This window comes from Doryrhamphus excisus, chromosome 16 (assembly GCF_030265055.1).
Source record: "Doryrhamphus excisus isolate RoL2022-K1 chromosome 16, RoL_Dexc_1.0, whole genome shotgun sequence".
NCBI lineage: Eukaryota > Metazoa > Chordata > Actinopteri > Syngnathiformes > Syngnathidae > Doryrhamphus > Doryrhamphus excisus.
This window is the reverse complement of record NC_080481.1, coordinates 15,724,583-15,842,832: the sequence shown is the minus strand read 5'-3', so window position 1 is coordinate 15,842,832 and position 118,250 is coordinate 15,724,583. Positions and strand designations below refer to the sequence as shown.

Genomic DNA, 118,250 nt, shown 5'->3' with positions numbered 1-118,250 from the left:
AAGTTCTTCCCAAGTATGCTCTTTTAAAATAAGTAAATGATTCGATAAATAAATAAACGGGCAAAAATGTCACCCCCCCACCCCCTCCCAATGGCAGACCCAGTGTTACGGATTGAACGTTTCTTCTCATGGTGGAAGTTAGTCATTAAGATTGCTGAAGTTCCCAGATGACCCTGAAGGCAGCATAGTTCCCCCATGATAAAAGTGAAAGCCAACGCCCAACTGGCAGCCTCTCCGCTCCGCCCTCCTTCTTCAAACAGCTCGTACGGCTTCTGGAGACTCGATCCACTGTAGCCGTGACACATTTTTACCAGCACATTTTGTGTTTTCGTGGAAGGGAACTTGGTGTGCTAGCTAGCAGGGAGACAACCTAGCGTGTGTGCGGCGAGCAGCGGTGCACTCTGGGACATTAAAACTTTTTTTTTCTCCCCCTGAAGCAAGACAAAGTTTATTCGTGTTCTTCAGATTTGGGACTCTGATCTAAAAGAAGCCAACCAGAAGTAAGAATGGCTGATACGTCTGCGTCCAGCTCTGGTGCCAACTGCCTGGAGAAGCTGAAAACGTACGTGAAGACCCCAAAAGGTTTTATCCTCGCTGCAGAAATAGTAAGTTACAAACCATGATCACTGATCTTTCCCACAGTTGTGAAGTATGCTTTACAAGCGAGTTACCGTATTTACTTTGAATAATGTTACTTACGGTAATTCCTCTATTAGCGTTTGAGCTAGGTGACTTCAACAAAGTTTGCTTCCTTTTGAGGTTAAAATGGAGGATTTGTACTTTCGACTACATTTGTCACTGCACTATTGTTATGTTTAATTCAGTTTTTTCCCCTACATATCAATTTAAAAATTACAACTTACTACGAGGTCGTATGAGGTCTCGTTTTTTTGTGCCAGACTTCATTTCTATGTGGAAGTACTTGAATTTAACTTTCTTATTAAAGCCACTTAAAATTCCTTTCACTGTACTACACAAATATGTGTGTGTATGACACGTATATGTATCTAAATACAGTATGTGTGTACAGTCATGGAAAAAATGATTCGACCATTTTTTTTCTTCATCTGTCCAAACAAATATAACTTTGGTTGTATCAGGCTGTAAAGTCAACAAATAAAGTGAAGAGTCTAATATTTTTTTATCCATGACTGTATGTATTTATGAACATTGTGTCATTAAACACTTCGCATTCTTGCTTGAAAGAATTTCAAACTCCAGTCCAACAGGGGGCAGTGCATCACAGAGTCGGAGTATTCTATTAAAAACAACATTCTTGACATTTCTGTATTTACTTAGGGTCCAATGAAATCAGTTTTTACATTTTCCACTTATTTTACCATTATAGAATGTGTGGTATTTCGGTTAGTCCCTACATTTATTGATGCAGTATATCATTGGCTCATTTTGTCCAGTCATTGAGATATGGATGTAGCTTAGCTAACTGTTCTAATGGCATGTAAACTTCAGCACAAACATCTTAAACATACTGTAATGCTTGTGATTTAAGGAGGGTAGTCACAAAAGTAATTCCAATTGTGATATAAATATATTTAGTTTACATAATTAGACACGGCTGGAAGTCTGTTGTGTGTGTGCTGAGAATGGCAAATGACGGTTGATACGAGCTGCGTTCAAGAATAAACATGCCTGACATCAGTAGGCATTGTAAAATGGTTCTTATATCAAAGCGGAATATTTAAAATAAAAAAGAAAATAAGATTATCATTCAGAGATTATTGTGTAATGTCACATTTGAGCCCCTAGATACTATACTATACTATACTATGCTATACTTTTAGCTGCGACTCCACAACCATTCTAAGTCGTGGTGTCAAAGCACCTACACACAGCAACACAATAGGTACATAAAACAGACACTACTAACGTATAATGCAGAATTTTCATATACAGTAAGCGTTGACTGTAATATAATAACATAATTACCGACCTGATTTTTTTTTTATCGTTCGATATATCGAATATTGCTTGGCTTTTTGAGCCTTTTTAAACAAATCCATTCTTCGGTGTGTTACGTATGCGAGTGACGTTAAGACGCGCAAGTCGTTGTTGTTTTTTTGTTTTTCGTGTTAGCTGCTACAGTAGCAATATCGCTGTCGTTTTTTCGTAATGTACTAATCAGTTATGTCAATTGAACACTGTTGGTGTGTTTTTGATTTTTTTTGGTTAGTGTTTAGCATCAAAATATAAAATGACGTCCATTGTTAGCTAGCTCAAACTAATTTTGTGAATGATATGGGCAACATTCCAAAAAAGGTTCAGTTTTCCTTAAAGACTGTCCTCTGTTTGATGGCTATATATAACTGTTTGCAGTGGCAGAGTCAAGCTCGTTGTTAGCTATTGGTTGCAAATGAATCTACGTGACGTTGCTATCGGCATGAAGCCACCTTGTGGCCTAAATTGTAATGACAAGCCGGTCAGTCATATTGTTACAATCAAAATGTGAGCATGCGTGAACACCGAGACCTAAATTAAAAAAAAAAACATTAAATATAGCACTAAATGTATTTGTGGCGGCCCAAATGTAATTGTGGCAGGCTGCTATAAAAATAAATGCATTTTTAGGAGGTTAATTAACTTCAGTCATCATTCTCAATGTAGTAAGTTTCTCACCTTTCGTTTTTTTTTTTTTTTGTGGCAGTCTAGAGAGTGTGGAATGAAAAGCATGTGTTGTGGGGGTTGCGGGATCACGGGCAGGGGTTAAAGGTTTCCACCTGTCACTTGTGCGCCTCTGTTTTCTCATTTGGCACCACGGCGCCAAATGCTGAGCGTTTATGACACATGGACAGAGCCCTGTGTAAAAAAAAAAAAAGGTTTCTACTTATCACCTCCCGGTCTGAACCATGAGGACCGTCTCCACTCATTTAAGGAAAATTCCTAACGATCGCCTTTTGTTTATATTTTATCAGCTTTACACCACAAGTGTGGACTGTTATCAGGTATCTCACAGCTGTCAGTTAAGTGCTGCAAATATAAAAAGAAGACTATTTGTCCTGCCAAGCCTTTTTAAGTCAAAGTAAAGTCGGAAATTCCTACCGGGGTGTGAAGTTTGGGCTTGGGAACAAAGAATTGCTTCTTTACTAAAAGTCGGGATTCACAAGATTTTTTTTTTTTTTTCTCCTTCACTCAACTTTACTGCCTGATAAATGCTTAAGGATAAAACTGCCTCATATGTACGTACATTCTATTGTTTAGAATTTATATAATCTGCAATAGCCATACTCTAGTCACTTCATTGCAATACTGTACATATTACTATTATTATTATATATTGTCACATCCATACTGTACATACTGTTTATAATCTGCAATAGCCATATTATAGTCATTTATATCCCTGTACATATCCTCACTGGATTATACAGTAAACCTCGGATATATCGGACTCGGATATATCGGAAATTCGCTCACAACGGACAGATAAAAAAGAACCGATTTTTCTGTAATGCATTTCCAATAAAAATTCATTGCATATATCGGATTTTTTATAACGGATTTCGCCTATTTCGGACAAAATCTCCAGTCCCGTTCCAATGCATTTCCATTAAATTTCCCTCGCATATATCGGATGGCCGCATCGTGGCGCTCCGATTCGCCGAATCGTGACAGGCCGCTATACGACGTCATTTGCAGCGTTTGCAGCGTTGCCTGCGCGTCCAGGTACATTGGAAACATAGTCAAGGAAGTGCCTTTTTATAACGGATAAAATCCGATTTACGCATATACCGGATATAAATCCGATATATGTGTAAAACGGACATTTTCCGGTATACGCATATAACGGATTTCGCTTATATCGGACAAAACCAGTGGGAACAATTGAATCCGATATATCCGAGGTTTACTGTACTAAGGTACTTATAAAATTGCACTTCTGGTTGGATGCTAACTGCATTTTGTCGCCCTGTACCAGTGACATGAGCAATAACAATAAAGTTGAATCTAATCTAATGTATTAGGAAAAAGAATAGTCGAGAAAGCCAAAATTCTTATGCCATGTTTATTTGTTGACTTTGGCAGAAGCACCAGTAGTATGTTTATTCAGTCTCCCTGTTAAAGGCATGACCATACATGATACAGTACATTCTCTCCATAGAACAATGTACTAAGTCACGGTCACACACACCCATGTACTACATGCCTAGTAGATGGTAAATACTGTAAAGTTGAGTCAGCGGGCCAATAATGTTGCCAATATGACATGCTCGCGTACACTCAGAAACAGTAAAAGTTCATTGACGCTTGGAGGAAGATTGTTTTTTAGGTCCGTGAACAACACTGAACTTTCCATTTTATGCTGCACACATATGCCGCATGGAGGACCAAAACTGCCAAAATAATAAATAAATAAATATATATATAAAATATAAAAGCAAAAATAAATCCAAAAATAAAAAACAAGATTCAAAAATTGAAGTGGCCGTTTGCAGGCATACCTAGTCGATTTTCGCACTCACATGTCGATCAACCAATAGGCGAACAGTTCAACCCAAGACACACTTAGGACCGCCCCCTCATTTGAATAGTTTTTCCTTCTGCATTTCAAGCTGACATTGTCTGCAGCATGAAATAAATACATATGAGAGCAGAGTGCTTTTATTTATTTATTGATATGTCATTCTATTTATATATTTATTTTTGTATTTATTTCTACATTTATTTTTTTATTTATTTTTAATTTTTGAATCTTGTTTTTTATTTTTGTATTTATTTTTGCATTTATTTATTTATGTATATATTTTGTATTTTTGTTTTTATTTGCATTTATGTTATTTTTTTGTATTTAATTTTTGGATTTTTTTTTTCATTTTTGTTTTTATTTCCACATTTATTTATTTATTTATTTATTATTTTGGCAGTTTTGGTCCTCCATAATGCCGTTCTCTTTATTGACCGTAATGGTTGGAGAAAGACGACGAAGGGGGAAAAAAAAAAACGCCCCAAAATGCATGTTACTTCCCTAGCAACTGTTGCTGTTTGGGGAGTCTCCGAGCAGCGGACCAGCCCTTTGACTCTCATGTATCTGCTGACTATAATTAGCCAACCATTCACAACAGCTTCCCTCCAGTCATTTTGCAAGAGGAGCTAATTATGCTGATGATGCATAAAAGGGCTGCAGTGGACCTTTTCTCTTGGGCTCCATGCCAACAGATGTGCCAATGTGTTGACTACTTTAAAGGTGTCGGCGGCATCTCAGAAGGCGCTCTTGTTTTCGGAGGGGAGTCTTGTGTAGTGGGTGTTTTTTTTTCTATGTGGGACGGTCACAGCTGCCGGCTCTATTCCAGAATAGAGCCTCTTTTGTGTAGCATCGTGTCGGTCTTCAAGTACTCCCTGTCCCTCCAACTGAGGCAGCCTGTGCCAGGCTGAGAACACGTGAACTAGTGTGGTGGCTGGCTGAGCGGGCGGCGTGCTTGCGTAAGAGTTGCACGCTGAGGGGAAGCAGTAGCGACAGATGCGGGCTGGTGTCGAGTGCGTTACGTCATGCGTGGATCATATAGAGGCTGCAAGGACTTGACACTGGTGTGGCTCTTAGAATAAAATGTAACAATGTGCAACGCATGCTTTTTTTTTTTTTTTTTTAAACCCACGTCGAGAATAAATCAAATGTAGCAGGCAGATATTTGAATCATTCTATGCTATATTGTATAAGTTACTTTTTGTTATGATAGTAATACCTCGTTTATCTCAGTTAATTTATTTCAGACCCGACCGTGATAAATGGATTTCTGCAAAGTAGAATGCCTTATTAATAAATAGAATATTTTCATAATTAGAGCATAAAAACCTGTTTATTATCTTCTAAATATGGTGTTTATTCGAGCTCTGTAAACATGAACTAACACACATATTACCCAATATAGTAGACATAATAAGAGTAAATAAGCCGTTTAGACATAAATGGTTGTGGTTAGCGCGCAGGCCACACAGCTAGATAGACTCGGGTTCGATTCCCCCGTTCGGCCGTCTCTGTGTGGAGTTTGCATGTTCTTCCCGTGCATGCAAACTCCAAAAACATGCTAGTTGTCCATAGGTATGAATGTGAGTGTGAATGGTTGTTTGACTATATGTGCCCTGTGATTGGCTGGCCGACCAGTCCAGGGTGTACCCCGCCTCTCGCCTGAAGACAGCTGGGATAGGCTCCAGCATGCCCAGCGACCCTCCTGAGAATAAGCAGTATAGAAAACGGATGGATGGATGGTTGTGTGTGTTGTGATAAATGTGTTCCCCGGCGGAGTAGAGTGGCGAGTGGACAGGAAGTGACGTCGGCGGTTGAGAGTTGAGTTTTAAATCTTGTCCTGGGTTGAGGGCACAAAAACAGCCCGTGTTTTTATTAGAGAATGTTGTACCTGCTGTGACATAATAAAAACTAGTGGTTCTGGCAAATATTACAGTAACATTATACTCGTATTTTAGTTTATTTAGCCGTTTTTATGCTTGAAAATGCTTAATTTAGGTAAAAAAAAAACCCTGTAACATTACCGTAAATATGCATGTGTTTTGAAAAGTGCACTTACATAGAATGAATGATGCCATTTGTGTCTTTTATAGGCCATCTTAATGTTACACATTGCTGTACAGTAATGCTCAATAGTCACTCCCTTTTGAAGACATACCACCAAACTCCAGTGATTTTTAAGGAGTGGTCCATGCAGGGATACATGTGTGATGTCAATAATGTTTTTTATTAGGAGGCGTGACATGGAAACTTTGCACTCAAACCCCTTGACCGTAAAAAAACAGCCACAACAAAAATAGACCTTCAGTATTTGTTTGAAATACCGTGATGGAGTTCATTTTGAACAGCAAAGTGACGAGAAACTATTGAAATTAATTCCACATGCTTTTGGATCCAATTAATCCAGTCTAGACACCCCAAAATATTAACAAAAAATGCATTTGATTGAAAATTATTTTACATGCAGAAAACAATGTGAACAATTCAAAATGAGAAATGGATGCAACTTATTGTTGACGCAGACTTCCTGTACTTCCTGTACAAGATTGAATTCAGTAGCATTTCACACCTACGCCAAGTGCAGCGCAGTGGTTATGTTTTGGGTGGCGATTGTTGTCTGTTTGTGTTCAAAATCAATTGCAACATCTTGAATGGATTTTGATGACATGTCAGAAATTGCCTATGGAAGAATTTTGGGGGTTATGTCAGGTCACCGTCTGGATCCAGGATTCTTTAACATTGCCAGATAGGACCGTGTTTCGACACTCGGAGAAAAATACAGGACAAAGTTTCCAACAGGTTCTACAAAATATCAAGGACTGATCCAAAAAGATGTGGGATTATTATTTATTTGGCCCCATGGCGGGTTACTTAGCAGTGACATTCAATTCACTCATAGGCTGCTTTGTTCGGGCACTCGACTGTTTTGGTACGTGCAGTACTGTACAAAGGAAGGAAGAAGACTTTGACTGTTATTCTTAAACGCTTTAAAGGGGAACTGCACTTTTTTTATTTGTATTTTATTTTTTTTTAGAATTTAGCCCATCTGTCAATCCTTATATGAAACATGAACACATATTTATTTCCCTTTTCTGTGCATTGCAGCATGAGAAAACAAGTTAATATGAGGTAGCTAACAATGCACATCATTTGGGACACACTATGAAGCCCTAAAAAAAAAAAAAAACTTCAGACAACACTGCATCGTTTGGATAGATTGGGGGGTGGGGGGGTCACAGAAAACCTTTCAACAACTCACAGAAACGCACCATTTAGAGAAACTGGACTTTTATCGATACCTACAGCTAAGATCCAACCAATCAAGAATACTGACACGCTAATTGGGACAATGGTGAAAGAAACCCATGGGACCCCCCCCCCCCCCCCCCATCGGTTTTGTCCGATATAAGCGAAATCCGTTATATGCGTATACCGGAAAATGTCCGTTTTACGCATATATCGGATTTATATCCGGTATATGCGTAAATCGGATTTTATCCGTTATAAAAAGGCACTTCCTTGACTATGTTTCCAATGTACCTGGACGCGCAGGCAACGCTGCAAACGCTGCAAATGACGTCGTATAGCGGCCTGTCACGATTCGGCGAATCGGAGCGCCACGATGCGGCCATCCGATATATACGAGGGAAATTTAATGGAAATGCATTGGAACGGGACTGGAGATTTTGTCCGAAATAGGCGAAATCCGTTATAAAAAATCCGATATATGCAATGAATTTTTATTGGAAATGCATTACTGAAAAATCGGTTCTTTTTTTATCTGTCCGTTGTGAGCGAATTTCCGATATATCCGAGTCCGATATATCCGAGGTTTACTGTATATTCTGTACCTACGTGTACTTGGCCATAGATGCTGGCTATTGACTGACTGTCAGGGTTATTGTTTATAAATGAGCTTTATATTTTGATTGAAAATCAATAGAATGCAGCACTGCTACAAAAGTCCAGGCTTTAAAATGGATGTGTAAGCTTTTGTGCATGTTGTTGTTTGAATGTGCCCACACACTTAGCGCACACAATAGCGCGATTGAAAGTGGGCTGATTGTAGGCCGCTGTCATATTTGATGTATTGTTTTTCTTCCATACTGGCAAGACTTTTAGCGGAAAGGATCGAGAAGAATGCAGGCCTTTTCTCCTCATATGGAAAAAACAAATAACGCAATAATCAGTTATAGAGCGTTATAGAGTACCGTCATAGTTTGTGGGAACTCTTACGATGTAGACATGGATGCCTCATAGGGTGTGATAATGACTATTACCCTCCTTCGTCCGCCCTCGCAGCTCATCAGCTTCATCATCATCATCTGCTACGCCGCATCGCTCTATGGAGGCTACTCGGCTGTGGCCATCTGCGAGATGGTCTTCGCTATGGTCTTTTTTGGCATCTTTATGATGGAGCTGGACAAGCAGATCCAAGTGGTCAACTGGGTGTGGAGTGTAAGAGTTGCTGTCATACATGCATGCATACATACATGCATACATACATGCATACATACGCATTGACACACTCGCTGAGCAAAAACCTCACCTTCTGCTTTTTTTTTTTTTTTTTCTCGTAGGATCTCTTCAGAGCCGGCATTGGTGCAATCCTTTACGTCATCACTTCTCTAGTGTGTGTGATCGGAGGAGCCGGGGACGGTGCTCGCATCGCAGGCGGGGTCAGTTAAGCCGATGCTTCGTATGCGAACGACCTTTTGTGAGATTGTGACAACATGAAGCTATTTACATGAATTATTCATTCATTTTCTACCGCTTTTCCTCACGAGGGTGCTGGAGCCTATCCCAGCTGTCTTTGGGTACACCCTGGACTGGTCGGCAGCCAATCACAGGGCACATACAGACAAACAACCATTCACACTCACATTCATACCTATGGACAATTTGGAGTCGCTAATTAACCTAGCATATTTTTGGAATGTGGGAGGAAACCGGAGTACCCGGAGAAAACCCACGCATGCACGAGTAAAACATGCAAACTCCACACAGAGATGGCCGAGGGTGGAATTGAACTCAGGTCTCCTAGCTGTGAGGTCTGCGCGCTAACCACTCAACCGCTGTGCCGCTCACAACAAGAAACTATTTACATGAATTATTCATTCATTCATTCATTTTCTACCACTTTTCCTCACGAGGGTCGCGGGGGGTGCTGGAGCCTATCCCAGCTGTCTTTTGGTACACCCTGGACTGGTCGCCAGCCAATCACAGGGCACATATAGACAAACAACCATTCACACTCACATTCATACCTATGGACAATTTGGAGTCACCAATTAACCTAGCAAGGAGGAATTGAACCCAGGTCTCCTAGCTGTGAGGTCTGCGCGCTAACCACTCAACCGATGTGCCGCCTAAAGGGGATCTATTATGCTCATTTTTCGTTCCTTTGTATTGAGTTGTGGACTCCTATAGAGCAGCTACACACAATAACCAGAACAGAAAGCTTTCTAGATCTTCCAGAATCTGCACCTATTCCAGCAGTACTTCTTGGATTTCAAACACGCCCCACTATGCTGTGGTTGGTTACACACCCAAGTGCTTCGGTGTTGTGTCACATTCATACCTATGGACAATTTGGAGTCGCTAATTAACCTAGCATGTTTTTGGAATGTGGGAGGAAACCGGAGTACCCGGAGAAAACCCACGCATGCACACAAGGAGAACATGCAATGTTCTCCCCGTGCATGTGTGGGTTTTGGCGACCAGTCCAGGGTGTACCCCGCCTCTCGCCCGAAGACAGCTGGGATAGGCTCTAGCACCCCCGCGACCCTCGTGAGGAAAAAGCGGTAGAAAATGAATGAATGAATGAATGAATTGCTGTGTTGTTCCTCAGGTGTTTGGTTTGATTGCCGCTCTACTGTTTGCGTACGACACCTACACCATCTTCTTGCAAATCAAGAGCACCAGGCAGCACACGGCCGCCGCTACCGGTGAGCGGGAACATGTTTCATTACAAAATGCACTTTAAAAATTTGAATTTGAAATATATTTTCCTGTTTTGTTTTGTTTTTAGACGACAGAGTTTAAGAATTTCAACACATGTCCCTCCGTTGAGTATGCAGCGGAACAACAAGAGGACCTTTTTTTTGCAGAAGAGGGGAGGGGATGATGGACAGTTTAAAAAGAACAGGTCACAAATAAATCCGTGTCACTGTCGGGTGTCAACTGAAGCAATTTCTTCTTTTTATGAGGAGGATGACGGAAGGAGCGCTATACGCATCTGTGCTCGCACGTCACTTTGCTATGGGAGGAACGCCCCTCCATAAGCCTCAACGCACCACTAAAACTCAACGTGTTATGCCATCTTAAAAGGGAAAACTGTAAGTAATAGGCCATGTAAGACGTCGCCCGATGTTGTTTCAGCAGCTTGTGTCATATGAATTTCTACTTTAAAAGGACTACTGCACTTGGTAGTGATTGTATCGTTGAAACATGTGTATTGGTACCTTACTGATTATTTAACATCAGATTTGAGTGTCATTTTTTCCTCATGAAGCTTTTTTTTTTTTAATGCTTTAGTTTTTAACCGATGTCGATCTCATTTTCAGTCATTCTAAATTTCAGAATTCTAAACACTTGAAGTCATGTACCAGCTTCGATCTAGACATGTTAGACCGCCACCATTTGAACCGCTGACTCATTTTGTTTTGTTTCTAGAGCATATTTAGAATGTAAAATGACTTTCTGTTCATTTCTGTAGTCCCTCTAGTTCACTGGTTCCTAAAGTGTGGTACCAATTGCCATATGGGGTACGTGCATGAAAATGAAAAAAACAATTGGCGCCTAACATTCAAAATTACCAGTGCACCTGAACGCCTCACAGTGCAAGGAGACCGCAGAAGGACGGAGACAGAGCGGCAAGTTGTTCCTTGAATCATATCAACAAATAGGTATGTCTGAATGATTACTTTGTGCATTTATAGTGTTTCATTATGAAGATTTAATTCAAATTGGCGTTCTAATTAATCCCCACACGGCCAGGTAGTGGTTCTTTTAGAGTTGGGACGTCATTTCAACGTCAAAACTAGCAAACTGCTTTCAGTGCTGCTCCTCGGACAAATTGCCGCTGCATTCAGGAACACTAGTAAATCACAGAAAACACACCCAAACAAGCACACGCAGCCCAAAATAAATGATATTTACAAAATAAACCACTTGTTGCTCATACAGCAATAAGACAATGTTATAAAAACAGGCGTCGATGTTAAACAAACCTTGGTACAGATACTGCTGTATCATGATTTTGACTTTCCCCTTTAAATGGGTATGAAATGAATACGCCGACTTAAACCATAGCCAGTGGACAAAAATGGCGGAGCTCAAATTAAGTCAATTCAAAGAGAAGGATACCAACATCAGAGTGGAATAAAATATATCAGCAAGTTGTCACTATGCAAAATACACATTTTTGACACGGAATTGTTATAAAATCGATTAATTATGTTATCAATACCTCAACGTAATTATAATGAATATAAGTGTGCAGGAGTAGGGGGGTACATGGCTTCAAGTTACAGTCACGTGACTGTAAAAAGTCTGGGAACCTTTTTATTCAAGCTGTCTGTGGACACATGTCACATATTATTTAGTGGAATTATTTGATTTGAATAATGAGATATGGAAATGTGTGACTTTTTATCTTCTTTGTTGGTGGTTTATTCAAGAAAACGTTGCTTTATGTTGCTTTATAACATGCTTTACAAGAGTCATCACAATGTAATATCACAAGTCAAAGTAGCTGTGTTTTTGGGAAATAAAAGCCATTGTTGCAACAAAGGAAAACGCCCTTGTTGTTTTCACAGGTGATGGAACTATAATGAAATACACTTGCTAATTGCATTTAGAATTGGAGCTCCAGAAAATTCAAAATAAACATGCATAAATCAACAGTGTATTTAAAAATATCACATAAAATCAATAACATGTAGGATTTAATATACACAAAACTTCTTAAAACCCAAATATTACTGGGGAGGAAAAAGGCAGCTATTTTGTGCTCCACTTGCCTTCTACCAAATCGCCACTTGGTGGCAGCAGATTACAGCAGAGTACAGTATACGGTCCCTAGCGCTTGAATCCGGTCCCACAAAATGCTTATTAGGTGGTGAGTATGACAAATATTATACTGTTAGATGTATTTAATCAATGACGTTCATATCACCAAGTCATTTTTCCACGTACCTGTTTTTTTTAATATAATTTATCGCGAAATTAATTACATCTGCATGACTTAATCAGCCGTGTCCGATTCAAGTTTCCGTACCAAATGTTAAATGCTCAGTGATACAGACTATTTTTCAGACATTGAAGTGGTGAGTCTTGTATAAAAGCACTTCCTGTACTGTCCGTGTGGAAGCACAGGCCGAGCTGCACACCTCTACGAACTACAGGTATAGCTGGAGGGAAGTCACGTTTTGCCGGTAGTTACATTGTCACACTTTCAAATTAAAAGTCGCTATTGTGTCATATTATCGCAGTTAAATCGTTCGCTGCTTCTTTAAAATGTAAATGTGATCAGTGAATGTTTACTCCACGTGTACGCTTCGTTGTTTGGGCATTTTCTTATTAAAATTGTTAACAGTGATGCTTCCGTATATTTAACGTTGAAATACCGAACAGGATGTTGTTTTTTGTAGTGACGCCAACTTGTTAAGTTACTGAAGTAGTTGGCAAAGACGGTGCGACGTAGTTTGAGGAAACATCATGTAGTTTATTACATACTGTCTACTGACTACAATCATACGTCTTTGTCTTCCCATTATATGTATTTAGTGGGATATTATACAATACTTATAACCAAAAACGTCCATTATGTTTCTACGCGGGTCTAAAAAGCGACGGTCAAACCGCTCGGTAAGTGTGCTATTTAAACACTTTTATGTTCACCTACGACTTTAGTCACTTAAATGAGCATGTTCTTTAAATGTTCACGATTATTACCATTGTTTAATTACGTTTTTTCTGTTCGTTGTCATTTGAAACTTGCCCTGGACTGCCTGAACTTTCTTCTACCCTCACCTGTGCAATCGTATTGTTTGTTTTTAAAGCGCACCATGTTTCATTTTAAGCTAAACTCCTGTTGATTTTTCAGCTTTTCTCTCCGAGTTCTTTGTTACTTGAGTCATTACGGGCGTCCCAGGTGAGTCAGGGGAGCGGTGACATAATGGCCTCTTTACCTGTGCAGGATGGGACGATGCCGATAAAACGTGTTGCAACAGTCCTAATATAGTCATCACGGCAACAGTTGATAATAGATTGTGTTACTATTTGGAAGTGTGTTTTAGTATCGTGTAATGAGCAGATGTGTTGTGTCACCCAACCAGCAGCTGTGCCGCCATCATGAGACATCTGGCGGTGCAGCACACATGGGATTTGTCCCAGACTGTCTCCATCAATTATATCATGATCTGTCTTGTCCAATTCACATATGGGGGTGACACATTTGAATGCAAACCACACCGCATTTGTCCATTTCTGTCTGTGCATCAATGTACAGCAGGGGTCTCAAACACGCGGGCCAAATGTGGCCCGCAGGACACTACTTTGAGGCCCTCACATTGATATGAAAGTTTAATGTTAGTGCGGCCCGCGCAAGTTTGATATGGATGCTGTATGGTATCATGTACCCAGAAAAAATTATTACGTTTGATTAAAGTTCATGTTAAAGGTTAAATAACTGTTAATAGTTATCCTCCCTATCCGTGTGGAAGTGGTAAGTTTTTGGCTATTTAAGTTGAAAGGAAATAACTTGAAGGCTACCGTTTAGGTCGCTAGCTCTCTAGTTTGCGAGTTAGCATGTGTCTCAAGACCCTGCAGTTACGCAATATGTCGTAAATAAAAAAAAGTATAAATGTGACTATAGTCGTTGTTTTGTCATGTCTACAGGGCTCTAATAATGCTTTGTTCATTTTAATCTGAAAAAAATAATTTGTCTACCCACCAACTATATGTGGTTTCTTAAGTTTTTATTATTTGCCGTTTTATTATTATTATTATTATATTTATTTATTACTGATTGATTTTCTTTATTCTTGATTTGTTATATTTGATATAGATATTTGAGAACAGTGGAATGTTTTATCAGAGCTTTTCTTGTAGAAAATCGGAACCAAAGCACTGAAAAAGTTTGTATATTTTTCTGTTTTTAATAAATGCGTTTTTTTTTTGTTTTTTTGTTTTTTAAACCTGATGCGGCCCAGCCTTGCCCAGACTCTAGCTCCAGTGGCCCCCAGGTAAATTGAGTTTGAGACCCCTGATCTACAGCATTAGAAACTCGTAACTGCATATTAAAACATTACTATCTTAACTCCAAAAACAACCCTAGTATTATTTTTGCATATGTTTTGACCTTTCATATTGCATCACAGTAAGTTGTGCACCTACTGCATGTAAGTCCAGATCAAATGACATGTCCCTTTTGTGTAAATACTTCAATTAGTAGTATTTAAGTAGTCAGAACATCTGTTCTGCTTACAGTCACCACACTTAAGTATTAATGTACTTCATCAGTACTTCATCAATATTTAACACTCACATCCACACTAGAAAAACGAGTTTGGCATTAGGCTGCAACAACTCGTATCTGCTGTTGTTGATTTTTATACCACTTGTGATATTTAAGAGTCCCTAACTCGAATATTAAACAAAGGTTTTTCAAAGTCTGAGTCAGTGAAACAGTGGGACTACTTTTACTCGCTTTAACATTTTGTGTTTGGTTCAAATATCGCTTTGGTCCGCCCCCGGGCCCAGGCGATTGCTCGATTAATCAAAACAATGGGCTTCAGATTAACCAACTAAGAAACCAAGCGTTAGCTGGAGCCCTACTGTACTTTATATATCCTTAAAATCAGTGTACAGTGTAACTAAATTATGTTTTAATTTAGGTATCATTTTAAATATATACTTGTATAGTTTGGACATACGTGACTTACATCGCAGTTGTAGGAATGAAACTCGTACTTTGACCAAGTGCGCAGAGCATTTCACTTTTAAAGGGAGCCTATTATGCTAATTTTAGCATTAGGTTTTCTACAGCATCGATAACGTGTAATGTTGTTTTTGCGGGACTACTCTGGTAAAGCCACTAATTGTGGTGGGAAACAGCTAGCAACCCCGCTCCCTGTATGCACACTCTATAATGCTACACAGACAACCGCTTTTGCTCCATGACGTGCACCAAATAAAGACAGTTAGGACATGGATAAATTGTTACTTAGTGCTTGCTCTTTCTGACTCTTCTTTTTTGACAGGCTTAAGCATTAGTTTGTTAGCTAGTCCAGCTGCACACCGGCCCATGTTCACGAAAGAGTCCAGTATGAAATAAAATACATTCATTTTGCTGGAAGGGAATCAGGAACTCCAACCACTTGTGCCTGATGGTGGCGTCTTTAGGAATTGTAAACAAATGTGGCTTTCCTTAACACCCAAAGAAACACTGTTTACAAAGCATTGCTAGCAAAATAAACACAGAAGCAGAGCTGGCCTACAGCCACGCCCATCCTCTGTGACATCACAAAGGAACAGTTTGGCAACACCCTTTGAAACTGAGCGTTTTGAGCCATCCCAAACTTTTTCAGGACTCACTTCCAAATGCAAAAACCTAATTTTTGAAACAAGAATACAACAGTCTAAGTACATTTATAGGTCAGAAAAGTGCAATAAGCACAATAGGTCCCCTTGAAAGGCAACTTTAATATGAATGATGTAAGTCGTGTATATTTGTGTTTTCCCCAGTTCACTTGAATATAAATAGAATAGAATAGAATAGAGCTGCTGTTATTGTACTTGATACATGTATGATTCGTCAAGCGCGGTTAGGGTTAAAGCAGCGATGAGCAAACATCCGAGCGCTAGCTAGAAAGTGGCACCTTTAGAAGTCTCTGGCATGAATGAATGTGGTCTGTTTGAACCTGCCCATTCAGGAGAGCGGTATCCACTCGACACGCCAAAGCAGAAACATCTGACCTCTCACCTCTTCTGTTAATGTTTACCCTCTCTGGGGCCACAACAGATGAGTCTAAGTGGATGGCTGCAGGGGACACTGTATTTATTACTTGCGTGAGCTAACCAATCACGTCATGTTGGGCCACTTCATAACACGCAACATACATGCAGCCCTTTTGCGTTTATTTGTTACTTTGGTCATCACTAGATGTTTGACACATTGTGCTCCTCAACCTTGATGCCAGCAGTCCTGCAGCCCCGGACCATGTTGCAACCGCTACCACGCATGACTGCAACCAATGCTATTTGGTGTCGTGTTGTATTGCTATGATTGATCATGATGATCATTTTCTGGGTTTGTACACAGTAAACCTCGGATATATCGGATTCAATTGTTCCCACTGGTTTTGTCCGATATAAGCGAAATCCGTTATATGCGTATACCGGAAAATGTCCGTTTTACGCATATATCGGATTTATATCCGGTATATGCGTAAATCGGATTTTATCCGTTATAAAAAAGGCACTTCCTTGACTATGTTTCCAATGTACCTGGACTGGGCAATGAAAAGAGACGTAAGGTAATGAGAATTTAACTTTATTGGACTCTGAGCATAACAAATTGTTAATTAAGCTAGGCCCTGTTACGCCCGTCAGGCCTACGTTATTTCCAATAGTGAGGTTAAGATCTCATTCACTGCTGTGCTAGTATTATTGACGTCACTCACTTTTATATTGGTCCTAAATCTGGAGCCAGGAGAAAGACAATAGACAGTGACATCAACAAGATTAGCATAACGATGCGGCCATCCGATATATGCCAGGGAAATTTCATGGAAATGCATTGGAACGGGACTGGAGATTTTGTCCGAAATAGGCGAAATCCGTTATAAAAAAAATCCGATATATGCAATGAATTTTTATTGGAAATGCATTACAGAAAAATCGGTTCTTTTTTATCTGTCCGTTGTGAGCGAATTTCCGATATATCCGAGACCGATATATCCGAGGTTTACAAAACTGAATGCATGCAAGTCGGAAATTCAAACATGATCATATCTTGTCATTTCATCTGTTCACTCTCTGAATGGCATGTCAACACTGTAGAGTATCCTGTAATCAAGCAGGGTGACTGCAGTTTGTTTTGGTTCCTGCGGCTGTTGACGCTCATTCTTGGACATCCTAATGATCATTCTGAGAGAGTTGAATGTACAGGCAATTTATCTTGTGTCAGAGTGTCAGGAAAATAACAGCTTAGGGCTCTTGTCATTTGCTTGTGTGTGCAACACAAATGATGAAGAGAATGAATCACGAGTAGTGCATCCACGTTTTAAGGGGACAACATTTCGGAATTATAAATGTTGTATTCTCAATGAAGTTTCAGATAATGAGGTTTGCTAATATGGAAGTGAGCCCTGAAAGAAGTTTGGGATGGCTCTAAACGCTCAGTTTTGAAGAGTTATTTTGAACACAGGCTCCCTGTGACATCACAGTGAGCCTTATATGAGCGTGTCAGGGGTAAGCCTGCCCTCCTCATCCGCTCTGCTGCACTTTTTTTATTTTGCACTATGTGGATACAGGACGCGTCTTACCTGCATGCATGCAAATTACAAGCTCGCCGATGTCTTTTTCACAACAACCGACGGGTAGTCCCGCAAAAAAAAACGTGTTATGACCACATTTTCCGACTGTTGTTGTGCCAAGATGGTCTGCACTTTGTAAATGCGGCACCCTCATGTCCGGCTTCTGAGCTCCACAGAACCACGGGTGCCTCTGACAAATTGTGTCCGACAATGAGTGTTCCTCCTCAGGCAGGAGAGGTGGACACAGCACCCTAACGTCCCGGTTCTTCTAAGCTCCACGGCACCATGGGTGCCTCTGACAAATTGTGTCCGACAATGAGTGTTCCTCCTCGGGCATGAGAGGTGGACACAGCACCCTAACGTCCCGGGTTCTTCTAAGCTCCACGGCACCATGGGTGCTTCTGACAAATTGTGTCCGACAATTAGTGTTCCTCCTCGGGCAGGCGAGATGGACACAGCACCCTAACGTCCTGGTTCTTCTAAGCTCCACGGCACCATGGGTGCCTCTGACAAATTGAGTCCGACAATGAGTGTTCCTCCTCGGGCAGGCGAGATGGACAGAGCACCCTAACGTCCCCTGTTCTTCTAAGCTCCACGGCACTATGGGTGCCTCTGACAAATTGTGTCCGACAATGAGTGTTCCTCCTCGGGCAGGCGAGGTGGACACAGCACCCTAACTTCCCGGGTTCTTCTAAGCTCCACGGCACCAGAGGTGTTTCTGACAAAGTGTGTCCGACAATGAGTGCTCGTCCTTGGGCAAGGCAGGGGTAATATACAACATTTTTTTACTTGCAATATTATACGATAACTGGGTCAGTGTATGAGAACCGAGAAACATTTTCGGACAAAAAAATTCTCCATGTGATGGAACTTTTGTTCACATACATGTCCACCCTAGAAACAGTTTACAATTTCTTGTAACCAAACAAAATATTATCCGTGTGCATATTGAACCACAGAGTCAGTGTTCAACTGTGCATAAAAACAGCGTTGAGCTCACTGCTGATTTAAATTATGGCTTCAGTCATCCATGTTAGGTGTGTACAGTCACACTGAGCAGGTAGGTACAGGCCTCCTCTTCAAATCATGTGATTTCCCCATTAAATTGTCTGTTGGCAAGCGCCATTCATCTGCAATTACAGTTTATCGGCACGTTTGGGAAGATCAGCAAATACTGTTTGTGTGTGTTTTGCTGGCGTGCAAATTCTGTCTGAGTCAAATCTGTTGAGTCAATTTTGAAGTGGAAAAGTATTCTGTGGATACGGTACTTTTAAAGTATTTTTTTTTTAAATGAAGAAAACTCACAACACCGGAGATACTATAGTTGTTAAAGCTGAATTAGAGGAAAAGAAAGTTGAGGGAAAGGGTGCAGCTCTCATCCTGTGGCTGCTTCCTTCCGCCCAGCTTTAAAATGAGGGAACCTAGACACTGTACAGACACACACACACACTCGCTCAGACGCTGGGTTTAATTCATACTCAGCAACTTTTATTGATTTTTTTTGTATGACCTGCAAGTCACACATCTGTGTTTTCTGCAAGCTCAGAGTAAAGTTCGGAATTCATTAATAAATCTGTTGCATTTGTTTGTTGTTTTTAAATGAAACCAGTGTTTACAACATTTGTGTTCGTGCGGACCTGGCCTGAAAACCTGTTTGACGTGAATGCACAGTGCTGATGTCTCAATGTACTTAAACATACTTATGTTATTGTATAGTGTTGGTCTCGGGGATCATATCCCTACCAGATCATATGCAGTAATAATGCTGATGCAGGATTTTGAGTGAATGCATGGAGAATCTTACGTGCCATTTAGTAATCCCTGTGCAATATAGCACATTTTCCACCACTTTGTGCTCGACTCTCATGATGCTATTGTTGCTATAAATGTGCCGATGCATACAAACCTAGTATGTAGCAGCCTCTCACACTGAACTCGAATTGTCTGCGTATGGTAGGAAAGGATGTGAACTAAGGTGTTTTGTTTCCAGCAGGAAGAAGATGACCCAGACAGAGGCCAGCCCTGCATACGCTGCGGAGACCAGTGTCCCGGCTTCCGTGTCCACGGCTGGAGGTATGAAGCCAAGGAGGTTTTAACGCTGATTGAGCCACGGCTATGACGCCTTGGCAGGAAATATTTGTTATTTTTTCTCACAATGTGTTTTTGACCTTTTGGGGGTCACATTTCTTTGTCCTTTGTGGTGGTCACTACTATACATACTATCTGATATTATCAGGTCCATCATTTTATGTTTACTATTATTTTGCCACATCAGCCACGTAAACCATAAAACTGTAACTGTATACTATTATTATTAATAATAATAATAATATTATTATTATTATTATTATTATTATTATTATTATTATCACAGGATGCATACAATGTTTAAAAAAATATTCCTCTTTCCTTTGTCCCTAAAATCATGACAGAGTATAAGGTCTTGTCATGATGGTATTGTAACGTATGTTGTTGGTGTGTGTACAGTATATTTGGATAATCGGCTTAACAATGGTCTGCAGAGGAATAAGAGCAGATGCATACAACAAATGTGACCCATCCAGGACCCTGGTCTTAATCATGGCCATGACGAGCGTCATTAATGGACTTAGCCACTGCAGTTAGTAGTGACACCAAAGTACCACAGAGAGCCAGTATTACTGGCTGTCACCCTATAAATAAAAACAAACCTTTGCAATGAACTGCAACTCTTTCATAGTTCGCTGATATTCCTCATGCTACGTTTGCTAACAACAAGAAGCTGACAACATTTAAGCACAGACCTGGCTCATTGATAGGAAATGGTGGTCAACTCCAAATTGTGCATCGGTATGAACGTGAGTGTGAATGATTGTTTGTTGGCTGGAATCGAGTCCAGGGTGTACCCCACCTCTCGCCTAAAGACAGCTGGGATAGGCTCCAGCATACTTGTGACCCAAGTGAGGATAAGCGTCAGAGTGCGCTCTGCAATTTTTGTGAGCAGCGCAGTCCGGCGCAGCGTGGCGCACCCACGCCTCCATCCCTCCAAGTGGCAAAGAGGGAGGAGAGAAGGCGTGTGTAATCTTAACCAATCAAATGAATGACTCCCATTGCCTTTAAATGTGCAGGACTGGACTGCGCATCAGACGGCGTCATGCATCATGTACACCACCTCGTGGGTGGTGCGCTTCGCCAGCGGCATGAATAGACCAGGTCGGAGCTGGCTAGCTTTCAGTGCACCTTTTTCACACTTTTTTGTCACGAATTTGTCACTACGCCAAGCTGAAAATGTAGACACCTCCGTTGGTGCGCCGCCAGTCTACCAAATTGACTGCACAACAGTGGTGCGCTGGACCAAATTACCACTGCGTGGGCTGTGCCACGAAACTCAAGCCCACTGTGTCCCAATGTGCTCTCATGTTCTTTGATCACGATGACACATACTGCACTTCATGTCTGACATTTACAGTGTATGAGTAATACCTGCATGAAACAATTATTGCTCACGTAGTTTGAATCCGATGCAGCAGTTTGGACTTTGAAGGCAAGCTGATGAAATGATACACGTAATATAACAGCCGGCGCTGAGTTTTTTTTTTTAGAGTAAATTCACAAGTCACATGAGTGTGCATGTCCTCTGAGAACTGTGTGTGTCATACTGTAGTGTCTGGCTCATATTCAGTGTGGTCAAGCCTTTTGTTTGAGCCCGCTGTCAGCATAGGAGCAGGGTGGGCGACGGGGGTGGCAGTGAAATTAAAAAGAGCAGCGCAAATGGACTGAATGGCTACTTTTGTAGAGGAGCACCACTCCGGATGGGACAACGTCATCATGATAACCGGGGCTGATTTGTCATGATTGCAGGTAAAGAAGAGCTTCACTGTTGTAATGTTGTGACTGTGACAGGAAGTGCATGATCCTATAGAGCACCTAAGCTTAGGTCGGGGGTCTAAGAAGATGTTAATTGTGGGTGGAAAGCATCTTAAAGATGATATGAAATGTCGGTCTGCTGATAGACTGAAAGTCGACACCCATGTTATGTTACTGTAGCTCAAATTTACAGTAGAAAAGGTGCTGCCATGTTGTTTACATACCATTTTGTTTAAGTGTTAGTGTGTGAGGGTTCTGTGCTTGGATAAAGCAGCTTTGTGCCAACTTGAGCCACTAGTACCAGCTGGCAGCCTCTTATGCAACACAGATATACTCTACGTGCAATAATTTACCACATGGTCCCCCCCCCCCCCCCCCCCCAAACATGCCTCTCCCCTGCCGTCCAAAGTGAGCCCTCCATTTTGCTCCCACAAACGCGTCCACCCGGTGACAGATGTGGAGTCCAATGATGAGAGGGGGGTGTGATGTTAGCCTGAGGGAGATTATCGCTCCCATCTCCCCCCCCCCCGACTTAAGCCACTGACCTCATTTCCCGCGCCTGTTTGGGACACAAATGAAGGATCTTGCCACCCTTAATGGAAGCGGGATGTTAGTAGAATCTGTGCAAAAAAAACAAGTCATGATCTCTGTGTATCACCTTCATCAATGATGGGATTCAAATCTAATTTAGTCACTGAGTGTGAATGATGGAACACTAAACCCACTAAAGTTTGGACTTTTCTGTGTAGTTTTGTAAACTATTACAAAAGTATTAAATTATTACTGTTGTTGTTGGGAGTCAAAGAATGTGACTATGCTGTTGTTCCTACATTTCCTACATTCGAGCGAGAGGCGGGGTACACCCTGGACTGGTCGCCATCCAATCACAGGGCACATATAGACAAACAACCATTCACACTCACATTCATACCAATTGACAATTAACTTAACATGTTTTTGGAATGTGGGCGGAAACCGGAGTACCCGGAGAAAACCCACTGGCATGCACAGGGAGAACATGCAAACTCCACACAGACTTTGCCAAGGGTGGAATTGAACTTCCTAGCTGTGAGGCCAGAGTACTAACCACTCGTACGGCATGCAGTATTGTAGAAGAAACATTTAAATTACAGTTATATTATTATTATATGTAGTGGTTGAATTTCCTTTTTGTAACTGCAGATGTCTTTCGCTGCCTGGTTTAAAAAAAAAAAGGTTCCGTACCCTAATAATATATCTGTGCAAAGTTTTAATTCACATATCCAGTTTTTAATAATACGTGTAGGAGCTATTTATTAGTGTGTTCCTAGGTTTCTAATATCTGTTGATTTATTTTTGTTGTTGTTGTTTTGTTTGGATTACTTGATAATATTTTCTTAGTTATTTATTTGTTTATCTATCATATTTTGTTGGGGTTAATTAGTAGTTAATTCGTGGGTTTGTTTAATTGGATAACACCCTGGGCACCTGCAATATATTTAGGTAGGCATTGCTCACAGGACCAGCATGCACCGGGGTGGGCCTATGGTTTTTGTACCAGCGCAAGAGAGGCAACAGGAGAAAATGCCCTTGTTCCTTTTTTGTTTGTTTGCTTGCTTGGTAATAAAAGGAAATAAGAAGAAACGGAACAAGATTGTTTGGACTCTTTTGCCTGCGTAAAACACAACCCGTGGTGCATCAGTGGCCTTTTGATTATAGTTTAAGTTACGTTTATTTTTTGAAGTACAAATAGCCACTACAATGCGTCTTACACACATTTTGGCAGTTTCAGCAGCCTCCTTATACGTATGTGTTAGTGTTAGGGTTGGGGTATAGCCAATCCAGTATCGTTGAATCCAGTATTGTAACTTATGCATCAGAAATCTCTGATAAAGCACCTGTGAATTTCCGATCTTTGATCCATATCTGTGCTTTAGCTTTGTCAGCTTGTTGTTGTTCAGTGAACATAGCTGGAAAAATATCTGCAAAAAGCAGCTAAAAGAGTATCAGTGCGCAGAAATGTAGCTGTCTCTATACATGCATTGCAACCGTTCTCCTCACGCTACACACATTTTTTTCATTGCATATTTTGATCATGTACATATTATCAAGGAAGAGCTGGATCATGTGAAGTTAGTCGTGGTTTCTACCTGAGTACAACAAAAGAGTGTGCAATATCTGATCAACCTCCATGTGCAATATTAAGGGCTTTAAATGCAATATACTAAAAGTTCTATGTGAAGTATTTCCATAATGCCTCATATTAACTCTCTAACAAGATGTCAGTGTATAGACTGGTCATATATCTCATCTCGTTTCATATTATCTACATACTGTATTGTATATAACGCTGGGAAAAACTGTTGATTTTGTTAATACTTGGCTTGTTTATATTGTTTATTTTTCTATATTGTGTATTTTGTACTGCTTAACTGACTCTGTACTCTTGCTGCTGTGCAATACAAATTTCCCCACTGAGGGACGAATAAAGGAATATCTTCATCTTCATCTTAATTCATTGTGTCCACAGGAAGATCTGTGTGCACTGCAAGTGTGTGCGAGAAGATCATGCCGTGCGCTCGATGCCAGGCCAGCTGGAAAAGATGATGACAAAGTTGGTGTCCGATTTTCAGAGACACTCCATCTCCGACGACGACTCGGGCTGCGCCTCTGAGGAGTATGCATGGGTTCCATCTGGGCTCAAGCCTGAGCAGGTGACCCCCATTGCTGAAGAATATATTCTTTCAATAACGCTGATTTTTGTTGCATGAACACGTCTGTTTACCAGGTTTACCAGTATTTCAGCTGCTTGCCAGAGGACAGGGTGCCGTATGTGAATAGCGCAGGGGAAAGATACCGAATCAAACAGTTGCTGCACCAACTTCCTGCCCACGACAGTGAGGTAACACCACTGCGCAATATTGATACAGAGTGATTACGTTGATATCATTAACAAAGAGGGGAGACCTTTATGGAGGAATAGTGCGTGAAGCAGTGAAGAAGCCATGTAGTACTTCAAGACAGGATTTTTTTTTTCACTGCTTCAGTTACCGAAGCTCTCCACCCAAGGCAAACAGTTAAAATAAGTACTGGATACACACCTTTACATAAAGCCACACTCAATTTGTACAAACATATACAATGAATATGTGACTTTGTTTATGTATGAACTAAGGATCGACCGATACATATATATCGGACCGATATTTGCGTTTTTTCCTTGTAACGGTATCGACCAAACGCGCATGGGTTTGCCGATGTATTTTTCCACCGCATGATTTACAGTCAGGCATCCGCCGGGGCAGCTTTGTGTTGCTGCCCCGGCAACCGGAATTGGGAGAGGTCTTTATCGTGCACAACACCAACTTTAATAATGAGAGAAATATTTTATATATCGTACTAAATTGTGTCAGTGTGATGTGTTTGTGTGTGTGGAAGTGGGGGGGTGCGCGTCACGCTGCGGAAGAGCAGTCATCACATCGATGCTAGATAAATTTAAACTACGACAGAAATGATTTGGTTGAATATTTATTCCTTTTAAAGTTAATATAATGGTGTTTAAATGTGTGTTTAAGAAAGCTGAATCCTACTGTGTTCAGTGTTTACATTTCAATAAATATTTGTTTAAACATGAGACCTGGAATTATAGGTTATCACATGGTTTGTCTGGTATCAGGCCAGGTATCATGCCCCCAAGTGTCAGTATCAGCCCGTGACAGTAGGTCGAGGGCTGATACTGGCACGCTTATTATCAAATACTATTTAATCATGAGCTTATTATCACGTACTATTTAATCAAAAGACCATTTTGTTTCCAGAAAAATGTTCAGTTTATTACATGTATTATATCTAAACAGTGTAAACACAATAATTGCAAAAAATATTTCAACAATAATATTTTATCAACAGCCTTATCTTATCAATGTCTGACAATTAAAGTTCCATTAATCAAGTTTTGGGCAGCAAAACAAAACGCTGTGTGTTCACGCTCGTGCGCTGTTCTCTGATTGGTTGTTTCACGGGCACGATACCAGAGCAGCGCGCTCTGAGTGGACAGCTACGGGGGCTGATACTGATACTGGACATGGTTAAAATCTATATTTTATCAGTGTCATTTCGGCCTTTTCCCGTATCATTCATGGGCGGGTTTCTAGGGTACAGGGGTCCAATTGATACTGTAGTATGTGATAATATTTGTTATCATGGTCATTTTTTCATGTAAGGAATCAAAAGCAGTATCGGCCACAAATATCGGCCCAAGTAAAATCGGCCATCGGCTAAGGGTGATGGAAAAAAAAATCGGTATCGGCATCGGCTCCAAAAAAAACCATATCGGTCGATCCCTAGTATGAACATTTAAATGCAGTTGACCTATTTCTGTGTACATCCGCAGCCACAGTATTGCAACTCTTTAAAGGAGGAGGAGAGGAAGGAGTTACGTTTGTTCAGCCAACAGAGGAAACGAGACAATGTGGGCCGAGGCGTTGTCAGACTCTTCCCCGTCACCATGACTGGCGCTGTCTGCAAGCAGGTCTAGCAGCATTTTTTATTTTATGTACATATATATAGAGTACATAAGTCTCTCCTCCTGGACCCCGCCCTCTCTCATTGAAGTATTTTTTTTTTTCAACAGTGTGGCAGAAAGATCAATGGCGGCGACATTGCAGTGTTTGCCAATCGGGCGGGAAACAGCAGTTGTTGGCACCCCCAGTGTTTCCAGTGTGCCTGCTGCAGTGAACTGTTGGTGGATCTGATCTACTTCTACCAAGAAGGACAGATCTACTGCGGCCGGCATCACGCCGAGAGACTCAAGCCCCGATGTCAAGCTTGTGATGAGGTGATTGTCATGAATTCTCAACAACAGCAGCAATCTTTCTAATGTTGTTGTGTTATAAAAATGTAATAATGAAACTGGTTCAGTGAGTAACTGGTTTTTATCGTTACCGATGCCTAGAGTAGAATCAATATTCATCAGGCCCTAGGAACGTCAATTTCTTAATAAATATTCCCTATTATTGTCCACTGTATGAGTGCTGTACCTTTAAAACAAACTGAAGAACCTCCAGAGGAGCATTATTCTAAATCAAATCAACTTTATTTGTATAGCACTTTTCCTGCAAAGACATGCAACACAAAGTGTTTTACAGAATTAAAACAATTACCACAATTAAAAGGAAAAAACAAAGAAACAAAAGAAAGCCCCTCCTTCCCACCCTCCATACTAGACCACCCCCCCCCCCCACACACACACACACACACAATCACACACAGTAGGAAGACATGGCATGGCACTGAGGAACAAGGAAACGCCACCTTTGGGGCCGTCCACACTGGGAGGAGCTGCAGGCCGTGCCATCGGGGGACCAGCACCCGGGCCCCCCGACTCCGACAGACGGGCGGACCCCCACATTAAAGGGAGGAACCCCCAGCCGGCCGGGTCGAAGGGAACCAAGGATGGCAGACCCGACACAGCCCCCAGTGTGGAGGACCCCCTTGAGGAAACACTGGAGTTAAAAGCTGAAGACTAAGAGCATAAAATAGGACTAAAAAGATAAAAACATAACACTGGAGTTAAAAGCTGAAGACTAAGAGCATAAAATAGGACTAAAAAGATAAAAACATAACACTGGAGTTAAAAGCTGAAGACTAAGAGCATAAAATAGGACTAAAAAGATAACAAAAACATAACACTGGAGTTAAAAGCTGAAGACGAAGAGCATAAAATAGGACTAAAAAGATAAAAACATAACACTGGAGTTAAAAGCTGGAGTTAAAAGCTGAAGACTAAGAGCATAAAATAGGACTAAAAAGATAAAAAACATAACACGGGAGTTAAAAGCTGAAGACTAAGAGCATAAAATAGGACTAAAAAGATAAAAAAAAAACAAAACACTGGAGTTAAAAGCTGAAGACTAAGAGCATAAAATAGGACTAAAAAGATAAAAAACATAACACTGGAGTTAAAAGCTGAAGACTAAGAGCATAAAATAGGACTAAAAAGATAAAAACATAACACTGGAGTTAAAAGCTGAAGACTAAGAGCATAAAATAGGACTAAAAAGATAAAAACATAACACTGGAGTTAAAAGCTGAAGACTAAGAGCATAAAATAGGACTAAAAAGATAAAAACATAACACTGGAGTTAAAAGCTGAAGACGAAGAGCATAAAATAGGACTAAAAAGCTAAAAACATAACACTGGAGTTAAAAGCTGAAGACTAAGAGCATAAAATAGGACTAAAAAGATAAAAAACGTAACACTGGAGTTAAAAGCTGAAGACGAAGAGCATAAAATAGGACTAAAAAGATAAAAACATAACACTGGAGTTAAAAGCTGAAGACTAAGAGCATAAAATAGGACTAAAAAAGATAAAAATAACACTGGAGTTAAAAGCTGAAGACGAAGTGCATAAAATAGGACTAAAAAGCTAAAAACATAACACTTCAATAAACAATAAACATTCCAACACTTCTGTCACCTCTTCTTGCTATGAAGGGCCTCTGAGTGACTTATGAGATTAGCCCCTGCTTTACTAATGGATCTGGCACGACTGACCTACAAGATTCTACGTATGCTCAGGGAATAGTTAAGCCCACAAGAGCAGGGTGCCAACATCTTTTTTTTTTTTTTTTTTACTATGTTATTAACCCAAATCCTTAAGAAAATTGCCCATCTGCAACGAGTTACCGCTGCAGTGTGTTATGTCACATTCACTCTCTCTTGTTCTGTGTTCTGTTTTCATCTCAGATCATTTTTGCCGATGAATGTACAGAAGCGGAAGGAAGGTTCTGGCACATGAAGCACTTCTGCTGTTTTGAATGCGAGGCACCGCTGGGCGGTCAGCGTTACATCATGAGAGAGTGTCGCCCATACTGCTGCTCATGTTATGAGTCCCTGTATGCAGAGTATTGTGATACCTGTGGAGAACACATTGGTACGAAAATATGACTTTCCTCTGTTTAAAAATGATGCCACGTATCTTTGTGTATATTCACATCCGGGGCGGTGTGCGAGTGGTTAGCACGCCGGCCTCACAGCTAGGAGACCCAAGTTCAATTCCACCCTCGGGCGTGGGTTTTCTCCGGATACTCTGGTTTCCCCCCATATTCCAAAAACATGCTAGGTTAATTGGCGACTCCAAATTGTCCATAGGTATGAATGTGAGTGTGAATGGTTGTTTGTCTATACATGCTCTGTGATTGGCTGGCGACCAGTTCACGGTGTACCCCGCCTCTCGCCCGAAGACAAATGGGATAGGCTCCAGCAACCCTCGTGAGGATAAGCAGTACAAAATGAATGAATGAATATTGGAACAACAGAACATCTTCCATGCATCCTTCACAATGTTAGGTCCACGTGTATCATACAGTAGATACATGCTCATTTTCTACCGCTTATCCTCACAAGGGGGTGCTGGAGCCTATCCCAGCTGTCTTCGGGCGAGAGGCGGGGTACACCCTGGACGGGTGGCCAGCCAATCACATGGTTTCATGTGGACTTTGGCAAACGCTTGCTCCCCTCCAGTGTTAGCGATTATAATGACATCATGCTTTTTGCTACTGAGGACCTTTCACTCAGTAGCTTTTACAATGCTGACACTGGCCACTTGGGGGCGCCCTTGAAAGAGGTCGAGTTTAAGTGAATGGATGAAATGCATCAAGTTAAAAATAAGATGAAAAATAAAGGATATGAGTTGATTCGTGTCAATATAAGAGCTACTCATATGAGCTACGTTTGTGAGACGTTGACAATGATTAATAAATGTCATGCCAAACGTGTTGGACTGGTGGCCAGCCAATCACTGGGCACATATAGACAAACAACCATTCACACTCACATTCATACCTATGGACAATTTGGAGTCGCCAATTAATTAACCTAGCATGTTTTTAGAATGTGGGAGGAAAACCGGAGTACTCGGAGAAAACCCACGCATGCACGGGAAGAACATGCAAACTCCACACAGAGATAGCAGAGGGTGGAATTGAACCCTGGTCTCCTAGCTGTGAGGTCTGCGCCCCCAACACACACCCATTAATGTCTAAAGTACTGGTAGCAAAAGTGAGGATGACCCTAAATTGGGTCCAAAGTATCAATATTTTTAATAGCTACCATTATTTTCCTACACTGCGTTATAACGTTACTATTTGGCTCACTCGAGCTTCATAAATTGCCTCTTGAATCCATCATTTCCATGAGGACATCACGGAGCTGGTGGATGTTAGAGACCTTGCACACTCCATCTTCCATTTGAGGATTCCCTACAGATGCTAAATAAGGCTTAGGTCTGGGAACATGCTTGGCTGGTCCATCACCTTTTACCCTCGGCTTCATTAGCAAGGCAGCGGGTGTCTTGGAGGTGTGTTTTGTATCATGTTGGAATTCTGCCCAGCGACCCAGTTTCCGAAGGGAGGGGAACATTTGCTCTGCTTCGGTATGTCACGGTGCAGGATGGAATTTATGTTTCCCTCAATGTAGTGCCAGAAGTACTTATCCAGCCGCATACTACGACACTCCCACCACCTTGTTTGGCTGTAGGCAAGGCACCACTGCAAACTGGCACAACAATAATAACCTTTGCTTTGCTATTTGTATTCCTTAATAAAGTTATGTTAAGAGGGTATATCATATATTGTGACGGGCGGCACGGTGGATGAGTGGTTAGCGCACAGACCTCACAGCTAGGAGGCCAGGGTTCAATTCCACCCTCGGCCATCTGTGAGGAGCGGCACGGCGGTCGAGTGGTTAGCGCGCAGACCTCACAGCTGAGAGACCAGGGTTCAATTCCACCCTCGGCCATCTCTGTGTGGAGTTTGCATGTTTTACTCGTGCATGCGTGGGTTTTCTCCGGGTACTCCGGTTTCCTCCCACATTCCAAAAACATGCTAGGTTAATTGGCCACTCCAAATTGTCCATAGGTATGAATGTGAGTGTGAATGGTTGTTTGTCTATATGTGCCCTGTGATTGGCTGGCGACCAGTCCAGGGTGTACCCCGCCTCTCGCCCAAAGACAGCTGGGATAGGCTCCAGCATATATGAAAATATGAAATATGTGAGGAAATATTATATATAAATATTATATTATGAGGAAATATATTATATTTTGAAGAAATATCTATAATATATCTAATATATATTATGAGCCCTGCATGTTTTGCTGCTGCTATAATTTCATTTAATTTCATAGGCATCGACCAGAGCCAGATGACATACGAGGGTCAGCACTGGCACGCTGCCGAGTTTTGTTTCTGCTGCGCCCGATGTCGACTACCTCTGCTGGGACGCCCCTTCCTCCCTCGCAGGGGGCTCATTTTCTGCTCCAGGTCTTGTTCACTCGGAGAGGACACCAATAACTCAGACTCTTGTGACTCGGCACTCCAGAGTAGACCACTTCCACACAGACGCTGCGGGGCAGCAGACAGGCTCCAGCAACTGCAGTGTGGTTCTCCATTGCAACCAATAGAGGGCGTTAAGCCTCTTATAAGTCCTGCAAAAGACTGCATATATACTGTAATGGAAAACAGAGGTATGATCATAACAAATAATGTGTATTTAAAATATTTCAGAAAATAATTATTACTTTATTCTTTTCCATGTTTTCCCCTTAGGTGTCAGCTGCTCGACTCCTGTTCAAAATGGTATTCCGTCATCCGGTGGTCATCCTCGAGGCTCCTATTCACCTCTCCCTCACATTCATCGAGGAAATGGCCTCAGGCCCTCTTGGCCTTGCAACATTCCACATTACAATTTGTTGCCCGAGGGCTGTGGAATCAAAGTGCCTGTGAGTGGTCTTTTAAATGGAAATGCTGGACATCCTGCCCCGAGTCGCCATTCAAGAGGAACCTCTACTGGTGACTGTCGGAACTCTGTGGAAAAGACTACTCAAGTAAAGACAGGTATTGAAGACCATCTTTTTACGGCATCAAAACATCTCTATTAAATGTTAGTTTTCCGTACAAATATTTATCCGATTCCGATTGTCTTCTCCAGACCCTCTCCAGGCAAAAGCATCACATACCGTCAAGTCACCTGAATCACCTCCCCTCCCACCTCCACTCCCTATTAAGACTCGAGACCTCACAGCACAGGACTCATCCCCTTTAAATACCTCCCAATCAGAGGAGAGCCCCTCCCATTCTCCACCCGCATTCTCCCGTAGCGGGACAGCAAGAGTCAGCTTCAGAGAACCAATCAGCAGCAGCTATTCTCTTGATGAGGAAGAGGATGAAGACGAGAAGGAAGAAGAGCCAACTGAGAATGGAGACATCACTCAGGATGAAGATGATGTAAACGGAGGTTTTGGAAGCAGGTTGCATCTCCAGAAAGGAATCCCACCTCAGATGGATCTACTAGGTAAGAACAAGGCCGAAGAAAAGTTTCCACCTCACTTTGAATCAGGAAAGTTTCTTTTTATGGTTGTTGAAGCAGATGGATCCTCTTACCGCCAACGCAGTCTCCGCCGTGGTTGGAGTCATTGCCGCGTTTCGTCTGACTCAAACCTTCACCCGACGTCAGACGCTCGCCTCCGACGCTCACAGGCCGACCGCCCTCGACTGGACGTTCTGGACCGTGACGAAAGAGAGAAGGATGCCCACTCACTGGTCCTACAGCCGGGACGGCACAAACACGAAGACTCCTGCTCCACTTGCTCTTCATCTTCAGACTCGGAGCAAGAGGGTTATTTCCTTGGACAGCCGATTCCTTTACCTCCCCAACTTCGGAAACATCAAGTCAACGAGGATAAAGACACAAAAGAAGAAGAAGAGCCAGTTCAGTGGGGACTGAGGGGGAGTATCAGGCGGAGACGAGCTCACAGTCTTGGTGCTAAGGACAAGGATAAAAACTGCACTGTCTCCTGACCTGGCTGCACGGTGGACGAGTGGTTATCGCGCATCTCCTTGTGCATGTGCGGGTTTTCTCCGGGTGCTCCAGTTTCCTCCCAAAAACATGCTAGGTTAATTAGCGACTCTAAATTGTCCATAGGTATGAATGTGAGTGTGAATGGTTGTTTGTCTATATGTGCCCTGTGATTGGCTGGCCACCAGTCCAGGGTGTACCCCGCCTCTCGCCCGAAGACAGCTGGGATAGGCTCCTGAATGAATGCCTCCTGAACGCAACACTGGAAAACATCACACTGTAATCACTGCACAGGATTTACTGTATGGCTAATGGATTCCAGCAAGCCAACATTTTGTTATTGTGTTGAATATTTCATTCACCATTATGCCTTTTTATAGAAATAAAAACAAATGGATAATATTTTAGCGGACTTATGTATAATTGATACTTGAATTTGAACATAATGTGTAAGATTTGAAGTCAATTAGGTCATCATCACAAACATTTTCCAGCAGAAACTTGACATGTTTTAAATATATTTTATGATTTTTTTTTTTACTTTCTAAAGTTTTTACAAATATGCGTCAAGTATCAACCAAACACCTCATAAATGGGACGTTAAATATATTATATAGAGTACATGCTTAGCTTGTCATTTATACTGAGGTCTGTAATCATTTACAGCTAGTCAAAATCCTGGAATAACATGGTGCTAACTCTGGTAGTTACTCAAAAAAAGGATAGTGAAAAACAATATATATACAGTATGTGCAAAGGACTACTGCAAAGTGTTTTATTATCATTGTACTTTGGTTGTTAAATAATTTATAATGAATGTTGAATGGGAATTTTGGAAATAAATGTCTTCTGGTTGTTTTATTTTCAGTATACTTTACACAAAAATATATTTATTATCTCCAAACATACTTCCCTGCATAAAAATAAAATATTGTTTCAGTTCCAGTATCCAGCAAATAAATTAAGGTGAACAAAGCCAGCGCGCTTCCGGGTCAGAAATCGAATGGACCAATCAGCAAGAAGGGGCGGAGTCTCGTGGAGCTCTCTTGAGTTGTCAGACAGGTTTGTCTCTAATGGTTTCAGGCATCCTGGCTCAACGTCATACTAGCAGGGACAACTGTCTTGGCTAGCCGGACTCAAACAGCAGGCAAGTAGCTCTCCTAGCTCTTGTAGCTAGCGGCTCGGCTTTATTTCCAGGTAAGTACTAGCTTTGAGTTTTATAAAAGTACTCTTAGTTGATTTATTTGTGAAGAATAGAAGGGTTTACATGAATGTACTTTATGCTAACGAGGGCAAGCCTGTACAGGCCCTGTGTCTTCACTTACACGTATGGGGGAATGTTTTAGGATTGTTTACCTGGCCTTGTGTGAGACTTGGTCCTTTTTTTGTCCCTTTCGTTTGTCTCAACATGCTGGTTCTTGACTTGGACTCTTGACACTATTAATTATTGGCACAGCTTTTGTTTGGATCACCTTTTGGCATTCCAACTGGGTGTGTATACTTCAATGGTACCTCAAGTGATAACATTTTTTTTTGTTCAAATTGACCCTGTGATGACGTGTTGGATACAGGTGACCATAAGAATGAACAGAAAGTGCAAGCAGTTATAAAGAGAAGCTCTGGCATTGACTGGAATGGCAACAATGTGACTGGCAGATGTCAAGTATTAGCATATTTAAAGTGCATGGCGCATCACAAGAAAAACCTGTGTTGCTCTAGTCATGTTATTGCGAGGCTCGTGCTTCACACTCTTAAAAATGCTGAGTTAAAAACAACCCAATATGGGTTGTTTCCCAACCCAGCGCTGGTTAAATATTGGACCAACCTCGTGTTGGGTTATTTTAAACCCAACAAGTTGGGTTGGTTATCTTAACCCAACAATTAGGTTGTTCATATGACCCAACGCTGGGTTCATATTTACTACACTGCTGGGTTATTTCAACCCAGCAAATTGGGTTGCCAATATACCTTTTATTTTTATTTTTTTATTTTTTTTATTTTTATTTTTTATATTTATATTTTATATTTTTTTATATTTATTTTTTATTTTATTTTCATTTTTATTAATTAAAATTTTAAGTTTTATTTTTATTTTTACATAATGGAAATCCCAACCCAGCAGCAAATAACAACCAACAGAGACAACCCAGTGAATTGGGTTCTCAGAATACCCAATTCAATAAAAATTACCCAATTAAATGACCCAACAAGCTCAACCCAGCGGTTGGGTAAAAAAAAAAAAACAACCCAGCATTTTTAAGAGTGTGCAGGAAGTAGCCTGTAGCAAAGCCTGGCAGCTGCTTTTATTTAAAGAGAGGAGCAAATGTTTCTGTAGCAGGTGTGTGTAATTTGTGTGGTGTCTACAGAATATGACACACACACACACACACACACACACACAACCACCCCACCCCACCCTAAGCACATATTTATCCACTCGTGTCAGTGTCACTTTTAATGTTTCCAGGTGAAGTGTAACTCACATTTGGTGTCTCTTCTTCAGGTCATCGACAAAGTGGTGCTGACAATGACCCAGTCCAACAGAAAAAGAAACGTCCTCTAGAATCAACGGTGCACATTATTAGAAAGCAGGTGCTTGTTTTCCGAAAGCAATGCCCGTGGGCACGATCCAGCATCCATCGAGGCAGTCTGTGAGGACTGCCGTAGCTACAGCGCCCCCTCGCTTGCGACCGAAGGGCCCGGTGGGTGCGGATTTTTACCGACAAAATCCACCGGCAGCAGGCAGACCGAAGCAGAGTGCGGTGGAGAGACTGGAAGCAGACAAAGCCAAATATGTGAAGAGTCAAGTGGCGCTGTCCAAGCAGCAGCCAGTGAGACCCCCTGAGGTACGTCAACCTCTGCTGAGCCCGATCGGCACTTTGAGGCCCGCCAAGAAGATACCCGCACAACCCAAAACCAAGCAGGAATCGATCCAGCTTGACTTGCAGCATTTGAGTAATCTCATCAGCGATGTGAGCGACGCACCCGGCGCGGCTGCAAATGTAGAGTCCGCCGATAATGCAACTGTCCCCACTGTGATGACTCGGCAGAAAAAAGAACGTCTGGAACCGCCACCTCAATCTGATTGTTCTAGTCCCATCAAGGTGAGACTGAAAGTATCCGGACCAGCCCGGGTGGAAAGTGTTACATCTCCGACTGCGGGGACTGTGCGCAGGGTGGACGTCATACCTCAGAGCACGCGTGTGCAGACCGCTCGCAGGCCGCCACTCTTTATCCGCCAACCGCTTCAGCCGCTCCCATTGCACCCCCAGTTCCCCCTCCGCCCAGCGACTTCACACCTGTACCTCCGAACAACAAACACGCCTCTGAAACCTGTTGTCGCCGTTCCTCCTAAACCGGACAACGCTCCCGCCTCTCTACTTCCTGCCTCATCTCCCCTCTGCATCCCAGTTTTCCCTCCTTCCTCCCCGGCTATTACTCGTTTATCCTCCTCTAGCGCCAGGAAGCGGCCGTCTTTGACCCGTTCCAAATCAGACATGAGCGACCGCTTTTCCCGAGCTGGAACAGAGTTGGAACGCTTCTTCAACCTGTGTGGTTTGGACCCCGCAGACCTGCAGGATTTGACTGGATCCACTTCTGACATTGTGTCTATGGCTCGCTTCCGCAGCGTCAGCGCGCCGGGGTCCGAGTGCGCAGTCGGCGATGAGGATGAACAAGACAACGCTGAAGAAGAGCGTGTTCCTTACGGCGTTTCTGTCATCGAGAGGAATGCGAGAGTGATCAAGTGGCTTTACGGAGTCCGTCAGGCTAAGTGAGCGCACCTAGGATGTGGAGCTTAAAACCATTAGGTGTTTTATTTTTAAACGGCAGCCTTTTTGTCATCATGCTTTGTGGTCAATGTGTGGGCAATCATTGGCTAATGAACATAAACCTGAGGAGTTGGATAACGGTGAGTGTAAAGGTCAAATCTGTACATTTTCCCCCCGTATCTTTCTTTTGGTCGACATTCTCAAGTCATGTAAGTATGTATACGTCTCAGCAGAAGATGGTGAAATACATTTGAGGTCAAAGGTCATATTGTTTTTGTGAGCTGTAGCAGTATGAAAATTCAACTTATTCTGGTACGTTTTCCGCTTAAGTAAGTTTATCATCATGATAGCTTAGTTGGATGATGAAGTGGAACTCGTACTCGGGCTATGCAGGGTTTTTTTTTCCGAATTATTGAAAGATGCAAAATGTGCATGTACAGTATTTGACAGCGAACTTGCGAAATAAAGAGAAATTGTGAGTGTAAATCCAAGTTGTTTTTTTTTAAGGCTCTCATATCCGTGTGCAACTGTGCATGAAGCATCTAATAGTCTCACCATTTGGGGGGGGGGGGGGGTAGAGTAGCACCCGGCTTTCTTCTTGAATAGTTGTTCAACCGGATTCCGGTGTCAAATTCAAGACTTAAGAACAAGCAGGGGACGAAACGGCGTCCATTGTACTGATCTCACACAAAGATTGCATCTGTTTGGGTTAACTTGTCATGAGTCGGAATGAAGTGTCTCAAGAACTGGAATTTATTAGAACAGAATCCAGACAGAACCTCATCAAGCGCACGGCAGAAGGTATGTTTCACAGTAATACTTAATAATGTATTTAACAAAAACAATATCATTGACCAATACTTTGCTTTTATGAAGGTATCAAGTGGGATTCCTCTCGCCAGGAAGTTATGTTATGCGGTTGGAGGCATCCCTAATCAGCTGACCTCTGTGGCCATCGGTGTCTCGCTGCAGATCTTTCTTCTGGAGGTTGCACAGGTAAAAAAAAAACAAAAACATTTAATATAAAGTCCTGGAAGTGAGCCACTTTAATGAAGAGAACATGCATGCAACATTTTGATTGACACTGTGTCAATAATGCATATTACAATTCATATTTGTAGTTATAAATTTTTGTTTTTGACATCCAGTTTTCCGACTCTGTACCTCTTTCATTAATATTTAATCAATTCATGTTTTAACCTGGGCTGCACGGCGGTCGAGTGGTTAGCACGCAGGCCTCGCAGCTAGGAGACCTGAGTTCAATTCCACTCTCGGCCATCTCTGTGTGTTTTTTGCATATTCTCTTCGTGCATGCGTGGGTTTTCTCCGGGTACTCCGGTTTTCCTCCCACAGGTTAATTGGCGACTCCAAATTGTCCATAGGTACATATGAATGTGAGTGTGAATGGTTGTTTGTCTATATGTGCCCTGTGATTGGCTGGCCACTAGTCCACTAGTAGTGTACCCCGCCTCTCGCCTGAAGACAGCTGGGATAGGCTCCAGCACCCCCCGCGACCCTCGTGAGGATAAGCGGTAGAAAATGAATGAATGAATAATATAGAACTTGTCTATTTTTAATGGTAATGGTTTTATATCATTTGAACATGCATCAGATTACAATTGAATGCATCACATAATCAGTTCCCAGTTCCACATGTCTAAAAGGAGTAGGAAGAAGCAAAGCTTATTAAATCCTACCCCTCCATCTAGATAGACTAGATAGACTCCCTTTATTGTCATTGCACAAAAACACAGTAGTGAAATTGCCAACGAAATGTCGTTGCCTGGCTCCCATATAATAACAGACACAAAAGAAGATAAGTAATAATAAATAATAATAATAATAATAATAATGTGGAGAATAAATAGATAGAATAGACACCAAATATGAACAACATAATGTAAAGTGCAGCGTGAACAGTAAATTGCCCAAATAATTTAAATAAATAATAATAATAATAATAATAATCTGGTACTTACAATCAGTAACAGTTACATTTGTTCACTTCCTGCTTTCTTTTTTTTTTTTTTAATAATGTACCGAAGTACGAGGTGATATGACCATACAATGACATAATGGGTACCATAGTACTCTCACAAAGGCCATGAATGAGAGTGTCAAGTTCATCCAACTAGAATAATCAATCCAAAAGTACTTCTCTAGCTAATGTTTACAAACATTTGTCTGTCTTTTCCCAGCTGGATGTTTTCTCCACCTCCATCATTTTATTTGTGAGTCGGGCCTGGGATGCAGTGACTGATCCTTTGGTTGGATACCTAGTGAGCCGCAGCAAGCCAACGCCGATCGGCAAACTCACTCCTTGGTGGGCAGCTCGTCATCGCTTAAAATCAATGATGTCCTTCAAGTGACAGATCCACATTTGTCCTGCAGGGTGGTTCTGTCGACGCCGTTCGGCGTCCTGTCGTATGTGCTGCTGTGGTTTGTTCCACGGGACATCCACAAGACATCTCTCAAGACGACGTGGTTTGTCGCAACTGCCTGCCTCTTTGAGACCCTCATGAGTGTGAGGCGGCCATCTCCTTGTCATCTATCTCTGCCCACTCACTCCCCCCCCCCACACCCCCATCACACTAAGCTGTGTCACCATGGCTACCATTTCACACCATCCTCACAGCCTGTGTCATGTTTTCTTTACCTTTGTCGTTTTTATCAGGGCTACAATGTCCCCTATCTTTCCTTGAGTATGTTCCTCGGAGGAGACAAGAGAGACAGAGACTCGGTCACCGCTTATAGTTAAGATCCAACCACCCATATAGAAACCACGTGTCTTGCCTACATCTACATCTTGTCCTCTCCTCTTGGCAGGAATGTGTGTGGAGATGATAGCCATGCTGTTAGCATCCGTCATCCAGGGTCAGGTCGTGGCTCTGTACAACACAGAAAAGCAGGAGGCCTGTGAACACCTCCAACATGATGGACCTCCAAGTTCATCTCTACCGCATGTTGCATCACTCCAAGAGACGGTAGGTCACAATAGAGGACACTCCCGTCAAAGCAGTGGCCATTGTGTTCCAACAGTCGCAGGGATATCTGGTTACACTATAATTTGGGGTGCTCGGCATATTGTGCGTTGCGTTCACAAAATAAAGTTGAATTAAAACTGTAAAATAAGCCACAATCTTTAAACCGTATGAATGATAATGATTACAACTTTGTGGCAACAGTTTGGGAAAGACCCTCCATCACGATCAAAACGAGGTCTGTCAGGCCCAACAAACAACTTTAGGATGAACTACAATAAAAAGCTGGCAGCTAGACGAACAAGTGGTTAGCGTGCAGGCCTCACAGCTAGGAGACCCGAGATCAATTCCACCCTCTGTGTGGAGTTTGCATGTTCTCCCCCGTGCATGCGTAGGTTTCCTCCCACATTCCAAAAACATGCTAGGTTAATTGGCCACTCCAAATTAGAGTGTGAATGGTTGTTTGTCTATACGTGCCCTGTGATTGGCTGGCCACCAGTCCACGGTGTACCCCGCCTCTCGCTCGAAGACAGCTGGGATAGGCTCCAGCACCCCCGCGGCCTTTGTGAGGATAAGCGGTAGAAAATGAATGAATGAATAATATAGAACTTGTCTATTTTTAATGGTAATGGTTTTATTTCATTTGAACATGCATCAGATTACAATTGAATGCATCACATAATCAGTTCCCAGTTCCACATGTCCAAAAGGAGTAGGAAGAAGCAAAGCTTATTAAATCCTACCCCTCCATCTGGTACTTTTACAATCAGTAACAGTTACATTTGTTCACTTCCTGCTTTCTTTTTTTTTTTTTAAATAATGCACCTCATACCGAAGTACGAGGTGATACGACTTAAATTGGCGACTCCAAATTGTCCATAGGTATGAATGTGAATGTGAGTGTGAATGGTTGTTTGTCTATATGTGCCCTGTGATTGGCTGGCAACCAGTCCAGGGTGTACCCCGCCTCTCGCTCGAAGACAGCTGGGATAGGCTCCAGCACCCTCGTGAGGATAAGCGGTAGAAAATGAATGAATACAATAAAGCTGGTGAGCCATGCAATATCGTGGATATCCTCAAAGCTGTATAATCATTAGTCAAACAGTGAATGAGTAATGGGCAACTTCTTGATAAGTCCCGCCCTTGTGGCGATTCACATTAACACTTTAAAGCTACAATGGCCTTTTTCTTGAGCAGTGTGAGAAATTTCAAGTCACTCTGACTTACGGGGTCAAACTTTGGAGTTGAATAACATTGCAACACCGTTTGGGTGCATGTTTTGACCAGTGGTTCAGAACAGTCATGGCAATATACGGAGCATGAACTTCCTGTGTGCATTTTATAATGAAGCCAGAAGCTCTATCGACTATTTGATTTCATGGTACAATGTCTTTTACCCCCCCCCCCCCCCCCTCCCCTCCACAGCAAAAGGCTTTCCTGATATCATCTATGGTTATTGGAGGGCTGTTTTTCATCAGCAGCATTGTTCTCTTTTTGGGGGTGAAGGAGCAGCAGGGTGAGTCATTCAATCCCTTGTAAGATATGATTACACGTTTAACACTAAGGATGCATTTTGCAAATGAATTACGTCGGTGATGTCAAGAAGAGTTCCTTTCATAAATACAATAAATGTTCAAATTAACTCCAGAGTCTCCTATAGTTGCGGATTGTAATGTCTACAAAAGCAAATTAGGTCTGGAATTGACTGACATTAACAGCTACGGCTGTAGGCAACCTCCTGATGTGGTTTCTGTTATCTCCACAAGATAGCAGTAATTGTACTCATGCACGCCAAAGCATTATTTATTCATTCATTCATTCATTTTCTACCGCTTTTCCTCACGAGGGTCACGGGGGTGCTGGAGCCTATCCCAGCTGTCTTCGGGCGAGAGGCGGGGTACACCCTGGACTGGTAGCCAGCCAATCACAGGGCACATATAGACAAACAACCATTCACACTCACATTCATACCTATGGACAATTTGGAGTCGCCAATTAACCTAGCATGTTTTTGGAATGTGGGAGGAAACCGGAGTACCCGGAGAAAACCCACGCATGCACGGGGAGAACATGCTAACTTCACACAGAGATGGCCGAGGGTGGAATCGAACCACGGTCTCCTAGCTGTGAGGTCTGCGTGCTAGCCACACGGGGAGAACATGCAAACTCCACACAGAGATGGCCGAGGGTGGAATTGAACCACGGTCTCCTAGCTGTGAGGTCTGCGCGCTAACCACTTAACCACCGTGCAGCCAAGCATTATTTAATGTAAAAAAAAAAAAATCAAATTTTTAAAAAATAATTGCTTCTCTCCAGTTATTTACCTCATGCCTCCAATTAATTAATGACATATAATTACAGGATTTATGGTATTTTTTCTTTCCTTTCATTGCAGGCCCCGTGAGCTCCATTCACAAAGTGAGACCATCCTATATAAACTCGCTGAAGATGCTGATCTGTCACATCGGTTACCAACGTCTGGTCCTCGGATTTGTGTTCAGCGCTTTTGCATTTCAGGTCCTTAATGTTCTCGCTAGCATGCCAGATTCAGATTCAGCATTTCTATTTCACTTTTCAAAAGTTGACATTTGTTTTCTCAGACATCCTTGGGAAGTTTTGCCCTTTTTTGCAGCCTTGCATCTGGACTCAGCGATCAGTTCCAGCACCTCCTACTGGCTTTACTGGTAAGTACACCCATTCCATTAAAAACAACAACAATTTAATCTGACTTGTACGAAATCTCCGTACAAGGTTTCTGCATCAGTAGCGGTTCCTGTATGGCAAGTAGTTCTCCTGAGAATTGGGAAAAAGGCCACGGTTTTCATCGGGCTCTCGGTAAGAAATGTCATCTAATGAATGGAATGAAGGACACTGTGCACCTCCTCAACTGTGCTGCCTGTTTCTATCACAGCTTTTCATCCCAGCGTCAATCATCGTAGCCTGCGTTCCCAGCAACTTCCCTGTCTTCGTGATGATGTGCATCTTGATGGGATTCAGCGTGGCGACTATATTTTTGTTACCCTGGTGAGTCAGTTTTCTGCAGGAACACATCATCCCTCCCGAAGGGCTGGCTTCACAGCTCGTCTGAGTCAGAACCCGATGCTGACTACATGAATCATCTACAGATTCCTCGAGAGTGAAGATGGATCCAACAATGCTCTCCTGTTGAAGTGTTAAATGTCAACTTGTTGTTTGTGTCCATGAAAGGTCCATGCTCCCTGATGTGGTAGATGACTTTGCCTTGACTTATCCATCCTATAAAGATCTGGAGCCGCTGTTTTTTTCCTGCTATGCATTCTGCAATAAGCTGGCAGGAGGCCTCGCTGTTGGATTCTCCACGTTGATTTTGCAGTGAGTCAATCCTCCATCCACTTCATACATACAGTATATTCGTATGTGTTGGTGGACCATAGCTTTTTTTTTTTTTTTGCAATGCAGATTTGTCGGATACAGAGCTGGTGCGTGTCACCATGGCGACGGAGTGGTGACGGCTCTGACTGTGCTCTTTTCACCTGTTCCCATTGTTCTACTGTTAATCGGGATGACATTTTTTTACACCTATCCCATCAATGAGAGGCAATGTTTGTCAAGCCAAGAAGCAGCCACAGTTCAGTAAGTGGGTGAAGGCCACCGTGACTGAACTAACATAATCCATTCAAAGGAAAAAAATGATGCTGTCTGTACATGTACATGAGTTGATGATATTATTCTCATATTTATTTCTTTCCCACAGTCCAGAATCCCCATCTTCATCATCCGAGCAAAGGGAAAGTGAAGAGCAGAATGCTGGCGTGACAGCAATTTCACATCTTAACACATCGCAGGAGTCCAATACATCACCTCGTGCAGGCAACCATGTTAAAAATGATGCAGTGCGATTGTCTGTCATATCCATTGACTTAAATTCTGCAAATGACAGCAAATCAGTCTTTCGGTCAGATGTAAATCATAAATATGACAGGCGGAGTATCAGCACTCAGAGGCTAATGGAAGTGTCTAGATGCTCAAAGAAGAGATTCAAAGTCTCTTGGGTATAGCAAGACACATACTTCCTGTAACGGTTTGAAATGTTTTTGATTAAAAGCTTAACAGTTGGATTACACTTTTAAGTCATTTCCACCCACAAAGAAAGTTGCGCTGTGTATTTATAGTAATAGCGAAAATAACATCTTGGGCATTTACTTTTGTCTCCATAGCAAATATGTTTTCATGATCTTGTTATGGGATCCTCATAATGCGACCGGACATGCGTCTTGGAATTATTCTGCTTCACTGATGACATTGTTTTCGTAACAATGCTGCCTGAAATGTCATGTGGATTTCTGCCGCCTTTATGTTTTGTCATGATGTTGGACTCAAAGACAATACCCACCAGTCTTGACATATTGTGAAAATGGCAGATATTTCATATGCAACAATGGGATCATACCAAGACAAGCAAGTCTGTAGTGAAATATCATGATGCCATTTATAATACTTAATTATAAATATATTATAATATAATACAATATTATATTATAATATTTATAATAATATGAGGTCATTTATAATACTTTTTCTAAAATAATAAGTAAAAACAAGTGGTGTTATATGCTCCAATCATTTTCTTAGCTTGGAAATTTGAATTTCTAAGATTGCCAATACTGCCTCTCTAAAGGGTTAAAAAGCATGTTTAAGCCACGCCCATTGCTGCTACGAGGAAGCTGATTGGTCTTCTCGGCCGGGTTAACCGGAAGCTTGCTAAAGTATGAGATAAACACATACCTGTATCATCCCGATACACCTGCTTTATTATTATATTATTTTTTTTGAACGGCTCTTTTAAAGCATTCGAATCTTAAGGAGCTGTTCCTTTCAAAGAGCAGTTTAAAATACTGTTTGTTTGTTTTTTTTACAAGTACAGTAACTTGTTTTTATCAAGTAAACAATCACTAGTAGCAGTTATAAAATATAATATAAAAATTGTATCCGTAATAATACATACTCTATTGGTGGAAATTATTGTGAAATATTGATTATAATTAATTTGCCTTGTTTTTACCGTAAACATTTCAAAAGGTGTTGTCATATCCTTATTATTTGACAGTGAAATTCAACAAGATTGACTCGCAAGTAGAACTTTGTCACGATTAAAATAATGTTTATAGCTTCACGTCATATTGACACAATTATTTGAAATACTATTGACTGCTACTTTCAGTTATACATGTAATAAAATACAAATAATAATGCAAAAAAAACGTCGGCGAACTATACTCTATTGCTTTGGAGTGTGTATGTTTTCCGCATCCATTCCCACTCCGCCTCCCCCTGCTTCCGCTGTCTGCACGGTGGTGGACGGAACGGCTGTCGAATAGCGAAAATGGGAGTACAAATTGAAACCATAAACCCGGGAGATGGTGGGTAGACGTGCATTATTGTTGATTTGTCCACACTTTGGGTGTTTTGTGTGTGGTTACACTGATGTCTCCCCTCTCTCTCGCTTCCTTTCTAGGACAGACATTTCCAAAGAAGGGGCAGCGCGTCGTGGTGCACTATGTCGGTGAGGAGGGGGCTGCTAGACTGTCACCGATAGCGTAAAACTTACTCATTTAAACAAGCGCTTGACTTTTTGATTGACATTATTGTTTGTTTAAGCGACAACTAGTGGCGGGTGAATGTCTATTACGTTTAGGAATGGATCCAACGTGAACATTTGTTTCCGCTAACGTCGAGGAGGGGGGGTTCTCTTTAGCTAGTGCCAAGAAGTATGTCATTTTAGCTTTTAACGGCGTACTCGTGCTGTGGTCAAAGCTGAGAATCAGTTATTAACTTAAAACAATGTCGTTTTAATCGACACTTGCGTGGGTAGATTTGACGTTCAAGTGGCTAACATACGAGGTAGCGAAACATAGCTCTTGGGGCCACCGGGGCCCGTTATGCTAGCTGGCTAACTTTGGCTAATTTTCGCCAGTCTGCTAACTTTAGCTCCTGTCTGTCAGTGGTGCTTTGGGGGCAGGATTCCCAACCGTAAGTACGCGTACCCCTAGTGGTACGCGAGCAAATTGCAGGAGGTTCGTGAACCGTTTAATTTCCGAGTTAATATTTTCAGTCATACAATAAAATGGAACGTTTGTGAGCGACAACTCGTTTCCCCAGGGAGACAATGACCTGTGGCACAGCTGCACCAAAATCACAACAGCTGTGTTTCAGTCTCCTTTTGGAGAATTATCAACACATATGAATGAGGGGGGTAGTTATGGTATGACAAAATGGTTGGGAAACACTGGTTTAGTGCACTTAACCATCTTTAAATTGCCCCTCGGGGATAAATAAAGTGTTTTTGAACTTGAACTTCACTGTCCACCAAGATGAAGTGATCTACAATTCCATTTAATTGCTTTTATTAGGAACCCTGGCAGATGGGAAAGTGTTCGACTCCTCAAGGAACCGAGGAAAGCCATTCAAATTCAAGATAGGGCACGAGGAGGTTATCCGTGGCTGGGATGAAGGAGTTGCCCAGGTGAGAAGGCGTTTTCACAATACTGTTTGCATGTTACTTGAATTCACTACGGTGGCCATTTGGGACAAACAAGCATAATGTGTTTATAAGGAGGGCAGATAGTGTACACCACACTGTGTCTGGCTCTGAAACCGGTGTATGGAATTATTGACTATGGGATTCCGGTCATGGAACACAAAGTCATTAGTTGGACTCTGAATAAATAATACTTTTTCATGGTTGAAAATGGCCTATTGGTAAAAAATAAATAAATAAATAAATAAAATATATATATATATATATATACACATATTTAAACAAATTTTAGGCATTTTTACCTAAATTAAGCATTTTTAATAAAATCCTGCTTGAAAATACAAGTCCTCTATAAGGCATTCAAAAGACTCATTAAAAGACATTGAAGATGATGTGCTATACATATCACTATATTGACAGTTACTATGGTACCCATTATGTCATTGAATGGTCATATCACCTCGTACTTCGGTACATGATTAAAAAAAAAAACTATACAGTAAACCTCGGATATGTCGGACTTGGATATATCGGAAATTCGCTCACAACGGACAGATAAAAAAGAACCATTTTTTCTGTAATGCATTTCCAATAAAAATTCATTGCATATATCGGATTTTTTATAACGGATTTCGCCTATTTCGGACAAAATCTCCAGTCCCGTTCCAATGCATTTCCATTAAATTTCCCTCGCATATATCGGATGGCCGCATCGTGGCGCTCCGATTCGCCGAATCGTGACAGGCTGCTATACGACGTCATTTGCAGCGTTTGCAGCGTTGCCTGCGCGTCCAGGTACATTGGAAACATAGTCAAGGAAGTGTCTTTTTATAACGGATAAAATCCGATTTACGCATATACCGGATATAAATCTGATATATGCGTAAAACGGACATTTTCCGGTATACGCATATAACGGATTTCACTTATATCGGACAAAACCAGTGGGAACAATTGAATCTGATATATCCGAGGTTTACTGTATTACGAAAGCAGGAAGTGAACAAATGTAACAGTTACTGATTGTAAAAGTACCAGATGGAGGGGTAGGATTTAATAAGCTTTGTTTCTTCCTACTTCTTTTGGACATGTGGAACTGTGAACTGACTATGTGATGCATTCAATTGTAATCTGATGCATGTTCAAATGAAATAAAACCATTACCATTACCAAGATAGGTAGTAAAGGTAGTACAAGGGTCATTAGGTGTCAGTAACGATACTGTAACCAGACTTGATCGCTGGATTGTTGCAGATTTGAATCATCTCCCAGCAGGTGCAGTAAGTGCTAGTAAAAACACGGGCTACTGTTTACTCTTACGTTATTCTGCTGCTTTCATGTAACGTCAGTAGTAGTTGTGGGATGTTTTTGTTTGTTATAGTTTCAAGAGCGTTTTTGTGTTTACTTTGGCGTGTGTTTGCTCTAAGACGATAAGGTTGCTCTAATAACGTTCATTTTCCATTTGTGAAAATGTGCTGTGGTTTGCCTAACCAATTCAAATGGAGCAGTGGGTGGAGCAATATTGAGACAGAAGTCTGAATCTGAGCTGAAGTTTTAATCTGCACGTCAGATTTAAATAAAGGCCGATACAAATATACCTCAAAAGTTCAGTCAGTCAACCACTAGCCTCTAAATTTTACTTGTTACATAATCGGCGTCATCTGATGTGCAGCCAGAGGATCGACTGTCCTCTGAGATTTTTCTTTTTAGGGACATATTCACACTTGGGCTGCAACGATTATTCGGATAATTCAAGTACCTCGATTGCAAAAAAATATTTGATCATTTTTATCTGCTTCGAGGAATCGCTTATGTCACAATTGTGCGTACGTCAGCCATGCAGAGGAAGATGCGGGAAGATTGAAGAGGCTAGAGAAAGCTACAAGGCAACAAAAGAGAAGGAAAACAAAATGTAAAAAAAAAAAATGTGGCTAAACAAGAAGTTCAACACTGTGATATGTATCCGCGGCACCGTTGTGTCGCCCTCGCCGCAATGATGCAACAATGTGGAACACTTGTTCAGAGCGGCTGACGGCTAAGACAATACAGCGAGGACCTCATCCAAATGTACACCCCCAGCATCCTCATTGAGGTACCAAGGCCAGCTCCAACTGGTGGTGCCCGAGATCAGACATAAGATGAAGGGAGACCGGGCCTTTTCTGTAGTGGGCTCAAGCTAAAAAAAGGCCCCCACAATTGAAAGCTTTAAGTGTTGTTTTAAAACCCGCTTTTATGGCTTTTATGGCTTTTAACTCGGAGTGAGTCATGTGATCCTGTGTGTCTTTTGGTCTTTTCTTTTAGTTTTAATTGTAAAGCAAAATGTAAATAATGCAACTCTGAACTAATCAAATGACTGGTTATAAACTGGGTTTATTCAAAAGGTCACGCAGGAGCGTAGCAGAAACATAACAGACTAGAAGTATTAAAGTAAAATGCCTTACATAACACATAACTACCACTTCCACACCATGAACCAACAACAAATGTTTATGCCAATATTATCAGACATCTCCAACTATTATTATTATTATTGTGTTGATCATTATTATTCCTTAAACTGAAGTTATCGGTGACCCTTTCGCTGCTCCACAGATGAGCGTAGGTCAGCGGGCCAAGCTGATCTGCTCACCCGACTATGCGTACGGCGCCAAGGGGCACCCGGGCATCATCCCCCCAAATGCCACTCTGACCTTCGATGTGGAACTGCTTCGTCTAGAGGCCTGAAACGTTTTGCACTGCTTTGCTTAATTCCACTGAACTTGCCAGGGTGAGATGTCTTGATTGTCTTTCACGCACATCCACTTGGACACATACACATGGATGTTAACACACATTTACAATTTGGGTTTGGGTCTACTGCTAACACAAGTACACATACAATATACCATATTTTTTTGCACCATAAGGCGCACCAGAGATACATGAAAAGTGGTTAGGAGCTACTGATAGCTCATGAGCTACTGGTTGGAGACCCCTGGCTTACTGTGTATGAACTCAGAGTGGTAACATCCTGTAGGTGCGAGTTTACTGAGCGTTCAGAGCCATCCTAAACTTCTTTCAGGGCTCACTTCCCAATGCGCAAACCTCATTATCTGAAACTTTGCTTATTTAACACAATAATGCTACATTCTTACATTTATAGGTCAGAAAAGTGGAAATAATTGCATTTTTGACTTTATGGAGCCAAGCATTTGTTATTTGAGCATCCTTGGAATTAATGTTCTAGATTGTTGATGTCGAGATCTTCATAGAGCAGGTGATCCAACGTGTTGCTGCACTTATGGCTGTGATGATCCTCATCTAGTTGTTTGTTCTGTCAATAATCATACCAGCATAGATTTATGTAGTACCTTCAAGGGCCGGATGTGCGTATGCTTTTTTTTTTTTCAGTCCTGATAAAATGCCTTGGCACATGCAGATGTCTTATCAAAGTGTGTTGAAGTGTCATCATTATGGGATGGAAAATGACGACAAATCTGCTCATGGGAGGAAAAACACAAGCTGCAGGAAATCCGCAGGGGGGTGCTGGAGCCTATCCCAGCTGTCTTGGGGCCTGGACTGGTGGCCAGCCAATCACAGGGCACATATAGACAAACAACCATTCACACTCACATTCATACCTATGGACAATTTGGAGTCGCTAATTAACCTAGCATGTTTTTGGAATGTGGGAGGAAACCGGAGTACCCGGAGAAAACCCACGCATGCACGGGGAGAACATGCAAACTCCACACAGAGATAACCAAGGGTGGAATTGAACTTGGGTCTCCTAGCTGTGAGGTCTGCGCGCTAACCACTCGTCCGCCGTGCCGCCCATCTTGAGACATAATTTAATTTATTTGTTTTTTATGTTTTTTGTTGTAAATGTAAAGCTGGATACTGTTCTAATGGAATACAAATGTGTTTAGTAAGTGCATATTGCTGGTGTAATTCAGTTTTTCCAGGAAATAATCTTTAACTACAAGGAAAAGCAAAAAAAAATATGGCCTTATTAACAGTATGGTGATGTATCGTTAGCCTAGTATCGTGATACGTATCGTATGGCCAGATTCTTGCCAATTACACACCCCTACTTCCCGGTACTGTTCACTATTTGGCATTACAGTTCTGTGTAGAAGCCCCCTGTTACAGACCGCAGCAGTACGACCCTCGATTTCCTGTTGCGTTCAATGTCACTGTATCGCTCAAGTATATGGACTTGGCTGAGCTTAACTCAACTTGTACTATATTCTCCATATTCACGACTAGATTGCGACCTTCAGGACTAAGTGAGCCAAAGTTGCGTCTGACCAAGTGGCTGAATGAGAACACGCCTTCTCAGACGACAATGCAGGCTCGCTGAGGGACGTTGGAAGGATAGGTTGCACGTGTCCTTGCGTATACGGAGAGTTCACATCAAAGCTCGTGTCTGGTGATCGCTACAGGCCTCGTGTTCTTTTTCATGTGCTTCATGGCATTGGGAAAACCTGGAACAATGTATAACAATGTCATCCATGGTGCCTTCATGGCATTGGGAAAACCCTTTAACAATGTATAACAATGTCATCCATGGTGCCTTCATGGTGTTTTTCACTGACAAGGTTTCAGTCAGTCCATCCTCTGTTCCATCTTCTGCTGTTTTAGAGCAGTTTGACACTATCACACTTTGCTTAATGATGTGAAACCGTCATATTGTCTCCCATCTAATATGATCAAATATGTTTTATTACCACCGGGCTTTATATTATGAGGCTGTAATTAATGGCCGTCTTGCCTCAGGTTGTGTCCCTCCATGCTTTAAACAGGCTCTAGTGTAGCCGCTCGTTATATTCTCTCCAATTATAAGCCAATCTCTAAGCTCCTCTTTCCTTCTGAGGTGTTGGAGAACGTTGTTCACCTTAACACTAAAGGCATCTGCTTTTTTTAATGATCTTTTAACTACAGATTCTAGAAGACTTAATGGCCGTTGATACAGTGGACCACGATATCCTCCTGTCACGTTTTAAATGACATTCATTCTATTTTATGATATTGATGAATATACAATTTATTAATCAACTCTAACGTCTTCTTTAACCATCATTACACATCAGCATATTGGTATCCTGACTGAAATATCTGTACAAATAACACAGTGCATGGAATTTATTTATGTCTTTATGTTCTAAAGCAATGTTCTCCCCGTGCATGCGTGGGTTTTCTCCAGGTAGACGCAGACGCAACTTTGGCTCACAGTCCTGAAGGTCGCAATCTAGTCGAGAATATGAAGAATATAGTACAAGTTGAGTTAAGCTCAGCCAAGTCCATATACTTGAGCCATCCAGTGACATTGAACGCAACAGGAAATTGTGACGCAGTTCGGGCGTTGAAGGTCCTCCTGCTTCGCCACAGAACTGTAATGCCAAATAGTGAACAGTACTGGGAAGTAGGGGTGTGTAATTGGCAAGAATCTGGCCATACGATACGTATCACGATACTAGGCTAACGATACGATACATCACGATACTGTTAACAAGGCCATATTTGTTTTGTTTTTCCTTGTTATTTCCTGGCAAAACTGAATTACACCAGCAATATGCACTTACTAAACACATTTGTATTCCATGAGAATAGTATGTTATGCTGTATCACAAACTTTACTCTGGAAAAACTTAAAGTGTAGCATTTGGATAAATAAAGTTTTAACATCAAGCTTTAAATTCACAAAAAAAAACCATAAAAAACTAATAAATTTAATTATGTCTCAAGATGGGCGGCACAGTGGTTGAGTGGTTAGCGCGCAGACCTCACAGCTAGGAGACCAGGGTTCAATTCCACCCTCGGCCATCTCTGTGTGGAGTTTGTACTCCGGTTTCCTCCCACATTCCAAAAACATGCTAGGTTAATTGGCCACTCCAAATTGTATGAAAGTGAGTGTGAATGGTTGTTTGTCTATATGTGCCCTGTGATTGGCTGGCCACCAGTCCAGGGTGTACCCCGCCTCTCGCTTGAAGACAGCTGGGATAGGCTCCGGCACCCCCCCACGACCCTCGTGAGGGAAAAGCGGTAGAAAATGAATGAATGAATAATGCTTTGGCGTGCATGAGAACAATTACTGCCATCTTGTGGAGATAATAGAAACCACATCAGGAGGTTGCCTACAGCCGTAGCTGGTAGAAAATGAATGAATGAATTCTAAAGCAAAGGAAAGCAAAGCATCACATTGAATCCTGACTCGCCTATATTATATATTATATTACTTGAGTCTTGAGTTTACTTTCCTGGAAGCAGATTAGTTTGGTTTGATGCGTGACGGGTGCAGCACACAAGGAAAGTGAAGGAGAAACAGTACATAAAATAATACATTTTAACGTGTTATTAGCAATTCCGTCCCGTAATCTGCTTTCATGTTTCATGTTCCCTGCAGGTCAACTCCTATCATGGGAACATGGAGGCAAAACGTACCAGATGATTCCTGCATAGGACCTACGTATGTCTATAGCTTCACTAATTCACTCTCCTTCACATTTCACATACAACTTATTTCACTTGCTTTCATTTTATATTTGACTTTCTATTCAGTCATAGGTCATGTGTTTTTGACATTGTATTTTCATGTTTTGTTTTTTTGACCTTTTACAAGTTACAAAACATGTCAGTTTTTATATAAGAACTGAATCGGTCTCATTCCTTGTGGCCGTGCAGCCTCTTTACACGACGGTCACAATGCGGAAAACGCATTTTCTTAAAACGATACACTCTTTTGACAGATTTTTATGAATGACTGACTGATCATCAGGCTACTTTAGACAAGGATCCCTCATAATTTCCAATTCCTGACTCAAGCACATATTCGCCATGAGCTGCCTACAGGTCTCTGCAGATGTTAGTTTTACTTTTGTCTCTACGGCCGCATTGATTCTTTATTTATGAGAGTGAACTGACCTTTGCTCCGACAGTCACAACTGGACAGATGTCTTGATAGTTGCTTGGAAAAAAATGTGGGGAAAGTTTCTTGCGGAGAGGAAAAAAACAAAAAAACTTTTGACACTTGCATGAAAACTTTCCTCCAAAGGGATTTTTTAGGCACCCTGCAGTTTGTGGTAGCATTTATTTCAAGGAGTTGTGTGTTACAAGCTGTGGACGTTGCATTTGGTTCCTTCACAATAAAAGGTTTACGACAATTTATTGGAGTGAATCTGGCTGTTTTTATTTTGTACAATTCCATTGAACGAAAAACACTTTCCAGAGCTGTGCGTACTACTTTTTTGCAGTATTTTACAGATTTGGGGTGCAATCATACAATTTGAATGTCAATAATTTTTTTTCCCAAACAAAATAAAAGCACCCAAAAAAGATTCGTGCAATTTGTGCAATTTGCATAAGGCTGAGATTGGCAACTATACATCTTAGCTGTTACAGGTGTCATATTTTACAGGATTAGAATTAAAAATGCAGCACAATAGAGCGACTCACACAAAGTAAAACAACTTCCTGTGTCGCCTCCTCAAAACGTCCACTGTGAATAGCAGAGCGCTAACCAAAAACACCTCAGCAGATGTTTTCCTTTTGCATTGGTTGTCAGTTCATCATAGAAATACCTGAAATATTAATCACTTGATGATTTGGCGCTGAATTTATTTTACCCTTTGACTCTTGTGTGTAAAATCATATCGCTCTGTGGAGACCACAATTATTCATTATGGTACAAAATTCAAAAATAGATCTGAAACATTGTCATATAAATGCATTTGCATTCATACAGTTATGATACAGATTCTTAATCTCATATTCATATCTTGATAACCTTTAAAAAGCTTCTCGTACAAGTACAAGCTCCCGTGAATATAGTATTTCCATGGCAAAAAAAGAATCACCAACTTTAATAAAACTTAATTTCTGTACAAATTGTTTTGTTAAACGTCCAACTGGCAATGCTATTCTAAGGGGAATTGAGCTATAAAATAGAGACGTACACCAAAAAAAAAGATTAATTAATCTTAATCTAATGTTTTGATGACTGAATACGGAAGTAAATCTGTTTTGGGTTAGAAAATGTCAGACAGCTTGACTGAAAGTTTCATGCACAAATGAAACTCGAGGTTGAAATCAATGAAAGAACTAAAGTTCTCTAAGTCCGGTCGTCATGCAAGATGGTATCAGCGGGAACATCAACACATCAATCCGAGGAAAAGTCAAAATTGCTCTTCAAAGTCAAATGGATGTTCCGTTCATGCTGGCGCGTCTGCGTACTTCGCCCGCACCCTGCCTCCGTAGCGAGTGTAGGGCCACGGCGCAGCAGCCTCTGAGCAGAGACCCGATCTGATAGACGGGCATGATGTCTTGTGGCGCCACGCGACACAGCCACGCCATCGTCGGAACCACCGGCATCGCCAAAGCCAGCAGATCCACAAGGAAGTACGGACTCCAGTGACACCTCTGAAGCGAATCGTTTCCTGTTTCGTGCTCCTCCTTGGCGTTGTCATCGGTCTCCGGCGCGGTGCGTTGTTGCCTCGGTGGGAGCGTGGCTCCTGGGTGAGGCTGACACACATGGGGTTCCTCAGGGGTCTTTGCCGTGTACGCAGACTTTTGCTCCTTGCTGTGTGGATGAGGACACAAAGCTGATGTGAAGTGATGTTCCTCTGAATGAAGCATGTCCACTGTTGTAGAAATGATGCTCAATTCCTCATTAACACTTTCCTCACACAGCCAGGTCATGGTCGGGCTGCAGGCCCTCGAGCGCACCTCTGGTTTCCTCTCCGCCGGAGCAGGCGGAGTCGGGACTGGCTCAGCAGCAACCGTTTCCGGGGGCTCCTCCTGAGGTAAGTGCAGGAACAAGTGATGATGAGGGAAGTAGGTGTGTCCAGCGCACCTGCAGACGCCACCGAGAGAGTGGCAGGAGTGTGACATTGGCACCGCGGCGCCCCCTCTGCGCAACCTTTCACAGGTCGGAGAAGGAGGCACCATCGCTCTGATGTGACCCTGTGACGGTATCTGCTCCGAGAGGAGCCCCGCCTCCAGGAGGACTTGAGCCTGCCCTCCCAAACGTGACGCTCTGCTGGACTCGGGAGCGTTCGGACTACGCTCCAGCTGCAGCGCCTCGCTGCTCAAGCGGGTACGGGTGGCGCCGCGGGTTAAAGTGCTTGCGGGAGAACATCCACAGGAGCGAGACCTTCCCACCGGCCTTGCGTCGTGTGACTGTGAGTATGGCTTGTGGTCGTGGGGGTCCTGCTCCCGAACACCCAGGTTGGTCCTGACTGACTCTACCACTTCCTGAAGATGCTGGATTTCCTTGCGGGCCTCTTTTAGCGCCAACTGGGCCTCCACGCGGTGGCATTCCTCTTCTATCCAGTCTTCCTGCATCCTGTACAGTTGAGTCCTCAAGTCGTCGATTTCACAGTCCCTGTGGAGAGAAAGAAGACATCCAGCATCGGTGTGATTCCCGGTCTACCCACATTGAGGCGTCGGTTCCACGGCTAAGATGTACCAGCTGGCAAGAACGTCAACACCTTCAAATTCTGCTTCACTCGATGGCTCGATGGCTTCTCGAGAGCTAGCTAGTCCCAGAGGCTAACATGAGAAGCTAGCCAACTTGATTACAACCAAAGCATCCAGGAAGCACGAAGGAGGTGAGCTTGAACTTAATATGAAGTAACTGTGGTATCATCGTTTTTAATATCGGTTTTCAACGATTTTTAGCTTTTATGCTGATATCGGGTCGATGTACCGATATTATCGGCCATCCTGAATTGATGGCTTTCTTCACGAACACAGGCCAAGCACATTCAATATCACCTAATTGGGTTTTTAATTAAAAAAAAGGAACAAATTAATTAAAAATAAAATTTTCTGGACTATAAGTCGCACTTTTTTTTCATACATAGGTTGGCTGTTCCTGCTACTTATACTCCAGAGCGACTTATAAATGGAAAAAACTGTTTATGTTACATAAACACTGGACACCTTTTCTGTTTATGTTTATTTTTTGTGTAGCTGAATAAGCATTGTGTTAGCATATCTTACACCTATTCAGCCTGTTCTCTATTCTTTTATTATTAGACCTTGCCTTCCAAGAGGACGTAATGTCTGTTTTGGTCAAGTAGTTTGGAAAATAAATTACCCGCAAAAAATGCGACTTATACAGTGCGACTTATGTATGTTTTTTTCTACCTAATTATGCATTTTTGGCCTTGTGCGACTTATACTCCAGAGCGACTTATACATGGAAAAACTGTTAATGTTACATAAAGACTGGACACCTTTTCTGTTTATGTTTATTTTTTGTGTAGCTGAATAAGCATTGTGTTAGCATATCTTACATCTTATACTCCGGAGCGACTTATAGTCCAGAAAATATGGTATATATATATATATTTTTTTTTTAATTATATCAGAAAGGCAGGAAGTGAACAAATATAACAGTTACTGATTGTAAAAGTACCAGATGGAGGGGTAGGATTTAATAAGCTTTGCTTCTTCCTACTCCTTTTGGACATGTGGAACTGGGAACTGATGATGTGATGCATTCAATTGTAATCTGATGCATGTTCAAATGAAATGAAACCATTACCATTACCATGTTTGTACCAACAGGTACCATTATTACATGTTCTGACAATGTTTTTTCAGATATAGTAATGAATGAACTGATGAAGGCTGTGTAAGAGCAATAATGAGATGGTAAAACAACAACATCTTTCAATCCAGTCCATGTCCCCTGTTGCTAACGTTACATCATAAAACAGGTTGACTACACCTACGTCCTCCCTTCCACCTACACAAGTTATAAAAGTTACAGAAAATGTTCTCCAAATAATCTGCGGAACCAGATATTATTGACTACGGTCCAAGTCCTTATTGTCATCCACTGCGGTTCAGCTAAAGGGCTGAACTTCCTGGAATGGGACCAATCACGTTGTTTGAATTTGAAGTGAAGGATATTCACCTGTGTTGTAATCTCTCCACGTTCTCCCTCAGCCTGGCTCGCAGATGACGTATGCACACCTCCTTCTGCTGCAGGGGGGTGAGGTACTGCTCTGGGGTGGGAGGCCTGATGCCATGGTTGTCACTACACACCGTGTGCTTCGCCTGACGCCTGCGGAAAACACATACAGGTACCAAGATGTTATTTACATGTGCTGTTTTGTTTAAGTTTTGACCAATTTTATTGATAAAATGCATTTCTGCCGGGGCTGCACGGCACCCAAGTGGTTGGCACAGCTCGGAGACCTGAGTTCAATTCCACCCTCGGCCATCTCTGTGTGGATTTTGCATGTTCTCCCCGTGCATGCGTGGGTTTCAACTCCGGTTTCCTCCCACATTCCAAAAACATTCTAGGTTAATTAGCGACTCCAAATTGTTGATGGGCGGCACAGCGGTCGAGTGGTTAGCGCGCAGACCTCACAGCTAGGAGACTAGGGTTCGATTCCACCCTCGGCCATCTCTGTGTGGAGTTTGCGCAGGTTTTCTCCGGGTACTCCGGTTTCCTCCCACATTCCAAAAAACATGCTAGGTTAATTGGCCACTCCAAATTGTATGAATGTGAGTGTGAATGGTTGTTTGTCTATATGTGCCCTGTGATTGGCTGGCCACCGGTCCAGTGTGTACCCCGCCTCTAGGCTCCAGCATCCTGCAACCCTTGTGAGGATAAGCGGTAGAAAATGAATGAATGCACTTCTGCACCAAACATGCTCTCTTCTACTGTGGAGTTGCATCATCACCTCAAAAAACATGAAAAAAACGTCTCTGGTAGTGAATAAGTTAAGAATGATTGTGAATTTCGTGCTCTAGACAATATTGTTTCCACTTTTAAACGTAAAATACCAGAGGTTTAGTTTATATCGCAGGAATCATTAAATTCCGCAGATCGCTGTAAACACTCGGTTCCATAAGGTCATAAGGTCATACGCGATACAGTATTGTGCTCGTGTACCTGTGTGTACTGGGATAGGTCCTCGGTGTGTGGCTGCCCTCTGTCGCCTTCACTTTGAGTTGGTAGGTGCCGGACCCGGACGTGTCACTGTGGGTGCATCGTGCATTGCTGCCGCTTGTTCCTGCTGAGCGCCTGTCAGGGCGAACATCACAAAGACATCATTTAATCCGACCGTGGCGTGCGACGTAACATTATATCTCAGAGCGGAAGGGACAGTACCTGCGCTGACCCGATGAAGGCTTCCTACTCGGGGTGAGTGACACTGACATGTTGCCTCTGGTTTCCTCCTTACTGCTGGACTCTTAGCCGTAATCGTGAAAACAAGTGAAAGAGTTACTCACAGATGTCATGTTCAGTGTTTGTTCATTAAATCTTGTATGATTCTTTATTGAAAGAGACAACACAAGTACAAAATAATAGTCTGGTCCACTGGGGAATAAAGGATCTTTCTCCATATACAGAGAGTCCATTCAAGGTCCATGCAGCAGCTGTCTCTGTGTCAAACGTTACATTTTACTCAGGTCAATGGTCAAACAGCAGCTCATTTGTTTACATTTGTTGCAGTCATCACGGTGCAGTGAGACCACCCCCCCACCCCCCCTCAACCCCCAGGATCTAATACAGTCTTCTTTCTCTTTTGGCTTTTCTCGTCAGGGGTCACCACAGCAAATCAATCTGTCTCTCTCACACCAACTACCCTCATTTCCTCCTTCGCTACATCCATAAACCTCGTCTTTGGTCTTCCTCTACGCCAGGGTTCTCAAACACGCGGCCCACGGGTGAGGCCCCCGCCTTGATATGAAAGTTTAATGTTAGTGCGGCCCGCGCGAGTTTGATATGGATGCTGTATGGTATCATGTACCCAGAAAAAAATATTACGTTTGATTAATGTTCATGTTAAAGGTTAAATAACTGTTAATAGTTATCCTCCCTATCCGTGTGGAAGTGGTACATTTTTGGCTATTTAAGTTTAAAGGAAATAACTTGAAGGCTACCGTTTAGGTCGCTAGCTCTCTAATTTGCGAGTTAGCATAAAAATTAAGATATTTGAGAACAGTGGAATGTTTTATCAGAGCTTTTATTGTAGAAAATCGGAACCAAAGCACTGAAAAAGTTTGTATATTTCTCTGTTTTTAATAAATGCATTTTGGGTTTTTTTTGGAAAACCTGATGCGGCCCAGCCTTGCCCAGACCCTAGCTCCAGTGGCCCCCAGGTAAATTGAGTTTGAGACCCCTGCTCTAACGCCTCCTACCTGGCAGCTCTAAATGCAGCATCCTTCTACCAATATATTCACTATCTCTCCTCTGGACATGTCCCAACCATCTCAGTCTGACCTCAATCTGACTTTATCTCCAAGGCCTCTAACATGTAATGTCCCTCATATGTACTCGTTCCTGATCCTATCCATCCTGGTCACTCCCAATGAGAACCTCAGCATCCTCATTCCTGTCTTTTCCTCAGTGGCACTGTCTCTAGACCAAACAACATGGCTGGTCTCACCACAGTTTTGTATCTGGGATCGAATACAGTAATACTCTAAAAAAAAATACAGCACGTTTTGTGGAGTTTTCTGGAGCTCCCTGCCTCCATTTACTCTCTTACGGTAAGTCGGTGGTTCTCAATTATTCTCTGTCATGCCCCCTCCAGGGGACAGAAATGTTTTTGATGTTTAATATCTATTTATTTATCTGTACTGTACAGACTGAACTCGAAAATGAAACCAAAAAAATACAACAAAATGTAGAGTTGTGAAGCACCGTCAAATTGCATGTGGAGTATGACTAATTAACAAACTAACTATGACTTTGAGATCATTCATTTGATGTAAAGTGCGTTATAAATTAAATATATTAAATATATTAAATAAATATATTATTATTATTATGACTAACATTGAAAGTAGTCCCTGCTTCTCATGCCCCCCCAAAAGTCCTCGCGCCCCACCTATTTGAGAAGCACTGCTGTAAGAACAGAAAAATGTAATCATTTTTATGTACAGAAAAGGCCAAATACAGAATCATCTAAAACAGGGGTGTCCGTGATGTTGCCTGTTTTTTTTTTTTAAATGGCCCTTGTCACATTCTCACATTCAATTAAACAATATATATATTATATATATATTTTTTTTCAAGCTGCAGCAGCTCACAATTAAAAAAAAGGATAGCATAGGGTTCTTCCATGAAACTCACACCCACAATTATGTGCATAGTCATTTTTGAGAAACATGGCCTACAGAAAACACAGTTTCCTATCCAGTCATTATTATTATTCCCCGCCCCTCCCCTCCCTCGTATGATCAGCACCAACAGGTGGCCATAGCGTTATTGGCGACAAATACGTAATCATATTACGTAAGTGTTGATGCGGAGGCGAGCATCGGGCACAAAAAGTACACAAAAGCAGCGATTTAGCAACATCCCGACATACAAGATAAAATACCGAAACAGCAGTAGAGACAGTAGAAACGGGGAAAGCTGAATAATAATAATAATAAGTACTATAGACGTGTCCTACATACATTCTGTTAGCCTTCAAGGATCTTCTCGAGAACGTCAGAAGCCTCTTGGACACTCTTGGACCCCCCCACACACCTTGGCATGCGGCTTACATGGACGGCGCCGAGGCTCGCTGCCATGGCTGCAGCTTTCGCGTCACTGGCAACAGGACGAGATGCTGCTGATGCCGCTGCTGATGATGCGGATCCGAGTGCATCCTGCAGCCATGAAGCATACAGATGAAGTGAGCCAACTGCTACGTCGATGCCTCTTAAAGTGACAGCACGGGATGACGCGGGACATTCGTGCATGGTGAATGGAGACTGACTTTTAACGGATAGCTCGACTCACGACGAATGATGCACAGCATCAGTTATCATCAGTTACACAAGTCAAGAAAAAAAGATTGACAAACACGTGGTTATAAAAACAATGGATGAGTTAGGGATGGAAGATATTGAGAGCCCAACACAAATTGTGGCCTTTGACGTGACATCTTCATTTCCATCCACTGCTTTTAGTCATATTATTATATTAATTATATTAATATATTATTCACATCCATCCAGCCTGCTCCATAAAGGGTTTAAAATCTTATAATAATACAAAAATAATGAATTCCACTAACATACAGCAACACTTTGGCTTTAAGTGTAATAATAACTTATCATGGGTGGCACGGCGGTCGAGTGGTTAGCGCGCAGACCTCACAGTTCAATTCCACCCTCGGCTATCTCCGTGTGGAGTTTGCATGTTCTCCCCGTGCATGCGTGGGTTTTCTCCGGGTACTCCGGTTTCCTTCCACATTCCAAAAACATGCTAGGTTAATTAGCCACTCCAAATTGTCCATAGGTATGAATGTGAGTGTGAATGGTTGTTTGTCTATATGTGCCCTGTGGTTGGCTGGCGACCAGTCCAGGGTGTGCCCCGCCTCTCGCCCGAGGACAACTGGGATAGGCTCCAGCACCCCCCCCCCCCCCCCCGCGACCCTCGTGAGGAAAAAGCGGTAGAAAATGAATGAATGAAGGAATAACTTATCATGAGCAACTTAATATGTTTATGCTGGTGGCATTGCTGTAAGACACAAATACATTTCATAGCAATACATATTTACATATGTAAAGGACCAACAAAACAATAAACACAAAGGTGCTTTTCTTCAATATTATTGAACATTTGTTGCATTTCACTTAAAAAGAAGTGCATAACATGCAAGCAATAATGAATAAACATTTTCTCTGCAAGTGTAGTACCTAGTAGTAGCTCTTGTGACAGGTTGACTTTCCTTTCACCTTTGAAAAAAATGTCGGTCCAGGGATGACAAAGATGTCTTCATAAGGAGCACTCTGCTGCAGGTTCACAGACTGTTGTTTCTTTAGGACCAGCAGAGAATAGAAGGTGGAGGCTGCCTTGGAGCGGGTGCTTCTTGCACAGAGGTCCTTCAGGCTGAACCTCGTGTCGCTGGTACGCTGCCACCCAGACACACACATCCTTAATCTCACCTGGGTCCCCTGATCATGAATTTATATATGTAGTTGCCAGGGTAGTTTATGCACTCAAATGAGAGTAGCGGCCTACGTACAAGGGTTATGCAATGTGTTGTGGCAGATGTTTTTATATGTACTAACATATTTATATTGTACAGCACGGGTCTCAAACACACGGCCTGTGGGCCAAATGTGGCCCGCAGGACACTAGTTTGAGGCCCCCGCCTTGATATGAAAGTTTAATGTTAAAGTTTGATATGGATGCTGTATGGTATCATGTACCCAGAAAAAATTATTAAGTTTGATTAATGTTCATGTTAAAGGTTAAATAACTGTTAATAGTTATCCTCCCTATCCGTGTGGAAGTGGTAAGTTTTTGGCTATTTAAGTTTAAAGGAAATAACTTGGAGGCTACCGTTTAGGTCGCTAGCTCTCTAGTTTGCGAGTTAGCATGTGTCTCAAGACCCTGCAGTTGCGCAATATGTTGTAAATAAAAATAGTATAAATGTGACTATAGTCGTGTTTTGTCATGTCTACAGGGCTGTAATAATGCTGTTAATTTTAATCTGAAAAAAATATTTGTCTACCCACCAACTATATATGGTTTCTTAAGTTTTTATTATTAGCCGTTTTATTATTATTATTATTATATTTACTTATTACTGATTGATTGATTTTCTTTATTCTTGATTTGTTTATTTCTTTATCATCTTATTTTGTGTAGAAAAATAAGATATTTGACAACAGTGGAATGTTTTATCAGAGCTTTTCTTGTAGAAAATTGGAACCAAAGCAAAGTTTATTCATTTTTCCGTTTTTTGTTTTTGTTTTGGAAAACCTGATGCGGCCCAGTCTCACCCAGATCCTACCTCCAGTGGCCCCCAGGTAAATTGAGTTTGAGACCCCTGTTGTACAGTATATTTAAATCAAATAAAATGATATTGTCATGTTCAGTGCCATTGTTTTGCTGCCGCCTGTCTGCTGTGTGGTTTCAGTGCATGCAGTCCTGTACGGACGGAGGTGCTGGCACACACCTGCCACTCACTACTCACCAGGCCTCGATGCCAGATTGTTCCCCGCCTGCACAACGCTCAGCTTGCTTCTCGCGAGAACTGTCTACTTTGTTATTGTGAGTATTTGGCTTTCTCTTCCTTGTTTGGCTACTTCCAGCAGTGGTGCCTTTGTGTTTTTGTTACCAGTATATAGTGCATACTTTCAGCAGTGTTTTTTGTTATCCCTGCTAGTTTTCAGCAGCGCATTGTGTTAGCCTTTTCGCCTGGTATTTTTGACTGCTGTCATTTTTGTAGCACTACGTTTTGTTCTCCTTTTTGGCTTAAATTTTTTTTTTCCTTTTGTATATACTGTTTTCCTTCTGTGGAGGCATTTTTGTATTTTTGACCAAGTGTTGTCTCTGCATCCTGGGATCCTGCGGGAAATCATGGAGGCCATTGTTGCCTTGTCAGCTAATGTGGGGGCGTTGGACCAGTGCCTCAAGCGGGCGTTCACCTACGCACTTCTGGTCCCAAGCCTATCGCCCGCGGTTGACCATGTGGTCATGCCTAGCTGCAAGCCGAAATCATCCATCTTGAACACAAAGCCTAGGTTGGTTGGTTTAGTAGTATACTACTAATAAATACATGCCTTTTTTTTTAGTCCTATTGATTCAAGTGGACAGCAGGAAAATACAAGCCTAACGTTTTGTGATGTATCAAATTAGCAGCAATATAAAGTATTCTATTTTTAGATCCTTACTTGTAGTGATTTCAGAAGCTTCTGTGCTTGTCTGTTGACCCTCTGTGCTTCCAAGTCTTGGCTGCCCATCAAAGACTGCAAGTTACAAAGGAACCACGTCAGTCAGTGCCAGCTAAACCTCCGTGGGGGACTGTGAACAGTTAACCGAAACCATCTGCTACGGAAATTCTTACAGTCAACCACAAAATATTTATATTATTTTCTTACTGACAAAACTGGAAAGAGTATAGTCAAACACCATCCATCCATGCATTAGTGCTTCTACCGCTACATTATCTAGATCAGGGGTCGGCAACCTTTACTATGAAAAGAGCCATTTCACCCACTTGCCCACTAAAGAAAAATAGCCTGGAGCCGCAAAACGTTGTATGTTTAAAACAACATTGGAGGGAATTTGGGGGTGTCAAAGTAGTTCAGATAAAAAAAAAGACGAGTTGGAGTACTCTTGCTAGTACTGGAGATAAACTTTTGTTTTTAAATGAGCTCTAATTTATTTTTTAGAATCGTCAAATAACTCATTAATAATTAATAACTCAAATAACTCAAAGTATTACTCATTTCCCTTCATGTTAACCTGTCAGAGAGAACTGGATAGCATCCTGTCTGCTCATTCAGTCACCAGTCAGAACTCAGTCAGGATGCATTCATGGTCTCACACAAAGTTGGATTTTTGTAAACTCATAACGAAGATGTGCATTTTCACCACACGGGTGCTAAAAAATATTCAAGCATTGCAAAGGGAGCCGCAACAAAGAGGCTGGAGAGCCACATGCGGCTCTGGAGCCGCGGGTTGCTGACCCCTGATCTAGATTGTTCTCTCATCCCTCCGGACTAGGTCTTGGTTCTCATAGTCAAAGTGGGGATCTGTTGAACCTTTAGCATGTATAGATTGCAGTGGTGGTGCTGCACCATACATGTGTTAAGTCTACAAATAAGGGAGAAAAAAGCATTTTAAGCCACCTGTGCCTGAGTGTTTGTGGATTTCGCCTGACTATTCTGCTCAATGTGAGATGGATGGACAAACATGGAGTCCTCCGATGGAAGATCTGGATGACTGAAGTCCAATCTGTGTTCATCCTGCTAGACACACGGTACAGATAATGAATCAGGATGAAAAAGAAACGCCACTATTCCAGTCTGAAATAGCTTGACTTACTCGTGTGAGCTCTAAGTCAGTCTGGTTGGAGCTGGAGTAACGGGTGTCTGTGAGCTCGTGATCTCTGGATGGGTCCTTGATGCTTTCAGTGTCCAATGTGCTCAGGTTCCTGTGTGCTGACACGTAAGGTAGAGCTTGCCATAACAGAAGACTACAAAAGGAAGTGAGTACCAAAATGCAGCTTTCTACCTTCATGGTCATCCTGCTGCATGACCTCCACCGTGTCATAATCACTGCAAGTATGGAGGTAAACACTCTTTTTAAAAGTCTGTAAAAGAAAAGAAAAAAACATTTAAAATGTAAGTTGGGTGTTTCTATGAGTCAATTGGGCTTGAAAGAGGTTTATTCTACTTCATTAATCTCTGGCGCTATAACATCGGTGCAAGGCTGTGCCAGCAGTTTGACTGCAGCGCCCCCTTCCTTCCACAGCATGACCTGTCTGGTGGGGGGAGCCATGTCCATGGGGACAACCAGATGTGAGTAGTCGCTGAGCTGCTTCTGCATAGCATTATTGGTCAGCATCGTCATTCGGTCCACAATTAGCGTGCACTCCCTCTTTGGCCTCGTCTTCTTTGTGCTCGCTGTGGATAAAAAAACACAGCAACACATTTCTACTGCTATAGTATACCAGTATAGTATACAAATCAGGGTATGAGAGTTTGGTCCACCAGATGGTGCTATAAGCCAATGTAAAGGATTTTGTGTGATAATGTGCCTACAAGTGGCTGACTCAGGCCAAAGGAACAAGGCCTCCTGCTCATTGGGCGGCGTGTTCGGGTACTCTTCTTCTGTAGGATCTCCTCTGTCAGCACCTGAATCAAATCAAATCAAATCAACTTTATTTGTATAGCACTTTTCCTGCAAAGACATGCAAGACAAAGTGCTTTACAGAATTAAAAACAATTACCACAATTAAAAGGAAAAACAATTACTAAGAAACACACACACCCACCCACACACACAATCACACACAGTAGGGAGACATGGAATGGCACTGAGGATCAAGGGAACGCCACCTTTGGGGCCGCCCACACTGGGAGGAGCCGCAGGCTGTGCCATCGGGGAACCAGCACCCGGGCCCTCCGACTCCGACAGACGGGCGGACCCCCACCTTAAAAGGGAGGAACCCCGAGCCGGCTGGGTCGAAGGGACCCAGGGATGGCACCCCCTCAGCAGACCCGACACAAGTTGAAGTTAAATGTAAATGGACTGTCTTGATGATGGAGGTCATAACTTTTAAAGTATACTTAATACAACTGAGCATTCAATACAACAAAGTCAAATTCGGTTGTTTTTTTTTACCATGCTGGTTGTTGAGTGGATTGTCCTTTTGTGGCTCCTCTGAGCTGATGTCAGTGAACATAGCACAATCACTGTCATTTGTGAGAAGGTCTGTGGGATTAAAGACCATAACGCACAAATTGTATATCGGAGGAGATCAGGTGAAAATGGTCCAATAACAAACACACACTTGTGAAGAAAATGACCCACCGAGTAAATCCAATCCAGTACCTTCATCCCCAAATGAGTCATTATTCTGGAAGCTTGTATCAAGCGGACAATCCTGGTAACACTGGGACTCATCACCTGCCAATCACAAGGAAAGAAAGCATTACCAGATCAGCATACTCTGTCTTCCTTACCCAGGAGCTAAAATGCGGCTATTAGTACTACTACTAGATCTACATAACAAACGGGCCATGCAAATATAATTGTGTCCAAGTACAAAATGACTTCTCTGTTCTAATTAAAACTCAATGAATGATACAATAATTTGCTATAATGAGCATAATCGAGAGCAGTGATCACCAACCTTTTTGAGCCCAAGATCCCTGGTCTCCCTGGTGAACTTGAGGCGAAGATCTTGTGGTGTCGGGTCTATGAGCAAGCTACAACTCTGTTTGGCTTAGTGTCGTGGGCGAGCGATAGTAGTTTAGGAGAGAGGGGTTGGTCCCAACGAGCCGCGTTGCCGCAGTGTAAAGATTTTTTTTTGGAGGTGCACGTATATGGAGTTAGTATAGTTATGCCTTAATTTGAAGTCGTAAGCAGATTTTGAGCCACATTAACGCGGAATAACTAGTGTTGTGTGCACTGGCACATCGCTGTCACTTAACTCTAAACCTCTGCACGCTTGTTGCTCAAGATGGACCACCTCTGGGTTTTGGGGAATGGGCTCTGAAGATCTACTGGTCGATTGCCATCGACGTGTAGCTTACTTCCTATCTACCTTTCATAAAGGCCATTTCTGATTCCAAATGAGCCACTAAAAGTGAAGTTATTATGTGTTGTTTGTACAAATTTTTGTCAGAGACCGTATTTCCGCAAATGGTTGCTTACCAATGTCAGTGAAGTTCAGAAAGGCATTTCCAAAATCCTCCTTAAGGGTGATTTCATCCGGTCGACTTTGGTTAAGTGAGGAGCAATTCAAATCCACTTCGATATCGCTAGAGGGGAAATTTGTCATTTAACAAGACAAATAAAGTGCAGATGTGATGGAAGAAAGAAGTCAAAGCTACTTTGAGTGAGGCAGCTGGTCATTGAAGGAAGTAAAATCTTCTCTCAAAGTGATTTTTTGGACTGTGGCCTCAAGTCCTTCAAGAGGCATTTGTGTTTCATCTGCAAAGTTTGGAATTTGAGGGAAAAAAATTGAAAAACGATCAAATTTGAGAAGTGAGAAGATTTTCTGTGTGGCAACACATTCTTGCATTTAAAGCATATGACCTCCAAATATCGAGCATGCACTGCAACTTCAGTCCTGACAAACAAATTACGACTAAATTGTGTGGGAAATGTGTTACCTGGCCGGAAGGCAACTTTAATTTTAACCAGGGCATGAGTGCAGTCTGCTAGAAGATACTTGGCTTTTCTGGAGAAGATCCGAACCACACCAAGAAGTAGATATCCAGAAGTCCGTAAACCAAATTGCGTCTATAAATATGAAATATCAGGTAATGTACTACTCTGAGTGTTTTTTCTTCGGATATGGTCCAAGAGTTTTGACAATTCACCTGTGGAGAAATAATATGTCCAATGGCTCTTTCTAAATTGCATTCAAAAACATGGTCCTTGGTGACCTTCTGCTTCCAGTGTGCTGCTAACCAGATTTTGGTAAGAGAACCCTGCACTGACGTGAGGGCGTGCGTGTAGAAGTTGAACATCTCCCCGGTATATTGTCACCTGTAAAGTAAAGTAAAGTAACCAATAAATCATACATTTAATGTATTAATGTAATCTTACGTTAATATATTGCGTCTGTAGTGGTTAAATACATTAACAAATTCAGACAGCTAATGTAGCCGTGATGGCAGAAGGTGACAACTGGTCGCTGGTCGCTAGCCTCGCTAGCAAGGAAGTTTCTTTCCACACGAAGTGAGTAGTTAACGACCACTTTTTGTAGAAGTTGTAAGGTTGAAAATTAACAAACTCACTGTTTTAGCAGACAGAGGGCAAATATCCACAGCAGTTAATTACGCCACTTACCAAAATGGTGAACAATTTACTTCTATTTGTAAATCCCGCTTTTTGACATACAGCGCGTGACCGTAACCTAGCAACGATTGAACATGTGACTTCCGGGCTACGGTGTCTGTAAGATACACCTAATGGCTGTGTCTGCATCCGGGGTCTGCATCTTACCTTCGGAGGCTCCTCCTCCAGCCTTCCTCACACTTCCTGGTTGTGTCACGTGTTGTCATGTTTACACTGACGTCTTGACTGAAGACTTCAATCGCGGCAGTAAAATAACAAAGTTATTAGTATTTTAAATTACAGATAATAAATGTTATGCTTCTACAGATTTATCTCCAGCTCACAGCTAAACATACTATATTCAACTGTAGTAATATTAATAGCTCCTTTATTTAGTTAGAACCTTTTGGCTACTTCCTGTAGGCAGACTCATCATGTCTGATAGATTGGTATTTCAGTAAACTTGATCAGTTTGATGAGCCTGATGGCTGGAGGTGCAGCAGTTGGTATAAAGGGAGAAGAGCAACGGGGGAAGTACACAGCTCTGGGAGGATCCAGTGTTGATATGGCACCAAGACACTGAACGCCCCATTAAGTCTGATCATTCCAACGCAATATACAATACATACGGTACATCAACAATACCCAACAAGTGGTGAAGTGAGGTTACACTCACACGTACTTGGCCTCTTTTGTCAGTGAGCTGACATGCAAAACGTCCACTTCTCCAACCATCATGATCATGAGGACAAAGACAACACTTTAACTAGGACACTCTAACACTAGTCACCGTTGCAACGACCTCAGTGCTCTGCTTGCTCAGATATTCTGTCTCCTCCTAGTTTGTGCCAGCTTTGTGTTGTGTTGTGAGATCTGTGAGCATGACATGCTGAGTGACAGTCTGTGAGTTGTGCCCTGAGCGGAACTCAAACTCGCATCCAATGAGTGAGCGGTGGAAAGACTCTGAGTCAGACAAGACACATTTTCCCCAACCTTGACAATCCTCCCCATCCAAGCGTCTACTTGGAAACAAAGTAGATTAGTGTGTGTATACTTTCAGAGTAGGACAAAAATATTTACCGTATGTGTTAAAGGCTGATATCACACTTTCCATGCATTCTCCTTCTGTGTTTTCGTTTTTGTGCATGTGCATGTGTGACAACCTGCATCATTGCAATAGTTTATTTTTGTTCCTCCCAGTCACACTGCAGGAATCATTAGTTTTTATTCAATAGATATTCCACGCTACAAAATTTTGTCACTAGAGCTGGCAATATTTGACTAGCGGCAAATCTAGCAACTATTTTTGGGTTTGTTAGGGAGGGTTTTTTGTATTTAGGGACTCAAAAGTGAAAGCATTTATTTATTTTGTCTCTCCTAGTTCAACATCATATGCAAATTATATGCAAATAGATTGAATACAAATAGCGACGTCTGGTGACTTCTAGGACAGCCAATGGCTACCTTTCTGACTGAAAAGGCGGCAACAGTGTGAGTGAGCTCATCCCTATATATAGCAGTAATTTTAATGGCTGTTTGTCAAGGAAAGACAAGGTCACCTAAACCCTCCCTATGGAATGATGAATGTGATGCAGTGTAGTGGACGCTGGAACTGGATTTATATTTCGGAGTGACGGAGTACTAGGAGCTCAATGTACTAAATGTACTCCTTGGTTGTACTGTACCTCTGATAGCAACACTAGCCTGATATTTGCTTAAAGGCACACAGCCAGGTTTTCAATTGTGCTCTGCAGCAACAGCCAAATAATATATACATAACATAACATAACAATAAATACATGCAGTTTATATAAAACATAAATGAAATTGTTTGTGTCATAGACTGTACCTTTTATAAAAAAAGATATGTTACACAAGAAAGCTACAACAGCAAATAACATTTATTTCAGTGTTGAGCAACCCTAAGGTACAATTACACAAGGGGACAAGAATGAGCGGCATTATACATCCAGTAATATTAGTAAAAAAAACATCAGTATGTATTTTTGTAGTCTAGACATAAGAAAGTATAAAAACTAGAACATCATGTAAACATTTTAAATAACATTTAAATACAGATTATGGGTTTTAATGCATGTAAACAGCGCAGTAACACAGATGCACTTTGCTGTAGTTCAAAAAGATGGTAGACAACAATACAACAACAGTTCTTAGCACCTTTGTGAGTCAAGTAAAGTTTTTTTTCACAATAGTAAGAGTGCAGTCAGAGTTTGCTGTATCCAATAGTATGCAGCATTTAAAACGTCAGTGTATGTCAGTGCAGGTATCAAACCTTTATTGTTGGAAAACCTTTATTCTCTAGTCCTGTTTTAATACCTTATGAAGAGATCTACTTTGAAGTGAAAGTGTCCCCTCGTTGTGACTCGGAATCAAACCCTAGACTCTGTTGTGCTGACTCTACCTTTGTGGTGCAGTTTCGGATTTCGTCTTTCAGCTCAGACAACTGCTGGGAATGGCTGGATAGAGTTCCGTTAAATTGCAGTAGAAACCCGCTCGATTGTCTCTCCAACTCTTCTCTTATTCTGTCCAGATCTTCGGCTAAATAATGAAGGCCTTTACACTGGTCTTCAACGTTAGCAACACGTCCACCGACCTCTGTTACTTCTTTTTGTACCCCCATGGCTGTGCTCCGGCAACCTCTGACTTCCTCGGCGAGCCGCCTCTTCATCTCCTGTATCTCCGCCTTAAGTCGTGTCAGTTTACGCTCACCAGCCCCAAGCATGGAAGCCTGATGTCCAACCAACTGGACCACACCCTTCATCTGTTGGGACAGACGTGACTCTCTCTCATTCCAGGAGCCGTTGACTCGACCCACCTGGTTGAGTACCGTCCCCAGTGAGTCCTGAAGGCCTCTTAGCGTGCGATTCACCGAGTAGACATTCAACTTGAGCACAGCGAGCTCACCCGCTTCCGTTTGTTGGTCTTCTTTGTCGGTTAAACGCCTCATGATGTCCTGCAGTGTGACGTTGAAGCTGTTCAAACGTTCACCATGCTTTTCTAGTAAGGCCACTGCATTCTGGTCCTCCGCTGTGCCGACAACAACAGAGTCCCCCATTTGGATGGCTGTGGGGTTCTTAGGGGAGGAACATGAGGTTGAGCAGAGAATCTCAAGGTTGCTGAGATGTTTTTGCACTCTGTCCACATCCATTTCGAGTCTCCCCCGAAGGGACTCCAGCTCCGTCTCCAAGGTTGGAACAGCATGCCCCTCCAAGAGCGCAGGGGCAGTGGCATTACCCAGTTCCTCCAAAGCCATCAATAGACGTCCCTCCAGTTCTCTTAACTTGTCGTCCATTCTGGCTTCAAGTCCTTGTCCCGTTTCGGCTTTATCCGAGACACTTCTCCTTCCGGGTTCTTTAAGTTCCCCGGTCAGGTTGAGTTTAGTCTCAACATATTTTAGACGCCCTTCCAGCATCCCCTCTATGTGGTCTTTATGCGCTCCCAACTCCACTCTTAGGTGCTTCTGGGACTGATTGAGCCCAACCACGGAGGTTTCCACAAACTCCACCCTTTCACCGAGTCCTCTCATTGTAACGCAACAGCTTTCTTCTGTGTTTAAGTGTCGAACGTCTGCTTGGAGCCTTCTGAGCTCTGCCCTCAAGTCAGCTGTGCTTTTTGCCAGAGTATCTTCCATTAGTTCCTTGGTCTCACCTTGCTTCTTCTGACACTGTCGACGGGCATCTTCTGCTATCTCTTCACATCGACCCTCTGCATTCTCCACGTGCTTTTCAACCCCTTCCAAAATGTCTGTCCTTGCCGTACTCAATTTCGCATCCAATAACTGCTCTGTAGGTTCTTGGTCTTGGCCCTCAAGATGTGCAGAGTCCGATACCACGCCCTCTCTAATAGATATCTTCTTCAGTGCTCCGTCATGTGTCATGACTGTGGCTTTCAGCTCCTGAAGCTCGGCTGTTTTTGCTCGTAGTTCCGTGCTGAGCTCTTCTATTCTTCCATCTAGTTTGCTAAGTCCTGGAAACACATGTTGGTCATCCAGGCCGACTGCCTCAGGATCCCCCCCAGGAATCTCAACAAAGCCTACCGTGGAGGGGCTGGAGGCTACAGCGGGGGCAGAAAGAGGGCTAGGGGCAGCCGACAGCAGAGCTGACAACATCCTGTTGGCATCTTCTCTTAGTGAGGCTCTGAGGCTTTCTTCCAAGCCATTCACGGTTCCTCTCAGGGTCTCCAATCCCCGGTTTAGACGTTGTACATCCTCCTCCATTCGATATAGGCGTTCCTCTGTCTCACTTTGTAGAGCACGGCCTAAAATAATATAAAGGAAAAGATTTATTATTATAACAGAATCACATCTCATGCAAAGACGATACTAGCAGGTGAGCAAACCAGGATAAAATCATGAACCAGAGGTTTTAGATTTAAGATTCACCCTCAGCTTGTCGTCCATCGGTAGGAGGAAAGGTTTCTTCTGGGATATGCTCCTCTGGTCTTTGTCTCGGCTCATGTTCTTCATGCTGTGCACCGTGTTCCTCCTTATGGTCCGGTACAGGTTCGGGTGCATCCGGATAAGGCTCAAAAGAGGCGCCTGGATAGCTGGATGACCTTACGGGTCCAGAGTGATGCATTGGGTACGGGTTGAAACGGCTGGTTGGTTGTCCTTTGGGTTGATTCCATGGCTCGGTTTCGACAGAAGGGCCCTTGAACATGGGACCTTTGTATGGTGGTCCCATGAACTGTGGGCTTTTAAACGGTGGCATGCTTTTCATTGGATGCTGGAAAGATGGGGGCCCGTCCATGCAGCCGTAGCCCGAATACCCCGGACAACAGCGCCACTCGAGTTCTGTGATGGTTTTATGCGCCACCTTATAGATTGGTTTATAGATTAGGCGATATCTGGGAATAACAAACAACGCTTTATGAGACTGTGGTAATTTCACTTCAAAACATATTCCAGTATATTAGAAATAGCTAAGTAATAATAGTACAGTAAACCTCGGATATATCGGATTCAATTGTTCCCACTGGTTTTGTCCGATATAAGCGAAATCCGTTATATGCGTATACCGGAAAATGTCCGTATCGGATTTATATCCGGTATATGCGTAAATCGGATTTTATCCGTTATAAAAAGGCACTTCCTTGACTATGTTTCCAATGTACCTGGACGCGCAGGCAACGCTGCAAACGCTGCAAATGACGTCGTATAGCGGCCTGTCACGATTCGGCGAATCGGAGCGCCACGATGCGGCCATCCGATATATGCGAGGGAAATTTAATGGAAATGCATTGGAACGGGACTGGAGATTTTGTCCGAAATAGGCGAAATCCGTTATAAAAAAATCCGATATATGCAATGAATTTTTATTGGAAATGCATTACAGAAAAATTGTTTCTTTTTTATCTGTCCGTTGTGAGCGAATTTCCGATATATCCGAGGTTTACTGTATATAATAATAACTTCACTCACAGAAGAGTTGGACATTTTTTATGCCAGGAACACTTGTTGTACTCAGCTTTAACATACGGGGCCGCACCGTCCTGAACAGTGAAGGACATCGTCTTTTCAATCACATAAGCGCAGTGATTCCTGTCAAGGAGAAAAATATGGAAAGTCGGAATGAGCTGAATTAAAGCGTAGCAATGTGAACTCAACAGATGACATAACCAGAACTTACTTGTGTACGCTGGTAGGTTTCCCCTGCTTGCGGTGCTGAATAATATCAGTTGTGTAGTCACCGTAATGGACTGGCCTGTACGGCTTGGCCTCTCCCATTGACAAGTACAGTATCATTGCTACAAAAAGACTTGCTGCCATTATAAATTAAAAAATAAAGAATACCCTCGCAGAAGAAAAAAAAAAACTACAATAGCTCAAAGTGTATACATTGAAAATCTCTCTCTGTACTATAAAACTAAATTCCATGCAAGGGAGTGACTGTGGTGGAGTCCGTCAAAGTGACAACGGTGCACTGTGAGTGCCACTAATAGGACCCCAAAGGCAACATTTACATGTCTCCTCCCACACCGCCCTCAGTGTGACACCAGGGTGCCACAGAAGGAGTGATTTTTTTTTTCTTTTTTAACTTGCCGTATATTTGTTGAATAGTAAGATAACTCTTCACATTAGTATCTGCCATAAGAAGACATTCAATACACGCTTCCTTAGGCTTCACTACACATAAACTGGCTCTCCGTTTCCGTCAAATCTGCTCTCAAACATCTGAAATCTTTGCCGCATGCACATTGACGGGGTTTGAACCCCAACCTAACAGCAAACCTCCACAATCTGGAACAAATAATCACAAACACCTCCGTTGCACGGCCACACTTGCGAGTGCCTTGCCCCTCTCACATTATAAGGCAAGTCTTTGTGTAGTTGGACAACTTGCCTGCTCTCTACATTGAAAGCTATAGCCATCTTCCGCTTGAAAGTTGCCCGGCTAGCAATTTGATACAGTCGATTTTAAAAAGTGCTTATGTCTGATGAATCTATTAATAGAGCCCCAATCACTGTTTGAAGTTTGAGGGAGCAATTATAAGACTAGAATTAAACGATATGAAAAACGTTATTATTCTGTTTGAACTTCAACTCTAAATTGTGTTACATTGAGAGTAATGCAATACTTTTTACAAGGTAAACTTAGTATTAATGGAGCTGTTTTTATGTTTTTTATATGTTTTATAGCATGTGTGGGGACTTTGTTATAGTATTTGTTACAGGAAGGGATTTCTTGTTTGGAAAAAAACTGGATCACTAGAACGAGGCAGCGATAAGCCAATCAAGCTGTGACATATGGCATCATTATTATGAATGATAATACAGTAATACAGAAGTGGCAGTGAGCAAGCCGTTATAGGAAGTGTACAGGAAGTGGCTTTATGCACACCCAACCTACGTCTGTGTTCAAAGTTTCGTTGTTGATGTCCAAGCAGAAGCTGAGTAGTGATTCTACAGAGAGCTGCACGGTGGACTCGCAGGCCACACAGCTAGGAGACCCGGGTTTGATTCCCCGCTCTTTCTCCGGGTACTCCGGTTTCCTCCCACATTCCAAAAACATGCTAGGTTAATTGGCTCCAAATTGATTGGTATGAATGTGAGTGTGAATGGTTGTTTGTCTAGATGTGCCCTGTGATTGGCTGGCCCGAAGACAGCTGGGATAGGCTCTAGTGACCCTCGTGAGGATATAGAAATGAATGAATGAATGGCTGACCACCCTAATGATACATCTCCCTGGTTGTCAATCAAATCTTCTCTTGTAAGTGATCATAATAATGTGGTTGATGCCGTTATAGGAAGTGTACAGGAAGTGGCTTTATGCACACCCAACCTACGTCTGTGTTCAAAGCGTCGTTGTTGATGTCCAAGCAGAAGCTGAGTCGTGATTCTACATTTCATATCAAACTCAGATGTTCAAACTTGAGAGCCGCACGGCGGTCGCGCAGGCCACACAGCTAGGAGACCTGGGTTTGATTCCCCGTGATTTCTCCGGGTACTCCGGTTTCCTCCCACATTCCAAAAACATGCTAGGTTAATTGGCTCCAAATTGATTGGTATGAATGTGAGTGTGAATGGTTGTTTGTCTAGATGTGCCCTGTGATTGGCTGGCCCGAAGACAGCTGGGATAGGCTCTAGTGACCCTCGTGAGGATATAGAAATGAATGAATGAATGGCTGACCACCCTAATGATACATCTCCCTGGCTGTCAATCAAATCTTCTCTTGTAAGTGATCCTAATAATGTGGTTGGTTGGTGAAAATTGATGCCAAAAAAATCCATGTCGGGACGTGATCATGAGGTCTAAATGGGGGATAATCATTTCAACAGAGAGGAGACCTGGGTTTGATTCCCCGCTCTTTCTCCGGGTATTCCGGTTTCCTCCCACATTCCAAAAACATGCTAGGTTAATTGGCGACTCCAAATTGTCCATAGGTATGAATGTGAGTGTGAATGGTTGTTTGTCTATATGTGCCCTGTGATTGGCTGGCCACCAGTCCAGGGTGTACTCTCGCCCAAAGACAGCTGGGATAGGCTCCAGCATCCCCTGCGACCCTCGTGAGGAAAAGCGGTAGAAAATGAATGAATGGAACAAGTGCAGCCATTATTTTTGCTGATATCTTTGGAGCCAATTTCCTGTATCCTGTTTGTGCCAGGTCCCACCTCTTTTACCTGCTAACATCCTGTACTGTGCAGATACTCAACAAGAGTGTGTGGGGCTATTTTTAGTGCAAACTATTTTTTTTTCCCAGGGCACACCTTTTCTTCTCCATTTGTAAACAAGCTCTCGTTGTAGGATGTAGAACACGCAGCATCCACGCTCCAATGTTCTGGTCGGGCGGAACAAGAGCGGCTTTATTCTGTACCATGATGGCGGCTCCACCCTGAGTTTCCCCCTGAATGGCGTGACACAGTTCCAACTGTTTTTACTCACATGCCTCTCTTTACGTCTTATGTCAGGCTGAGGCCGCCCTTGACATTGCCACATTGAGAACAGGCCGAGGTCTTTATTAGAGTCAGAATCCACACAGTTTTTCTTTGACTTTGCGCTGGACACACAATCAATCAAAGACAGAATAAATGAGTATATGAAAGTAATGACTTTTGGGTGATTGAGCCCTTTCTCATTTTCTTAGTGCCTGTTTAATTTTAACACTAGCGGCCTACATTCTGAGCCAGCCTGTAAATCTCTTTATGTGTGTCTTTGAGCCAAGGCAGCCTGTTCCTGCAATGCATGGCACTGCATATCTTTTTCACTTGGACGATAGAGAAAAGTAGGTTGGATGGCGGTAGAGCATTTTTAAAGAACGTTTGACTTTTCAATTTGTCTTTGATGGAATGCATAATTATGCAGTTCATGCTTTTTAACAGACAAAAGATGAAAAAATGTGTGTAGCTTTGCCTACAAAACCAAAAACAAAGGCTCACTTTTATCTGCTGTTTTATGTGTTTTACACAGCAGTTGTGTTTACAGTCCATATATTTTTTAAATAATTTTTTTTTTAATTATAAGAAAAGATAAGAAATGATAAGAAATTCTAATAATTTGTCTTATTTTCTCAATGAATAGCCTGTGAATGACAAGTTGTCAACTATCTTGTCCATTTATTCTTTTGCACGACCGGCACCATTTGAGGTAACCTGACACACACACAAAAAATAATTAATTCCAGCTATTACAGAATGTCAATGAAATTATAAACACTGGGAATTGTTGCTGTGCTTGTCTTTTGAGTTCAGACCTTGAGAAAGTACTTCTTGTTGACCTTGTGGCCTTGTTTGCTTTAAGTGTCCCATATCCGCCCTTGTACTTCACAGCCATGTAAAAGAACAAACAAGAGTAATTGGTCTCAACCTTCACAAAATCTGGATTTGGATTCCTGTGACAGAACACCCAAAAATATATATTTTTGTTTCAGGTCCAATGTATTAATGTAGTTTCTTGATTCTTATAAGCTCATTTAGAGGAATCAACGTTGAAGAATAAATAGCTAAATTGGCAAATTTGGTCAGACCAATATTGTCCTGAACAAACCTCATTTGGAGGCCACATGGGAAGGCAGAGGTCAGGGCACACTTCACACAGTCGCCAAGAGGATTAGTGTTTGCTGTCGCCAGGCTCAAGGCAATGTGTACACATCTGAGCAAACCCACGTGCACATACGTGCACATACAAATCTCCACAATGACTGTGGTCTCTTTGGAAAGACTCATCTTTTGCACCAAAGTCTTCTTTCTTGTTCAAATATCCTTATGTAAATCATCACACTTGTGTATATAATATACAGTATTTAAATGCTTAAACATGGCTCGGGAATAATATACAGTTGTCCCTCATCACAATTTTTTGCCCACATAAGCATTTTCAGAAATAAAAATAGCAAAATGAACGAACATCCAAAAATAGGTCATGTCGATGAAATGTAATATTCTACATTGTAGTGTTGATTCGCCGGGACAACAGGCTTTTATTGCAGGTTTGAATGATCTCACAACAGGCATCCCTTTAAATCCCTCTTTAAACATTAGCTATTTTTGCAGCCATTATCCATGCAAAGCTGAAACTCAACTCTGAACCTCTGACTTCACTTCCTGTCCACCTCTCTTTCAGGTCCTCTAGGGAACATATTTATACGAACACACATAAGCACTAGACTCATTTATGTTGTGATTTATTTACTCTTATTTTGTCTAATGTGTTTGTTATTACAGGTGTAAAGGTGAGTAGGGGTGTTTTTTATGTTTAGAGGGCTGTAATAATGTTAAAAAAAACATATTTAGAAGGTAGTAAACAAGTTAAACAAGTAAATGAAAATATTTCAAAAACAGAATCCTGCTTTCTGGAAATTCACTTGGGGAAGTTGTGCAAATGTAAGACACCCCTATATCTAAGCAAAGGAACACATTTGTGGTCACATGACCATGATGTTTTCAAGCCCCTCCGCAAATTCTGGTACAACTAGAATGCTTTCAATGCTGGCTATTGTGTGTAGCTGCTCTATAGGAGTCCACAACTCAATGCAAAGGTCCGAAAAATGAGAATAATAGGTCCCCTTTGATGTCTTCAACCCATGGCCCGCCTCCAGGCACACCCACTCCGCTGTGGTTGTTCACACACACACACACACACACACACAAGTGTGTAAAAGCACTTCCTGTTTGTGCTGCTAGCTGTTAACGATAGAAGTTACTAATATACGGCGATGTACCTTTTTAAAATGTCTGCTTTTAACATATGTGTTGGATCCAGAATCTGATCCAGAAGTTGAGACTGGACAGTCCGAAGTTTCTCAAGAAAAGATGTTACTTCAAGACGTCACTCAATGGTAAGTAGATTTCGCATTTTAGCGTTTGGTTTTCTACATCATCGGTAACGTCGACTCTGACCGCTAATTGTGGTAGGAAACTGCTACTAGCAACCGCGCTCCCTGTATGCTAGCGCTTTTTGCTCCCAGAGTTACACAAAATAAACAGTTAGTTGCCTTGTAAACAGAGAAGCAGAAGCTCGGCAGTGAGCGTATAGCGCCTACAGCCACACACATAAGGAATCCAGCCCCTCTGTGACATCACAAAAGAACAGTTTTGCAACACCCGCTGAAACCGGGCGTTTTGAGCCATCCCAAATTTCTTTCAGGGCTCACTTCCAAATCTGCAAACCTCATGATCTGAAACACAAGAATACAACATTCTAACTACAACTACGAAAAAGCATAATATGCCCCCTTTTTCTCTACTGTTTGTAGACACAACCAGACACAACCTGAGGGTTGGAAGTACAGAAACTTTAACAGATGATTACCTTAGGTATCCTAAGGCTTTTGTCAGTGTAGTGAGCATGTACTGCTGACAGAGTAGCACTGCCCTCTTGTGGTAACTGCAGGTAAAAAACACCCCTACAGCAGAGGGACAGATAGTAGATCAAGGCAGACAGCAAGAGTCTTGATCTTAGTCGAAAGACCATGGAGGATACATATCAGCATATTAGGGGTCATCTCTAAATTTACGATTGATTAAAATGTGGGTTTTGAGTTTCTTTTAAATAGAGAGAGGGTCTCTGCCCTTTGGATTGAATCAGGGATATAGTTCCATAACTATCTTTTTTACTTCAATTTAAAGAACATAATATTGTTTTAGTCTTAATTCGAATGATTACAACTATATGAATACAGTTTGCATGATCTTTCATAAGAGTTTGACCACTGCCCATCCCTTCTCATGCAACGGTATTAAAGCGGTATACACTATTTAAAATGTCGTTTAATGTTCTTATCAATCAATAATAATAAATTGTTGGGATGATTCACTTGTTCGGTAATAATAATCCTCCAAGAGGATTTGAAGGACTTTAGCTACTTAAAGGGGACTTTTGAGAGTTAACGAGTTAATATGAGCTAGCTTACAATTTGTGGGCTAAAGCCCTCCAAAAAATGCCAACAGTGTCCCATTTACATAACGGACTTCAAATTACCCAAGCTTACGGCGATAGCAGGACCCAAAAGCCGGTAAAAGTGTATTTAATGGCCGATGCAATGCAGCAAAATACGCACTACAAACAAAACGAAAAACAATTATAATAGACTCAAATGGGAAACAGGTGCGAGGGATAGTAAACGCAAAGCAACAGAAAACTGAACAGAGTAACCGGAAGTGAGTACAAAATAAGGGCATGAAGCAGGAACTAAGGCATGAAAGGAAACTAAAATGAACTGTCACGTAGGCTAACTCCCGCATCGTGAAAGTTTGGCTTGTTAAAATACACAGAAAAGGTAAAGAATCACATTTAATGTTTCACATAAAGATTGCGAATGATGGCAATGTGCAGTGCAGTTACCCTTTAAGGAATGTCGGATAAAAAAAATCGAATCAAGTGACATGTACTAATAGGGTTAGCATAATGCAGTTTATGAGTGACACTCATGAATTGATATTAGCATAACTTTATTGAACAGAGCATTTCCGGTCACGGGTTGTAAATTTGTAGTAGATTTTCATCTTCTTGAGTTGCTTGTAGTTTAGTTAGATTTATGAGGAATTTGTATTCTGAAGGTTTATTGGTAATTTGGTTTGATTTGCATAGATTCTATATTCTGAAAGATGCCCTCCTCCGATGACAGCCTATGGCTACCCTAACCCCCCCATCACACGGGGGCCCTTCACAATTATGTTACACAGTCTGGGAGTGCAGGGTGGGGGGGGGGTGCAGGGAAAATAAGGCTTTTCATCCTCTCCTCTCCACTGGCAGCCTTAATTACAGGCCCCAGGCTGCACTTTGAGCTTCTTCGTGCTCTTGAGAAAGAGTCGCGCATCCCAGTCTCACGACACATTAGCAACATTAACACACTCGTGGACGCGCACGTGCTCGCGTCACGTTGTGGAGAGCCAAGTCGGTAGCGAAACAGGCTGCCGTCTGTCTTCCACCACTGGAGCTGGAGTGAGGGTCAAGGTGGGCTGCTCGGTGAGCTTTCTTTTTTCTTCTTTTCCACAGAGATGATGCTGGACGTCGTCCTTGCTGACAGAAAAGCATTGAAAGTTTAGAGAGGAGGCGAGTTGAGTTCTGGCAGGCTGAGACGATGCACACGGCGTGGAACGACCATGGCTGTTGACGGTAGGTAGGCGGATGGCTTTCATTCATACTGTACACTTAAAAGTGCACCGATGTCCAGCTGGTCAAGCTTAAAGCGCATGCACTCACTGGCCACAACATGAATTGCACATGCGCAAACACGTGACATTACACAGCTCTTTACAAAAACAAAGATCTTTAAAAATTATAATTAAAGATCTTTAAAATTATTAATTATTATTTTTATTTATTATTTTTGTTTTATATATTTATTATAAATATAATATAAAAATAAAGATCTTTAAAAATTATAATAATTAAAGATCTTTAAAATTAAAATTATAATATAATTATTTTTAAAGATCTTTGTTTTTATATTATAATTCTAATTATATTTTATTATAATAATTATTATTGTTATTATTATTATTATTATTATTATTATTACTATATAAAAACAATTGTTATGAAGTAAACATATGAAATTCATGAAGCCCCTGCAACATTTTTAAGTGTATGTTGTGAAATTAAAATTAAAGATCTTTAAAATTATAATTATTTTTATTTATTATTATTTTAATTTTATATATTTATTATAAATATAATATAAAAACAAAGATCTTTAAAAATTATAATTATAATTAAAGATCTTTAAAATTAAAATTATAATATAATTATTTTTAAAGATCTTTGTTTTTATATTATAATTATAATTCTAATATTTTATTATAATAATTATTATTGTTATTATTATTATTACTATATAAAACAATTGTTATGAAGTAAACATATGAAATTCATGAAGCCCCTGCAACATTTTTAAGTGTATGTTGTGTACATGAATTACACATGCGCAAACACGCCACATTACACAGCTCTTTACAAAAAGAAATAATAATACTAATAATTGTTATTATTTCTGTTATTATTATTATTATTATTATTATTATTATTATTATTATTATTATTATTATTATTATTATTATTATTATTATTATTATATAAAAACAATTGTTATGAAGTAAACATGAAATTCATGAACCCCCTGCAACATTTTTAAGTGTATGTTGTGTATCTTTTGAGTCCGATTTAGGCAGTGCTAAAGACAACACATTGTGACAAGTGTTCCTAATTATCCACATTACCAAGGAGAAGCAGCGTGTTTACAACAGCAGCCTGAGGGAGGAATGTTGTAAAGGATGTTTTTGCACATCAGCTGTTTTGATTTGAAGCAAAATGAAGCTGTAATAATTTAGACCAGGGCAAATCATCCAGACTTTTATTCACCACATTGTGATGTCGCAGATGATTGCAGGACAGTATCTTTGGCAGGACGTATTGAATGAAAGCCACTGGAGGTTCACACATGGATAACCAAACACACTCTTTCATCCCTTCGTATCATCCCGTCCCTCCTGACAGCCTCGGTGTAGAAAATGCACGTTGCGCACAAACACAGCTGCATGCAAGAAAAAGGCCGTGCAATATGGTACATGAATCAGTAATGAGCGGTTGCTTTCTGCTGGGATCTGTGCCACAAGCAGCATGTTTGTTTGCTGTACTTCCACACTGTTGGGAAGCCACCTGCTGTTGAGCGGGCTTGGACTTCTCCTCGACCTCATTGTTGACCAACTATGCCATTCTTTAACCTAAGTGTGAATTTTGAGCAGGTACTTCATCACCTCATCAACGTATATCATCGTGCATTTGCAGGGCTGTCTGTATTCTTCCCCTCCAAGCCCCCCCATCTTTAATCATTGTTTATCTCCACAGCTGCATCCAGTTTCAGTTTTTGTCGACCAGCTGTGGAGTACAGAGCTCTGCCTGAGGACTTTAAACAACAGCTGAGTCGACGAACAGGGGGGAACCTAACATGGCATGATGGCCGTGGACAGAAGGCGGCAGGGGGCAGAGGAGTGAAGCTGCTGCAGCAGCCAGGCACCGAGGCCCGCCAGGTACTGGACCACACCTGCTCCACTCGTCTTGAACTGATATATTCATATACAGTATAGTTATTCCTCACCACGTATTGATTTATAATATTTAAAAAAAATATATGATGCAGTTCTGTGGTTGAATACAGATTATTAGTCAAAATGTATGCATATTTAAGCAAATGTTACGTATGTTTCCCTAAATTGAGCATTTGCACGCATATAAATGGCTAAATGAACTAACATACAAATATAAAGCGTTCAAAAGACTCATGTAGTATTCCACACTGTTCACAAGTCAGTAATGTCATAGTAATGTTGATTGTTGGAACAACAAGCATTTATTGTAGGTTTGAATTATCTCACAACTCAGCACAATTTCTAATAATAACACGGGCTACTCTTGCAGAAATTCAACTCTCAACCCTGATATCACTTCCTGTCCACCACTTACTCTGCTCCACGAAGGAACACATTTCTAGCAAAACACATTTTAATTTAATTTCCTGTTATTATGTCTACTCTATTGGGAGATGCGAGTGTGTAAAGGTAACTATAGGGATGTTATTTGATGTACAGAAGGCTCTAATAACAATGAAAACCGTATTTAGAAGGTCCCTATACTCTGAGTGGGAAAGATCGACAAAGTAAGAAGACAAAACTGTACCACTTCCACATAAAATAGGAGGAGAACTCGATTTATCCGTTTCATTCGTCGGCGTCCAGTCCAGGATGTGTAGCTTGCCTCTGAAGACAGCTGGGATAGGCTCCAGCATACCTGCGACCCTACTAATAATAAGCGGAATAGAAAATGATGGATGCATTTCATCCATTGTTTAGAATTATTTAGCACTGTTTTCTATTGTGGGCGGCATGGCGGTCCAGTGGTTAGCGCACAGACCTCACAGCTAGGAGACCAGGGTTCAATTCCCACCCTCGGCCATCTCTGTGTGGAGTTTGCATGTTCTCCCCGTGCATGCGTGGGTTTTCTCCGGGTACTCCGGTTTTCTCCCACATTCCAAAAACATGCTAGGTTAATTGGCCACTCCAAATTGTCCATAGGTATGAATGTGAGTGTGAATGGTTGTTTGTCTATATGTGCCCTGTGATTGGCTGGCGACCAGTCCAGGGTGTACCCTGCCTCTCGCCCGAAGACAGCTGGGATAGGTTCCAGCACCCCCCGCGACCCTTGAGAGGAAGAGCGGTAGAAAATGAATGAATGAATGAATGTTTTCTATTGTAAAACTTCAATTATTCATTTTAAAATGTATTATTTGTTAATATTTTTGAGTGTCTGGAACAGATTAATGCGACCCACGTGGAAAAATAGTTTCTGTTTTTGTACGATAAGGATTTAGACAGGCACATTGCAACAGATTAATAATGAAAACCAAGGTACCACTGTAGTTGATGAATTGTATCCTCTTGCATAAGTGGAACAAGAAAAATCTCTGGCAAATGTGTCCCTATTACAAATCGCTGCTATGTTAACATAGATTAGAAGCTGTTTCTCCCCACAGGCTAGTGGGTTCCAACTCTTAAGATAGCACTGCAGTACTCTACACTATGTGAGGAGAAATATATTTTCTGACGATTGTCCATTATTGATTTAAAAAAAAAAGACTCACACAAAGCCTTCAGTTGCTAAGTGAAGTGTCAACAAGATTCACATTCAGCCGCTGCGCTGTTCAACTTTAAATCCAACATTTTCGTCCGTTATCTTATGATGCATTGTTCCCCTCACACAGTTTGTATCGGCAGAGACTGGCCTCATTTAAAGCATGTGGTTACAAGTCATGGAGTCCGTGCCTTTGTATTCAACCCATTGAAAAGCGCTTTAACAGTTTATATGAGCTACTGCTAAAGCTGCACACTGGGCCAGGCTGATAACACAGTTGTAGATCATGCATTGTTCCCTCGCTTCATTCCTATCGTTTCCTACAGTGGTCCATTTAGCTTCTGTAGATGAGCAATGCATGCAGCACATTGTTTGATATTCCAAATAAGCATCACAAGAGAGAAGATTCTACCCAAATATTCCCATACTGACACATTCATAATTTCATAACGGCAGTTTGGGACACTGCACCTTGTCAAGAAGCAAGCAATGGTGACTCAAACAAAATAAAGAACAGCAACCACAAATGAATGAAAGGACCGAGTGGAATCACAGAAGCAGAAAATGGCTCCGGGCGGCAGATTATTTGTGAAACATCAGTCAAGCAAAAACGCAATTTGATTTGTCCGGGTTCTGCTGCTATCTGTTTTGGAACATTTTGGTCTCTGTTTGAAATGTAGATTAAATATTGGAGAAAGTAAATAACATGTGGACATCTTATTACACCTTCGGATGAGTTATGTGCATTTTCAGTCGAATGGCTTCTTAGTGAATGAATGCCTTCTTGACACACATAGCACAATCAGAGTTGTGTAAAAGTTACATATGACTGATGGAAAAATGTCTGGACTAAAAAGATTATGGAAAAACACAAAGCAGTACTAGTAGTTCATTCATTCATTTTCTACCGCTTTTTCCTCACGAGGGTCGCGGGGGTGCTGGAGCCTATCCCAGCTGTCTTTGGGCGAGAGGCGGGGTACACCCTGGACTGGTGGCCAGCCAATCACAGGGCACATATAGACATATAGACAAACAACCATTCACACTCACATTCATACCTATGGACAATTTGGAGTCGCTAATTAACCTAGCATGTTTTTGGAATGTGGGAGGAAACCGGAGTACCCGGAGAAAACCCACGCATGCACAGGGAGAACATGCAAACTCCATGGCCAAGGTGGCCGAGGGTGGAATTGAACGCTGGTCTCCTAGCTGTGAGGTCTGCGCGCTAACCACTTGAACGCCGTGCCGCACTAGTAGTTTAATACTTCATAATACTCTGGAAGTCGAGACCGGGTCTGCGCCCCCCGCCCCCCAGGGTCTCTGCCTGTTACTACTTAACTTGCGATTGAAGGCAGATGTCATTCTGTAAGGACGTCAGGGTAAACATGAGACCACGTGACACAACCAGGAAGTGTGAGGAAGGCTAGACCATCTGAATTCACCTGCTTAGGCTACCGGGTAGGCTACTGGCCTTGTAGGATGCAGACCATTTCCATTTCTTTATTATTATTTACTATATCTTTACTCTGACCAAGCTTTTGTATCCTGCCCCTAAACCATGATGTTGAACAATCAGGATTGTGGATTGTGAATGATGGGCAAAATTCCCCCCAAAAAGTGCAGTTTCCCTTTAAAACGCTAGGAGCATTCAAAGCAAAGAATCCCTTTGTGACATATCGTCTGAGAAAACCGCTATCGAAATAAAGTTGACTGATTTACAAGCAATGAGCATGATAAAAGAGCCACTTTAAACAGTGGCTCCTATGCATTGTTTCATGATCATGCCGACCCACACTCTCCTCATTGTGTTCTGTGGCAGCTCACTGATCCTCCTCACACATCCCATTCTTCTAAAGGGCATGGAAACGGCACATATGGTCTCAATCAACCCCGCAGGCTTTAATGAGGCTGATCAGGCTCAAATATATGTGCATGAATGTGCCGTTTAGACTGCGCCTGTTTGTATGGTTGCTACCAAGGCTTCGACCCTGCAATTATCATAGCATTTTTCTGACACGCTGCAATTTTCCTAGCGCTCACACGTGATGAGTAAGCAGAAGGGTCCGATCATTAAAAAGCAGAACAACATGAAGGCAAATGGCGCATGTTGTCGTTTTTCTGATGTCTGTTTATCTGCAGTATCGTTCCAGTGACAATTACAGCATATACAACACTAGCCCGACGCAGCCGAGCTTGATTCGACCCGTGGTCATGTGGACGCAGCAGGATGTTTGTAAATGGCTGAAGAAGCACTGTCCGCACAACTATCTAACCTACGTAGAGGCATTTTCCCACCATGCTATCACAGGTACTCCTATATTAACGCAAATTATATCAGGAAATTGAAACAAATTGGTGGCAATTGCAACTTTCAGGCCGGGCCCTGCTCCGTTTGAACGGGGACAAGCTAAAGCGGATGGGACTCGTGCAAGAGACGCTAAGACAGGAGCTGCTGCAGCAAGTTCTTCAGCTGCAGGTTCAGGAGGAAGGACGCAACCTGCAGCTGCTCAGCAGAGGGGAAGGTCCGTAACAATTACACCGCTGTCCTTTATTGAAGGTGCATTGTTGCTGTATGTGATGGAGGATAAAAACAATCACCGAGATGTTTAGGTTTGGAAAACTGGTGAAAATGTTGTTGTCATAAATCTCAGAATAATTATGTATTATGTAAATTCTGAGTTTGAGAAATTAGCAATAAAAAAATCATTGTAAAAATGTCGTTGTTTTTTCTGCCCTCTGCTGGTTAAAATATTGCTAACACGTAAATAGTATTTTTAGGTTCATTTTAATAACATTCACAAGCACAATATAAGGGATGGTTACATCCGGTCTCTTAATGGACAGTATGAAAATATAATGACAATCTCTAATAATCTTAAATAATTCAAATATCAATAAATGATGACCGGATTTGCGTGTGATAATGAATCGTGGTTGAAAATTAGGTCGCGGTGTATTTGTTATGTAAACTACATTACCCATGATGCCCGAGTGCGGAAGTATCCATCCATGGCTTCTGGCGGTCGATGCCGGCTCCGACCTCGCAAGGTCCGCCTGGAAACGGGGTGTAGGAAAATAATGTCGTGTCGCTCTGACAGGTACATGACCAAACATGCTTTACCGCGCACACATTTTTTTTGGTAGCATCTTAGTCACTGTTTTTGTTGTTGTATTTGTATCACTGTAGCGTCCTCATATCGTAGTCCTTTCTGTATACGCTCTTTCTCCCAAATACATTTGAAATTCCGTTCCAGTTTAATTAAAACTACGCATATCAAATGTGAAATAGCATTTGTTCTGTTTATTTGTAATTTATTGGCTATGGACACATCAAACGCATCGATGTGAGATGATCTCCTCAAAGTAGGTGAGCTGATGACGCATTTGTGCGTCACAAAGCAGTTACAGGACGTCATACTTTAACGACAAAATGTCGCCAACAATGAGGTGTGGGGGTGGCGGTGGGGAAAGTGGGGCAGGTGAGCCAGAACAGAACCCTGACCTTCATAATCGAACACAGGAAAGAAACCGAACGGGAGAAATGATATGAGGGGACAGAGAGTGGCTTCTCGGCTTAGTGGGCAAGCCCCGCCTACCGTCTAATGGCACATTGACATGTCAATCATAGCCCCTCCCTGTGTAATGTATTTAATAGAAGTGTGACGTCATTCTAACTCTATAAGTATCAGAGCTTTTCCTGCAGAAGGAAAGGTTGCATTTAATTAATACAGAAATAAAAGGTAAGAACACAAATTTTCTCAGTTGGTTAAAAAAATAAATAAATAAATAAATAAATAAATTGGACTAAGATGTATTTCAAAACATTTATTTTTTTTTTTTAAAGCAAAGTGAATTATTCGCCTGTGTTTTTTGTTTGTGGTCTTTTGAACTCAGGCCTCAATATCACCATGAAGAGGCCAAAACAGTTAGCATGAATTCGAAACCAGAGCTATCAGTTATTGATACAATATGGTTATTTTCTTGATTATTCAGCAGTTTCACCCATCCATCCATTTTCTATGCCGCTTATCCTCACTAGTGTCGCCTATCCCATCTGTCATCTGAGAGACACGGTACACCCTGGATTGGTCACCAGCCAATCACAGGGCACATATAGACAAACAACCATTCACACTCACATTCATACCAATTTGGAGTCGCTAATTAACCTAGCGTGTTTTTGGAATGTGGGAGGAAACCGGAGTACCCGAAGAAAACCCACCCATTCATGGGGAGAACATAAAAACTCCACAGTAATGTGTTACAAGATGTCTTTCTGTCACATTTAGCCATTTGTGTAGCTCTGATCAGTGACTCCTGACAAAGAATCAGCGGAAGACATTATCCTGTACTTTGTTTTTACCTACTGTACATGTGCCTCCATTAGTACAGCCAAGCAGATCTTTGCTACCAGTGTTACACTAATCCTCTTAAGTGTGCTGCACTCTCAATGTCAGAGAGTGGCGAGGACAGATGAACCTGACAGAAAAGAAAGAGGCATGTAAGACATGTAGGAAAAGAAAAAAAAGATTACTAAATACCTTAAGAGTTTTTCAACTAACTCTTCGGCATTGCCGGGTGCCGTGGGACCCCCTCTGTGTTGTGTAGAAGTGATTCCCAAGGCAAGATGGACAATAACAGGTTGTCATCTGACGCAGATAGAACCCTGCAGGACTCTGTTGGTGCCAGAATCTCTGGCTGTTGGTCCCTGAGGTCGGACTCCAGGTACGAGCAGCAACCCCCCACAGTGATGTTTTCTGTGTAGTTTCAAGCAGGTTGCCAGTTTTATTGCGGAAAAGATTAACTTTGTTCTGCATGCTGTGTTAGCTATAAATAGTCTTCTTAGCAGGAGTTGCTAAGAGGTCACAAGCAGTGTGATTTGTGTGGGCTTGTGTTAGTTTATTTTTTTTTTTGGGTAGTCTCAGACGGTTCCCTGAAGTGTGCCATTAGTCAACAAAAATATGCAAAACACTCATTAGTTGTTTCTTCCTGGTTTGCCCATTTTTGGTTTTCAGTTGAAAACATTAGAGACCTCAACTCAGCGGTGAATTCATTCATTCATTTATTTTCTACCGCTTATCCTCACGAGGGTCGCTGGGGTGCTGGAGCCTATCCCAGCTGTCTTGGGGCGACACACGGGGTACACCCTGGTCTGGTTGCCAGCCATACAGCGGTGAATTGTTGCGTAAAAATGTTAGTTAGACTACCAACCTCTGCCTCAGTCCAACAACTCTTGACAGACAGAACAGATGATAATCACAAACTTGTGAAGTGTAATGTTCAGCTTGTTTTTCAGTGGGAGTGGTGAGGACTCCTTGGACCGGCTACTGCCTCCTGTGGGCGCCCCCCGTAGAAAAAGCACTACCTCGCTGAGTAAAACAGAGCCCCCGTTGCTGCGCACGGGCACTCGCACCATCTACACCGCTGGCCGACCTCCCTGGTACGATGAACATGGGGCGCAGTCCAAAGAGGCCTTTGTCATCGGTATGATGCTCAGTGATCACGGGTTTTGACCTCGCCTGTTCTGTATTTGTGCTTGTCCTACTTACTGTAAACCCTTTACACGCATGCGGCCCCGACAACATTAGACACACTCTGCAAAACACATATAATGGTCCTCTGAAATACTGTGTCTATCGTCAGGATTGTGTGGAGGCAGCGCCTCGGGGAAGACGACCGTAGCCAATAAAATAATTGAGGCTCTGGATGTGCCCTGGGTCGTGCTGCTTTCTATGGACTCCTTCTACAAGGTAAACCATTCATGCACTTAAATCTGCTTTGTTCGTTATTTTTTAAGTAAAATGCGGATGAACGGTGTACAGTGTTCAGGAATGACATTTTGAGGAATAAGAACTTTGACTTGAGTAAACTTTACAATTTTTGGGGCAGATATACGTACCCGGTTATTAGCATAATGTAAATGTGCAATATTTCCATCACTGCCTCTGTTGCTACCTCAATCATATTTATGTATTTAACAACCCATTACAATACACTCATATGTGACTTTACTCACCTGTACACACCAGTCATTATTTGCACTATGACCCATTGATCATTGCACTAAAATTAATATATCTGCTCCTGCATATGCTCCTGTGCAATACTATGTGTATATTTTGGATATCTTGTATATATCTTGTTAAATTGTCTTTTTTACTCTACTTTATATACTTTTTTTTTAAACTTAACTACTGCACTGAAAAGAGAAGCTCTCCAATTTTGTTGTACATCTTGTATAATGACAATAAAGGCCATTCCATTCCATTCCATATACCGTATTGACCTCAAATGCAAATGCAGGCAGCTCTACTATGGCGTTCTGTAAGGCGCATTCAATTGGCAACCTCAAATGAGAATAAACCTGATCGAAATCTTATGTTGCTAGAATATTTAAATCCCATACAGAACATTTGGGGATTTGGATGGCAAGGGAAAAAATGGCCGCCAGTTCCAGACAGTTGTCGCCCTTCAATGGCTTGAGTGTCCAAGTAAAGAATCCCACATGCTCGTGAATCAGTCTTGTTGTGTTAGTAATACACTGTGTGAGTCTAACTGTGTTTGTAACATGTCTTCATTACAAAACGTGCCTGTTAGCTCCTCTCGACACCCACCCTGAAGTCGGCACTGACTCCCAGCACTGTTGCCGATCTGTAATGTCAACAGTGGTTGATTCCTATACTGACAAAATTAATAAGTGTGGTTTGGCAGTGGAGTAAATTTAAGTAAAAGTAAAAAAAAAGTAAAGTAAAATTTACGGTTTTGGAAAGCCAAGGAAATACAGCTGGAATAGGTGCAGGTTATGGAAGATCTAGAAAGGTTTCTGTGGGGGTTATGCTGTCTCAATATAAAGGGCCGGAAATGAGCATAATAGGTCCTCTTTAAACAGCTGAGTGACTCAAATCGGTTGTGTTTGACAGGACTTACATCCTGAGGAACAAGCCTTGGCTGCAAGTAATGATTACAACTTTGATCATCCGGGGGCCTTCGACTTTGAGCTGCTGGTCGCTACTCTGCGGAAGCTGAAGCAGGGAAAGAGTGTGAAAATCCCTGTGTACGACTTCACCACGCACAGACGACAAAAAGACTGGGTCAGTGTGGTTTTTTTTTTTTACCCTGAAATATTTAATGAAATGTAATCACATTGGACTCCAGTTTCCTCCCACATTCCAAAAACATGCTAGGTTAATTAGCGACTCCAAATTGTCCATAGGTATGAATGTGAGTGTGAATGGTTGTTTGTCTATATGTGCCCTGTGGTTGGCTGGCGACCAGTCCAGGGTGTAACCCGCCTTTCGCCCGAAGACAGCTGGGATAGGCTCCAGCACATCCCCCCCAACCCACCGCGACCCTTGTGAGGAAAAGCAGTAGAAAATGAATGAATGAATGAGTTGTAGGATGAGTGGTTAGCAAGAGACCCGTGTTCGATTCCGCCCTCAGGCATCTCTGCGTGTTCTCCCCGTTTCTCTGGGTACTCCGGTTTCCTCTCACATTCCAAAAACATGCTAGGTTAATTAGCGACTCCAAATTGTCCATAGGTATGAATGTGAGTGTGAATGGTTGTTTGTCTATATGTGTCCTGTGATTGGCTGGCGACCAGTCCAGGGCGTACCTCACCTCTCGCCCGAAGACAGCTGGGATAGGCTCCAGCACCCCCCAAAGCCCCCTGCGACACTTGTGAGGAAAAGCGGTAGAAAACGAATGAATGAATGAACGAATAATCACATTGGGCAGCACGGTGGTCGAGTGTTTACTCCAAATTGTCCATAGGTATGAATGTGAGTGTGAATGGTTGTTTGTCTATATGTGTCCCGTGATTGGCTGGCGACCAGTCCAGGGTGTACCCCGCCTCTCGCCTGAAGACAGCTGGGATAGGCTCCAGCATGCCCGCACCAGGAATCTAATCTGAGATGGATCTGTATTTTACTACTGATTATATATTTGATGAATATTTCTTCTTACTCATTTGTGTGTCTTCCCTGCAGAAGAACGTGTATGGTGCAAGTGTAATCATATTTGAAGGAATCATGGCTTTTGCAGATAAAGATCTTCTACAGGTAAATTGACTCATTTAGAGTAAAGTATATATCCTGGTTTAGCTTAATACACAAGGTGAATATTATTGAACTATTTATTTGTGTTGGACATTCCTAACCGCAGCTCCTGGACATGAAAATCTTTGTGGACACAGACTCGGACATCCGGCTGGTCCGCCGCCTCCGTAGGGATATCACAGAGCGCATGCGTGATATCGAAGGTGTCATCAAGCAGTACAACAAGTTTGTGAAGCCAGCCTTCGAGCAGTACATCGAGCCAACCATGAGACTGGCGGACATCGTAGTGCCAAGAGGCGAGACAACTTTTTTTTTAAAAAAACTACAAAGAATGTACTAATAACACCTACAATTACTTGCTTCACTTAAGGTGGTGGCAATATGGTGGCCATCGATCTGATAGTCCAGCATGTGCACAGTCAGCTGGAGGAGGTGAGCTGGACCAAACATTATGGGAACATGACAGTGGCACCGTCTTGTGGTCGAATGCTGGAACTACAATTAACTCAAATTGATATGGTCTAAAAAAATGTTACTATAGTGGCTCAGTTCCAATTCTAATTATGTAAAAACACTTGATTGCCTTGGGTAAGATGCTACTTTATTGCCTACTTTCTCTTCTCATTTTCTTTGTCATCTGCTACTTGATGCAGCGTGAGCTCAGTGTCAGGTACGCTAATGTGCTTTTTTTGCCTTTTTACCTCGTGTCGGTGCGTGTAGCTACATCTTTATCCTCTCTGTGGCCGAATGACACACTTGTAATTTTTTTGGGCCAGGGCGCTTTTGGCGTCTGCTCAGCAGACACAGCCACTTCCACAGACGCTCAGTGTGTTGGAGAGCACGCCACAAGTCAAAGGCCTCCACACCATCATCAGGTAGCACCAATTTTGTCTGTATTTTATATTTTGTGTTGTGTGTTGAGAACAGTGACAGAAGTACAATTGATTTGTCTCCTCAACAGGAATAAAGAAACCAGCAGAGATGAGTTCATCTTCTACTCAAAGAGATTGATGCGCCTTCTCATAGAACATGCACTAACCTTTTTGCCATCACAGGTGTGTATATATATATTACGGCTGTCAATCGATTAAAATATTTGATCGCGATTAATCAAACATTTTTGTTAACTCAATTTTTGTTATATCTTGCAAAAAGGGTTAGGCATTTATAAGCTTTTGCTTCAGCCTACTACTTTTGGGCTTGTGATCAGATAGTTGAATACAGATGTAAATAATGGAGAGTCGTATTTTGATTGGTGTGGGAGATGCACTGTGGTTCGTGTATTTGCCCAAATAAATAAAAAAAATAAATAAAACATTTAATCGCAGATAGAAATAAGTTTTATCTATAATAAGTAGGGGAAATCGCGTTGTGGTAAACGATTCGATGTACAACTACAATGATAATTATATCAAATTTTATGTAAAAGCATATCAATTTCTGAACTATGGGCCATTATTTAAAACAATACAGTCAGCAAGCCTATTTTTCTCTCTTCTTATTAACATATTAGCTCTTAAATTCACCCACAAACGTTGAGCAAATACAAAATGTGAGCGAGTGAGACCTCTCACACTGACACAGTGTCAGCTCAAAATAAGATTTGTTTATTTATGATACTGGTTTTAAATTATAAATGTTTGTAAGTAAAACAAAGCCTATTTAGGAACATTCAGAAAGGATTATTATTATTATGGATATGCCACAATGCACCTTTTCTGGGACTTCCTGTTTTTTGGGACAGATATTAGTTGAGATATTAGTTTTGAGTACCGCCTCAGTATGGATGTAGTACTTTTCGTGCAGGAAGAACTTGTTGTAGGCGTTGGGCTACAGATGACATGTGACGAGCGTGCCCCTCTGCAACTACTTCTGACTCTGTGTGTGTGTGTGGGGGGGGGGGGGGGGGGGGTGCACATCATGGTACCTCCCCAGTTTGGCTGTCCAATGAGTGGACCGTGGCGAGTGAGTGTGTGTGCCGCGCTTGAAATGTGCATTTTGCACACTTATTTCAGGCTCGTGGTGCCAAGCTGACGGACAAATGCAGTTGCAGGATACAATAATAGAGCGTACATTTCTCAATAAAAAGTCATGAAATATAGTAGTAGTCGTGAAACTGCTGCAGTGTATAAGTACTCCTAATATGCATCATTGCTTTGTGTCAGCCTTGCAAGGTTCAGACCCCACAGGGCCATGAGTATGAAGGCCACCGGTATGGAGGTAAAGGGGTGAGTGTCTCTTGCTCTCCACTCAAGCGTATCCTCAGGCTTTCTGTCATCGAACTGAGCAGCTGACTCGTGTCCACAGATTACCGGCGTGTCCATCCTGCGGGCAGGAGAGACCATGGAGCCCGCCTTGAGAGCCGTGTGCAAGGACGTGCGTATTGGCAAGATCCTCATCCAGACCAACCTGGACTCAGGAGAACCCGAGGTAAAGCTCATTCAACTTAGTGTGCTAATTGGGGAATACGCGTTTGAAGAACCCCGTTAAACAAAAGACTAAGAGGTTCGATTGTTACTCTCCAGATGATGGGTGTCTCCTTGGTAACTACACCACCTGCTTTTGTAACCATGGTAACCTGTCTCTTTCCCTCCGGGCCTCCCCAGCTACATTACCTGCGTCTGCCCAAAGACATCAGCGAAGATCATGTCATCTTAATGGACAGCACTGTGTCAACCGGTGCGGCGGCCATGATGGCGGTGCGAGTACTTCTGGTGGGTTCTGTTGAAATGATTGTACCCCATTTAGACCTCATGATCACCTCCTAACATGGCTTTTTTGGCATCGATTTTCACCAACCAACCACATTATTAGGATCACTTACAAGAGAAGATTTGATTGACAGCCAGGGATGTGTCATTAGCGTGGTCAGCCATTCATTCATTCATTCATTCATTCATTTTCTATACCGCTTATCCTCACAAGGTTCGCCGGAGCCTATCCCAGCTGTCTTCGGATGAGAGGCGGTGTACACCCTGGACTGGTCGCCAGCCAATCACAGGGCACATATAGACAAACAACCATTCACACTCACATTCATACCTATGGACAATTCGGAGTCGCCGATTAACCTAGCATGTTTTTGGAATGTGGGAGGAAACCGGATTGTCCGAAGAAAACCCACACATGCACGGGGAGAACATGCAAACTCCACACATAGATGGCCGAGGGTGGAATTGAACTCGGGTCTCCTAGCTGTGTGGCCTGTGTGCTAACCACTCGTGCACCACCTATGCATCAATTATTCATTCATTCATTCATTTTCTACCGCTTTTCCTCACGAGGGTCGCGGGGGGTGCTGGAGCCTATCCCAGCTGCCTTCGGGCGAGAGGCGGGGTACACCCTGGACTGGACGCCAGCCAATCACAGGGCACATATAGACAAACAACCATTCACACTCACATTCATACTTATGGACAATTCGGAGTCGCCAATTAACCTAGCATGTTTTTGGAATGTGGGAGGAAACCGGAGTCCCCCGGGAGAACATGAAAACTCCACACAGGATGGTAGAGAGTGGAATTGAACTCGGGTCTCCTAGCTGTGAGGCCTGTGTGCTCACCACTTGTGCACCACTTATGCATCAATTAGTTCCAGCTAAAATCCTGATCGGAGCATCCCTAATTTTTATTAGCATTCTTACAATTTAACCCAAAAAAACCACAAACATATTGACAGCATGTAAGAATTAAAGGGGTGGGGCAGTACTCGTAATGTCTTCAGGGTCTGATGTTTGGCTGTGATGTGTGTGCAACTGAGCAGGACCATGAAGTCCAGGAGGAGAAAATTCTACTGGTGTCGCTGCTGATGGCAGAGCTCGGCGTGCACTCTGTGGCCTACGCCTTCCCAAAGGTTAAAATCATCACCACAGCTGTGGATAAAGGCCTTGACGACTGTTTACATGTCATCCCTGGTATCGGTAAGGCATCACTCACACCTCAAAACAGTTCAATTGAATGAAGCATTGAATTGTTGTACATAGAGTAGTGAAGGAAGATATGATATAACTGTATGCTTTTAGGGGACTTTGGGGATCGCTACTTTGGGACGGATGGGTCCGACAGATGGAGTGATGAGCAGGATCAGGAACAGTCGTGATACTCATCTGCGAAACACACAATTACTTGAAAAGGTGTGTTACGGGGTCATCTCACACTTGTGTACTTGTTTAGCGGGTGAGTTTTGGTCCATTTCTAAGCACTTTGTGGAGGAATATTTTTACACAATATTTACTTGGAGAAAGCTGTGACATTACTATATGCAATAGCAATGTTATGTCTGAAATTATTTTATTAATTCACTGCACCAGCTTATCAATCAGTGGGTTATTTGTGTAAATACACAAACATTTGCATAATTAGCTTATACCGTTTGCACAGTTATAAATAATAATGACAAAAAATACCTCAGAACAAAGAAGGAAAGTCATGTTAGAGACGCAAAAAGGTGCCAAATTATATTGCAACACTGCAACTAAAGCAGGCTGATAGTACTTTCAGCATTTACTATCAGGTAAAACTGAGGTAAAGTCATATACAGTCCCCGACAAAAGCCTTGTCGCGTTTCTTTTTTTCATTTGAAATCTGAAATGGCTTATATGAAAGGCAAAAAAACACTACAGTAATATTAGAACATAAAGCTAGGGTGCTATGGAAAAAATAATTTATGTCATGTATGACACACATGAGCTTGGGAGACCACCACAGGGTGTACCCTGACAGCTGGGATAGGCTCCAGCATGCCCGCGCCCCTCGTGAGGATAAGCGGTATAGAAACTGAATGAATGGATTTTTGTATTCAACAAGACATTTGTTCATTTCTGTGCTAATTAAATAAAATTAAATAAAAATTAAATAAAATTGAATCATTGAATGATTAAATACTTTTATTTTGCTATAATAACCATAAACTAGAGTGTTTTGCCTTCTAAATAAGCTATTTCTGATTCCAAATGAGCAACTATCATTCCTATAGCTTGGATATACTATAATTTGGAGTCACAGACCCGATAATTATAATATATATAAATATGTTAAACTACTGTATTCTGAGTTCTGGGAACACTATGCGACCTTTTCCAACTTTTAATACAATATACATGTGCATGTCAATAAATTAGAATATGATTGAAAACTGTATGGATTTGATTTGAGCGTGAACCATTTGGTTGAACTTATGGACAATTTTTCACATTTTCTGAGATATTACATTTGTGTTTTTCCAAATTATGAAGAAATATTTGTTAACATGTTATTATCACTCTTTCGTGAATCTATAGAATATTAAACTGCTTAAATCAATTATTCAAAGTTACTCTAATCTATTGGGATGCACCTGTTGGTTACATATGTTTGTATGTTATTATAACATGCGTTCATTATTTTTGGGTTCATGTTATGATTTGAAACAAAGGAGCAACTTGGTGCACACAGTAATATGCATATTCTTACATACATAAGAAAAAAAACAGGGTGATTGGGGAATTCAGGGTACAGTATGTTCATTTTGTCTTGTTATACAAAACATTATACAATTGAGTTTTTTCAGAGACAAAATACTATTTAACTGAGGGTTGACATTCAGAATTAATACACACATTTTCTCAGTTTAATCGTCCGAGGGGAGCACCTTCTGTATGAAGTAATTTAAACATACGCTCACTCACTTCCTGTTATGGTCCTGTGGCGCTCAGGGTTGTTGTCATACCCGGAAAGGCCTACAGGGGTCAGTGTAATCACATTTAGCGTATCGTCCAAAACAGGAAGGGATTTACCTCTCTCACCTTGTTTAAACATGGTTTCCTGTTCTGTGACATAAATGGGAGTTTTTTGATAAATGCGAGCATCGTATCGTGTGTTGCTGTGTGTGTACTAAAACTGAAAATGTCACGCTAGTGTTGCAAAATGAGCAGTAAATCCTTATCCGTGTGTCTTATTATCATAATGAAAGCGACGCTTTCATTCATGCGTTCATCCGTTGTGCGCACGGTGTGAGGATGTTGCAAATAATGGTCCCCCCCCCACACACACACACATCCTCCCCACATCCACGCGTTGTTTTGGCTTGTTCCGCCGCCAGGAGCGGGTGACACTGCGATCACGGATGTCAAAGGACGCACGCTGCATCCTCCAAGACAGCACAAGACTCATTCGACCACATGACTCCTGCCTCAAGGTTAGCCTGTCGCCATGGAGACAAGCCCGCCAATGAAAATTCGGCAGACAGTTGCGATGTCGACTGCAAGCTTTTTGTTTTAAGGGGTGACCTATTTTCACCCCCCCACCCCCTTTACGCACCGGAACGCGTGGAGATAAAAAAAAAACAACATGGCTACACACAACCTTACTTTACACTAACAAAGATGGCGGTAAAACTGAATTTCAACAAAAATATATATATATTTTTTTTACCAATGCACCAAACTCCAAATTAGATCCCCCCCTGTTGCATCCTCGCCCCTCACCATTTTTTTAAATAAGCGACACTATGAGATAATGCATATTTTTTAAAGTGCCACTTTATTACAAAAGTATAAACTCGAGTGACATTTCATGAATAGTAATCTCGATATAAAACATTACAATCTTTTGTACTTAGCACTTAATGACACGCTGTTGGAGTACAAGACCCTGTAGTCTGAATAGCAAACACAAAACATGATCAGCCACACTAAAACTTTTAGTGTGGAGCTTTCCAGGAACAGGCCCAAGCTTTGCGACTTGGACAATAAAAGAACAAATAGAACACATGGGAATTTACATTGCAGCCGTTTTTTTGTGTCACAAGATAAGTCATTCCATAACACCATTAAACATCATAGAAAAAGATAGATTTATTGACACTGATGATATATTTATTATTCTTTCTCTTTTTGTAATGTACATACACATTGCATCAACATACAGTATAATCACACGCTTTGCTTGGGATATTTGGTCGAATGAAATCATTGTCCAGGATTCATTGCGTGTGCGCTTGTCCTGCTCGGCTCGTCTTTTTCATATTTCTGCAACATTTCAACACTGATAACAGAGAGAGAGAGAGAAGAGTGTTTTTGTCGATGGAGTAATGATGAGACGTGACTTGTACACACCAGCACTACTGTATAGCTTTCAACGCCGTAACTATAATGAAACGGAAACAGATGATCACAAGGCAGGAAGTCCAGTGCGTCCGTATTGTGTTGGAGGTGAATCAGGATGGATGGATGAGGGTGGGGGGGGGGGGATGAATGATGAGTCCCAACTCTTAACTGGCCTTGTTGTACAGAGAAATAAAGCAACGCGCTGTGAAAATAAACACCCAACAACAACAGTGGGGGTAAAAAAAACCCCAAAACATTAATATAGGTACCACTTGACAGTGCTTGATTTTTCAGTTTTTTTTTTTCTTACACTTTTTTTTTTTTTTTAGCATGCAACTTGTAGCAGGCAAAAGTGCAGGACAGAGTCAACAAAGTAAAACTGCTCATTTACAGACAGCAGTGGAGACAAGTGTTCAGTCCACGTCAGATGGGACACAACGAAGAGAAGAATCGGGTCCGGTTTTTAAAAGATGAAAATGCTTAGTTGTTGGTGTTTTTACGGAGGAATGCAAAAAAAAGTGTGCAATTTCTTTTCCTTTGAATACGCTCATAATTGTTTCTCTTGGTCCCTGAGCTTTCAAATAATTTAATAATTGATGACTTAAATATCATTTCAATTCCATATTATGAGCAACTTCAGAGAAGGCCCATTCACAAGTGCTACCAATTACAGTAAACCTCGGATATATCGGATTCAATTGTTACCACTGGTTTTGTCCGATATAAGCGAAATCCGTTATATGCGTATACCGGAAAATGTCCGTTTTACGCATATATCGGATTTATATCCGGTATATGCGTAAATCGGATTTTATCCGTTATAAAAAAGGCACTTCCTTGACTATGTTTCCAATGTACCTGGACTGGGCAATGAAAAGAGACGTAAGGTAATGAGAATTTAACTTTATTGGACTCTGAGCATAACAAATTGTTAATTAAGCTAGGCCCTGTTACGTTAAGATTAGGTTAAGATCTCATTCAATAAATCCCAGGGTGTTTTCTGGCAGCATTTGCCAGAATAACCCAGTTTCGTTGTCCTCTGCTTTAAAACGTCTCAGAATTGTCAGCTAGCTTCGGAGCGCCACGATGCGGCCATCCGATATATGCGAGGGAAATTTAATGGAAATGCATTGGAACGGGACTGGAGATTTTGTCCGAAATAGGCGAAATCCGTTATAAAAAATCCAATATATGCAATGAATTTTTATTGGAAATGCATTACAGAAAAATCGGTTCTTTTTTATCTGTCCGTTGTGAGCGAGTTTCCGATATATCCGAGTCCGATATATCCGAGGTTTACTGTATTTATCTCATCGCTGTGCTTAGTACCCGCTAGAATTGAGCAAGAAATTCTTACTTTCTTGTGCTTTGCACATATCTGTGAAATCTAGTGCTACTGTTACCTACTGATTGCGCTGCAATGGTCTTGTGCTCATCAATGACTTCACTACCTTTGGGTTCCTTGCAAGGTTTTTAGATTGGACTTAGTCAAAACAGATCAACCTTAGTGCCTTAAGGCTCCTGGAGCACGGGAAAGGCATGACGTTATGATGTAATGTAAACAGTATGTGTGGGAGCGTGACGGCGGCTCGGCATGTCGGAAAGGTCACAGTGCAGCCGCGCCTCAGAGCCCCGTAACGTACATCTCCATGCCGTCGTTGAAGGTGAAGATGGTCGTGGTGCTGGAGGTGGTGGAGCCCTGTTTCAGGTCGCCGATGCTCTCGTACAGGCTCTCCCCAGGCAGCAGCAGGGCTTTGGCAGGCAGGTGCTGTAATTTGGGGTTGTGCTGCGTGGGCGGCGGCGGAGGGGGCTGCTGCTGCTGCAAAGGCTGCTGGGCTTTCTTCCTCCTCGGCCGCAAAGTGGCACACGTGTTGGGGGGTCTGTCTCGTCTCCAGCCGCCTCCGCCTTCCAGATTTTCATAAGCCGGATCGCACTCCTCGGCCCCGAAGGACTCATAGCAGTGGTCGTCAAGGGACACTCCAGTTGCTTTGCCCTCCTGAGGGGCCCACGTCTGCGGTTTTACCACTACGCTAAAGCCCCCGTCTCGGTCCCGGTCCCGGTCACCACGACCCAAGGTCCTGAAGCCAGGATTGGATGGAGGAGACCCAGGTATTGCTCTCTTCTTCTTTCCCGGTTTACACACTTTCGAGTACATCTCAGCCACCTGAAATGAAACATGTGAAAATGATGGAATTTGAAGAAATGAGAATATTGAAGTACTAATACACAAATATCCGGGTTTGTATTTGTTGCTTGTAATACCTGGCGCTGACGTCTCTTATTGTAATGTACACAATAGAGATCAACTGTGTAGCATTTAAAGCAGTTAGGATGCAACCTCAAGATTTTTTTGATTTTATATATTTTTTAATTAATCTGTCAAAAAAACCCGATAGATCATTAATCACATCCCCACAGAGTCTTTTACAACTTCATTCTGACCAGAACACATCAAAAGCAGTAAAATTCCAACACCATACTGTATGTATGTGTAAAGACATTTTCTCATTCTCATTACAAGAGCATGAGATGCATTCAGGGACATGCCGAATATCACACATTTGCCAATAAATAAACAGTAAGATAAAGAAAAATATGAACTGTATATTCTTATTACTCACTTCATAACTTCATAACAAAAAAATATTTACCTTAAAATTACGTGGTGTCTTGAATGCAACCCATAATTGCTAAAACAGTTTAAATTGGGACTCAAATGTTCTGCTTTTATTAAAGAGACCCGTGTTAGACAAATAGCTTTTTAGACTTGTGTGGTATCTTTTCGCTTGATTGACATATTCAGTTCATTTGCAGTTGTTAATATATACAGCTAGGAGACTCGTGTTCGATTCCCCGCTCTGGCATCTCTGTGGAGTTTGCATGTTCTCCCTGCGTATGTGTGGGTTTTCTCCGGGTACTCCAGTTTCCTCCCACATTCCAAAAAACATGCTAGGTTAATTGGCCACTCCAAATTGTCCATAGGTATGAATGTGAGTGTGAATGGTTGTTTGTCTATATGTGCCCTGTGATTGGCTGGCGACCCGTCCAGGGTGTACCCCGCCTCTCGCCCGAAGACAGCTGGGATAGGCTCCAGCATGCCCGCGACCCTCGTGAGGAAAAGCGGTAGAAAATGAATGAGTGAATGAATGAATATATACAGCTAGGAGACTGGTGTTCGATTCCCTGCTCTGGCATCTCTGTGGAGTTTGCATGTTCTCCCTGCGTATGCGTGGGTTTTCTCCGAGTACTCCATAGGTATGAATGTGAGTGTGAATGGTTGTCTATATGTGCCCTGTGATTGGCTGGCGGCCAGTCCAGGGTGTACCCCGCCTCTCGCCTGAAGACCGCTGGGACAGGCTCCAGCATGCCCGCGAGTTGTGAGGATAAACGGTATAGAAAATGAATATAATCATATACTATTAATCTTTCTGTTAATTACAGTTAAAATAGGCATCTGTCAGGCAATCAGTCGATTAATCATGATTAATCGTGATTAATCATGATTAATTTTAAATGAATTAATCTGATTTAGACCTTTCATCATTTGACAGCCCTAGTAAAAAAATAGTCAGGCGTGTCCTCACTTACCACCGCAGCAGAAGGTTGGATACACTCCACCGTGTGTGCACCCAGCGGGCCCAGGGCTTTATTGTGGAGCATGAGGGCATCTTCATCCTCTGGAGGCTTCCAGATGTACTGCTCTCCATTGCCCATAAACATGACTTCCTGTCAGCAGCAGAGCAACACATTACATTTGGGATGGAGCTGCAGGGTCACAGTGAGTTACACTTCACGCATGTCCGTGTATTCTTCAGTACTGTATTCCACGCATCAAAGACTTGAAATATACAGTAGAAAGCGCATATTCAAATCACACCCGAAGGCCTCATGAGGACATAAAATGAAGCGTAGAAGTGGATTTTCAATGAGTAGACCTCCTCTTGTAACGTGAGGAACCCTGTGCTTGGGAGTCTGGATGACTCACTTTCAGCAGCTTGCATCATCATACGGAGGAAAGGCGCGCTGAGCAGCCAGGCCAGCAGACTGTACACATGTAATCCTGTCAACCGCGCGTGTGACCTAACTCGGGTTCCTGTGCATAGTTTGACCTCAGTGACTTCACACAAGGCAGTAAATGGTCTCCCGCTGTGACTTGGAGGGGGGAGGCTCATCCTCGTGTTCTCATTCAAAGCATACACTGTACATACACTTGCGCTGCTGTCATGCGCATACGCAGGAAGTGACACCACAGACAGCAGGAATACTTCCTGGACACTAATCACTCGCTGAAAATTGATGTTTATGCCACTCAGGGAGTTTACATGCACAGTTTTTAGTTATACAGTTATAGTCAAGACATTCAATAAGTTGTTGCATTGTCCATTTTCTACTGCTTATCTTCACAAGGGTCGCGGGCATGCTGGAGCCTATCCCAGCTGTCTTCGGGCGAGAGACATGGTACACCCTGGACTGGTCGCCAGCCAATCACAGTAGTTATTCACTCATTCATTTTCTACCGCTTATCCTCACAAGGGTCGCGGGCATGCTGGAGCCTATCCCAGCTGTCTTCGGGCGAGAGGCGCGATACACCCTGGACTGGTCGCCAGCCAATCACAGTAGTTATTCATTCATTCATTCATTTTCTACCGCTTATCCTCACGAGGGTCGCGGCCATGCTGGAGCCTATCCCAGCTGTCTTCAGGCGAGAGACGGGGTACACCCTGGGCTGGTCACCAGCCAATCACAGTAGTTATTCATTCATTCATTCATTCATTTTCTACCGCTTATCCTCACGAATGTCGCGGGCATGCTGGAGCCTATCCCAGCTGTCTTCGGGCGAGAGGCGGGGTACACCCTGGACTGGTCGCCAGCCAATCACAGTAATTTGATTTGATTTATTAAACAGGAAGAATTCAAAGAAACAGTTGTGTTACGGGGCTGCACGGCTGTCGAGTGGTTAGCGCACAGACCTCACAGCTAGGAGACAAGGGTTCAATTCCACCCTCAGCCATCTCTGTGTGGAGTTTGCATGTTCTCCCCGTGCATGCGTGGGTTTTCTCCGGGGACTCCGGTTTCCTCCCACATTCCAAAAACATGCTAGGTTAATTAGCGACTCCAAAAATTTCCATAGGTATGAATGTGAGTGTGAATGGTTGTTTGTCTATATGTGCCCTGTGATTGGCTGGCCACCCTCGTGAGGAAAAAGCGGTAGAAAATGAATGAATGAATATGATAATTTACCATATGTTTGTAAATGTACATATACAACGAGGTGCAGAAAAATGTACTACAAGAACATATTTAAGAAGAACTCAGGTGACTCATAGTGTCGGCTCAGTGCTAAATAACATCAGAAGATTCTACCAACCTTAGGGAAAGAGGGAACATTAAAGGCCTCCATGTTTCTACGGGGCAGCTTTGTGCTGTGAGGATGTGGCGGTGGGGGGGCGGGATGAGAAGGCGGCGGGTGTCGCGGCGGCGGCACCGGTGGGTCCCCCGTGTCCGTCCCACTGTCCCTCTTCTGGGGCACTTTGTCGGCCTTTCTCAGCTTCCTGACACAGGCATACTCCACCGTCTCCGGAGCGTGAGGTGGTGACATGACCTGGGCTTCTGGTTCGGGCAGCCCTCCTTCCACATCCCCGTCCGGGTCAGGCGGCGCCGGGGTATTGGCGGGGACAGCCGGAGGGGCCGGAGTGTCCGTCTGCCCGGCCCTGCCTACCATGGCATAGAGCGCGTCGTCAGTTCGTGTGGTGGAGGAGCTTCGGCCCACTTCAGAGTAAGTGTGCTCTCCGTCCTCTCCAGTCCCAGAGGGAATCTGGGGAAGCTGCCTGCCTTGAGAGCGAAGGATCAGAGTTAGCCAGGTCCGTACTGGTTCTGGACACCTCTGCCGGGCTCGTGTTGGTACAACAAGTCACCGTAAAGCAGAGGTCACGTCCTCTCCTTGTAACGTTACAGCAAATTCCTACTAATGGAGTTTGTCTGTTTCATGATTGGACTTCTTTTATATTTGGTTTCTTCTAAACGATACAACCCCAAATTCCCTTTGGATGGCATCCAAAGCTTCCTCCATCATTGTGCTGAAGTTCCTGCGAGAAGAACATCAGTGCTTTTCTATGTGAAAGACACACTTACTTTTGCCATTGCAGTTCATCTTGTTCATCTCTGTGTCTGATTTACTGATGGACCGCAGCTTGGACTGCCTGAGTACACCCTGATGACACACACACACACACACACACACGCACACACGCACACACACACACAGAGGGCCATTTGACGACTAATTAAGACGAAGATGTGAATGAATTTCCTTCCTGTCGAAATGATTTGATGCCTACCATGTCCATGAGACGGTGCTTTCCGCCCTCGCCAGGTACATTATGTGTCTTTCCCTTCCTGGATAGTGAACACAACACATGGTCACTCATGGTCAAATACTGTAGAACAAGGGTCTTAAACTTGCGGCCCGTGGGCCAAATGCGGTACGCGGGATGCAAGTTTGAGGCCCCCTGCTTTGATATGAAAGTTTAATGTAAATGGTAATGGTTTGGTAATGGTAATGGTTTTATTTTCATTTGAACATGCATCAGATTACAATTGAATGCATCACATAATCAGTTCACAGTTCCACATGTCCAAAAGGAGTAGGAAGAAGCAAAGCTTATTAAATCCTACCCCTCCATCTGGTACTTTTACAATCAGTAACTGTTACATTTGTTCACTTCCTGCTTTCCATAATACAGTTTAAGGTTTTTTTTTTGTTTTTTTTTTAATAATGTACCTCGTACCGAAGTACAAGGTGATATGAGCATCCAATGACATAATGTGTACCATAGTGCGTGTCAATATAGTGATATATATAGCACATCATGACTGGTTCAAGACTCTTCATCCTTGTATTTAGCAAACATCAACTGCTTGTATTGTTTCTTGAATTGGCTCATCGTTGTGCATTGTTTGATTTCCTTACTCAATTCATTCCATAGTTTGATTCCACATACTGAAATGCTATGGCTAGCATAACGTAGTCCTAGCATATAAGTGTTTCAATAATGTTTGATATAGATGCTGTATGGCAGGGGTCTCAAACACGCGGCCCGCGGGGCCACTAGTTTGAGGCCCCCGCCTTGATATGAAAGTTTAATGTTAGTGCGGCCCGCGCAAGTTTGATATGGATGCTGTATGGTATCATGTAGCCAGAAAAAATTATTACGTTTGATTAATGTTCATGTTAAAGGTTAAATAACTGTTAATAGTTATCCTCCCTATCCGTGTGGAAGTGGTAAGTTTTTGGCTTTTTAAGTTTGAGGGAAATAACTTGAAGGCTACCATTTAGGTCGCTAGCTCTCTAGTTTGCGAGTTAGCATGTGTCTCAAGACCCTGCAGTTGCGCAATATGTTGTAAATAAAAAGAGTATAAATGTGACTATAGTCGTGTTTTGTCATGTCTACAGGGCTCTAATAATGCTTTGTTCATTTTAATCTGAAAAAAGTAATTAGTCTACCCACCAACTATATGTGCTTTCTTAAGTTTTTATTATTTGCCGTTTTATTATTATTATTATATTTATTTATTACTGATTGATTGATTTTCTTTATTCTTGATTTGTTTATTTATTTTTCATCTCATTTTGTGTAGAAAAATAAAAAGTAAGATATTTGAGAACAGTGGATTGTTTTATCAGAGCTTTTCTTGGAGAAAATTGGAACCAAAGTGAAGTTTAAAAAAAAATGTTTTTAATATTAATATTTTTAATTATTAATAATAATTAATTTTTAATTTTAATATTAATAATATTAATAATAATTAATAATATTAATAATAATTAATTAATAATTTTGGGAAAACCTGATGTGGCCCAGTCTCACCCGGACCCGAGCTCCAGTGGCCCCCAAGTAAATTGAGTAAATTGAGACCCCTGCGGTAGAGCATGGTGGTTAAGGAAGCATGGTCCAAGTCTTTGGATATGTGAACATAAATATAATATAATAATAATATATAGTATAAATACTGCAGTACACTGAGTGAAAATGTATCTTCTATGAAAGTATACATTCCTATGCTGCTTAGGTACTATGCTTCAGGTACTTGATATTGGATGATATTGGACCCCAGATGGGGACAGTTGCCATACATGGACATGAAGTTTTGATGTGCAAAACTCAACTAAATCTTGTCAAGAACGAATACTTAGCGTAGTAGTACTAGTGTAGGTGTGTCATTTGCAATCTCACCTTTGACAGCCCACGCAGAGCACCACGATGAGGATAGTGACAACAAAGGCTGAGGCAGCAGCGATAGCACCCAGCAGCAGGACCTTGCCGTAGGGAGGAGCCGTGAAGTTTAGCCCGTCCTGCATGGAGGCCATGTGGGAGCGCTGGCGCTCACGTTCTCTCACACACACACACACTCACACTCTCTCACCCTCACGTTCATGCACGCGGGGCAAGTGCCACGCTCTCACTGGGATCTGCGGTGAGAAGGAACAGTACAACTCCTTAAGCAAAACAGGAAGTAGCAAAAAAAAAAAAAAGCCACAAGTCGTGTAGAATACTTTCAGTGTTACAAGGGAGAAAATGTGAGGATTTCTGTCCGGCACTGAGGAACTGAAGTGAACAGACATTACGCCGCCGGCATTTGCTTCACTTCTACCTTGTTTGAGGGATTACCGAGCTTTCTGTTTCACACTTATTTAGACATCAGCTGCAGAACTACAACAGACAGACATCTCGGGACGCAGCTTCCATGTGTTTAGTTTTTATTGTGCTAAACCCGGAGTATTTTTTTTAAGAAGTACTACAAATTTACATTCATTCATTCATTTTCTACCGCTTATCCTCACAAGGGTCGCAGGGGGTGCTGGAGCCTATCCCAGCTGTCTTCGGGCGAGAGGCAGGGTACACCCTGGACTGGTCGCCAGCCAATCACAGGGCACATATAGGCAAACAACCATTCACACTCACATTCATACCTATGGACAATTTGGAGTGGCCAATTAACCTAGCATGTTTTTGGAATGTGGGAGGAAACCGGAGTACCGGGAGCAGACTAAAAAAAAAAAAAAAAAGTCTAGAATTTGCGTGCTTGCATTGGTCCCACATCCCAAAAACATGCACTCTAAATCATCCATAGGAGTGAATGTAAACGGTGTTTATGTTTATGGTGTTTTATGGTCTAAATGTATCACTCTAAAAAGTAATTCAGAGTATCTGTTGACACCACTTGATTTAATACATAAATGCAATGTAAAAAAAATGTAATTAATTGATTTAGATCAACTTTCTAAGTTGCTAACTTTATTTTTTGAGTTATGTTCAAATAATAATGTCGGCTATTACATGAACTTAATTTAGCATGTCATATACACTCAAATTTTATTGTTGGTAAGCTTAAAACAAAATTCAAGTTGCCATGACTTAATAAAATTAGCTCGGCAACAAACTTTTCTCTTAACCTTTCCATTTTAAGTTCCATCTCCTATACATATATATATCAAAAAAATATGTTAAGTTAAAATATGTTAAAATAAGTTAAAAAATAAGTTAAAATATGTTAACTATATATATATGTATATATATATAGTTAACATATTTTAACTTATTTTTTAACTTATTTTATATATATATATATATAAGTTAAATAAGTTAAATAAATAAGTTAAAAAATAAGTTAAAATATGTTAACTATATATATATAGTTAGCTGAATATATATATAGTTAACATATTTTAACTTATTTTTTAACTTATTAAAATTAGTTAAAAAATAAGTTAAAATATGTTAACTATATATATATAGTTAGCTGAATATATATATAGTTAACATATTTTAACTTATTTTTTAACTTATTTATTTAACTTATTTAACTTATATATATATATATATATATATATATATATATATATATATATATATATATATATATATATATATAGTTACTGCTACTTAAAAAGCTGTGTGCATTGTTATTATAATTAAGTAGACAACAAACTAAACTACTTTGAATAAAATGATTAAGTCAGTTGACTTAACATATTTTTTCGAGTTACGAATTTAAAAACTTGTCCCTATGACAACAATTATTCAGTAAACATTACTTAAAATGAGCTTTGAGTGAATAGGAAAAGCTAATTCGTGAAATACAATATTGTTTGTTGGTTCAAAGCAATTTCAAATTAAGTTGTCGTAACTAAGAAAGACGAATGGAAACTGTTGCGTTGATTTTTTTTTTTTGTTGAGGCTAAACATTGATTTTTTGAGTGTACCCTATGTTTGATGTCAGCTGAGATAAGGCTATAGTTTGCCCGTAAAAAAAAATGTGTGGCATCTTTTGCAATGCAATTATACATCTCTTTGTTCCGTATTTCATATTTGGAACAATCTCTATGTCAAAGATTGCATTTGCATATGTTTTTACAATGTTTTGTTAAAACCTATGCAGGGATTCAGACACCTCAAAATAACACTGTTGGTCCCGGTTACTAAATCCAGTATGGTAAATGTCTTCATGCTGTCCTCTCCCTCTATACTGAAGTAATTAGATTTGATGCTGGTGGCTGTTGGACACCGTTTAGGGCAGTCTCTCTTGGGTATTCTTATTTTTGGGAAGCCTGCTGTTGGGCAGCTTGCACATCATCTGCTGTGGGAAGGTGTGTGGACGACAACAGGAACAACATGAACAGGAAATTGAGTCTTTAATGGAGGCCTGAGCCGAGGGAAAACAGGTTTTGAATGCATGGTGCAACTCTGAATTTGTGAATATGTGTGAATATTTGTGAATATTTGTGAATATTTGTGAATATTTGTGAATATTCGTGAATATTCGTGAATATTCATTCATTCATTGGGTTGCGGGGGTCACTGGAGCCTATCCCAGCTGTCTTCAGTCGAGAGGCAGGGTGCACCCTGGACTGGTGGCCAGCCAATCACAGGGCACATATAGACAAACAACCATTCACACTCACATTCATACCTATGGACAATATGGAGTCGCTAATTAACCTAGCATGTTTTTGGAATGTGGGAGGAAACCGGAGTACCGGGAGAAAACCCACGCATGCACGGGGAGAACATGCAAACTCCACACAGAGATGGGTGGAATTTAACTCGGGTCTCCTAGCTGTGAGGCCTGCGCGCTAACCACTCTTCACCGTGCAACCGATTTCATATAATTTTATATTAATTTCCACTTTCCACAATTTCATTCATTCATTTTCTACCGCTTTTTCCTCACGAGGCTCGCGGGGGGTGCTGGAGCCTATCCCAACTGTCTTCGAGCGAGAGGCGGGGTACACCCTGGACTGGTGGCCAGCCAATCACAGGGCACATATAGACAAACAACCATTCACACTCACATTCATACCTATGGACAATTTGGAGTCGCTAATTAACCTAGCATGTTTTTGGAATGTGGGAGGAAACCGGAGTACCCGGAGAAAACCCACGCATGCACAGGGAGAACATGCAAACTGCGGCCTGCGTGCTAACCACTTACCCACCGTGCAGCCCAAATGAGTGAATATGTAACCTTAAAAGTATGTTTATTGTTGGAGGGAATGTTCCACTTTTCAGACACTGTCTGCTTGTCAAGATAGCAGAATGTGGTTTACTACAACTTGGACTACAACAACACGACGGAAGCTGCGTCACATTAATAGCCTCGTTTTTTTTAACTGCAGGAAATTAGCGACGCAGCTGCAGGAAGAACACGAACTTCCGCTACTGTAAATGTAATTCACACCAACCTGTCACGTTCAAATCTTCTGTTAAAACCAGAACCAATGAGGAGCTTTGTCTGCTTCTGAGACGTGCAGTTTTAGCATATGTTGGGGGTAATTTGCATTTCTATAATTAGCTCCAGCCGTGGACCCAAATACAAAGCATGAAATCCAATTTGTACCCGTTTTTTTTTTTTTTTTGCACGCAGGCAACACTTTGCCTTTTAGTCATGGCAAAACAGACACATTGTCCAATTAAGCAGCAATGATTGTTATTAATGGCATTCACCAGGGGCGTCCGAAGAGGGGGGCATTTGCGACAGGTTTATTTCACGGTGAAAATAAATGAAAAAACAAAACAACACAAAAAACAACAGCAAACATTGGCGCAAAAGCTAAAAACAGCTAATGACTACCGATAAGTTACATACATTTTTTTTTACTTTGGGGGATTCAGATTCAACAGTAGCTCAAATTATTACTATGATGATGATGACCATTATTATTATTATGGGCTTGCTCAGTAATGCAAGCCCATATTGTTATTCCTTGTGATGTTTAGCTATTATTATATCTGAATCTTCCCATTTTTGTGCGCGTAATGCGGCAAAAACCGCAAGAAGGACCCCCACACATGTTACACCGCCGGAATCCTGACACTCAGGACTAGAGCGGTATTTATTTTTTGGAACATTTTGTGTAACCATGGCGACGCTATTCACCAAAACGTTCAAAAATGGGCCACTAGATTAGGTACACCTGTTCTATTTTTAGAACAGCCACATTCCAGGGAAAATGAGAATTTACAGACTTTTCACAGCCTTGTAGCTCAGCCATACGGCCACGTAGAAACGTGATTAGCGGCTCATTTTTGAGATAAACTTCTCAACTCTCCCTGTGACTAAATGCTAATTGCTAGCATGTTAGCATTTAAGCTAATTTACTCATGTCTAAAGGCAAATACACACATGGCATGATGTAGGAAGGTTATAGGACAACCTTGGCACTTTCTAAACTTGAGGCCCTCTTGCTAGGTGCTAGCATGATGACTGTTAGCATGTTAGCATTTTAGCTAATTTACTAATTTCTAAAGGCAAAAAGACACATGGCATGATGTGGGGACACTATGGGACAGCATCAACATCTTTTCGGTACTTGAGGCTGTCTTGCTAGGTGCTAGCACGGTAGCCGAGGTTCAGAGCACAGGTGGCAAGCCCATCAAAATTTCTGCGGGAATTTTCTAGTTAATATTATTGTTCCACTTGTTGGCGATCGTCTGGTACTAGTGACACCTCGTGTCCAGAGTCGACTACAGTTCATAAACATCTTGTGAGGGAAAAATTTTGGGAAAAATTTTGCTTATAATTCACAATTTCCTTCCCTTTTCTGTGCATTTTAACACAAGAAAATGAGTTAATATAAGCTAGCTAAAATGTACGTCATTGGGACACATAGCTACTTAAAAAAAAAAAAACGTAAAAAAAGTGATGTTTGAACTGTGATGGAGTGAGGGATGACTGTAGGTCGAGGGTGTGTGCGAATTTTTTGAGGTTTCCGAACTTTTTTTGGAAAAATAGGCTGAAAAATATGTGATATATTTCAACACAAAGTGTTGTGTTATTAGTTGCAGCACTTTTTCTCTTCACAGTCTGCCATTTCTTTTTGTTTTCTTGTATTTTCTTTCTACATTGTGCCAGGGGCCAGTGAAAAATAATGACCCCGGCCCCCAAAGCGAGGGGCTCAATTTGGACACCCCTGATATGACACTCCTTTATCAATTATTTCTTTTCACCAAGACAACTTTTGGCTTCCACCCGTCAAGCTTTTCCTAGCCTTTTGGCAATATTTCCCTCCCCCGTCTTTCAGTGCCAATGTTTGGGATTTTGGTTTTCCAGGTTGGATCCACATTCCCACATCGCCTTCTTAAGTTATGCGGACGATACAGTGGACACCAGACTGTTCCTTGCCATTGCCTCCATGTTTTTATTTTGTTGTTTTGCTTACTGCGCCCCCTTGTTGTGGCCTTACTACAATATGTAGTTATTATTATTTTTTACAGTTTTCCTTTTAGTACTTTTAGTAGTAGTGTGGCGTCCCCCTCCTTTTGTTTGTGCCAAAGATAAAGATAAGGCGATGATGTGATGATATATGATCATATAAGCTGACGTTACTTGGTGGCTATAAGCTAACTGCTGGTCATTTTTGTTTTTTGAATGACAGTTTTAATAGCGGATTTAATGTGGAAATGTAGATTTAAGTCAAATGCAATTTAAGGGGTGCTCAAACTTGTGAAATAAGCACCTATCACCTCTCAATAAGCACATGCCCGACATACATTTCGTATTTAAATGGAAAACGTCTTCTGCGGGCGGCACGGCGGTATAGTGGTTGGCGCGCAGACCTCACAGCTAGGAGACCAGGGTTCAATTCCACCCTCGGCCATCTCTGTGTGGAGTCCGGTTTCCTCCCACATTCCAAAAACATGCTAGGTTAATTGGCGACTCCAAATTGTCCATAGGTATGAATGTGAGTGTGAATGGTTGTTTGTCTATATGTGCCCTGTGATTGGCCGGCAACCAGCCCAGCCCGAAGACAGCTGGGATAGGCTCCAGCACCCCCCGCGACCCTCGTGAGGAAAAGCGGTAGAAAATGAATGAATGAATGAACTTCTTCTGCTTGATTCTTTTCCACTACCATGTCTTATAGAAAGTCTTACCAAAAGAGAAATGATATATTTTCTTCCATTTTCACTTTCTATGTGAAGTAACGAGGGAGAAGCTAATGAGCGAGAAGAAAGGGGAAGACGTAGGTGGGGAGGGAAAACAAGAGCAGCAGGTAGGAGGAGCGTAGGAGTCAGGTGTTTTGAAGACTCTCAAAGTAGCTGATGAGAAGATTGCCGCCACATTTCCCGAGGAGGTTTCCTCATGGTCTTCCTCTGCCTGGGCATGACCACGCTCCCCCCCCCCCCCCCCCCACCCATCCATTCCCTGTCTCTCCCCTCTCCCTCCTGCCTCCGCCAGAGTGACGCCTCAGCACTGCAGTGTAATCTCTGGCCCGGGGAGCCAACCAATCGGACGTAGCACTTGGAGCGAGGAAAGAACCCACCTTAGACTGATGCGTTGGGGCTAAACAATGGTCGCCAGGCAGAGAGCTAGGTACGGCAGACATGTTTAATATTACAAATATACACATTTAGAGTCATGCAGCACACGAGGGACTGCGATGTGTTCAGGTGCATCAGCCACAGACACCTGTTGACTTGCATCTAATCTCATTAATTAAAGTTTTTAATGCATTCCCTGTCACGGCTTCATTTTATTCAATTTTTCCGCTCTGAATTCAACCGAAAAACCAGCATGTTTTCTGCATGCATGCAGCATCTGACAAGGCCATAAAGTCAACAGGGAATTAGGGTGTAATCCTTACAAAAATAGAACCGGGAAGCATTTATCCAGGTACGCCTTCCACGCCAGAAGGGTTTTTATTTTCCAGGAACATGTCCTGCATTTATATGTCTCCATTATTAATAACGCTGGAGCTGCTTCAGTCAGTCAGTCAGTCAGTCAGTCAGTCAGGCAGGCCGAGCGAGGTCGCCAATCAGCTCAGGTTTTGATAAACCACCTGGAAGTTCATGTGGTAGAGCAAAAAAAAAAAAAACTCACTCTCTGTGTGACACAAATAAGTGTGTGTGTGTTGGGGGAGAAAGAGATGTTGGGAGAGAGAGAGAGAGGGGGGGGGGCTGCTATTGTGTGAGAATGTGAATTAGGTCAAATGTTTGCTTGCAACAACGATTAACCGTGCGCCCCGTGAGGAGGAAGCTCAAAGTGGAAGAGGCTCGGCTTTTATGTGTCCCATACTGCCTCACATTATTTAACTCATTTATTATTATTATTATTTTTTTTTAAGTAATATAATGTACAGTAAACCTCGGATATATCGGATTCAATTGTTCCCATATAAGTTTTGTCCCGATATAAGCGAAATCCGTTATATGCGTATAACGGAAAATGTCCATTTTACGCATATATCGGATTTATATCCGGTATATGCGTAAATCGGATTTTATCCGTTATAAAAAGGCACTTCCTTGACTATGTTTCCAATGTACCTGGACGCGCAGGCAACGCTGCAAACGCTGCAAATGACGTCGTATAGCGGCCCTGTCACGATTCGGCGAATCGGAGCACCACGATGCGGCCATCCGATATATGCGAGGGAAATTTAATGGAAATGCATTGGAACGGGACTGGAGATTTTGTCCGAAATAGGCGAAATCCGTTATAAAAAATCCGATATATGCAATGAATTTTTATTGGAAATGCATTACAGAAAAATCGGTTCTTTTTTATCTGTCCGTTGTGAGCGAATTTCCGATATATCCGAGTCCGATATATCCGAGGTTTACTGTATAATGTAATTCCGTCCTTTTTTTTCGCAACTCATTCATACCGGAAAATGTCAGTTTTACGCATATATCGGATTTATATCCGGTATATGCGTAAATCGGATTTTATCCGTTATAAAAAGGCACTTCCTTGACTATGTTTCCAATGTACCTGGACGCACAGGCAACGCTGCAAACGCTGCAAATGACGTCGTATAGCGGCCTGTCACGATTCGGCGAATCGGAGCGCCACGATGCGGCCATCCGATGTATGCGAGGGAAATTTAATGGAAATGCATTGGAACGGGACTGGAGATTTTGTCCGAAATAGGCGAAATCCGTTATAAAAAAATCCGATATATGCAATGAATTTTTATTGGAAATGCATTACAGAAAAATCTGTTCTTTTTTATCTGTCCGTTGTGAGCGAATTTCCGATATATCCGAGTCCGATATATCCGAGGTTTACTGTATAATGTAATTCCGTCCTTTTTTTAGCAACTCATTCAACAGGATGCTGAGACACGCTGTTGAATACAAGATGCTGGATGTTAGCCGTATAGCATCTTCTGGCTCCGTTACTCTCTTTAAAGAAGAAATGGCCCTCTTTTTGGGGGGGTATGTGTGGACTGTGGATGTGGTCGCACCAACAACAGGCGTCCATCATTGGCTGCTGGCTCAAACTGCAGCAAAGCGGTGACAACAGGTTACGGAGCAGCAATACTGCTTCATGTGTTTCATAGAAAATCAGACCATATGATTGATGCTCCTCCTGACATGTGACACTGCTTTGTTTGAAGATCAAAGTGTGCTTGGATATTCCTAAAGGATGTCCCTGAGGTCAGCAGGCAACCCAAAGCCACCCCCCCCCACCCCCTCGTCCCCTATTTATGAGTGAAGGCAATGGTGGGGGCTGCAAACGTCCACAGAAACCTTAATTATCTTTATGCTTCACTTTAGCACACTGCTTTGGAGAAGGAGACAGAAAGGGGGGGGGGGGGGGGTGTCACGCATGAAAAGGTGTGATTGGCTGCTGCTTTTTCTGGGCATTTTTTTTTATTTTTTAATTAAAAAAAATTGTGTTTGAAATGACAATAAAAAAAAATACAATGCAGTAAGGGTGCACATGATGCACGTGTCCGCGCCTTAAACGCACCACGCACCAGAGAGTGCGGATGTGGAGCCAGCACAAAGAAAACACGCAACGTGGAACATGCTTGCATTAATAGTAAAATCCTTTGTATGTATCACATGCGTGCAAGCTATAGGCACATGATGTATGTACCCCCCCCCCCCTTTCCAACACACACACACACACACACACACCCTCCGGCATGTCATAGAGCTCCAAGGCACGGATCATTGCGCTAAAGCATGTCTACTCACTCAGCTCAGAGGTTCGGAGAGGCGCAGCATCTGCCCGTCCTTTGGGTTCAGGTTCTGCTTCGGCTCGGACCAGCAGCCGCCACCCAGAGGGCATAATCAATCACATGCGACGCTCTTCCTTGGGCTTCACACAACAGGAATGCAGCATATTGCATCTTTTTTTTTGGCGCTGCCAGATGACCCCGAACCATGCGCCTCTTGCTTCCCAGCCGGGGAGTGCGGAGGGACGGGGGGGGGGAGGCGGTGGGCTTGGATGAGCCGAATTTGCCGTTCTGACGTTGCTAGCCGGTCATACAGAAATCTCCGAGAGCGAGGTTCTCCTCCGGTGTCCCTCAAGCCCCCTCCATCTCCACTGGCATCCTCTCCTCTCAGCTATACTTCCATGTGACACAGGCGCAGCTTGGAGACCCCTTCAATTATAATTGGGACTTTTGATTATGGCACCATCCACCGGTAGATTTGGGAATTACACCTTTAATGTATAGTTCCTGTTTTGCGCGGTACACAATTGTCAAGCAAACGCCACTGTAATATTTGCTAGAGACTAGATTTGATATTATATATGCATGTAGCTAATAAGCTTAATATAAAATATATTTCCGTAGCTTTGTTCTATTTAGTATTTCATCAATAATTCTTAAAGGCTTCATTCAGATCGACTATTCCTGCTAAGTAGTATAACAACTTCTGCCACCTGCTGGTGTCTCTGAGAATAGCAGAGAGAAGACAACCCACCTATCAGAGGGAAGGAGTCAGTGTTGCTGTATGAGGGGCGATCAGTGCCACAACAGGAGAGCATAGATGGAGGCCTATAAAGTA

The 118,250-nt window shown here is 42.0% G+C and overlaps 11 protein-coding genes across 34 annotated transcripts; 7 read left to right on the top strand and 4 right to left on the bottom strand.

Annotated features, from left to right (window-relative positions):
- The first annotated feature begins 217 nt into the window (after positions 1-217).
- On the top strand, positions 218-12,286 carry plp2b (proteolipid protein 2b). The gene is made up of 5 exons (XM_058051019.1): positions 218-605; positions 8,780-8,935; positions 9,058-9,156; positions 10,329-10,425; positions 10,509-12,286. The coding sequence occupies exons 1-5, from the start codon at positions 507-509 to the stop codon at positions 10,520-10,522; spliced, it is 465 nt and encodes a 154-aa protein (XP_057907002.1). The 5' UTR covers positions 218-506; the 3' UTR covers positions 10,523-12,286.
- prickle3 (prickle homolog 3) lies at positions 11,320-33,558 on the top strand. 8 transcript variants are annotated; one of them, XM_058050984.1, is made up of 11 exons: positions 11,320-11,385; positions 20,015-20,094; positions 24,377-24,560; positions 24,635-24,748; positions 26,240-26,377; positions 26,480-26,683; positions 28,595-28,781; positions 31,035-31,373; positions 31,456-31,743; positions 31,838-32,200; positions 32,246-33,558. In XM_058050984.1, the coding sequence occupies exons 3-11, from the start codon at positions 24,429-24,431 to the stop codon at positions 32,704-32,706; spliced, it is 2,226 nt and encodes a 741-aa protein (XP_057906967.1). In that variant the 5' UTR covers positions 11,320-11,385; positions 20,015-20,094; positions 24,377-24,428; the 3' UTR covers positions 32,707-33,558. The 8 variants fall into 8 exon arrangements, with proteins under 8 accessions (XP_057906967.1, XP_057906966.1, XP_057906963.1 ...); XM_058050983.1 differs by having other exon boundaries at positions 11,323-11,385; positions 20,012-20,094; XM_058050980.1 differs by lacking the exon at positions 11,320-11,385 and adding an exon at positions 12,595-13,348.
- A 144-nt stretch (positions 33,559-33,702) lies between these two features.
- Positions 33,703-36,972, top strand: fam110a (family with sequence similarity 110 member A). Of its 2 annotated transcripts, none has more exons than XM_058051007.1 (2): positions 33,703-33,851; positions 35,208-36,972. In XM_058051007.1, the coding sequence occupies exon 2, from the start codon at positions 35,317-35,319 to the stop codon at positions 36,478-36,480; it is 1,164 nt and encodes a 387-aa protein (XP_057906990.1). In that variant the 5' UTR covers positions 33,703-33,851; positions 35,208-35,316; the 3' UTR covers positions 36,481-36,972. The 2 variants fall into 2 exon arrangements, with proteins under 2 accessions (XP_057906990.1, XP_057906989.1); XM_058051006.1 differs by having other exon boundaries at positions 33,744-33,901.
- Positions 36,973-37,065: 93 nt separating this feature from the next.
- mfsd2al2 (major facilitator superfamily domain containing 2a-like 2) lies at positions 37,066-43,544 on the top strand. 4 transcript variants are annotated; one of them, XM_058050989.1, is made up of 13 exons: positions 37,066-37,275; positions 37,351-37,470; positions 38,673-38,797; positions 38,866-39,227; positions 39,301-39,458; positions 40,881-40,971; positions 41,851-41,972; positions 42,056-42,139; positions 42,207-42,290; positions 42,367-42,479; positions 42,663-42,806; positions 42,894-43,067; positions 43,189-43,544. In XM_058050989.1, exons 1-13 carry the CDS (start codon positions 37,204-37,206, stop codon positions 43,490-43,492), a joined length of 1,953 nt encoding a protein of 650 aa, XP_057906972.1. In that variant the 5' UTR covers positions 37,066-37,203; the 3' UTR covers positions 43,493-43,544. The 4 variants fall into 4 exon arrangements, with proteins under 4 accessions (XP_057906972.1, XP_057906973.1, XP_057906971.1 ...); XM_058050990.1 differs by having other exon boundaries at positions 37,066-37,470; positions 38,866-38,998; positions 39,149-39,227; XM_058050988.1 differs by having other exon boundaries at positions 37,066-37,470.
- A 1,190-nt stretch (positions 43,545-44,734) lies between these two features.
- Positions 44,735-53,118, top strand: LOC131104152 (peptidyl-prolyl cis-trans isomerase FKBP1A-like). Its single transcript, XM_058051020.1, has 5 exons — positions 44,735-44,854; positions 44,950-44,997; positions 45,845-45,957; positions 48,565-48,739; positions 52,358-53,118. Exons 1-4 carry the CDS (start codon positions 44,818-44,820, stop codon positions 48,694-48,696), a joined length of 330 nt encoding a protein of 109 aa, XP_057907003.1. The 5' UTR covers positions 44,735-44,817; the 3' UTR covers positions 48,697-48,739; positions 52,358-53,118.
- On the bottom strand, positions 53,096-60,594 carry LOC131104143 (syntaphilin). 2 transcript variants are annotated; one of them, XM_058051003.1, is made up of 5 exons: positions 60,472-60,578; positions 58,082-58,163; positions 57,863-57,994; positions 56,876-57,025; positions 53,096-55,333 (listed from the first exon to the last, which is right to left on the bottom strand). In XM_058051003.1, the coding sequence occupies exons 2-5, from the start codon at positions 58,129-58,131 to the stop codon at positions 54,145-54,147; spliced, it is 1,521 nt and encodes a 506-aa protein (XP_057906986.1). In that variant the 5' UTR covers positions 58,132-58,163; positions 60,472-60,578; the 3' UTR covers positions 53,096-54,144. The 2 variants fall into 2 exon arrangements, with proteins under 2 accessions (XP_057906986.1, XP_057906985.1); XM_058051002.1 differs by having other exon boundaries at positions 53,097-55,333; positions 60,382-60,594.
- An 831-nt stretch (positions 60,595-61,425) lies between these two features.
- On the bottom strand, positions 61,426-68,410 carry rad21l1 (RAD21 cohesin complex component like 1). 4 transcript variants are annotated; one of them, XM_058050998.1, is made up of 14 exons: positions 68,390-68,410; positions 67,762-67,930; positions 67,552-67,681; positions 67,270-67,369; positions 67,091-67,197; positions 66,245-66,340; positions 66,056-66,145; positions 65,473-65,565; positions 65,105-65,334; positions 64,943-65,021; positions 64,754-64,869; positions 64,558-64,677; positions 63,598-63,672; positions 61,426-61,827 (listed from the first exon to the last, which is right to left on the bottom strand). In XM_058050998.1, the coding sequence occupies exons 2-14, from the start codon at positions 67,909-67,911 to the stop codon at positions 61,612-61,614; spliced, it is 1,602 nt and encodes a 533-aa protein (XP_057906981.1). In that variant the 5' UTR covers positions 67,912-67,930; positions 68,390-68,410; the 3' UTR covers positions 61,426-61,611. The 4 variants fall into 4 exon arrangements, with proteins under 4 accessions (XP_057906981.1, XP_057906979.1, XP_057906982.1 ...); XM_058050996.1 differs by lacking the exon at positions 68,390-68,410 and adding an exon at positions 68,234-68,342; XM_058050999.1 differs by lacking the exon at positions 68,390-68,410 and adding an exon at positions 68,234-68,342 and having other exon boundaries at positions 64,558-64,674.
- samd10a (sterile alpha motif domain containing 10a) lies at positions 62,958-87,348 on the top strand. 5 transcript variants are annotated; one of them, XM_058051014.1, is made up of 6 exons: positions 62,958-62,974; positions 78,940-79,015; positions 81,175-81,294; positions 83,026-83,207; positions 86,947-87,115; positions 87,183-87,348. In XM_058051014.1, the coding sequence occupies exons 3-6, from the start codon at positions 81,282-81,284 to the stop codon at positions 87,335-87,337; spliced, it is 519 nt and encodes a 172-aa protein (XP_057906997.1). In that variant the 5' UTR covers positions 62,958-62,974; positions 78,940-79,015; positions 81,175-81,281; the 3' UTR covers positions 87,338-87,348. The 5 variants fall into 5 exon arrangements, with proteins under 5 accessions (XP_057906997.1, XP_057906995.1, XP_057906996.1 ...); XM_058051012.1 differs by lacking the exon at positions 62,958-62,974 and having other exon boundaries at positions 78,837-79,015; XM_058051013.1 differs by lacking the exons at positions 62,958-62,974; positions 78,940-79,015 and adding an exon at positions 80,362-80,455.
- Positions 70,172-74,128, bottom strand: LOC131104135 (EMILIN-3-like). The gene is made up of 4 exons (XM_058050978.1): positions 73,870-74,128; positions 73,662-73,781; positions 72,624-73,087; positions 70,172-72,499 (listed from the first exon to the last, which is right to left on the bottom strand). The coding sequence occupies exons 1-4, from the start codon at positions 74,007-74,009 to the stop codon at positions 70,572-70,574; spliced, it is 2,652 nt and encodes an 883-aa protein (XP_057906961.1). The 5' UTR covers positions 74,010-74,128; the 3' UTR covers positions 70,172-70,571.
- Positions 87,349-87,705: 357 nt separating the features above from the next.
- uckl1a (uridine-cytidine kinase 1-like 1a) lies at positions 87,706-100,065 on the top strand. Of its 4 annotated transcripts, none has more exons than XM_058050993.1 (16): positions 87,706-87,905; positions 90,092-90,291; positions 90,451-90,557; positions 91,728-91,898; positions 92,793-92,864; positions 92,968-93,157; positions 93,232-93,293; positions 93,515-93,531; positions 93,638-93,736; positions 93,823-93,916; positions 95,027-95,089; positions 95,169-95,291; positions 95,468-95,575; positions 96,624-96,780; positions 96,883-96,993; positions 98,940-100,065. In XM_058050993.1, exons 1-15 carry the CDS (start codon positions 87,706-87,708, stop codon positions 96,957-96,959), a joined length of 1,740 nt encoding a protein of 579 aa, XP_057906976.1. In that variant the 3' UTR covers positions 96,960-96,993; positions 98,940-100,065. The 4 variants fall into 4 exon arrangements, with proteins under 4 accessions (XP_057906976.1, XP_057906977.1, XP_057906975.1 ...); XM_058050995.1 differs by lacking the exons at positions 87,706-87,905; positions 98,940-100,065 and adding exons at positions 89,271-89,308; positions 89,416-89,532 and having other exon boundaries at positions 90,104-90,291; positions 96,883-98,927; XM_058050994.1 differs by lacking the exon at positions 98,940-100,065 and having other exon boundaries at positions 90,104-90,291; positions 96,883-98,927.
- On the bottom strand, positions 99,311-117,808 carry si:dkey-70p6.1 (uncharacterized protein LOC570575 homolog). Of its 2 annotated transcripts, none has more exons than XM_058051004.1 (7): positions 117,432-117,808; positions 108,180-108,415; positions 106,284-106,341; positions 106,078-106,156; positions 105,314-105,777; positions 103,534-103,671; positions 99,311-102,109 (listed from the first exon to the last, which is right to left on the bottom strand). In XM_058051004.1, the coding sequence occupies exons 2-7, from the start codon at positions 108,311-108,313 to the stop codon at positions 101,570-101,572; spliced, it is 1,413 nt and encodes a 470-aa protein (XP_057906987.1). In that variant the 5' UTR covers positions 108,314-108,415; positions 117,432-117,808; the 3' UTR covers positions 99,311-101,569. The 2 variants fall into 2 exon arrangements, with proteins under 2 accessions (XP_057906987.1, XP_057906988.1); XM_058051005.1 differs by having other exon boundaries at positions 105,314-105,660.
- Between the last annotated feature and the right edge of the window lie 442 nt (positions 117,809-118,250).

What these genes read in the sequence shown, in the direction of transcription:
- plp2b (XM_058051019.1), top strand. Translation starts at nt 507, where the DNA reads ATGGCTGATACGTCTGCGTCCAGCTCTGGTGCCAACTGCCTGGAGAAG. An exon ending in TTATCCTCGCTGCAGAAATA is followed by an intron (nt 606 to 8,779) that starts GTAAGTTACAAA and finishes CCGCCCTCGCAG; the next exon opens with CTCATCAGCTTCATCATCAT. An exon ending in GTGCTCGCATCGCAGGCGGG is followed by an intron (nt 9,157 to 10,328) that starts GTCAGTTAAGCC and finishes GTTGTTCCTCAG; the next exon opens with GTGTTTGGTTTGATTGCCGC.
- prickle3 (XM_058050979.1), top strand. Translation starts at nt 13,307, where the DNA reads ATGTTTCTACGCGGGTCTAAAAAGCGACGGTCAAACCGCTCG. An exon ending in GACTACTCAAGTAAAGACAG is followed by an intron (nt 31,744 to 31,837) that starts GTATTGAAGACC and finishes TGTCTTCTCCAG; the next exon opens with ACCCTCTCCAGGCAAAAGCA. An exon ending in ACCTCAGATGGATCTACTAG is followed by an intron (nt 32,201 to 32,245) that starts GTAAGAACAAGG and finishes ACTTTGAATCAG; the next exon opens with GAAAGTTTCTTTTTATGGTT.
- fam110a (XM_058051007.1), top strand. Translation starts at nt 35,317, where the DNA reads ATGCCCGTGGGCACGATCCAGCATCCATCGAGGCAGTCTGTGAGGACT.
- mfsd2al2 (XM_058050988.1), top strand. Translation starts at nt 37,204, where the DNA reads ATGAAGTGTCTCAAGAACTGGAATTTATTAGAACAGAATCCAGACAGA. An exon ending in TTGCATCACTCCAAGAGACG is followed by an intron (nt 39,459 to 40,880) that starts GTAGGTCACAAT and finishes TCCCCTCCACAG; the next exon opens with CAAAAGGCTTTCCTGATATC. An exon ending in ACTATATTTTTGTTACCCTG is followed by an intron (nt 42,480 to 42,662) that starts GTGAGTCAGTTT and finishes TGTCCATGAAAG; the next exon opens with GTCCATGCTCCCTGATGTGG.
- LOC131104152 (XM_058051020.1), top strand. Translation starts at nt 44,818, where the DNA reads ATGGGAGTACAAATTGAAACCATAAACCCGGGAGATG. An exon ending in AACCATAAACCCGGGAGATG is followed by an intron (nt 44,855 to 44,949) that starts GTGGGTAGACGT and finishes CTTCCTTTCTAG; the next exon opens with GACAGACATTTCCAAAGAAG. An exon ending in GGGATGAAGGAGTTGCCCAG is followed by an intron (nt 45,958 to 48,564) that starts GTGAGAAGGCGT and finishes GCTGCTCCACAG; the next exon opens with ATGAGCGTAGGTCAGCGGGC.
- LOC131104143 (XM_058051002.1), bottom strand. Translation starts at nt 58,131, where the DNA reads ATGTCAGTGTCACTCACCCCGAGTAGGAAGCCTTCATCGGGTCAGCGC. An exon ending in ACCTATCCCAGTACACACAG is followed by an intron (nt 57,026 to 57,862) that starts GTACACGAGCAC and finishes TGTTTTCCGCAG; the next exon opens with GCGTCAGGCGAAGCACACGG. An exon ending in GTGGAGAGATTACAACACAG is followed by an intron (nt 55,334 to 56,875) that starts GTGAATATCCTT and finishes TTCTCTCCACAG; the next exon opens with GGACTGTGAAATCGACGACT.
- rad21l1 (XM_058050998.1), bottom strand. Translation starts at nt 67,911, where the DNA reads ATGTTCAACTTCTACACGCACGCCCTCACGTCAGTGCAGGGTTCTCTT. An exon ending in GACATATTATTTCTCCACAG is followed by an intron (nt 67,682 to 67,761) that starts GTGAATTGTCAA and finishes TCATATTTATAG; the next exon opens with ACGCAATTTGGTTTACGGAC. An exon ending in AGCTTCTGAAATCACTACAA is followed by an intron (nt 61,828 to 63,597) that starts GTAAGGATCTAA and finishes TCTGGGTGGCAG; the next exon opens with CGTACCAGCGACACGAGGTT.
- LOC131104135 (XM_058050978.1), bottom strand. Translation starts at nt 74,009, where the DNA reads ATGGCAGCAAGTCTTTTTGTAGCAATGATACTGTACTTGTCAATGGGA. An exon ending in AAAAAATGTCCAACTCTTCT is followed by an intron (nt 73,088 to 73,661) that starts GTGAGTGAAGTT and finishes TGTTATTCCCAG; the next exon opens with ATATCGCCTAATCTATAAAC. An exon ending in CGATGGACGACAAGCTGAGG is followed by an intron (nt 72,500 to 72,623) that starts GTGAATCTTAAA and finishes ATATTATTTTAG; the next exon opens with GCCGTGCTCTACAAAGTGAG.
- samd10a (XM_058051014.1), top strand. An exon ending in CAGGCACCGAGGCCCGCCAG is followed by an intron (nt 83,208 to 86,946) that starts GTACTGGACCAC and finishes GTTTATCTGCAG; the next exon opens with TATCGTTCCAGTGACAATTA. An exon ending in TTCCCACCATGCTATCACAG is followed by an intron (nt 87,116 to 87,182) that starts GTACTCCTATAT and finishes TGCAACTTTCAG; the next exon opens with GCCGGGCCCTGCTCCGTTTG.
- uckl1a (XM_058050993.1), top strand. Translation starts at nt 87,706, where the DNA reads ATGATGACCGGATTTGCGTGTGATAATGAATCGTGGTTGAAAATTAGG. An exon ending in GGCCTCCACACCATCATCAG is followed by an intron (nt 93,737 to 93,822) that starts GTAGCACCAATT and finishes TCTCCTCAACAG; the next exon opens with GAATAAAGAAACCAGCAGAG. An exon ending in TAACCTTTTTGCCATCACAG is followed by an intron (nt 93,917 to 95,026) that starts GTGTGTATATAT and finishes GCTTTGTGTCAG; the next exon opens with CCTTGCAAGGTTCAGACCCC.
- si:dkey-70p6.1 (XM_058051004.1), bottom strand. Translation starts at nt 108,313, where the DNA reads ATGGCCTCCATGCAGGACGGGCTAAACTTCACGGCTCCTCCCTACGGC. An exon ending in AGCACCGTCTCATGGACATG is followed by an intron (nt 106,157 to 106,283) that starts GTAGGCATCAAA and finishes GTGTGTCATCAG; the next exon opens with GGTGTACTCAGGCAGTCCAA. An exon ending in ATGTTCCCTCTTTCCCTAAG is followed by an intron (nt 103,672 to 105,313) that starts GTTGGTAGAATC and finishes TGCTGCTGACAG; the next exon opens with GAAGTCATGTTTATGGGCAA.